Below are 144,179 nucleotides of genomic sequence, written 5' to 3' on the forward strand. Positions count from 1 at the left end.
CAGAAATTAGATATTCTGTTGATAATGAAACTGACATGGGGACAAATAGAAGAAGACACCTTGACCCCGGTATGGCTCCCCTTTATCACATACACAGCCCAACAAGATAATGACAAAAATCCACCAACAGCATACAAATCAACATGGCTAACCTGATCCAAAACACCCACCCACCCCCACTCACACATGAAAACAAAGATCACCACAGCCAATCATAAACAACCAACCACACCCTAGGCTAACCCCAACCTCTCTCACCAACAAAGAAACAGAGAACCTACACAAGCGACGCTGACGCAAAACCCCACATATATTAAGGAAAATAGAAACATCGCCACCCGACCCCACCCCACTCACCTTTCCCCCCTCCACCTCTTTCCCCCCTTTTCTTTCCAATGTCTCAACAAATGAAACTGATCTGTAAAAAATGTTTCTTGAAGAAAAAAAAGAGAGAGACATTGCACATACTTTTGTAACCCAAGAAAATCTTTAATAAAAGTACATTTTTTAAAAAAAAAAGATATTCTGTTGATGAAGGTACAATGGTCTTATCACATGTCTGAGGCTCTGCCCTCCTTACATACATAAACCCCAAGCGGTTTAGAATCCGAGTGATTTAGTCACAAGGATGCAGAACAGGTAACAATCAGAACTGGGCCCAAGTATCCCCCTTTGCTGCCCCATTCATCCCACCTCACTGCTTCCATTCTGTATTCTGCACAGGTCCATCTACCGCTCTTAAAATGATTTCTTTGTGCAGTACCCTACTCTTTCTAATAAACAGCAATGGCATCCAAAGCATCTAGTATATGTCTCCTTACTTGTGCTTAAACAGGTGGATCTTGAGCAGTTTAAAGCACAGCTTGGAAAGGGAAAGAGGCATCTTTGAGCAAATCATGGGCGGGGGCAGATCTGAACGTCCTGGGATTGATGGAAGTGAGAGGGTTCAGTTCCACTTATGTTGTGTGTCGTTTTGGTACTTCTTTCTTGTTTAGGAGTCACACAGCATTCCCCACATTTATTCCACTTCTTCTCTCATTTTATCCCTGGGTTTTTCAGACTCATTTTCTGACTTTCCCCATCATTTAGGTGACCAACTGGTCAGGAGGACCAGTTCTACCGCATGACCTGGATTTTCCTACTTTCCCCCAGCGAGGCAGGGAGATTCCATTCTGCTGTATGGAATCCAATGGAAAGTCAGAGCAGAGGACCCACTTATCCGAAAGGGTTGTGCCACCATCAGTTAATAGAAACTGTATTGGCAGATTCCCAATATGATTTTGTGGGTTTGCACACACCTTCTGTTATGTACTGAGTTGAATAGGATCCAAAAGGCAGCAGTCTGATTGGTCCTAGAACAATAGGATTCAGAATGCAGCAGTCTGATTGGTCCTAGAACAATAGGATCCAAAAGGCATCTGTCTGATTGGTCCTAGAACAATAGGATTCAGAATGCAGCAGTCTAATTGGTCCTAGAACAATAGGGTCCAGAATGCAGCAGTCTGATTGGTCCTAGAACAATGCAGCAGTATGATTGGTCCACAGGAGCCACCCAATCCAGCTCCAGGTGGAAGTGAATCTGTAACCTGATTGGCCTACAGGAGAATCCCAGAATTAGCCAATCACATGCGGCCCATTGTGTAAATAATGTATATAAAGCAGATATTTTGGGGGAACATTCATTCCTCACTACTATGAGCTGAATAAAGAGCATGAAATCCACACTCGACTCCGAGTATATTTCACCTTCTATACCCCTCCCCCCAATTGCCTATAAACATTCTAACTCCAGGTGCCAAATTCACTTCCAGATAGAACAGTCATTCCTGGAAGATGCTTTGATTTTCATGCATCTCCAAAAAGAGATTGTCCCAAAAAAAATTTCTTTTTAAGAGACTGTGGGAAAGGTGCCCTCACATCATCACACTTTCAACTGTTATTGTACAGTCTCACATGGCATTCTTTTCTAAAGTTCTAGAGAAGGATGCAGTCAACTTTGCATTGGGAAAAGCTGTAGTTCAGTGGCAGAGCTCATCTTTTGCACGTTAAAGTCTCAGGCACAACCCAGGGCATCTTCAGATGTGTCTAAAACTCTGTAAATCCCCTGCCAGTTTATAGAAATAATATTGATGTAGATGGACCAGTGGTCTGACATGGTAGGCATATTCCTAGGCCCCAGGACACTAGTGTCAATTTTTGAGCAATGATAGTAGGTCTTTCTATCACAGGGTCAGTCTTAAGTTTTTCACTGCCTAAGAAAAAAGCTAGATGGATGCTTCTGGATCCAGCTGGTCTGTCCACTCTCACCTCACCTGATCAGCTTCCTCCTCAGCTGATGATAGAAGAAAAGAGCCTTCAGGCAGGTGCTGGGTATACACATACGCAAGTCTTTCTAGATCAGTTGTTTTGAGTGGTTTTTGAGGTTGGTGGTGTTGGTGAGGGCAGTTGTATTGCCTACATCAAAACTGCTCAAGTAAATACAGGTATGCTGCAAGTGATATAGGCAGTGTGACTAAGATTAAGACAATGCCTTCCATGCACACCAGACCTTTAAAGCACATTGAGAGCACATATTCCTGGGAACTGTAATTTGCCAAGGTTGCTGGGAATTGTAGGTCTGCGAGGGGCAAACTATAATTCCCATATTTTTTTGTGGGTGGGCTGTGCTTTGAATGTGCTTTACAGGTCTGGTGTGTATGCAGCCAATATAGTAAGTTATGAGTTTCGTCTGTACACAATATCTTACTATATAATAATCTTGTAAGTCTGTCGTCTTGCTACAGTTTATGTGGCTGCCAATAGGTCACCACAGCAATTCTAGTGTGATGGCAGCAGGCAGGCAAGGAAGCAGTGCTGGTGGCAAACATCCTAGGAGGTGGGAGGTGCTTGCCAGGCTGCTTGCCACTTCAGGGGCAGGGGTGGCAAGTGCAGTAAGCAGGGGTGTCAGCCTCCAATACTCCAAATGCATAAAGGTTTTGTCAAATACTTGTTCGGAAAACACCCTCCATTGTATTTTCCCCACCCACCCATTTCATCCAATACTGCATTCAATATTGCTTCGCATCATAATCTTTGTAATAAATCTCCTCCAGGTGGCATATGTGTGCCTAACAATGAGCACAGACATCATAATAATCTTCAGCCACAGAGTCCAATTTTGGCTGTTGGGTGTAGGTCCTACAGTTTAGCATTCTCAAGCAAAGGGAGCTGAAAAGCACAGAATACCGTAATTCAATAATCCCGTTATTAACTTTTTTCCTGATCCCATCATATCTTTTAAGAACGATGTGAATGCTTTGCAGTATTATTGAAGTATTTTAATATTCCTGCATTTTCGACTGTGTTTTTGAGTTTTTGTGGTATTGCACTTTATACCAGCAGCACGAGTATTATTATTATTATTGCTGCTGCTGCTGTTGTTATTGTTACTGCTTGTATTTTTGAATCACTGCTTGGGTCCAAGAGAAGGTGGGCCAGGCATTCAGAGGTGCCACCATTGGCAGGATCAAGGGTAGAAGAAGTATTTTGTGACAAGGTAGCCATGCACCCTAGGAGATAAGCAAATCTATGCCACGAAGTCTTGGTAGCCATGCCAACATACCCTCCCATCTTGGTGGGTGAGCTGGGTGGACCAGATCTGACCCTGCTCCACTCACCTGGGTACTCTGCAGTACCAGCACAGGTTGGAGAGGTGGAGGTGGTGGTGGGGGGAACAGGGGTTCAATCGTCCATAGGGATTCCATGTCTCACACCATAAAATCAATTTGTCTGAAAGCCAAGTCTGTAAGGTATGAACCTGATGTTGGACCAGAGAGACAGAATGGGGATTTTTGGGTGTTCGGTATTTCCTATATCCAGTCTAGCAATTTTGTGGGAAATTCTTCATTGCGGAACCAGGAGTGGCAGCTTCGAGAACATGAACTTTCTTCTTGAAATAATAAGCAGCATTTGGTGTGGCTTTCAATAGCTGACTAGCTGCTGACACAGAACCAGTTTCTCAAAGAATCTTTTGTCTTCTACTCTATATATATGAAGTCTCTGCCCCACCCTCCTTCCCTGGCAATCTTTCAACAGAACACCCTTTCAATACTGTATCCTCTGTTCTTATGCAGCCACAGGCACCATCCAAACACAAGAGGGAGCAATCAGCCAGCTTGGGGGAACTGTGAAGTGTACAAAGTGCAAAACAAATCTTTGGGCGAGGGGACCAAAATGCCCAGTGAGGACTGAGCATGCCCAGTGACCATGGAATATTTAGCAATTGTTGCTGAGAGAGAAGGAAACAGACACCCAGGGTAGAGGGTTAATGGAATGCAGTGTTCCAGAACAGGGCAAGGTTCCAGCCAGGCTTGAATGGTGCAAGAACTCCACACGGCAATATTTTGATGTAGTTCCCACCTGTTCATATAGTTTCCAATTAAAAAAATAATAGAATAGAATAGAGAAAGATTATCAGTGTGGCATCACAAAAAGAGAGCAAATATAAAGAACATTTTAAAATACTGGAGTTTCATTATTGCATGTGTTATATTCTACTCTGAGGGTGTGGGCGAGTGCTTTTCTCAGTGCAGACACAACCGTATGTCATTCTGGTCTGGTGCAAAAGTAGTGAGACATAGTTGCTGAAATAAATGATGTTATTTCTGCAAGGCAATTTATGTTTGGTTGTCATCCACTGTTATTTTATTATAACAGACAAGGAGTCTGTGTCAGAGGAGCCATCACTGCCTTGATCCTGCCAGGTTTGTACCCCCAGAGCAGAAAGTGGGCTTGTGTTGTTCCCCTTTTATTTCCCTTTATTTTGCTTTTAAAAAAAACACCCTCCTGTTGTTTCAGTGGGGGGGGGGGTTACTACACCAGCTCCAGGGCTGGCATAGTTTTTCTCCCTTGTCTGGAACAAGTTGAGGGAACAGGAGGCCTTTGGATCTTATAGACTATTTTGATGGGGAAGCAGAGGAAGAGTAAAACACCCTCACCCCCCATCTACATTCCCAAGAAATGGACAGTCATCCACAGAAGGGGGGGGAGAGAAATACATCACAGATCTTCTGTCTATAGTTCATCTCTTAATGTACCAGTGGATGCCCATGAAGACATTCAATTAAAGGCAATATGAATTTCCATCTGCTATGTTTGATGTGTGTTCATGAGCAGGCAAACCCTCACTTGTTCTAACAGCCATTTAATGATGAGCTTGTATGTATGAGTGAACTTATCTTCCAAACTGATATGTGCAAAACTTCCCTCTGTGCAAGATAACGGGGACATGCTGCAACTCCCTGTGGTGTATGCAAGCCCGGGCGGAGCTTTGTCTGAGGCTCGTGGCAGGAGTCTTGTTCTTGGCATGACAGCGTTAAGTCTGGCAGGTCCCTGGAATTCCCCTGCCCTGGCCAGCTTAGCCCTCCAAGGCCCAGTGCAAGTCTACCCGGCTCCCCACCCTGGGCCTGGGTATATGTGAGAGAGAGAGTAAGTAAGGAGAGGGAATGTGTGCACATCTATGTATTTGTGCATATTGTTTATTCTATAAGGTAAGGTAAAGGAAAAGGACCCCTGGGTGGTTAAGTCCAGTCAAAGGCAACTATGGGGTGTGGCACTCATCTCGCTTTCAGGCCAAGGGAGCCGGCATTTGTCCACAGACAGCTTTCCGGGTTATGTGGCCAGCATGACTAAACCGCTTCTGGCACAACAGAACACCGTGATGGAAACCAGAGCGGACAGAAACACTGTTTACCTTCCTGCTGCCGTGGTACTTATTTATCTACTTGCAATGGTGTGCTTTGGAACTGCTAGGTTGGCAGGAGCTGGGACAGAGCAACAGGAACTCACCCCGTTGCAGGGATTCAAACCGCCGACCTTCTGATCGGCAAGCCCAAGAGGCTCAGTGGTTTAGACTAAAGCACCACCCGCGTCCCTGTTTATTCTATATCTCAGGGATGTCCAACTAGTAGATTGTGATCTACAGGTAGAATCCCTGGATGATCCTGGTTGATTGTGGGATGCTTATCAATTACAAAAAGTTACAAGGAAAAAGCTAAAAAAAAAACACTCTTTGCAATCCTCCCCAAAGAAAGCTCAACAACTCTGGGCAATCCACCCACCCCACGCATCCCTCTAATGACAATGGGTAGATCACTGCAAGTTTTTCTTTATACTGGGAGTAGATCACAGTCTCTTGGGAGCTGGACATGCCTGCTATGTCTGATTCCTTTTCAGATAATCAGCTCTTTAGCTCCTGTGTTTAGTGTAACAAAAAAAAGGCTCATTAAACATAGGAGTCAAAGAGATGATTATCTGAAAAGAACTGCTGCCTGACCTATGTTTTTCTGTAATAACAACAATGGTGTAGGCATCAAAAGCACCCTATATCATCCAAGGACTCTGCAGATATTCATTAGGAAGTTACCTGTGAGCATTCCCAGTTTTCTTCTTCTTTTTCTTGGGTGGCTTTTGCCTTCCTTTCTCCCACACTTTGTATTTCAATGGAGAAAAATAATATAGGATAATTGTGCCTTTTGTTCAGCTATGTGAAGCCAAAAAGGGGGGAGGGATATAACTCAAAAGCTGTCTTCTCCTAAATATTTGGATTGCTACAGCTGCATATCCAATCTGCGCTGGGTATCTATGAAATATTCACATGGAAGGTAAGAATCTCCATGCATCGCCTGATATATGGAAACCATCTTGATGTGAGGATTGGACGAACGAAAAAATTCACACAGGATTATAACTGGTGTTTATCTGCTTAAGGAGATTATCAGAAGAGATCATAAAGAAAAAAAGAAAAAATATATGAACAAGATGAGATGTGGAAACAGCAAGATAAGACTGGATAGAATTATGAACATTATTTGGACTGATTGGGTATTAATGCAGTAGCAAGAAGATGATTGGAATCCCCCTTCGGAACTTGAAATATGGGTCCCCTCAACAAAAATTTAAAATTCGGCTTTGTAATTCGGAATTTATGTGATGCGATTTGATTTGATTTGATTGGTCGGTTAATAAAAATTATTTTTTTAAAAAAAAAAAAAAGAATCTCCATGCATCGCCTTTGAATCTCTAAGTGAATTAGACAGATAGCAAACAGAGAGAATAAGGGAAGGGCCAGACAAATTACAGAACATAATTTGCAAGTTGAAACAGAAATGGTTCTTTAGCAGCCAGCAGAAAGTGTTTGACGAACAGAAGCTAAGCCAAGAAACTCTACTTAACAGCAGAACTATGTGCAGAATTGCAGCTACAGCAATTCAACCATAATAAAAAATAGTGAGCCATATTGTTAACTCTACACAAACTAGCCAGACCTGATATACATGTCCCCTGACTCTCCTAGTGCATTCAAAGGATTTCACAGCTAGATGTGTGGGAAAAGGAATCATATGACTGCTTCTTTATCTTGTGGCCACATCCATTCTCAACAACATTTTTTTTAAAAAAGCATGGGTGTGTTTTAAATACCACAGCCACTGGTGTCACATTCTGAAAAGCAAGCTGACTTTCAGATAGGCCAATCAGATGTTTGCTTTGCTTTGCAGGCAGCTGTAATTAACATGCTCTGAATTTGCTCCAGGTTCAGGAGGAAAGCATGCAAATCAGCTCTGCTGGGTCAGACCAAAGGCAGATCTACTCCAGAATTCACTGGCCCATCATTGGGAATCCCACAAGCAGGACATGAGCACAGCAGCACTCTCCTGCTAATGATCCACCTCAGAGATATACAGTTATTACTAAAGGGAGTATAACTTTCATGAGTAGTTGCCACTGGTGGCCTTATTTATTTGTTGCATTCAAATCCTACCCCTTTCTCCAAGGAACTCACTGTGATGTACATGGTTCTCCCCTTCCTTATTTAATCCCCACAACAACCCTATGAGGTGGGCTGAGAAGCAGTTACTGGCCCAAAGTAACCCAGTGAGTTTCGTGGCTAAGTGGGGTTTTGAACATGGGTCTCATTCCTAAGCATTGTAAAAAGCTTATGGAAATAGTCCTTCTTCTTTTTTTAGATTCACATTCACAAATGCTGTGTGCCTTACATTCCTCCAAATGACAGAACTTATGGGAATGTCCCCATTCTGTATCCCAGGAGAGCCATTGCCAATCAGTGTAGACAGTACTGGGCCAGACAGACCAATGGTCTGACTCGGTATAAGGCAATTTCCTGTGCTCAGATGTTCTCTGCATTCACAGTGTACTCCGAGACCTTTGTTGTATGTAAGGCAGTCTTTCTTGTTGTATGACTTTCCTTTTGAGTGTGAAAATAAAGCTCTTTTGGTTCCGCCTGTCTTGCAGGTCCTAAGGCAACACCCAGCGCCTTGCCCTGCGTGACTGTGGTGCTCATTCATCAAAGCAAAAGCACCTCTCCTTCTCAGCTCTAGATCTGTTTCATATCACTGCCAGCCAACAGCCAACCACGGTCTGTGCTGTGCGACTAGAGGAAAGATGCTGTTTCTTTGCCACTGTCTATAAATTGCCATACTTTCCAGCCCATCCTCCATTAAGTGAAGTGGGTTGACTCTATGCAGCCAAAAAGCTCGATCTCTCCCCACCCTGTTTTCTTACTGTTACTACAAACCAGCACAGTTTCTCTTCTTCCTCTTTTGCAATTTCCTGTTCAGTGTCATTGTGGGCATCTTTACCATGTTAGCATTTCTTTGGACTCTTGTTGGCAGTTGCCTAGAGGGAGGTGGGTGGTTCTTAATAAGGTGATCTGATGGCATCTGGGAAACCATCTGCCTCCATTGCCTTTGGTGACCAGCTACAACTTAATGCTACCCTGTTTGCATCTTCAAAGCACTTTAAAGAGATTATGATTCACAGTTCTTCTAGATTACAGTATACATGGTCATAATTGGCAAATGGCTGTCTCGGTTTTGTGCACGTAGAGCATATGAGGTTTCCCAGCAGCTATGCAATGCATCCCTGAAGTCTTGGCCTCTTGGGTCCTTAGGTGACATTCTGAGCTCAGCAGCCTCACACCTGCCTTCTGCCTTCTCTGCGCTCCGAAAGAGCTTGTCTCAATGCATGTGGGGGCATGCCTGCAATACCATGAGTCACTGTATCATCTGCACTGGCTTCAAGATTGAGAGCTGAAGCAGGTGGACCTGTACAGTGGTACCTCGGGTTACAGACGCTTCAGGTTACAGACTCCGCTAACCCAGAAATAGTACCTCGGGTTAAGAACTTTGCTTCAGGATGAGAACAGAAATCGTGTGGCTGCAGCGGGAAGCCCCATTAGCTAAAGTGGTACCTCAGGTTAAGAACAGTTTCAGGTTAAGAACAGACCTCCGGAACAAATTAAGTTCTTAATCCGAGGTACCACTGTATTGCCATATGCAATGTGGTTTGGGCCAGTGTCCATTTGAGGTCCTATTCCTCTGCACCACACCTCTCCTAGTCATTGCACTTCTAACCAAGAGAAGGCAGGTCTTTTAAATTTCAATTGGGCTATTGTATATTAACCAAATGCATAATTTCATAATTATTTTATATTATCAAGGGAATTGCTGTAAGGATAGAATATAATCACACCCAACCCTCAAGAAGTCGTCCACCTAAGCATCTACCAGTGGCATCTGACCGCCAGGGACAAGATGGGACCGTAGGAAGCCATATGCCACCTAGATGTTGAGACAATGTTTTCCACCCCATTTGTTGTCCCTAAGGGTCAGTTGCTGGACAAGGGACATGGAGATGGAGATGGTGATTGGAACTGGGCTTTAGAGCAGAGGTAGTCAATGCTGTACCCTCAAGATGGCCCAACAACCCCAGCCTGCATGACCAATGGTCAGAGATGATGGAAGTTGTAGTCCACAACATCTGGAGAGTGTCACATTGGCCACCCCTGCTCTAGAGCAAGTACATCAGCTGTAGCAGTACTCACGAAAGAGAGCTTCTTCACAACCAATGTGCATAATGTGTTTTACTGCAGCCACACTAGTGTAATGCATGGCATTGGAAATGGGCAATGAAATGTGCCAATCAGCCATGGTGGACTCTGCAGCTGAGGTCCCTGAGTGCTTGGGGATGCCTGTCAAGTCTACCCTTCAGAGTGATGTGTTTAGCACAGCAAACTACATCCTACTTCTACCCTTTCTCTTACTTGATATCCCTCCATGCCCCCCCCCCATCATATCTTGATTAAACTTAAAACAAAATTAGATAGATAGCTTGGAAACGACATCAAGTCTCTTTATAATGCAATTCAGTTTATTAAGTTCCACAAAATGGAAGTCTTTGACTCCCTTGAAATGTTTGCGGCACGGGTTTGTCAAAACCAGTTGGGAAAGTCGGCCTGGCAAATGAAAACCAGGGCAAGAAGGTGGAGTTCCTAAACACAATTATGAGGCTTCAAAACACCACTGCGGCTCTGCCATGGGAAATAGCTGTGTAACTTTGATTTCCAAGCTGGAATGGCTTCCCTAGCATTTGTCTAAATGCCCTCCAGGGATTTCAGGAGAACAGCTTCTTGGTACAAAGGCGTTGTTTATTGAGAGTCTCATCCAGTGAGGTGTGGCTTCATCCAGCCTCCGCTCAAGGCAAAGGCGCAAAACAAGTTTCAACGGAGGTCTGAAATTGTCATGGGGAAGATTTCTGCTGATTCAGGTTTTCAGTGTTCTGAAAGCCTTTTTAAAAGAAGAAACAGAACACCCTGGCTTCCTCAAAGTCTGGAACCTTTCATAAGAAAACACTAAATTCTAAAATATGTGTGCATGTATACAAGTCAGTTGGATAGTGACACTATTTCTAATATTTGACAACATGCTACAATACAAATGGTAGAGAACTTGGGCTAAATATTATCCATGGTGAGCTGCTCCCTTATCCTAAACACCAATCCACAAACCCTATGTTTCTCTCTCTTTTCATAACATTCCACCACCCCAACTCTTTCTATCTCTTTCGATTTTCTTTTATCATTATTTTGTTACTGATGCTACGAAGTCCAGCTTTTTAGCCATAGCCAACCAGGTCTATTTCTGATATAGGTTTGAGATGATAGAAAGCTCAGGACACATGAGCCTGCCATATTTGTCTCCAGTGCCATCTCCCCCCCTCCCCATACACCCTTCCACCACATTTGCCAGAAACAAATATACCGTAAGTGGAAGTTGTTAAGTTAGAAGAGGGAGAAGGAGCAGAGACAGTGGAGCCTAGGAAATATGACAAGCCAAGAGGACAGGAGTTTCTGCATTCTCCTCATTCATATATTAGGAAACACTGGCTGATTAAAAATAATAATGAGACTGAACGTGAGTCTTTTTAGTGATGTGACAAGAAGTAAATTGATCTCATGCTATCTGTCTCCTGCTGAATACACTGAATCTTTCACAAAACAGTTAACTTGTGGTATGAGTACAGAATGCTTGTGTTTCATTTGGCTCAGGTTTTGGATGAGTAAGAGACACACCTGGGGAGTGTCTGTGGGAGAGAAGAAACACAAGTCTAGGCGTATTATCACATCATTCCCATTTCCATCTGCTCACATTAAAAACCCTATTCAAGATTGCAGCCTGGTCCCTTTTTAATTTATATTATCATCATCATCATCACTACCACATAGTCAAAAGGTCTACTCTTAAAAAAAAAAACTTCAGCTGCAGAAGCAGAACAGATTTATTCTGCCTCATGGTGCCTTTTCAGCTGCTGCCATCTTTCTTGGTTTCATAACATTTTAATTTTGCATTTAAATTTTTACTTTGCTAACTTTACATTGGAATCTGCTCTAGATCAATTCTGAGGACAGTGGAACCTCTACTCTCGTAGAGAATCCATTTCAGAAGTTCATTCGTGAGTCGATTCAGGTCGCTGGGAGAAGTGCTGTTCTGTGCGTGCGCATTCAGCGGATGCACCATTCTGTGCATGTGAAGATGGCAGCAGCTGCTTCTGCGCATGTGCAGTCGGCAGAAGCCACTTCTGTGTGTGCGCGAATTGTGGCAAACCCAGTATTTACTTCCAGGTTTGCCACGGTCGCGAGTCGGATTGTTTGCGAGTCCCATAAGTAAAGAACTTCCCCCTCAGGCCCAGTGTGAATTTGGACAAAGTCGCTCTGTCACACCCAAATCGGTTTCAGATATTGTTGAGAAGTTAAATGAAATAAACACAAAAAGCTGCCATAAAACTTGTGTGTGTGTTTATGGGTATGTAACGCAAGAAACGGGAACTGTATTTTATATCTGTGTCCAAGCCCAGGAATATTTAATGTGGGCGGAGGGTGCAGAGTGAGGTGCTCATCAGAACTACTGGCTCTGGGACAGTCTCTCCTGACAGGTAGAGGTTACCATACCATAGGGAGACAGTCACCCCAGGTGATACAGGGTTGGCTCAGTTGGGCTGGCCAGTCCTGGGAGGAAACTCCCAGCCCAGCCCAGAAGCTTGTGAGTCAGAGGTGAGGTGGTTTGGACAAGGGGAGAACAAAGCACTGTGGAATCTTTTTACAAACCATTTCTCCTACCACCAATAAGCTTGCAAGTAATGGGCCACACAGGTATGGAGACCCAGAATAGCCACACACCATGGAAGTGGAGGGAAATGACCATTAGAGTGAAAAAGTGAGAGATTATAATTATTGTTATTTGTTACATTTATCTATCATCCTTCATCCAAAGATCACAGGATGGTTTGCATCATAAATATTCCCCACTCACTGTATCACCCTGAAGACATTTTCTTCATAGCTACAGCCACCACCACCATAACACAGCAAGAGGGTTTGACTCTGAGAGCTGGGCCTGGCCTTACCTCTTGCAAGTCAAGTGACTGTGGAATTTGAAGGCAGGAGGAGAGAGATGCTGAGATAGGAGATATACCATTAAATTCCTTGACAGACTGAAAAGAGACGCCACATCCCCAGTCAACCAGTTTTGGAAGGCAATATTTTAGTAAATAGTAATAGTCAGAATGCAACATTTACAGCCTAAAAATGGGTATCTCTATTCTCTCTGATTGTTTTTCTTTGCAGGTCTAAAGGTTTTCCCAAACAATCAAACTCCAGATTCATTTTAGCCTTTGCTAGATACTCCAGAAAGCTCCATGACTGACCATGATGTCCTATCTGTGTATGATGATGAGTGGAAATTGTCGTGCCTCTGAAGTTTCTGGCAAAATACTTCACCTTAGCCTAAAGGGAAACAAGGACTGATGAACTAGTCATGAATACTGCTTCCAGTCTTTACTCACTAGTGGACAAGACAAAGATTACTGTTCCATGAACGGGACTAAATCCAGCCAAGAGACAAATCAAATACATTCCCAGCCACATACAGAGAGGTTCAAGACACTGTGATGGAGATCTACTGAGCAAAAGAACAAGTCCAAAAATTCAGCCTCCTTGGGGCCCTCCTTGAAATAAGGTTTCCAATCCCATGCTTCTAAAACCATGCCAGACATCATCATCTTTTTGTGTTTTGTGTCCTTGTTGGGTTTAAGCACAGTGAATTAACTGTGTGTTGTTCCCTTAACTACAGCCAGCTGAAAGTCCCATCACCACTTCCTGACTTCCCTCCCATGGTAGTCAACATGGTACCCTCCAGATGTTGTTGAATTACAGCTCCCATCAGCCCCACCCCCTGCATGAACAAGGTCAAGAATAAATGGGAGTTGTATTCCAGAAACATCTGGAGGGCATCACATTCTCCTTCCTTAGGAGAAACTTTGTGGAGCTCTGTTAGAAAGGTGCATAGAATCCTAAGATATAAAGCTCTCACCTTACCAGTACTTGTGTGCAGTCCAAATCCACTCTGCATGCAGAAACATTTCCTGAATTTTCAGCATCACTTTATCCGTTCTGTGGCAAGAATGTGCAGACTTTGAAGGCTGAAGGTAATTTATCACCTCATTACGACTAGATGTGCTTAAATTATGGTTTTGAACTATTATGTATTTGGACTAAAATAATGATGAAATGAACATTCCAGTGCTGTCACTAAAAGCATGCTGAAGGGCAAAGAAAATTGTGAGTGTTTCCTTTCATTTAAGCACAAACAAACAAACAAAACCTTCTGTACTCATAGAAAAGAGCCAAGTATTAATTTGCAAAGCCCTGAACAACGTGGATCAGAGATAACTTAGGGACCATCTGAACCCTGATATCCCAGTTTGATCACTGAAACATCTTTGGTTTTCCTCCGAGTTAGTGAAGCTATCTGGTGTCAACATGAAATTGGGGCCTTCAGTGCAGGGGCAGACTTCGGTAATCTTTGGTTATATGGTGCCCTGTGTGGCCAAAATGGATATTTTCAGTTATGGATCTTCTCAGTTTTGTGCCCCATCAGCTCAACACCCTGTACAGGGGAACTGCCCACAAGGCCCTGTATCTGGAGCTGCTTCAGTGCTATTGATCCAGACTTGTGGACTGCCCTTCCAATAGAAACACATTCAGTATTAATTTTTAAGTTTGCTGATAACATTTCTATGCTGCCAGGCTAACTTAGACAATTAAAGACATTTTTTTCCTCTTTTATAGTTAGTAGGTGATCTGCGGGCTTGGATTATTATATCTGTGTGTGTGTGTGTGTGTGTGTGTGTGTGTGATGTGCAGTGATGTGATTTTTTTATGCTAGTGAAATGGAACCTCTCCTCTCCTTCACCTGTTCACACCTCATGCTCTCCCTAAATCTTCTCTGGAGGGTTGCAGGAACACCTAGTACAGATTTAAAGGTAAGTGGGGGAGGAAGGGGGGACTCCTGCTGTGCAAGCAGAAATCCTAATAATGAGTTACTTAGCACTACATTGGATGCAGCCTTAAGTATATATATATATTACAAATAAATAAATAAGAAGCATACTATGAAGGACATCTCGACATACAAGTTCATACTATTGTTGTTTCCATGTGTCTCCAGTTTTAGATTGTGAACCCTCAGGATAAGAACCTCCTACATCTCTTCTTTGTAAAGTGCCATGCACATTGATGAAACTATACACACCTTTTTGCATGTAGGACAGGAGCTTCTGAGGTGGGGAATCAGCCCAATGTCAAAACCCCACCTGCCATTTGAAGCAAGAGAGGTTGTGTTGTGTAATGCTTTTCATAGTGTGCTTGGCAATCCAGATACGAGATCCAGGTGGGTGCCAATGGGCTGCTAATTTTTCATGGACCTGCTGCTTCATGTTAATGGAACTGGGAGGGATAGATTCCAAACCTGCATTTCTGATCTAGCAGAACTCCAAAGCATATATTTAAATGAATGTGCCATTTCATCGGCTTCAAAGGCAACATTTCCACATGCCTAAGCTGTTGTGGGTCTCAGCCCTTAAGCATTTTCGTATCAATCCAACACATTTTTAAACCATACAGTGGCAGACAGCAACTTTTTATTAATCGGCTTTAAATATACAATATAATCTTTAACATGCAGTTAAATTATGTCGGAACAGTGTGCTTGGGTTGGATTTCAACTATTCAAACCACGATTACAGTTGGTTTAACACTTATAACACATTATACTGTATAATATACAGAACACAGTAGTGACATAGTTCCTGCCAGTGAGGCTTACAATATCTAAGGCTACAATTCTATACATGCTTAATAAGCATAGCATTAGCCTGTAAGATGGTCAGGATAAATGATGGGGAAAAGGGAAAACAGCAGTAACAATGCATCAACAGGTGGGTGGATTTTATTTTTTCCATCTCCCCTCCCCACCAAAAAAGCGAATTCCTGCAGGCATCCATGATATAAAGGAACTAGCTATCAAACGGTCCATTCCCTGTGAGGCAGTTTCCAATTCAATACCTACTAGGCTTTTCCTCCCTGCAGCATCAGTTATATAATAAAGATGGATTGTGCTACTTCTCACCAATTTTTGTGCAGAATTACAAATATATTACAAAATAATTACCTCAATGAAAATATCATAATAAGGACTTTTGCCACTTTCTCCCCATCCCCAAGCACTGACCACTGAGGATAGCTATGTGATTATAAAGCAAATGTATAAACAGAAAGAGATTAATACAAAAGCACGGTAAGAATATTAGCAAATAGTTACCTTGCATAGCTTTGCTTCTGTCTTATGAAAGAGCATGAGTTGACTCATGCTATTTTGACTGCAGCCATTTCTCCCATTATGGCTTGTACAATGTATTCGCAACACACAAGTAGGCAGGTGAAATTCCAGCAATGGAGATCAATGAATTTAAATAGATTTTCATGTGCTTAAAATTTCATTTCTGGTGGCATGAGTAGCAAACACCAGCAGAATTTGGATACCTCATGAGGGAATTTCCCCCCTGCAATATAGGAACACCTGAAGGATGTAAGGACTGTAGATGCCAGAGAATCAACTGATAAAACTCATCCAGTTTCAATTAACATATTAAGCAACTAAAACAAACATTTCAGTATTTCAGCGCTAAGTACAATTCTTAGGATTTCCATTAAGTTGCCAGATTACCTTCGCTAAATAATGCTACCACTGACAATTTCTTCTTCCACAAATTATTAAAAATCCACTGGTTAAAACAAAGGGATGTATGTGGACTGTTCTCAACCACAATGGGAACCAAATTCCCTTTCAATAGGAACAGATCAGATTCATTTAAGTATGCACAATTTAATACGTAAGTCTTCAATCACACCAGTTGATTAGTGAATGCTTGATTAGTCTACTCTGCCACAGAAAGGCAATTACACTGTAACCTGCCCATTAAACAGGAAAGGTAAAAATTTCTGGTTCTTCCCAGGAACCAAAAAGGTTTATTTAAAAATCTAACTATTCTACACCAAACCAAAAAGGGAAATGGGAATAATGTATTGTTTTTAACACCTTGGCATATTTTTGATGTGTTTTTAAAAGCTGTTAAGCCCCTCTACTGCTTCAATGTTTGGCTAAGGTGGTGGTGGAGGCTGAGGGATATTTTAGTCTGCACATAACTGGCATGCAAAAGTTTAGGAAATCAATAACATGACTCTGTTGCTCTTCCTAGAAGTTATGCATAATAAGGTTTGACATTTCCCAAAATATGATCTTCATACAGGGGGAGGCAGCAAAGGAAGAATCCCATACCTATACCCATAAGGCACATGGTCCACCCAAAGCCATAGGACCAGCTGAGCTCATTCCTTATACCTCCTGGGTAATTTTCACGTAAATATTTTGAGATCATTACAGCGTAGATGACAAGGCCCATGAGAGAGAATACAGCTGCGAGAAAGAAAGAAAAAACACTTTAAGTAAAAATGAGTGGTGGTGAAAACAGAAACAACATAATTCCTTCTCATCATGAATTAAGATCAGGTTAGTGCAATGCACTCTACACAAGGTTGCCCTAAAAGAGTGTTCAGAAACTGCAGCTGGTGCAAGAGACAGTATCCAATAAATTTCTGCATTTGTTCTGCATTCAGACCATATTATGCTGTTCTTATATCAACTGCACTTGCTTTCAATTCGTTTCCAAGGTTCAGTCCAAGATGCTGGTTCTTTTCTATAAAGCCCTAAAAGGTTTGCAACTGAAAGGCAGTCTCCTCCCATGGGAATCTCCCATAAGAACCTCCTCTGTGTCTAAGATTTGATTGGTGGCAATGCAAGAAAGGGGCTTCCCTAAACGGCTTCAGTCCAGTATACCTGAAGGAGCGTCTCCACCCCCATCGTTCAGCCTGGACACTGAGATCCAGTGCCGAGAAGTGAAGTTTCAGGGAACCAGGCAGAGGGCCTTCTCAGTAGTGGTGCCCGCCCTTTGGAACACCCTATCATCAAGTAAATAAACAACTATCTGACTTTTAGAAGACATCTGAAGGCAGCCCTGTTTAGGGAAGCTTTTAATATTTGATGAATTATTGTATTTTAATATTTTGCTGGAAGCCGCCCAGAGTGGCTGGGGAAACCCAGCCAGATGGGTGAGGTATAAATAAGCTGTTGTTGTCGTTGATGTTGTTACTTGTGGCAGCATCCCTCGTTTGGAATTCCCACCTGAAAGAATGCCTAGTTACGGCTCATAGGAACTGGAGTTTAAATGGAGAGTTCCAGGTTCCCCATCCCTACTCTTAAAGAAGGTAGCAGAGAGAAGATTGGGTGGTTGGAGATTGGGTGGTTGGACATTATGGAGCAGACCACCTGGTTTAGGAGGCATCAATTCCTAAGGCATGATATATATATGTGTGTGTGTGTGTGTGTGTGTGTGTGTGTAGGCAGTTAACTATTTTGTCATGTGATTCTGTACTTATTACTGGGCTGCATCTTTGTGAATTCATGCCACTCTGCACGACCACACCCACTGCAGCTATGCAAAAGGATGCTCCTGATTCATTGTGCACGTTAAGAAGGTCTGTTGCTCTTTCCCTACAGCTAAAGAAGCAACTACTCTCTCCAGACCAGTGTTTCCCAACCTTTTTTGGGCAAAGGCACACTTGTTTCATGAAAAAAATCTCGAGGCACACCACCATTAGAAAATGTTTAAAAAATTAACTCTGTGCCTATATTGACTATATATAAAGTAACTCTCTTTAATAGGAATCAATGAAGGCATATTCTACATATGTAGCTGAAATAGTCGAAAAAATTCTGAGTTGTAAGAATGGGCTTGTATCATGCCAGATGGGGAAAGGTCACTTTTTACTTATGTAAAAAAAAAATAAAAAAATAGTAACAGCATAGAAGGTAATGGTTAGGCTAGCATCCCTCTTCCAAATATGCTAGGTTTTTATTTGCAGGGACTGTTCTACATGGGAAAGCATTCAGCACTGTCATTCTCCCATCTGCCATCTGAATTGGTACTATTCTGGGTCAACTTACTCTGCTGCATGTGTAGATGAAAATGGCACCAAGTGTGGGGGAGGGGGCAGAACAGGTTTCAGATACAGGATATTAAGCATACACGTACTTCAGATTGAACTGGTTGCTTGCTTTGCAAGTTTTCATTTCCCAAATGACTGCCTTGGCAAGCGCAATACCTACCAGGCTCAACGCCGGTCTCGCGCTGCCGCTTCCCGCGCTCTCAAGGACCCGGGAGGAGGAAGGCGTGAAGGGAATCCCGAAGGCGCGAAAACCTCGCGCATCCGCAGGCCTTCCGCCTGTGACAGCCCAGTAGGCCGGCCGAAGCGAGCGGCGATGGGATGTGGGAGGGAGCTCGCTCGCCGCCCCGCGTGTGCCTATGTGGGGCACGTTACAGCCCCGTGACGTCAGCGCCACGCAGGCAGCCAGGCAGGCAGACGGCGAGAGCCCCGCGCTGGGCGGCCTCTCCTCGCCGCCGCCGCCCCGCCTCTCGCCACCCGACTCGCCCGCCTCCCTCCCACGGCACACCAGGCAACGTCTCGCAGCACACTAGTGTGCCGCGGAACACCGGTTGGGAAACACTGCTCCAGACCAAAGCCAGGCATCCACCCTTTGCACTGAAAACGCAGCCTTACCCGCAACAAAACACAGGCCTCCGATGCCTCTGATGAAGTTGAAGCGAAGCGTCGGGATGGCAAATGCAATGATGGCCAGGGCAAAGCAGATCACTATGATTACAAATCCAACAAAGAAAGTGGCCGCTGCAGCCTTACCCCAGGCTGAAAAGAAAAATACAAGTTAGCTGCATTTTACTCCCTGTTATTCCAAGATAGCTGTACAAGTATATGCAGTGCCTTTTTTTCCCTTAAAAAATGTTTAAGGGTACTCTCATTTTCCTACTCATATTGAAATACTACCCCTCAATGAGGCTAAATTTAGATTCACAAAATGTTTAGGGGTATGCGTACCCCTGCATACCACCAGGGGGGGGAAACCACTGAGTATATGTAACAGTTAAAGATGATGTGTGTCCTCCCCTTTTTGTATGAACTGGGCTTTCAACATACCGGTAAGTCTGGTGATAGATATTAGTTTTTTTCTTCCAAACTACTTTACTCTCTGTTAAGCTGGATTGCCAGGTTGTTTCAAAAACTTATTTGTCCAGAGGTGACTGTCAGACAAGCAAAGCTTGGCTCAAATGACTCTTGGTTGTCTTAAGAACTGTTGTATGTCTTTAGCCGTAATAATATCCTGTCACATTAACACACTGTGTGTAGAAGCTGAAGGGAATAGGGGAGGCAGGAATAACCCCAAAGTGTCAGGGAGATAGCAATCCAGAGTACACATCTGCCTCTAGTCTTTGGGTGTCAATCGGGAATGAATGAATAAATAAATATTTTAAAGAGTCGCCTTGGGATTTTCATATACCTTCATGTAGATGAAATCAATACTAAATCAGTCAGGATCTTAAAAACTTGAAACTCAATGTGTAATGTTGCAGAACATCTGCTACTGAAATGAGTATTTAAAACACGCACACACACACTGATTTTGATTCAGGTATTTAAAGTTTTTGAGGCAAACTGTTATGCCCATTATATTATGTGCCTGAGCGTATAGAGTGGGTGGGTAAATAGGTACATGGAACTGCATTACTGCTGTTTAATGATCCCACTGGCTTTTTAAATTGAACAACACAGTTAACTGGAATTGACTCTCTCTGTCTCTCCCAATCTATTATACTTTCTATGGGAATTGTTGCTGTCCCAACAGGCATAATCTTACAAGAGGCATTCCCCATTCCCTAGCACTTGAGAGGGAATGTCTTTTTAAAAATGGGAGCTGCAATTTGCAGTTTTGCTAAGACACACACACAAACATGGACACAAAATAGAAGTATGTAAAATATACCAACCAATTGATCAGGGGCACCTTTTTAGTTGATCAAAATGGTTTTAGTCTATTAATCTAACCAATTAATTGACTAAATACTATTGAAGTCTTACTATATCGTATATGTGCATTTGCATAGCTTGATTAAAATGCTGGTGTTATTTTGGAACAAAATACTGAAAAAATAAACAATATAGAAATTATTTCTAACATATCTGGAAACTTTAGGCCTGCAAAGCATCTCAAGTTCTGCAAGGTTTTTCTCATATTGTCACCCAGCCAATGCTGGTCAATTGTTCTAAGAAGGAGAATGGGGGAAAGGCAGTCTTTTGGGGGAGAAAAGCCTAGGGAGACAAGATGCAGCCCAGAGATCTTTATCTAACTCTCCATCCATCTTTTATGGCATGGTGGGGAACCTGTGGTACTGCGTTGCTGGACTACCTCACTCATCATGCTTGACCATTGGCCATGTTGGCTGGGGATCATGGAAGTCCAACAACATCTAACATGGCCACAGGCTCCCCACAGATGTATAATGGCATTTGGCTCAAAGCCAAACAAAAATATGGAAGAATCTGTATCAGACTAATGTACACACTATACTTTTAAAGCGCATTCAAAGCACATTCTTTCCCTCAAAGAATTCTGGGCACTGTAGTTTACCATTCACAGCTTTGCAATGCGCTGTAGTTTACCAACAACAAACTGCAGTGCCGAGAATTCCTCAGGGAAAAGAATGAATTTTAAAAGAAAAAACATAATTCTAAATTTTACTTTCAGGTAAGTATGTATAGGGATTACAGCCTTAAAGTTACGTCCCCATCTTTTACCACCTAGCAGAGAGAGTTTCATATTTATTTAATATAACTGTACATGCTTAAGAATGGCTGAAACATTACATACAAACAGCAAAGGAAGACTTATAAAGCCAAATTCACATTTCTTATTTAAAGGGTGAGGAAGAAACAGAAGTATTTTGATCATTGAGTCCTAAAATCAGTTCCCAAACTTGACAGGAGAACACTAAGAATTAACATATCCACCAGGGAGGGGTGGTGCTGTGTGTCAATTGACCAAAACGGTGAGCACTTACTTTTTACTAGTAGTTTTGCATTTTTACATATTATGACCAGCTCATAAATTGACCCAGCCCACAACCCAGATTTTCACTTCCTATTTTAACATTTTTTTCATCCTGACAATTATTGCAATTGCTGATTAACCCAACATAATCTCTTGTGAATCACAAGAGGAAGCAGAAGGAAGTGATATGGATTTCAAAATTGATGTTATAGGAAACAGGGAGTCCGTATTAAGACGATGCTTAAGGGAGGCCTTCATTCCAGGGCATATCTTAAGAAAGAGATGAGGAATGACATCTTAGAGTAGACCAAAGTTATTCTACTGTAGATATAGATTTGCTAAACAGAAAATTACCCAAAGTGACGGTTTGGATATACATTACACCATTTGTCCAAATAGATTTCCTTCCTATTCATTAATATTATGCTTTCCCCACACAGTTCAACACAGGCTCTATCACATGAGTCTTCTGAATATGCAAAGCTCAGTTCCACACAACAGTTCTTTACAGTATGCTTTGTTTTATGGATTCTCTGCCTGATGACATCGCCATGTCTACGCAAAGCTATTTCTTGTCATGGTGGAAAGTCCAGGGGAGATAAAAAGGAAGCTGTTAACCAAATTTTGCTTATATTGTCAGCACTTGTTCTACTGTCATGGATATAAAATCGCTCCTTGAAAGCCTGAGGGAAGATTACTCATTTATGTAACTGGATTTTGCCTCATTTTAGCATTTCAAGATCACTCCTTGTCATAATTGCTAAAATTCATTCTTAAAAATAATTTCTGAACATTTATATTTTGAAGAAAAGTTTAGGAGATATTGGTCAAAGTGAGCAGAAGCACTCAAGTCCAGAATAAGAAGAAAACATTACACATATTTACCAATGAAAGGTAATTACTTTCTTCTCTAAGCTCTCCTTTCAAATAGGAGTTGATAAATGAGATAGATGATAGAGAAAGAAAGAAAGAAAGAAAGAAAGAAAGAAAGAAAGATGATAGATAGATATAAAGCTTGATCATAGTCTTTACCACTGTGATTCTTACCAAAATCCATGAGCGATATGCATTCCCATTCTTCTCGTTCAGTACATAATCTCCATAACGAGCCTTGTTGCATAAACGGTCGGGTTTCTGAGTTTACCCAGCCCCAACCAACCAGTGCAATGATACCAAAGATCATTGCTAAGCCCAGAAGAAGAGGCATGATCCATCTGCAGCGTGTATAGTCCAGACCATACTGAACCATCTTGTTTGGGTCTTCTTTAGTGGTTTGACAGATAAGCAAAAAAGTATTCCTACTATTTGCTTCAGCAGCCTGGGAAAAACAGTAGTTTAATAAAGGTTTATGAAAAGTGTGTGTGTGTGTATGTGTGTGTGTAAAAAAGAGAAAGGAAGAAAGACAAAGACAGCGAGCAGCTTTGTGATCCAGACAGGCGCTGAAGGAAAAAGCTCCACCTACATTTCACTGAACAAGTAGCTGCAACAACCTGTTGAGCTGGAAAGAAAATTCAGGGCTGTGCACACCTTGAAACCCGCCCTTTCTTTTTTTTTTTTTTTTTTTTTTTTTTTTTGCTACTAATTAAATGATTATTGTGGCCCATTGCCATTAGCATTTTACCCTTTCCTGGCTTTAAGATTTCACAGCAAAGAGCAGTGTGATGTATTGGCGGGAAGAGAGAAAAGAAAGATGGTGAACAACAAAAGTAGCCGTTGGTTTACCTTTATGAAGGATGAACAGAAGGTCGTGCCAACACCATTTGAGGGTTATACTGATAGACTATATTATCCATACTTTCAAACATTGTTTAATTTTATCTTACTGTAACAGTGAAGGCTTCCACTAAAGATACTTAGGAGTTGTTACTTTGGTGAAAAAGCTTAAAATTCTCCTAGAGAAATTGTGCTTTCACAATAATCTGTCAATGAAAAGCAGGCAGTGCCAGCTATGCAGCCAGCCATGTTTTGAGGCTATTTGAGGGGAGTGTGTTTGCCTGATAGCTTTCTGAAATGAATTTTGATTTGCTGAATCCAAATCTGACTTTATCTAAGTCTCCAGTTTAGCATTGACCAGACTCTCCAACATTTCTCCAATGAAAATAGGGACATCCTAAGGAAAAGTGGGACATTCCAGGATCAAATCAGAAACTGGGACAGCTTCTCTAAATCAGGGACATCCCTGGAAAATAGGCACAGTTGGAGGGTCTGCGTGGACCCTAAAACCACAGCTAGCAGTCAAGTCAGCTAATGTCAGCTCCTTACCAGCACAAACATGCTCTTGCATATTCACCATTCAACCAATTTAGATGGGGTTTTGAGGGCAACCTAATGTTAGACCTAACTCTTATCCCAAACCATTTCAGAAGCCTAAGCTGGAAATTTTAAAAACGGCGGCCAACTGGAATTTATTTTGGGCAACAACACAACATCTGCACAAAATATGTCGTGAAACCAATCTTGTTAGTTATGTAGTAGATTGAATGACAAATGATAGACTGTGAGGGCCCCTCAGGCAAGATGCCCTTAGTCAGTCCTTTTAAAATGGAAAGGGTGGGATCATAGACACCACGCCCCAGGACTGTTGCTGTGGGAGTTACTTCTCCACATGATCCAAAGACAGACAGCAGTTGGCTGGGGAGCAAGGAGGAGCTTCTCATTGTATCAGCAACTGTCTCATGTCCAAAACCGCAGCAGTTTTGCTGAGCTGCTCTTTGAGTAAGGATGCATTTGTAAGCAGACCACAGTAATAATCTCCCTTCTGTTGTTTATATATTTGAATGGATACCTCCCATTCTTTTCTCCCTAGTGCTTAAGACTTTTGAAATGTAAGAACATGAATCTTATAATGCAATCTGCACAAACCTAGTGCCTTTCAAATGTTTTGGACTATAACTGCAAAACATTTGAAGGGCACAAGATTGGCCAAGGCTGTCGTAATGAATCTGCTTGTTGGAGAATTTAAGGCACCCTAATGTACGTTTGCATACTAAAGATGTTTTTAAAAGCTGCCGTGATGGCAAAATTGAGAAGAGAAGACTCCCTGGAAAAGACCCTAATGTTGGGAAAGATGGAGGGCACAAGGAGAAGGGAATGACAGAGGACGAGATGGTTGGATAGTGTTCGCGAAGCTACCAGCATGAGTTTGACCAAACTGCGGGAGGCAGTGGAAGACAGAAGTGCCTGGCGTGCTCTGGTCCATGGGGTCACGAAGAGTCGGACATGACTAAACAACAAAAACAATGGCAAAATAAGGAAAAAAATAAGGATGGTAATTAAGGGGCTGTTCTTCCACTTCACCGTTTAGTGATCTGTAGTATCACTTGTTCTTTTCTCCAAGCTGTTAAATTTAATCAGGAAACTGATTAAACTGGTACTTTAAGATAGGATGCACACAATACTTTTCACATCCTGAATATGAGGAGATTAAAGGGCTGCTACTGACATGTTCATGGTCACCTCCCCTGTTGGTCATTCATTTGGCCAGAGATGCACAGATAGAGGTCTTTGGTGCAAGGGGGGGTGGAATGATGGCTGGCATGTATATCAGTAGTAGTGGCATTGGCAGGGGTGGTGGCAGCAGGGCCCCACCCTGCCCCTTGTGCATTGGGTGAAACAAGTTAAGGATATCCCCGACATCAGGCTCTCAAGATGTTTCTGAACTACAACTCCCATCAATCCCAGCAAGCATGTCCTATGACCAGGGTGATGGTAGCTGTAGTACTGTAAGTTCTTGAGGGCCAAAAGCTCCCCACACCTGCCCTATATGAATGTCAGTGATGGGACTAGGGTAAGATGTGTGACTTCTGTGACAAGTATAAAGCCCTTCTGTGGGAATGAAAGGCTAGATATATCCAGTGGCAGCAGTTTGTAAGATGTGATGAACAAGTGATCTGAAAATTGAATGGAGGATAGGTTTATCATCAACTGTTAATGTGGACTGATACTATTTAATTACATCAACCAGCCAGGAGGCGCCATTCCATTTCCCCCATTCCCCCCTATTTCTCATTTCTCCCACCAGTCAGCATTCCTGGCTACTGGGGGTGAACTAAGAGGAGCAATGAGAGTTCTTAAGGCCAGAACTAGTCACATGAAGATTATCATCTTGATTTGGCTCTTCTGTTGCCAAACTAGAAGTGTGTAGCTGCTTTGGAAAAGACACTTGCTGGCAGTGTCTTTTGTAAGATTTGGGGCGCTGTGACTCACCTCAAAGCACATGCCTCTGTAAAAGTAGTGTATGCCATTTTGGCTTGGAATATAGCCAACCTCTGCTGGTTCCAGCATGCCACTGGGTGATTTGCAATGGCATGTGAAAATAATGTCTCCACAATTGCATCAGGCTTTACTCAGTTGTCCTGGGTGCAAACTGACTTTTGCTTGAAGTCACCACACCCTCTGTGATGGTGAGAATAGGCCATCTGTAATCCACAGCCACTGCCTGTGTTCTAATTATCTTGTCAATAACACAACCCTCTGCTTTTTCAAAAAAAAATTAAAACATTTCCCCATTTTATTAGCATAATATAACTTTTATAATTTTAAAACACTTCATTTATTTACAAATGCATACCGAAATTATTCTTTAAAAAGTCAAAAGATATTTTATTTATTTTAAATTATCGTATTTTTTGCTCTACAAGACTCACTTTTTCCCTCCTAAAAAGTAAGGGGAAATGTGTGTCTTATGGAGCGAATGAGGGCTGCGCAGCTATCACAGAAGCCAGAACAGCAAGAGGGATTTGCTGCTTTCACTGCGCAGCAATCCCTCTTGCTGTTCTGGCTTCTGAGATTCAGAATATTTTTTTTCTTGTTTTCCTCCTCCAAAAACTAGGTGCATCTTGTGGTCTGGTGCGTCTTATAGAGTGAAAAATACGGTATGTTAACCTTTTTCTGCATAACCAATGCAAGGCATGCATGTCATTTTCTAATGAAACACTCCCATTTTAATGTATCAAAACTGTTTATTCAACTGAAGTCCGTATGATACAAAAGCCTGATCATTTAGTACAAGCAATTATTAAAAACAGACTTACTACTCTAAAACATCTGAACATAAACCATTAAGCAAAATAACAAATTATGTGTCCTAAAAATATCCCTAGTGTGTACAAACCAAAATCATCCCACCCCCTACAGATTTAGGACACATTTTGTTGAATTTAAAACATTTGTTCCTACTGAGGGTAGATTGTAGGGCATGAAGACTGGGCTCCATAAAAAAACAGGACAATAACTGCTGTAGCAACTGAGGGGTACAAAAATGAGTTATTTAAATCTTGCTATCCCATGGCAAATGGAAGGCTGACTCTACTTAATAAAAGCTACATGTCCTGTTGAGGTCTTATAATGAAAAACAATAAAAGAGTATGCAAGTGTAAGGCGTGCACGAATACTAAACTCCCTCTTCATTTCATTGATCATGTTAGGAGGTGCTCCGATTTTATCAAACAACTTCAGCACAGCTTCCAAGGCATGTGAATGTAAATCCTCTACTGAAAAGGACCGACGTTTTAAGAGCCGACTCAAAACATCCATTTAAGTATGTGCCTGAGGAGAAAACCCCATGGCGTGCTTAAAGCACCATTTCAACTGGTGACATAATGCCACTACTATGTGCATGAACACCCATGACTGATCAGCCTGGATTTATCTTTGGAGATACCTTTGCTAACCAATACTCAAGGAAATGTTGTGTTCTAGACCAATCCTCCAGATGCTCTTGGACTGTAACCCCCCTCAGCACCCGCCAGCATGGCCAAAGGTCAGGAATGATGGGAGTTGGGAGTCCACAACATCCAGAAGGCACCAGGCTGAGAAAGACTGTACCAAAAGATGGGTTTGGCCTTTGGAGGTGAAAGCCCATGACTTACCATGGGCGGAAGCCGGCGGAAATTAAAAGGAGCCATTCTTTGTCATCACCTATCAAATTCCACTTTTAAGAACTGTGTAAGTTCTTAAAAGTGACAAGCAGTATCCAATGCTGCAGTTCCACTGCTACAACATACTTCTGTAATATAATGGAATTTCCTCCTCTGTCTCTTCCAGAAGAGGACACTCCAGAAAAGATTTTGGGAGCACACAGGGGAAGGAGCCAGCAGAACTAAGCATGCAGAGCATTGAATACAGACTTCTGCATGAGTTACTAAAAAAAGATAGCATGAATGTTACCATTTGACTGTTCATGTAATGAGTCTTACCTTCCTTAAGCTTTCTCTCTTAAAAAAACAACACAGCCCACTCATTTTTTGTCTATTTAGATGTTTTGCAGAGTTTGACAATAAGTACAAGCATTTATTTAAAAAACAGCAAATATTTCAAACTTTTAAAGAAACTTTTGTATTCTTTGGTTGTGTGTTGTTATGTTTTGTGATTTAATATATGTACTGTGAGACAGCAATCACATTTCAGAGTCATTAAAACTGTTGCATTAGTTTTTTCTTGAGAACTTGTTTTGCTTTACCAACCTTTATTAAGCAAATTATTCAACAGTGGATGGATTCGTTTGGACAATGAGAATTATAAAATACATCAAACAGTTATGTCTGAAGTTATAAATCGCAATATACAACATTTCTGCAAATACAAAAACCCCTGTAAAAAGGTATAAAACTGATATTTGATCTTCCAAACTCTTCTTAGTAATATATTTTAAATCATGATGGCTGCCATGATAAACATAGGTTTTATACATTTACAAAATATTTTACGTATATGAAAGTATACACATATTCCAATCAAGGTTTCCAGTCATAATAACCTTTTAAAAAAATATTGTGTTCAAAATAGTACCACTTTAATCCTGTCCATCACTGCATATAGCATTTAACATCTGGATACTTTGAAAACCTTAAAATATTTGTCATCATCCAAGTTACATAACCCAAATTTAAACACTTTTAAGTCCCACTAATTTTAGTTTGGGGACCCCAGGTTGCAATTCTATGGTCAGTAACTCAATGGGCTTACTTCAGAGTAAAGAGTTATAGGATTGCACTGCTAAGCACATGCTTAACTCTCCTAGATGTGGTTCGAATATCTCACTGCTTGATAATTGCCCATCTTATCTCTTATCATGTGCTTATGGCTAGCTTTGTAAATCCAGCTTTTAGACATCTCTGGGAAAGCTACAGTTCTCATTTCATGGATATGGTAACCTTGTTGTGATTTTTCTGCCCTAGGGACTTTGGAGGATAAGACTGGAAGCTGGCACACATTTTTAATTACTACTACCATTACTTCTGCTAGAGCGCGTTACTTTTTGCAATTTATTTGTATCAAAAATGGGATTTCAAAACTCGTATAAAAATGTTTACAGGGAGCTCCATTTATCAAGGATAAAATTATATCAGATATTGGGGGTTGGAATAGAAATGCAGCTCTAAAGCTTTCTTCTACCCTCAATTCACAGCTGAGAAATGTAAAACATACAAAATATTTTCCAGTGCTTGGAGACTGATTGACATGGGGCGGGAGGAGATTTATGTAATTAATTTGAAAACCTACAGAATGCCAGTATGCATTATACTTGTGCATACAAAATGTTGCAATCCTTGCACTTGAATTTACTGTGGAGTAAGTAGTAACTATTTGAGCTCAGTAGTCATACTGGCTGCAACTCTTAAGCACTCTTCTGGCGCAAGCCTCACTGAAACTTTGCTTCGCTTAAAAGATTGTGTGCTAAATGTATAAATATTTATTCTGCACTTTTCCAAAGCATTCTCATAGACACTATATTGCTGTAACTGCTTTTAGTTTTTTCTAAAATTCACATCAGACTGACATTAGTAGATAAGGATCCTGCAAACCTAGACTCTAAGGGTTGTGCTGGTCTTAAAGTGTAAAAGGAATTTACTCAGTAAAATATCAAAACATAGAAATAAGCCACGCAGAGACACATCTTACTTTCTTATGAGGATATTACAAGGAAACTTGTATTAGCCATCAAAATACAATTTATTCTGTCTTCCTTGTAAAAACAGCAGCTGCCAGATCTGAAAATGGATACAAGACTAAAAACGAACTGTGAAATTTGGCTTAGTTATTAGAACAAAGCTAGGAATTCTATGTCAAATGAAAACAGGGCAATATAAGCATGCTCTTTCCCACAAGCCAGAAACGATATAGTTTTCTTTACTGAAAGCGATCTTTTCTATTAACTCCATATCAAACACGTTCGCCACTGCTGTAGATGGGGTAGGGTTTGATGTTGCCCAGGACTTCATCTTCCCAGTTGGGGAGGCAGCAGAAAAAGAAGGCACAGCCTATCACAATCACAGTGCTTGCCCAACCAAAGCCATAAGCCCAGCTGAACATGTTGCTTCCTGTCAATGGAATGTCCTCCACAAACATCACTGGATAGATGACCAGGCCTATAATTTGGAAAGCAGCTGAATGGGGGAAAAGCGAAGAAAAACAAATTAGGAGTGAAATTAATAACCTTTTGTCCTGAGAAACTTATTTGGAGCTAACTGTATTCTTGTTAAATGTTTCATCAGTTACTACAATTACAGACTAGTTGCAGCACGCTCACGCTGGGCGTTCCAGAATCATTAACTATGTGTTATTTCTGAGCAGATGAAATAAAGAATGTTCAACTCAGTACTTGCCTTGCAAACTTAGCTTATCAACACCACAGACTCAAAGTGGTTTTAACAGTCATTCCCCCTTCCAAGAGAAGCTGGGAATTTTTTTGGGTTCTGTAACAGAGCATTCTTAGCACCTCAATACTACAGTTCCCAGGATTCTTTCTAGGATACTAGGAACTGGTATGGATTTGCAGTGTCAATAAGTTTCCACAGGAGTGCCTGAAGATCCTAGCAGTCGTGGAAATTCTTCACATAACTGGGAATTTATCCACACACAAAAACCCTGTATGTTGCAGTATAAAAAGGAAGAAGGAATGATGGGGGTGTACAAAATCAGGAAAATGTGTCAGCTGCCTCCACTTGAGGGTGCTGCATCTCAAGCAATGTCATGTAATGTACATGCATTTCCTGCTTTAGGAACACAATGCATTCCCTGAAAATTGATTGTTAGGCGAGCATTCATATAATGTGTCCATGATTTCCATTCGCATAGCGAGTCAACAATGCATTGATTACTATGGGGAAATTTCTAATACACTCCTGACCCTAGGAATCTTGCACATAGCAAGGTTTGGGTACTAATTCCTGGTGTTCAGATAAGTGAATTTCGCATAGCGAGCATTCCTAAAGCAGGACCTGTGTTTAAGGACGCTAGCAGCGGCTTCAGCCTGGCATGCAAGTCATCCTGTGAACACGCATGTCTTGAGTCACCTCAACACTAATACCTGAAACACATATAAGACGTATCTGTCACTGAAAATCAAGATAATTTAGTTCCTAGAAACAACAACATTTGACTGCTAAAGTACATAATAGTCTAGTTTGGCTGTAACAGTAAGCAATGGTTTATTAACACATGCATGAGCCTGGGGTTTATCTATTCACCCTCCTGCTTGCTCCTCCAGGCCAAAGATCAGAAACTTTTACTTTCAGTTTCAAGTAAGCACAGTGAAACATTTGCATCCAAGCCATTTAGTTAAAGCAGCCACTATGTTTTCCAGGCAGATGCCTTTTCTGTAACTAGTCCTAGGCAGCGTGTGAATCTGCAGTGAAAACAAGTTACAAAAATTATCTCTGCTGCTACTTCTGCAATTAAAGAAATCACAGAAACTGTAGCATTATGTACCTGTGTAGCAGTTGTTCACAGTCTTTATTGGCGGTTGGTCAAGATGGATTTGGTGCAGGGGAAAGTAGTCCCTATTTCCCCCAACATGGAAAATGGCTCTCATAGAGAGGAGCTCTATAGGTCAGAATCTGAGACTAACAGAGGTTGGAAGTCAAAATTAACATAAATGTTGGTGGGAGTTCGGTGCCTTAAAACGTGTGTGTGTGTGTGTGTGTGTGTGTGTGTGGTGTTACAAATCTCAGATATGCATCCCTAAATATTACAACCTTGATTACTTCTGGACTAACACAAGCATAGTCACTACTGATTAGTTTTTGAAATGAAAACAAAGTTTTCTCTAGGATCAAGAAGATTCTGGAAAATAAATCTAAGGAAAGTCACATTGTATTCAGTGTAAGCCCATTGTTTAAAAACAGTTTCTCTTAGCTGCAGTCTTACCAACGACGAAGAGCAAACCTCCAATGCCTCGAACAAAGTTGAACCGTAGAATATCAATGGAAAAGGCTATGACTGCCAGGCAGAAACAGATGCAGAGGATGACAAAGCCAACAAGGTATGTAGCAGCAGAAGCTCTTCCCCAACCTATGATTTAAAATAAAGAAGGGGAGAAAAAGAGAGGATATTATATACACACACACATATGAATTTAGAGCTTAGTGATGCATGCAGAGCACATATTTCACATTTTGCAAAATTTGAATGCAGATCCAAGGTAACACAACTGTGAATAGAACGCACATGGGTTTTTTTTTTAGAGAAGGAGGACACGAATCCTGTTGGATTTATATACAAGCAGCAACCATTTTGTGTGGGGGTTCCATTCTTGACCCCCATGTGCATCGGCAGCGAATGCAAAAGCCTGCCCCACCCCATTTTCAGGCCACTTCTGGGTCAGCAGCGATAAGCGTATGCATGACCACACGTCAATCAGACACCTGTAAAATGGTTGCTGCCTGTCTATACTGATATATAGCCTAGAATCCTGTTTCTTCACAGTGACCAACCTATGGAAAAGCCACAAGCAGGACATAATGGCAACAGCCCTCTTGCACCATCGCCCTCCTGCAGCAACTGGTATTCAGATTCGCTTTGATCACACTGCCTCCGATCAAAGAGATAGCATGCAGTCATCATTACTCATAGCCTTATCCTCCATCAGCATCATATCATTATTGTACATTATGTTGCTTCTCTGGGCCCTGCTCAATTATCTAGGGGCATCCAGTGTTGGATATACCCTAAGACAGCCAGATATTGAGAAAAAGGGTGGCTTAGCTGTGCTTTAAGCTGGTAATGTGAACACAGCCTAAGAGTGTGAGACAATGGATTTACATGACACTGGAGGCCAGTGGTAATAACATATTCTATCATTTTATCAAAAGGTATTAAGAGAAGGAATGTATGGATTCAGTAATAATGTGGTAGCCAAAAAAACCTTAACTGCATTGAAAGTCCCAGATTGAAGCTGTTCAGTTTTAATGAGACAGAAAATGCACAAGTCAAGAAATGAGACTAGATCCAGCAGCTTGCTTAAATTAGAGCTGCAAGCTTTAACACAGGCCTTCATGTGCACTGAAGAGTACAATTCTGTGCCCATGTATTTAGAAGCAAGTTCCACAGATAAAGTTAAGTGCTGTACCAACATGCCAAATATTCCTTCCAATGTAACTTGAAAGTTTCCTGCTCGTAGATTGCGTCCTTTTGTTGCTTCTTGTTGAGTTAGACACCAGAATTATTGATGACTAGTCTGTTAATTGGCCCTTGTCAGATTTCATTAAGCCAGGGGCTTTAATTACCAACCTGAAGCACTAAGTTTGCTCTTAACATTTTTATATATTGGGAAACAGCTGACAGGTTCTAGGAGCCACAGGTGAGGTTGGGGGGCCAAAGATGGACAAACTACCCCAGAAAAAGCACCCCCGCCAGAGGTACTCCTCCTCCCCTAACACCACATGCACAATGTGCTACATCTAAATGTAGAGGGCACAGAAAAGGCTGTATAATGCCCAGCTTACACATAATGCTACACCACAGTTTAGCATTATGTCTGAACCCTAAAGTGTGGTTAATCTGACATGCATTTAATAAGGACAAGCCAACTTCGTAAACAACGGTTTGAAGTTGGCTTGTTTCCACTAACAAGTTAAAATTAACTGCATTTCCACTAACATAGTTAAAATTAACTGCAGTTTGTCCAGGTTTGGATATCAGAACAAGCTGCAGTTAGCCAAAACTGGAAGTGGAAGCTTCCAAAACCCTCACAAAGGTGCGCCAGAGGAAGAAAAGGTAGTATTCAAGCCCAGTACTCACTCCTATTATGCTAAACCATGTGTATTATTACATATGGATTATTATTGTTATCTATATACTGCTTACTGCCAAAATAGGCTTCTAAGGATGGCATAGGAGAGCACACCTTAGCTTGTGTTGCGCATTTCTGTTTACACAACATCTTTAAAGGCATACCGCTTAATTGCATTTGTCCCAAATTGTCTCTAAGGATGATATAACCCTTAACCATTGTTAAATCTGGAAGGGAAAGATAGAAACTAAAAAGAGCTGGAGAGAGGAAGTGACTGATCCCACAGCTTGCCTCCAGTTTCAGTGCTTTAACCATGACCATCAGCTTGAGCAGTCGTTAAATCATCCTGCGTTCTTCCTGCTGTGTCTCAGAATTAAATCAGATGCAAGGGTTAGTAACAGGCAATTATTTAATAAATAAAAGGACAAAAGTAGGTTCAGCTATGTAGGTCTATGATGAATCCACTGATTAGAACAGTTTATAGCTGTAAAGATGCTTCACACACAATAATTCAGGAAACTTAATTATAAAGCTTCTTTGTACCTCAAATGATTATGAATGCTGTGTCTGTAAGTTTGTGGTCCTGGGGAGATTGGAAAAGCTAATATGAAAACACCCAAGCAGTTGGGCTTGTTAAACTTTGATCCTGATCATAATTGTTACAGTGATGGTGCAACAGTAATAATAGACATAATTATTATCATTCCAGCGAGCAAGCCACTCCTAAAATCTCTATGGCTATTCAGGGCTCAGTCATTTATTTTTATATGATCACATGCCTTTGCCTCTGTACATTTTCGCTACCCTTCTTCGGCTTCAATAACCCTCTTCAGGCAGCATCATGCTTCACTGTAAACTCAATACGTCAGGCAGGAGTGGGGCTGTGCTGAACTGCCCCATGCCACATCATGTCACCTACAAACTCCCCTGCCTGTGCCTCACATACACTCGTGGTCACATAGGTGGCATGGAAGCCTCCGAGTATTCAGCTGCACATGAGAAAGCCGTCTCCCAGCAGAGATCTCCACAGAAATGACTACCTGGCACAGGGCCTTCTCAGCCCTGCTCCTCTTCATGTGCTGAGTATAATGTGCTGAGTATACATAAAAGTATAATTCCTGAATAGTCAAGTGCTAACCATGGTTAACATTATGGTTCTACTCCTTCCTAATCATGGTTTGCTAACCAAACTAGTTAAGAGGGGATACAGTGGTACCTCGCGTTACAGATGCTTCAGGTTACAGACTCCGCTAACCCAGAAACAGTACCTCAGGTTAAGAACTTTGCTTCAGGATGAGAACAGAAATTGTGTGGCTGTGGCAGCAGGGGGCCCCATTAGCTAAAGTGGTACCTCAGGTTAAGAACAGTTTCAGGTTAAGAATGGACCTCCAGAACGAATTAAGTTCTTAACCCGAGGTACCACTGTACTCTTAAGTATTAACTGTGATTAATATTGTTGACATAATGCTTAACCACAGTTTAGAGTTGCCCTGCCCAGCTGCAAGGGAAACAATAGCTATATATATATTTTCTATTGATGGGAGTTAATTTTGAGGGGGAAATACAGCCATACAGGAGAAGAAACTTGCCCGGTTTCTTCCCCATTTCTGTACTCCACGCAAGAAGCTTCCTTGGGCTGTGTTTTCATTACAAAAAAGAAAACCTGGGGAAAGAGATTCATTATTCCAAAGTTAAGTCTAATTTGCTTCTCAGACACATCTGAATTAAGACGCTGGCAATTTAGAAATCATTACAAGCAGAAGTTCCCTCCCATCCCTTCATATGGAGGGTGTGGCTCTTTTCCATACCCTCTGCAACACTCAAAACCAGCAAGTACAAGCTTGATCATGAAGCTGCAGCCAAGGACGGTTTGTATCAACAAGTATTCTTTCTTGAAGTTAAGCTTATTTATGCTTGGGAAGGGTGGGGAAGAAGCACTAGCAGAGAAGGAGTTCAACCAGAAATCTCTCACACCACCATCATTCTGTGCAACTGCTTCACACGGCGTCCATTGCCATATTTTAACAAAGAAAACATAATGGCAAGCAGCAGGTTTTTGTGGCAATCTTACAAACTAACTTGCTTATTCTGACAAGTCAATCTTAGTTGAGTAAAGAGATTTGACTCCCATCCAGTTCCAGTGAATTTGAAGCACACCACCCTTATTTGGAAAGCAGTATTTCTAAAAATCTACACATGTTCTCAGTCGGTACATAAGAGATATGCTGAGGGAAATGACCTGAGAATATGTACCAGTCTCTCTAAAAATCCAGTCTACCTGGCTGGCGCAACAGCCTAACTTCTTCATTTCATAGCAGCTACCTGTCATGTTTTAAGCATCTCACTATGCATGGTAGGAACTGCTCCCCACCCCATAGTTTTCCCTACCTAGAAAATGGAAGATATTTCCAGTCTACTCTAGGTTACAGTAGACTGGAAATATCTTCCAGTTCTCACCATTTACTTTCGCCTTCCTGACCTGTTGAAAGGTGCCAACGCAACATAATATTTCCTATGAAAAATTATCAGCTTCCAAACCACATGGGTGACCCTTGCTAGCAAGTTGTGTTTTGGGGGCTATCTACTTTAAAGAGTAAAAACTGGATCACATGCAATTCCGCTTTCAATACTCTTTGTGCCTGTAAAGGTTACACTGCTTCATTTCTAGTCAGTGCATATACTGTAACTTCTTGGTTAAATCTGGCAACTTTTTAAATCACAAATCTTCTGGTTTATTTTTGTTTCACTTTTGTTACACTATAGCCCCGCTGGTTAGCAATAATGTGGTAGTTTGTGGGGACACATCACAGAACAAACTATAGTAGAACAAATCTACCAGTAATGCACTACTATCATGCCAAGAACATGTTGCAGAACACACCCACAATAAAACACCAATCTGGAGGGCCCAGGGTAAATTGGGATGGCAGGAGGAATGGGAAAATCTAGTCTGGTTGTAGCACAACAGCAGCCGGACATCTTCACACATGCCTCTAATAATGTATATGAAAAACTCTAAAAATGTCTTTCTTTAGAAAAGAAGCAAGTTAAGATGATACTTATCCAGCATCATCCAAAAAATTATTTTTATTTTTAAAAAACTTATTTACTATTCAAACTGTAAGCTCCCTATAAAAGGTTCCAACCCAGAACAGTTTTTTAAGCATGAGTGAAAAAGTGCCTCAAGATACGTTTAGGTACAGCTTGCAACTTAAAATAAACGAGATTCTAATACAAATAAGCTGCTGCAATTAAATCTGCAGTAGTCTGCTTGAGCAGATGGGTTATGGCACACTGTAAAGGCAAAGTGCAGCTGTGACCATTTTTAACTTAGCAACAAAACAGCACAATAGGAGCGGTCTTATCTATGCTTCTCTAGCACTGATATGGTTGCTTGTCTATAACCGTCAACTGTGTACAGAGAGCCAACAAGTATATAGTTTGCACATCCCTAAGGAGAGTTCTGACCTTCATCTGAACATGTTTAGGGTGGGGCCAGGCTTGCCACTCCCCATGAGTGTCAGTAAGGAGGCAGTTGCTGTGAAAGATGATTCCAGAGTTAATTTAAAAAACAAAGTCTCTAGTCCTTCTACAACCCAAGATAAGATGAAAAACATAGAGGCGGGATTATGGCCATTATTATTATTATTACCACCCTGCCCATCTGGCTGGGTTTTCCCGGCCACTCTAGGCAGCTTACAGAATATATAAAACATAATAAAGCATCAAGCATTAAAAATTTCCTGATACAGAGCTGCCTTCAGGTGTCTTCTAAAAGTTGTATAGTTCTTTATCTCCTTGACGTCTGAAGCGAGGGCACCCTTTCAGTGTTTTTAAGCAATGAATGAAGTCATGAAAAGGAGTTCTGTTTCCTGATGTTCATTGTTAAAGCTTTTTCTGTCTTGCCTGGTGAATATGTGCCCCTCAGACAACAATTCAGAAATCCAGGATAGCTGTGACTTGGCAGTAGTGTTCTTACACAAAAACAGATTGTGAAGACAATTCGTGATCTTTCTAACTCAGCTTTCTATATAAGAGATTTCTAAAACGGGCTTTCCACTCCACACCCCACTACTGAATTTGTAAAGCATTTAAAAATGTCCACTAAAAGCAATTTAAAATGTATCTGCCAATGCAGGAAAAAGTCCGTCATTATTATACCCATATTTGCAGGGAGCAATTGTATGGCTCGGAGTATGGGTCATGGCAGCCTTGTAAAGCACCCCAGTGTCATTATATCCTTTTTGTTGCTGGCGTGGGAACTTTTACCTAGTTTCCTGGCATGCTTCCCCCTTTCACACCCTTCAAGAGAAGTGCAGCAGTAACACAACTAAGGGACCATTTCTTGTTTTCACTCCATTATAAGGATTGACGCCTTCCCCCTGCACTTCTCCCACAGCAGCCATTTTCAATGGGCGGAAGTTAAAATCGTGTAAGGAGCCTGTTTTTAAGGGCCACACTAAGTAGCAATAAGGTTTCTCTGTTCCTAAAATCCAAGTGCTCACTGTTATATTAGTTCATGGGCACCATACAACACCCCCCCCCCCCCGCAACAACGTATTACAAAGACTGCAAAATCTGGATTTATTTTGTTTTAGTTCTTTTTGTTCAGTGAGAGCTGAACTTCTTGCATGACTTCTTCTATGCCCCCAATTTGAAGAATCAGAAACAGCTCTGCAGAGTCTGGCATTCAAAGAAGAAAGTCTCATAGGGCCTCCGTCAATCACACATATACTTGGATTGTGGCCTATGTATACGGCTGACATTATACCCAAAGGAATAACTGTTACCTACTATTTGTGCCTATTCTGCTGACAGAATGCAGCTTGTCTTTCTTGAATGCTAAATTTTATATTTTTCCAAGACTAATTAGCATGTTCACAGCCAACATATAAAAGTTCTGAACGTTTTTACATGCTTTGAAAGAGTAATATACTACTTTGTGAGAAAGTGTTGATTTTAGAGCAGAAGTAAACCTGTATATGGAAAGTCACGTTCCAAAATTATTCCAACAGGTCGAGCCACCAAGCAACTCAGAAGCTGCCATGCGAGGATCCCTGTCACACAACGGACATCTTGTGCACTTCAAACAAGCAGGCAACAATGCCGCTGGACAAGTCTTCTCAAAATTAAAGAAAATAGCATTTGATAGGGTGAAGGGTGTGGCCTCATCCAAGGCCCTTTGAAATGAAGAGAATGATCGTACAAGTCACTGGCATAATTGAATAATGTCCTCTTCTTTTGTTGAAGTCTAGTTCTCATTACACATCAAAACAGTTAACTGAGCAATCTGAGAGCATGCAAGGCGTTGCTTTTTTAATTCTTATCCCTGCCTCTCCCGCAGGTCCTAGCAGTTTTTCTTAGTCTTTCCTCTCCCTGTTGCCTAATTCAATGCCAGCCCAGTTCCTATTCTGCCTCCCAGGCTCACCAAGTCCCAAACTTTCTTCTACCGGGATTGGATAGTTTTAGTTTTAGTTAACAGCCTCAAATATGCCAACGCTTCTCACAACTCTCACAAGGCCCAGATACGAATAGCATTTCCTTAACAGCAGGCAACGTTAGCAAAGGTGACCTTTGTACAATGCATCCTGGGCCTCTTACCGGTGCATTTTCAGGCACCAGTTTAGCCACTTAGGCCAGAACTGATGATTTAGATTCCGCCCCCTTTCCCCCTCCCCAGTTATTTTAATGCCTGGTTGTGCATGGATGGGTCCAGTCCCTGTGAAGCCCATAACCAGCCCATGCTCCCGATTTCGGATACTCACTATAATCCATCAGGGATCTGCACTCCCAGTTCAAATCATTTTCGTTCGCTTTCATGCAGTCCGACCAGAGAGAGGCTTTGCGCACGTAAGGCTGTTCGGCGGACTCGAGCCACCCCCTGCCAGACAAGGCGATGATGCCGAGGATGATAGCTAAGCCCAAGAGAAGGGGCAGGAGCCACCGGCACCTCCAGCAGGCCAAGCCGCAACGAACCATGTTGGGCAGAAGAGGGGGAAAAGCGGAGAGGAGGAGAAGTTCCCTTGGACTGGGCCGGTGCGCGCGCGCGAGGCCGCTTTTAGGAGCTGGGCGCCTTTTAATCTCCGCGCAGGGAGGAGAGAGCCGCGCCTAGATTCCAGGCACAGAGGAGAGCAGGGGAAGCGGCGGCGGCGGCAGCAACCTGTTGAGCCAGAGAGAAACTTGGCTGATAAACAAACCTGGCTTCCAAGTACACTCCCAGGTTTTTAACCCTTCGCTGGCAAGCACCGCGGGGCGTGTGGCTGAAGCGCAGCACGGCGAATGTTGTTCGAGGGGAGGAGATTCGAACTCGCTGCCAAAGCGCTGGTCTTGGTTTGAGGCAGGGGACACCGCCTGGCGGATACACACGGCAGCAGGCCCATTCCGGAAGTAAGGCCCGCGGAAAGGCGCACTCTTTTCCTGGAGAAGCACTCCGTTTGCAACCAATATTGACTTCCAGGTAAATGTCACAGAATCATAGAATTGTAGAGTTGGAAGGGACCATCTAGTCCAGTATTTCCCAACCTTTTTTTGGCCATGCCCCACCTAAGTATCTCTAAAATCCTGATGCGCCCCCGCCCTGACATATTATTATTCAAAAAGTGATCTCCTATTCATGTGGACGAAGCCTAAAAGGCCATTAACTGTTAATAACTTAGTCTCGAATTGCCCCCCCCTTAGAAATCAAATTGCCCCCGCCCCACATTGGGAACCACGGATCTTGTCCAACCCACTGCAATGCAAGAATCTTTCACCCAACCCGGGGCTTGAACTCACAACCCTGAGATGCTAAGAGTTTCCTGCTGCACTGACTGAACTATCCTTCCTTAAGAGCAAGCTGCATACAGTCGTACCTCGGAAGTTGAACAGAATCCATTCCAGAAGTCAGTTCGACTTCCAAAATGTTTGACTTCCAAAGCACAGCTTCTGATTGGCTGCAGGAAGTTCCTGCAGTGAATCGGAAGCTGCAGAAGCCCCTTCAGACATTTGGCTCCAGAAAGAACATTCAAAACCCGGAACACTCCCAGTTTTTGTTCATCCAGGTGCCAAAACGTTTGATTCCCAAGGCGTTCAGGAGCCAAGGTACAACTGTATAACCTTTCTCCCCATCTCCTTGTGAATCATTTCATAAATATATGTTCCCCAAGTATACTCTTTATTTGAATGGTCCGTATTTCTTAAGCAGTATTGGACTTTTTTGGTCCTGCCTTCTAGGAGTATTGGGGTTGCTTTCATGTGGCTTCCTTGTACCATACATTTTGATATATTTGTCAGAGCATGTAAGGTTGAAGGTGAACAGCCCACGGTGCAAGCTGTGCATCAGGCAGGCAGAGCAAAGGCAGCATCCCCCTTCCCCCACCATTAACAAATCTCTCAGACAGCTTTTGGTAATCTCTCCATCTTTCGTACATTCCTAACCCATGTAGTCACCTTTTCAGCCTGGACTATCCAGCCCATACTCCCTAACCTTTAAAAGGTTTTGGCCTTCCCCCAACCTGGTGCCTTTGATATGTTTTTGGATTACAACTCCAGCCACCTGGGACTGGTGGGAATTGTAGTCCCAAACATCTGGAGCGAACCAGATTTTGGAAGACTTGGCATCTAATTTGAGCTTGTCTGTTTATTGGCCATGTTTGCATGTCCAGCTAAATCCACATTTTACCATGAAGGCAACAAGCCTAATCTTTCCCTCTGCTTCTTGCAACCAGTACTGATGCACTCCTTATAGAAGAAATTGGGAACCATCTTTCCCTTTCTAATTCCCTTCACTGCAACTTAGCATGTTGTCTGAACTGTATACTGTGCTTGATGTTAACTGGTTTGTTTAAACAAGCCAGCTTCATAACCCATGGTTTCAAATTGGATTGTTTCAAACAAACCATAGTTAACATTAACCAGGGTTTGTCAGTCCAGATAACATGACAAGCCGTGTTAAAGCAAGTGAAAGATTTTAAAGTCCTCATGGGCGTGTCAGAGGAAGAGAGGGCAAAGGAGAGCTTTGCTAGTACAGTGCCGCCCTGGCACAAGGGCACTTAGGCAAGATTTTATGTAGCTCACAAATCTAGAATTTATTTTTGATCGCATTGCAATGGTCAACTACAAATTATATTTGATAGGGCCTACACCTTAAAATGATTTCCCTTAACACCTCTTTTGTGCTTTTTGGACACCTGCTGATCTGAATTCAAGAAGAGAGAAGCATTGCATAGACCAGTACAGAATTTGAAACATTCCAAAATATCAGATGCTGGCTTGCAAATGCCTGTACTAAACATGACTATATTAAATTTTCACACAGTACATAAGACTTTGCATATGCTTGTTGTAGCACCTCACGTATTCCTTCTCAAATGGAGATGAACCTAAACAGACTGTAAACAGTGACTCCACACAGAAAAATGCATCTAGAGAACTCACTCCTGTCTGGTCCCTTGTATGGTTCCCTTCATTCCTTGTTCTAAATATCTCAGTCCTACATCCAAAAAACAAAAAACTTCCCAAATTGGGTGGGGGGACGGACTTCAGTGTAATACAACTATTGAGTAGAAGCATAAGGAAAGTCAGGGACCAATGAGCACCTAGCTTCTCCTGGGAATGAGTGCCAGATCTACAGATATTGCTGTAGGGGGCAAAAGTCTGCACTGCTAGGGGCACCTGCCCTTTCTTGCCCCCCAGCCAATAGTCAGTAGCTCTTGACCTTTTTGTGGATTTTCCTGTCTGATGCCCCCTTCTCCTTCCTGTCTGATTACCCTCTCCCTGACAACAGCTCCAGATCACTCTGGACCATCCAACCCAACCTGCAGAGATGCGGCTGTCGCAATTCAATTTGACCGATGCCCAAATCCCTCTGAAGAGGCCCGATTTGGCCTGGGACTTGGCAGAAGACCTACTTAGCTACATTCTACTAATTCAATATTTTAGTACTTCATTCTCCTGCACCTGTAGGTAAGACCTCGGCATCTTCCAGATGTGGCTATAATCCCAAAGGAGCCTAGGGAGGATTGTCTGCTGCAGAATTTTATCAAGTGGAACCTGCAGCAAAATGTTGCCTTGTGTCCTCGCCACCCACTGATGCCACGAGGGACTTCTTTCCAAGGCTCCTCCAGCCACCAGGGAGTGTGTGCAATCTCCATTCTGAACTTGATAAGGAAGTGAAAGAAGAATTTGGCTCCCCTGAGCCTGTCATTAGGTAAGGAAAAACAAGATACACAGCTGCCTGCCATGCATTTCAGTGTGCGTCAGGTTTGGCCCTCAGGCTCTTTGCGTGCATGAGAAGCACTAACCTTCCTGTAACTGGTTTTTGATAAGCATGCTGGAGTGACACTTATTCAATTCATTATTCTGAATCAGATGCTTTTAAATTTGGTTTTGAAAACACATTTGGCTTGCGATCTTGGAGCGTTTTATCTTTACCTCTTAACACAAATGATGGCTTTGTGGCTTTAAAAATAAAACTGACCCAACTTGCTTACTGTGCAGTGGGTGGGTGCACAATCTCACTTCTGATCAGATCGCAGTGGGGGAGTGAAGAGATAAGCCTCTTGTCTCTGTCTCCTTATGGACTGGGTTTCCCAGTATTTGTAATTACTGTGTTTAAGGAATAGCAAGATACATAGCTGCATCTACGTAATTTGTCCCTCAGGAAACCATGAACAAAGAACCATGCACTAATAATAATAATAATAATAATAATAATAATAATAATAATAATAATGACAAGGGGCTCTGGCACATCAAGCGTCTAAATACCTTTGTCTTAAACCCTTTGCAATGCAAGAATCACAGCTAAAGAGTCTTGGAAAGTTGGCCATTCCAACCTCTCTTTAAAAACCTCCCCAGTTAGTCTGTTCCACTATTGAACAGCTCTTAACCATCAGCAAGTTCTTCCTCATGTTTAGTTGGAATATTTTGTCTTGTACTTTGAAAGCATTGGTTTGGGTTCTACTCTCTAGAGCAGCAGAAAACAAGCTTGCTCCATCTTCCATGTGGCAGCACTTTAAATATTTGAAGATGGTCATCGTTGAGCAGCCTCAGGCCCAGGACAGAACCTTGCAGTATCCCACTTGTCACATTTTTTCCAGGATGGTGAGGAACCAAGCCTCATGAGGAGCAGTTGAGGCAGATGGGTATGTTTAGCCTGGAAAAGAGGAAACTGAGAGGAGATATGGTAGCCATCTTCAAAAATCTCAAGGGAAGATGGAGCAAGCTTGTTTTCTCCTGCTCTAGAGAGTAGGACTAAACATCAGGAAGAACTTTCTGACAGTAAGAGCTGTTTGGCAGTGGAACGAACTTCCTCAGGAGATTGTGGACTCTCCTTCATTGGAGGTTTTTAAGAAGAAGTTGGATGGTCATCTACAATGCATGTTCTAGTTGAGATCCCTGCATTCTAGGGCATTGTACCAGATGACCTTTGTGGTCCCTTCTGACTCTACAATTCTATGATTCTAACCACCGGTGAATAATTTCATTTACTAAATTGTTTAAAAGTGGATAATTAACTAAACTATTTTAATCCATTTCCAGCCTTGATTGCTTAATATGTGCCTGTCATTAGATTTGGTTGCAAGTAGGAGAACCTCTTACTGAATTTATTTACACTGCCCTCTGCTGGAAAATGCTATGACTATTAAACACCCTTTTTGTGTTGTCTGTAAGCCAAGCCAATGTATATGTCACACAGCACTGGGCAAGTGTTTCTTCTGATGTGCTCATCCCACTCATACACGGCACACACAGGTGAGGATTCACTGAGAGCAAAAGTGGCTGGAACTCTCCATGCTCACGTTGCCTCCTTGTCAATCAATCCAGCAGTCCTATCATTTCACACCCAAAGATGCATGACTTATATTCAGAGCCAGAAACTAAGATACAGTAAGTGCAATCAGCTAAAGACAGGTAAGGCACAGGAAGGCCAGGGGGGCTTAATACCCATCTCTCAAGTTTTTCCTTTTACTTTTGAAGCAAGGCACACCCTATTCTGAATTTTTATATGAAAAGGGCAGATACACGAATGACAGCCTTGTTGTCATGTCTGATTTGGCTACATTATACTCCTTTTTCAAGTGAATCACAATGAGACCTTTGGGATGGACTCTGCTTGCAAAGCTCTCCCATACACCCTTCATGAATCAGTGTTATTAAATGGGTGTAACTTGTTCAGGTGAAGAAATCTGTCAATAATGTCAGTGAGTCAGCCCTTTGGCTGCTGGTTAAATGGTTACAGCCAGATGCAAGCCAGCGTTGAATATGATGCTGCTCTTAACAAGTAGTCCAACCCTTAAGCAAAATTAGATCCACCCTTAGTAAGTGATTTTAAATCTCCCTTTGGCTTAAGACTTAGTAAACCTTTTCTGATAAGAACCGAAGTCATCCAAACTAAACTAAGCTGCTTTCAGTTTTAGAAACAGACACCACAGTTATTGAACTGAACCACTTCAGACTGCAGTTGAGAGATCACCTGTCTGATCACTCTGTCGTGTAATAAATCAATAACACCATTGCAGGTAGAAAAGTAGCTAGGCTGGAACTCCTCCCCTTGGCATGCTATATTTCTGTGCACAGTGAAGTTATTTCTGCTTTAAGTGTTGTTGTTTAAACTGGGGAAAACAAGCAATTTTCCAGTTTCAGTTTCAAGTGGTACAATCCTTGGAAGGCTATACCTATGTCATTCCAATGTGAAGATATCTCTGAGAATAAACCCTGAAAGGCCTTTTGAAGAAGATGGTCCTTTTCCTTGCATTGTTGCATAATCAAAATAAATCTTCTACTTACATTAAACTTGAAAATCACCAGAGCAGACCTGTTGAAATTACTGGACCTAACTTAGACATGTTCATCAATTTCAATGGCCTTACTCTGAATAAAACTTAGCTGGACACTCCCTTCTCTTTTCACTGCTGCTTCAGTTTTGTTTCATTGTTAGGATTCTTTTTAATCCTGAACAATTAGGATTTTAATTGTAAGCTGTTTTACGTTCAGAAGCTGACAGCCTAATTTCCAGCTGCAGTTCTGTACACACTTATCTAGGATTAAGTTTCACTGAACTCAATGGGACTTACAGCTCAGTAGACACATGAATATGATTGTGCTGCATGATTCCTTTCCGCTTTTAGCACAGCATACTAATGCCATCCTATCCATGTTCAGACATAACTCCAATTAAGTTCAGTAGGAACATAGGAAGCTGCTTCATACTGAACCAGACCATTGGTCCCGTCTAGCTCTGTATTTTTTCACGCTCTCTGGCAATGGCTCTCCAGGGTTTCAGGCAGGGAACGTTCTCAGCTGTACCTGGAGATGTCAGGGATTGAACCTGGGACCTTCTGCATGCAAGGCAGATGCTCTGCCACTGAGCTGTAGCCCATCCTCAACTCATACATGATTTTCAACCAAGTAGGTGTGTACACCACTGCTGCTTAAAACAAATTTTAGCAATTTGCCCTCGAAGGGAGCTCGAGGGTCATCTAGTCCAGCCCCCTGCAATTGCGCAAATCTCAACTAAAGCATCCATGACAGATGGCCATCCCACCTCAGCTTATAAGGAAAGAGAGCCCCTAAATTATGGAGGGAGTCTGTTCCGCTGTTGAACAGCTCTTACTGTCAGAAAGTTCTTCCGGATCTCACTTCGGAACAAATGCCAAACACATCTTTGCCACTAGAGGGCAGAAGATGCAATGTTAAGGAATTCTAGGAACAAAATCCAGCTATTGGCAATTCACACCTTGGTGGCTGTGGGCACCACAGTCTTTTTTCTGAAGCCATTATTTAAATTATTTTTCTATAGTAAACAACAACAACAACGTTCTGAAGTCACTTACCAGATCAGGAAGTTTATCCTTTCCCAGTATATGCTCACAGCTTTTCCTAGAGGCCTTCCTTGTACTTTAAGTACCTGCCTTTAGCGTATAAGCACTTCTGATAATAAACTCTTTTAAATATATCATATGTTTGAGAGGATGTATCTATTTCCCATGATAATCATTTCGTTAAACACAGTTCTAACACGGGGGGGGGGGGGCGGAGGCGTTATGTATTGAGAGTCACTTATCCAAATAACCTGGGTTAGAACTGTTTACACTGTTTGGGCAATCCGAAGTTTACCAGGCTGCCCTGGTACACAGACACTGGACAACAAGCAACAGCAGAAGCAGCAGCCCACCAGGCAGGGCAGAGTTGCTGTGTCAGCTTTCTAGCAGGTGGGTCACTGTTGCTTACTGGGAAGGGAAGGGTGAGGAGGTGTGACACCAATCTAGTGTACCTGACGACGTCCTGGCACCGTGCCAGCCTTTGGGCTGTCTCTCCCTTCTACCTGCCAGCAAGTTAACGTTAACAACTCCACCCCACCTACTGATCCACTTCTCTGCAAAAGTGGAACAAAGAAAAAATCCTGCTGCAATACCATGATGGTCATGTATCCCTCTTTACAGACAACTGTCCTCTGTTCAAAAGGTGGCAGAGGACAGTCCTCTATTTGAAGGGCTGTTCAGTTCAAATTCAGTTTAAAGATACAAAGAGCTCATAGAATTGTAGAGTCATAGAGTTGGAAGGGACCACGAGGGTCATCTAGTCCAACCCCCCGCAATACAGAAATATTTTGCTCAATGTGGAGCTCGAACCCACAACCCAACTCATTAGAAGAGTGAGCAGGGGCCTTGCACTCAGCATCTTGACAGCAAACTGGGCACACTCACAAAGGTCACTTGGTCGCAGGTGCCCCCCTGTGGAGAGCTGTATTGCATTTCCATTTAAATTGTCATAACTATTTCTCCATTTGAATTGATGCTGATAAAATTAGCATATGCAAATATAATGAAAATCTCTGTCCTTTTAAAAGTTATTTTGATGCTGCATTTTTTTGTGATGATGTGGAAGTGGTCACCTTATCCAACACATTGCCAAATTCCCTTAAGATTGTTTCATTACTTTCATATATGATGTGAATGGCAGACTAAAATATACATTGAAACCTCTAACTTACTGAAATGACTGTTTTTATGTTGGAGAAAGCTCCTAGAGCTATAAATGGCCTTTTAAGGTAACAAAATGCAAAAGCAAATTTATAATCAATGGCCATATACAATGCTCTTATCTGAACATGTGAACCGAAACCATGTTTGACCAAAGGGACCCTTGTTGGGATGTGAGCCTTTGGCAAGTGCCCAGGAGCTCAATTTCCCACCAGCCCCAGCCAGCATGGCCAATAGATAAGGATTATGGGAGATGTAGTAGTACAACAAATGCCTAGAAGGCCACAGCTTCCTCATCTCTATATGAAGCATGAAAAGCCTAACCCCACCCCCCAAAAAAGAAAGCAATTCTTTAAAGACACAAGCCAGTCCTTTCGTTTGCAAGATATATGGATGCCATGCCAGCATCTGATTTGAAAAATACCTGGTCCGTGGTGGAGGCAGCGTTGGATTTGTATGTGTTTGCAGGGTTGTGTCGTCAAGCGGCAAAGGAGGGGGTGGGGAGGAAGGTTTTTTTCTTTATTATTATTATGCATTTTGTATTTTTAATTATTAGTTTTAATCAAATAGATCAAGTGAAAAAGAGAGAGAATCCCCTTTGCTTTCAAAACACTTTGTTTATTCAACAAAATACGTGACCCCAGACAACAATAATAAGCATTTTTTTAAAAAAAACAAAACCTGTGGTCAGCATCCCTAGGGCGGTATCATCTCCTAGCTGTAAAAGATATTGGTAAAGCCCTTATTCCGATATCTTTGACGATTTCGCTCCAGGCAGGAGCTACGAGTCTCCTTTACGCGGGACTGAGCTCACTCACTTGCCCCTACGCAGCTCGCATAGGGGTTTTGCAGCCCGGCGGATAAAGCTTCCTTTTCCTTTTCCGCAGGCCCGATTTCCCAGGAAAAGGAAAGGAAACACAGCCCTTCGCCCTCGAAATCCGTTCTCGATGCAGCCCCGCCTCTCCAAAATCTGTGTTTCCCCCTCTTTTTTTCCTATCTCTTGCTCCCGTTTCCCCCATCGCCTGGCGAGGGAGTGGTGGCCTCTGTTGTTGTTGTTGTCCCAGCTTCCTCCGGGCGAATCTGATCCGCTCCGCCCCGCCAGATAGCGAGCACCGGCGACGGAGCCCCTCCTTCCCTCCCTCCGGTTGGCGAAGCCGAGCCCGCCCAGCCGAAGCCTCCGCCGCCACCGCAGGAACCTGCTGCTGGAGGCGGAGGCAGGATGACGTGTCGCCGCCGTGGAGCTTTGCATGATTCACCGGCCGCGGCAGGCGGAGGTGGGATGCTGCGCGCTGCTCGCCCCGCTTAGAGGGCGCTGAGCGAGGAGGACCCGCCGCCCTTTAGCTCTGCCTGCCGCCGGCGCCTTGGCTCTCCTCTCCCGCCCCCGGCGCTGCTGCTGATCGAGGATCCCCGGAGGATCCAAGAGGCAAGATGGAAGGAATCCTGAAGAAGCTGCAGAAGGAAGCCTCGGGGAACAAATACAAGGCGATCAAGGAGAGCTGCACCTGCGCCAGCGGTAAGGAAGTGGGCGAGAGATAGGGGACTCTCCTCTCCCCGGCGCCCGAGGGGAGCCTTCCCTACCTCCCAAGCATTGCTGGGTGGGCGCTTCGGATACCTGAGATATGACTCTGATGCCTAATCCCGTTAGCAGAGAAGGCATCAAAGCACCGCGCCGGTTTGGTTGTGCTTGTGTTGTTGGTTGCACGGGAGGGGGTGGGGTGTGTGTTTGCTTTCGGATGACCGGGACGGTTCTAATCCTGCATCCATCCCACTGGCCTTCGATCTGTTGGCCTTCAGACGGAGATCCCTGCAGGGCAACTGAGCCCAAGTGTTTGCCAGAGCTGCTTCTAGGATGTAGTGGGGTTCTTTGGCAGCTTCCCCCCACCCCAGTACATCTTTTATGCTATAGACTATTCTAGTTGTGTGATTTCAGCGGATCTTCCAAACCTACTGTAATAATTCCCCTTTGCTTTAACGGCGCTTGCCAGTCGGCACATCAAAACACCAGCTTTCAATTCCTGGCCGGGTTTTTTTTAATCCTCCGCCCCAACTAAGCAGCGTTTAAAACAAACAAAACCCTAAAACCACAAAAAAAATGGGCTCTGGAATTGACTTCGGGTTGTGCTCTTTTATTGCAGAATGCTGAACTGAGCCAGGTTAGCTGTTTGCAAAATGGGCATAACCCTAGGTAATAGCTTTTTTTGTATTTTAAGGAAGTGTAATGACATAATGAGGGCAGCTAAATGAAGATTCAGATCTGCTGGGTAGAAAGACTTAATTGCTTCTCTCCCCTGACTGCCTAACCAGTTGCCATTTTTCAAACCAACCAACCAGATTTATTTCATCCACTTCACCAGGTTCTGTAGAAGGAGCCACATCCAGTGTTATGCTATGAGTTTAAAGGAAATTTTAGTTCCTGCTCATCTTTTTATTAGCAGCAGGTGCTTTCTTCAAATATGCATTGGCAGTCTAATGCCATTTAAATGTGCCAATTGCCCTGTGGCTATTTTCCTGTGTATTATGGGTTGATCTGGTTAATATTTTCACAGTGAATTTTTGGTAATATTCCTTTTTTATATATTCCTCTCCATCTATGTATTCAGTATGATTTACACATGGGGTATTCTAAAATAATGTCCTTCAACAAATTTGTACCAAAGACAGTGGTGGTGGTGTTTTTATGTTCTGGAGTTAGCAGAAGAGAAAACAGCTTTAGTGGGCTATACGTTTGTGACTGAAGGGCATGGCCTTTTAGCTGGGGGCAAGAGAAGCTAGGGAAACTTCTTTTTTTCACCAGGAATGTATAATGCCTGCTGAAGTCAATAGGAATTTTTAAAATGCTTAACTTTGGCTAGTTCATGCCATAAGCAATTGTGATGTTGTACTGCTTCAGGTGTTGGCTGTCTTAATTTAACATGCTTGCTTAGTGAATGAGTGCACATACTTAAGAAGCTAGGCAAAGGTGCACTTCAGGCAGGTGAGCAGGAGACTCTTACCTTTAATGTAAGGGACACATGTACTGGGAAGAAATGGTGCCCCTGCATTGTAATGGTGCCCATAAAATGTGTTGCTTAGGAAAAAGTGTTTTCTCACATCTCTCCAGTGGAGTGGCAATGAAGCAGCTCACCTGTGGGCAAACCTGCAGGTGTTTAAATGTATCTGTAAAAAAACAACAACAACCCTTTAAGCAGATTTTTAATTATTGTTTAAAATGTATGGTTTATGTTAAATTTGTTGGATATTGTGCATGATTTGTATGGATAGTTGTCTGCTATTCAAGATGGTTTGAAAAGGAAGAAATACAGTTTTGGAAGAGTGGGATAGATATGATAAGTAATATGCAATAAGAAAGCTTAACTAAAGGAGAAAACTATAATGATGAGCACAGAAGCATCACAAATAAGGTGCAGTAGTTTCCATGTCCTTGTGTGTGGGCAACAAGCTGAGTTGTTTGTTGAAAATTATACTTTTAAATAAGGCCTCATCTGGACTGAAATTTTGTGATCTGAATGGCAACTAATTGCACATATCGACTAATGCCTCCAAAAGCAATATGTACGTCTGCATAAAAAATACAATCATGCTTGTGAATATTCACAGGCACTTCATAGACTAGGAGTTGGAAGCTTCATTGCCAAGACAACTGCCTCAAACTTCCTTTGCACATTACATTGTTAATTTGTGCTTGTAACAAAATCTAGTAAAGGAAGCAATTTTTAGATGCATTGAACTTAGGTTGCATCAGTGACAGCCAACACCTTGAATAGTGTTCATGAGGTTATAAGAAGCCAGGGTAGAGAGCACCATGCTGGCAGTGAGCCCCCACCTCTTTAAAGAGAAAGCTTTGCAAAATGCAACAGTCTGTCTGAGGCTCCTAAACAGTCCTCAAGGCCAGCCCCATGTACTTAAACTGGGTCGTCCCCCCCCCACCACCTTGTGCTTGCTAAGTATTGTTTCCTTCCCATGCTGCCACATTTTCCCTAGAAAAAGCAAGTTATAATTATTTAAAAGAAAATTTGTGTATAAAAGACATACCATACGTGCTGATCTGCTTTCACACTTATTCTGCCAGTTTCAGTGGGAAACAAGCAATCGGCTTTGGGCCACGAGAAGCGTACCAAGGCAGTGGAAAGAAAAGTAGAGTAATTCAAAAGGACATAAAAAAAATCCTTCCAGTAGCACCTTAAAGACCAACTAAGGTGCTACTGGAAGGAATTTTTTTATTTTGACTATGGCAGACCAACACGGCTACCTATCTGTAACTCAAAAGGACATGTGAGCTAAGCCTGCACATAGTAACTCTGTGATATTGAGTGTGTCGTTCTACTTGCAAAATGGCTTTGATGCCACAGGGGCACCTGCTAATCTTTGGCCCTCCAGATATTGCTGAAATACCACTCCTATTATCCCTGTCCACTGGCCATGTTTGCTGGAGAGTTGTAGTTCAGCAACAGCTGGGAGGCCCAAGGTTCCCCACACCTGTATGCAAAGAAAGGGAGCAGATTTCTTCCACCTTCCCCTTTCCTTTGAAGCCTGCTGCACCACCTTCTTGCCCTTCTGTATAGTCTCCCAGTCCTCTAGAACTGAATTTTGAGGCTGCAATGGGGAGAGAGAAATTGCTGGAAATTGTTTTCCCGATCCCTTCCATTAGTGGATTCCTCCGCTGCATTAAAAGCCATCCTGCAAGTGGAACAGTAACACTGGATTTCATCCTGTAAAGCAGGGTTGAGGAATCTGCAGCTCTCCAGGTGTTCATGGGCTCCAGAACCCATCATCCCTGAGCGCTGGTCATGGTGACTGGGGCAGATGAGAGTTGGAGCTCAAGAACCCCAGGAGAGCAACAGGTTCCCTGTCTCTGATTTAAACAGCGGAGACATGTAGGCAAATGCCTTTCGGTATGGATACTATGGGTTAGCTACAAGCTACACCAATACAGCTCAGTGCAAAACCTTTGTAAATATGTATACAAATGAATCAACAATATGTGTATCTGCTTCAGGTTTATTATTATTATTAGTATTAGTATTATTTTATCATTTATACTCTGCCCATCTGGGTGGGTTTCTCCAGCCACTCTGGGTGGCTTACAGCAAATATCAAAACTTAATAAAACACCAGACATTAAAAGCTTATGTCAGATGCTACATTTTTTTCTTTACTATTTGAGGTTCATTCAATGGTTTCCCACCCCAACTATATACTTTCAAATACATCTATCTATGCCACAGTGCTCCATATCATGCCCTGCCATCCTGCTTTATTTAATCTGCAATAACTAACATCTCCCAGTTTTAAACTCACAAGCACTAAAGCAGAATTGCTACGTTGCTTTTAAGCATGCAGTGAAAAGGGATAGACAAGACCATGACAGGGTGTTTGAAGGCTATTTGGCTCAGGGTCATAAGTAGATATTTTTGTAGCCTTATCAAATTGCATATGCTCCACTTAAATTTTAGCAAATAAATAAATAAATACAGTTGGATTTCTGCAATGCTGTGCTTCTTAAATATGCATAATGCCTAGGAAAATGCCTTACATTGAGTCAGTCTGTTGGTCCATCTAACACTGTATTGTCTATGCTGACTGACAGTGACACTCCAGGGTTTTCAGGCAAGCATCTTTTCCAGCCCTGCCTGAAGATGCCAAAGAACAAGGGTCCCTCTGCATACAGAACATGTGCCCTGTCACTGAACTATAGCCCCTTACCATTCCAATAGTTTCTGCCTAACACATGAACTTTAAGATGGTTTGAAAATTCTGTCATTCCAAATAACATGGAGGCAGGAAGGCATTTATCTCCTAGACCAGGGGTCTCCAGTGTGGCATCTAAGAGCAAAATGGTGCCTCTTGAGGTCTTTCTCTGGCACCCACAAAGCCTCTGAGCTCCACCACTCACTGCCTGCTTGGTCATAAGGTGGTGGTGGGTGGTTACCTTTTTCTCCCTTGTAAAGTATAGGCAACCCTCCATTTATGCGGTCATTGTGCCCTTGAGTGAAAGCGCATGAAGTGGAAAAAGCCTGCAAAGGCCCCATTCCACCCCTGTCCCCATTTCGCTCTTTTAGTGATGTTTCAGTGACATCTTTATCAAGTTTCCAGGTCACTTCTGGGTCTGGTGCTGTGTGCATGTGAGCAAACATACACCTGTCTTGTGATGAAGAGTGGTACATCAATCTAACAGAATAAAAGAAAAATAAATATCTGTCACATCTTAAACAGGAGTTGCCTGTGCATGGAGCTGAAGGAGGAAGTTAAAAGCCCACCATTCTTTCTCACTTCCTCCTTTAGTTCTATGTGCTTCTCAAGGCTCAGATTGATTCTGTCAAATCCTACTTTTACTCAGATCATTTGGAAAAAAACGAAGTATTTGTGTGCATACTGTCTCTCTCCATGAGGAGCAGAACTGAGGGAGAAAAATGACCAGAAAGGTGGCAACCACAACTCTCACTCAAAAATATGAATGTGCTCACAAGCACAATAAAAGGTTGGCAACCCCTGTCCTAGACCTTGCCAAGCATTAAGCAGGTTTGTTCCCTTCATGGTCAGAAGTACAAGCTGCTTGTCTCTTGTCTTTCTCAAGAGAAACTTTAAAAAAAGTTGCTTCCTGGGCAGCTTGACCTGGCTGGTTATGTTCCTTCTACAACAATTAGTGAGCTGCATGTGAATGCTGTTTGACCATTGCATCTGTAACAATTATGTCTACACATAGTCACAACTTGATCAGCCAGTTTAAATGAAATTCGTACAAGAAGCAGAGCATGCAGGCAATTTATGTTGAAGTATACCAGTGCTACCAGCCCCCACATACCTCCCAAATGCCCTGGAAAAAATGAACATGTATTTTCATGCAAGATCTCAGAGGCTATTTTGGGTGCTGCACTCTTGCCCTGAAAAAAGTGCTTTCTTCAGGGCCGCAACCCAAAATCTCAGCCAACACCCAAAATTGCATGTTTTGGGGCATCACACAAGATCTTGCCCTGAAAAAACACTTCCTGGAAGACACATGTCCCAGGTTAGGGCTTGAAAAAGTTGGACAGTATGCCTTCATTGCCCTCTATAATGATTCTTCTCCCTTCTCTATACAGAAATGTTAGAATCCCCAGAGGCTGCTACGAAGATCCCTCCATATCAGCTAAGGTAGGAAATGTATACTGCCTTGGTTATAGATGTCAACAAAGATACATGAAGCGGCTGCAGAGCTTGAGACTTGCTTTTTGTTGAAACCAGAATAAAAATGCTATGATAGAAAACCTGCAGCATGCTGTAAGCAAGCCATACTAGGGGTGTCATCTATCATTTTCTATTTATCACTTACAAGTTATTTTTACAGATTTGTAGTGTTCAGAAAATGGTCCAGTTCCAAGAAAGCAATGTTGTCCATTTTGGTTGAAAATATGATTGTACAGGCAGTTGTCTATCAGGATTCAATTTCTACCAGAACTATCAGCATCAAGACCTTTTCATCTTACTAAAGATACAGCTCATGCAGCTGAATGGTATTAATGCTGATAAACTTAGAGGCACTGCCAGAATTAAGGGCTCCCAGGACCAGGTGCTTTCCAAAAACACCCACCCCCAACATCACTTTTACTTTAAATACAAGGGGGATGAAAGTTGTTTTAAAAGAAGAGTCTTGAATGCCTCCCCCCCCTCCTCCCTTTCCTTTTTGCACTGAGACATAGGCTCAGCTAATGTTGGCTATCTCCTCTTCTTGAAGTCAAACATGAACTGTTTCGTCTCTTGCATCTACTGGTGATGTCCATTTGAAATTGTTTCCTCTCCTCTAATATTCTACCTGGGTGCTACCAGCAGAGAAAAATGCCCAATTCTAATTGAATGCCAGCAGCAGTGAGAACTGTTCTCCTCTTTTCCAAGTCTGCTGGCCAATCAAAATAGTAGGAGGGCCTAAGGAGACATGGAGAAGAGTTAGAGAAGCTTAGACTATTCCGCCATTCCAATTTGGCCTGGAGCTCTGCCCCAGCAGGTCTCACAGACACTATGTTGGGGACCCCCATCAAAACATATCTTTCACTTGGCTTTGCTATCTATAATAATCCATCTTTCTACTGAATAAGTGAGGTAACTTAGGTTAAGATTAAGTAATGATAGACTCGGATTCTCTTTAGGATTTTGCAAAACTCTTTCATAGGTTTTTGGCTCCTTTTTCCATTCTGATTATTTTCTGCCATGGGTTCAGTTCATTTTCTTCAGTCAACAGAGGAGGGAAATTCATCTGCAGTTACACTGCTTTTACTAGTGAAATCTTGCCAAATAGTGATACACTCAGTTTGGATCATTAGTCCTTCTAAATTTTGCTGCCTAAAAAGCTTTCTGTATTCATTTAAAACTTGTACCTCTAGACTTGAACTGATTGCTTTCTAATGTTCAGTAAATGTTATTTCATCAAAAGATATTGCCTGAAAATATCCAGCGATCAAATAAAAATATGAATAATAGTTTCTGAAAGCATGTTTTCCCCTATGAAAGGAAACTACAAGACTTCTAGCTGACTGTTTTTCTGGCTTCTCTTTCTCCTTATCACTGATGCTTGTTTTTTTATAATGGTTCATAGTTCAGCAAACTGTTATGAAATTGTCATTGTCTTTTGGATAATACAATAAACTTATTGATGAAAGTAGAACTGAACGGAAGGAAATTTTATCCTATCCTTTGGGAGAAGTTTCATCACTACTTGATATTGCACAATGGAACTCTGGCAAACCCTGTAAAACCAGATTTTCTTAAATCTAGAACTAAGAATTGTCTTACTGAAAGTTTTCCATAAATGGTGTCATAGTGGGTAGTTCTGTTGAATTCTACAACTAAGTCATCTCTGTTTAGGAAGTTTTGAGCCCAGAGTATAGCTTAATAACCTTCAGTACATGAGTAGTGTTGATTTCATCACTTCTTCCTTCTCCCATCTGATTTATTTTCCATCAGCTTTGTCTGGGAGTCTAAAGTAAGCAGGAAAAACTGATTTACTCCGCAGACCACCTCTCATTCACAGAGGGTTAGCTTGATAATTGCTATTGATGCCAGTGGGTTTGCTGGCCATCTGGCATTTGTTCCATTGCACATATGAAGCAGATAACATTGTGAGGTCTTGTGTCACTGCATCTGGCTTAAGACCAAAGTTTTGTATTACTTTTGTTACGGATTATTGAGTTTGCTGACATGGTTCATTGTTGCCTCAGGGGAAAAAATGAATGTATATTGTATAAACTCTTTCACAATCAAGCACTGCATATGGTCCAGCAGCATTAGCAGATAGTAAAGGTGTGCCTTGTTTATTCTCCCTGATGTTAACGATTCTTTGCCATCCTGCACTACTTGGTGACACCATCTAGAAGTTGCTGTGTGCTGACAAGCTGTTACTGCATGGTGTTAAAGGGAATGGTTAAACTGGAGTAGAACAACTGAGCCAAGTGAAGGACAGAGAATAGCATTGTACTACAGAGCTGGTTATTAGTCTGTGTTTATAAACTAACTGTATCCAACCAGTGGAAGACTTTGGGCTCTCAAATTTCAGTGGTGCTAAAATTCGGCACCCCCTGCCTCTAGAGAACTCTGTTCTACAGCATTGTTTTGACACCCCTAGCAGCACAGCGCCTAGCGCAACTGCAATGGTTGCCCTGCCCTAAAACCTCCTCTGATCCAACCCCAGAGGGGGAGGCAGTGGTATGGTCAGTGTGGTTCAAGTGCATTGGTGGAACTAATTTGGTGCTCTCACCAGTTGGTTAACACCTTGCTTCCTCCTTTGTCCTCCCCTTCTACTTCCCAGTAACACAGCCAACTGGTCAGGTAAGCACTGCCACCCCACCCCACCATCCGCTTCTGGTTGGAGCTAGTAAGAATATAACAATGAAACCCTACTAAATAAAGCAGTGAAGAGTGACCTGCTTTTCTGAGCACATAGATCCACCTGAGGCATGCTCCTTTTTCATTAGTTTCTTCCATGTGATGGAAGAACATGAAGGACTGATTAGTAAACCACCTGACTTTTACAAATGGTGCTGTGGTTTAAACCACTGTGCCGCTTGGACTTGCCGATTGGAAGGTCGGCGGTTCGAATCCGTGTGACGGGGTGAGTTCCCGTTGTTTGGTCCCAGCTCCTGCCCAGCCTAGCAGTTCGAAAGCACACAGTGCAAGTAGATAAATAGGTACCGCTCCAGTGGGAAGGTAAACGGCATGTCCATGCGCTGCTCTGGCTTCGCCAGAAGTGGCTTAGTCATACTGGCCACATGACCCGGAAAAGCTGTCTGTGGAAGCAGACAAAAGTCGGCTCCCTCGGCCTGTAAAGCGAGATGAGCACCGCAACCCCAGAGTCGTTCGTGACTGGACTTAACTGTCAGGGGTCCCTTTACCTTGCATGCATAGCTCTTGATGATGTGGAGTGCTTATATACATATGCTCCTTTTTCCTGCCCTAAATCACATCCCAAGCTGTTGTAGTACCTTCAGTAGGAAATCATTGTTTGGGGGGAGGAGTGAAATGGTAAAACGTAATGTGGGAAATGGGGCTGTTCTGCCACATGTCATTGTCCCAGTCCAGATTGAGTTTCTCTGCAGCTTTTTATCAAGAATGTAAAATGGCAGGTTCTGCTTAGGTTATTGTTAATGAAATGTGTAGTTTGGCCCTGAGAATGCCTGTGGATGTCCAGGAAAAGAGCCTGAAAGAGCCAAAAGGAACTCCAGTAATTGCTGGATGCCCTAAATTGTCAGTAGCACATTTGGCCAAGCAAGCATGGAAGGAGAATTGTGAATGAAGCCCCAGCACTGATTTATAATAATGAAGTGAAATGTATCCATTTAAGAAAAGGGAAAGATAAAAAAGAGGTAAGTCAGGTTTCTTACACGCTTATAACACATCCCTAAAACTGTTGTCTATGATGAAGCCCTGTTATACAATTGCATCATCAAAAAGAGACTTGCACCTAAAACAAATTACCGTATTTTTCGCTCTATAACACGCAGATTTTTTCTCCTAAAAAGGAAGGGGAAATGTCTGTGCGTGTTATGCAGCGAATATGTGGTCCCTGGAGCCGAAAAATGAGGCAAAAATCAAACCGCGCTTCAGGGAGAAGGGAGCTCCGTGAGAGAGGAAGCTGTTGCTTTCCTGCATTCTGCCTCAGGGTCTTACTGCCCACCCTCTCTGTTTCGTTACTGTGTTTGCTCAAACGGAACAAAGAGCAGGGAAAGCCCCTCCCCTCCAGGCAAGAAGAGAGGAAAGCAGAGCGTCCTTCGTTCTATCCTCTCCCTGCTCTGGAGGGAACAATGTTTGTGAAGGGAAGAGAGATTACAGGTTCGGCTTAAAATTCTGATTTGACTTCCTGCTTTTTGTTTTTGGAGACACACAGCATTCAAATATGCTTTCTTCCATTTAAAAGGATGAAATCCTTAAACAGTGTTTTGCCTGTAAATTCATGCGATCTGGAAGATTACAGTGTCTGTACCTCTTAAGGGATGGCAAAGCTTAGGTTTCGCTGCTAAATAGTTCTTAATGCAGTTAAAATGCTTTCTTCTGTCAAGGCAGTTAAAAAAAATACGTATATATCAGGCAGCTGGAAAACATGCTGGTGGGAGGGAGAGGGGGAGAGAGAGAGAGAGAGAGAGCACGCTGGCTGGCTTGTGTGGGTGGGTGGGGGAAAACTTTTGCCTTCCTTTCCTCACGTTATAGCCCTCTCCTGAATTCTTAGCCTTCTGTGTTTTTCCTTCCCTCCCCACTTAAAATGTGGTTACAAAGCATGGATCCACATGGATCCTCAGGATCTTTGCATTGGGTCACCCCAAATTCACCATCAGAGCACACAGCATGTCCATGGCTACAGCCTGTCCCCCCCCAAAAAAAATCACGCACCCACTGTTGCCTGGGGCTGCAATGGTGCAAAAACGTGGTTAAAAAGTATGGGTCCACATGGATCCTCAGGATCTTTGCATTGGGTCAGCCAAAATTCACCATCAGAGCACATAGCATGTCCATGGCTACAGCCTGCCCCCCCCCCAAAAAAATCACGCACCCACTGTTGCCTGGGGCTGCAATGGTGCAAAAACGTGGTTACAAAGCATGGATCCACAGGGATTCTCAGGATTTTTGCATTGGGTCACCCCAAATTCACCATCAGATCACATGTCTGTGGCCACAGCATGAAGCACAAAAATGATACGTCCACTGTTTCATTCAGAATATTTTTTCCCTTGTTTTCCTCCTCTAAAAACGATGTGCGTGTTATGGTCAGGTGCGTGTTATAGAGCGAAAAATATGGTATATCAGTCTGCACCACTGACCCAAAAGAGATGGTTCCTGACTTTGTCAATCTACTGTGGACAGAAGTAGAAGAGAAAGTGACAGGCTGACACTAGTTGTCAGTTCCAGCTGCCAGGCAGTGCCCAACATTAGAGGGGCCCATCACGTGTGCATGACATCACACGTGCAATGCCACCCCCCAACCCAGTTAGGCCTACTCGGCCCACCCACCCACGCACCACAAGCAGCCTTACATATGTGAAAAGGATGTGAGGGGTGAAGATGCTTCACCCTTCGTGTCGCTGGCAGAGATTGCCAGTGCACCTTCCAGGAGGGTTCTCTGGCATGCGGTGAAGACTCTTCGCTGTGCCGCGTCCCCAGCGATCTTCAGAAGGACACGGCAGGGCCAAGCATCTTCATCCTGGTGCATCCTTTTGAGGATCGCCAGACTGGCCTCCTCATTGAAAATATTGGGGTCCCTGGCCCTCTGTAGATGGCGCCTCTGCTGACAGGTAAAACCATTCAAACCTGTCATGAAGAATCTCCAGCCCATTGTGGACAAGGATATTTCCTTTTCACATTGGGGGCTGGCCTGTGTTTGCTTACAGGCAGCCCCATCTGCTCACCAAGAACAGCAGGTAATGCAACAGAGGTACAGATTTGGGGATCAGACCTGCGGCAGACCCAGGTGCCAACCATGTCTCTGTATCATACACAACGTGAGGAGTTCATTCACCTTTTCAACTACTGGAGCGACATATCTGCCAAGAATGGCCTTCTGTGTTCTATGTAGGACAAAGAGATAGGCCTCTATGTAAAGGACACTTCGCAATTGGCTATAATGTAGCCGTATTTTAACAAAGGAGCTTCAAAGGGATGTGAAGCAGCGGAATTTCAATACCGCAAATGGTGCAAGTGCTCTAACTTGCAGATTTAATCAGTACAATGGGTTTTTATCACACTGTGTGTGTTAATGTCAGAATGCCTGTGCTACCAACTACTGTATTTTTATGAATGATGATGCAATTATCACTGTCTGTATTTGTCTGCATTTTGTTTCCTTCTGACATCACTGTTTATAGTTCCCCCATCATCACCATTAATGTACATACCGTATTTTGCGCCCCATAAGACGCTCCGGCCCATAAGACGCACCTAGTTTTTTGGGGGGGGAAATAAAGGGAAAAAATTATTTCCCCCCCAGGCGCGGGGCTGGGGCAGCCCGAGCTTCCCCCGACCCCAGCCCCCAAACAGGCAGCTCTCTGCAAGCCGTGGGAGCCCAGCGGTGGTTCCCGCTGCTTGAGGAGAGATCCGCGAAGCCTGCACGTGCTGGGATCAGCGCTTGCAGGCTTCGGGATGCCTGCAACTCTCCCCAAGCAGTGGGAACGTTCCCGCTGCTTGGGGAGAGATCCGCGAAGCCTGCACGTGCTGGGATCAGCGCGGGCAGGCTTCGGGATGCCTGCAACTCTCCCCAAGCAGTGGGAACGTTCCCGCTGCTTGGGGAGAGATCCGCGAAGCCTGCACGTGCTGGGATCAGCGCTTGCAGGCTTCGGGATGCCGGCAACTCTCCCCAAGCAGTGGGAACGTTCCCGCTGCTTGGGGAGAGATCCGCGAAGCCTGCACGTGCTGGGATCAGCGCTTGCAGGCTTCGGGATGCCTGCAACTCTCCCCAAGCAGTGGGAACGTTCCCGCTGCTTGGGGAGAGATCCGCGAAGCCTGCACGTGCTGCGATCAGCGCTTGCAGGCTTCGGGATGCCTGCAACTCTCCCCAAGCAGTGGGAACGTTCCCGCTGCTTGGGGAGAGATCCGCGAAGCCTGCACGTGCTGGGATCAGCGCTTGCAGGCTTCGGGATGCCAGCAACTCTCCCCAAGCAGTGGGAACGTTCCCGCTGCTTGGGGAGAGATCCGCGAAGCCTGCACGTGCTGGGATCAGCGCTTGCAGGCTTCGGGATGCCTGCAACTCTCCCCAAGCAGTGGGAACGTTCCCGCTGCTTGGGGAGAGATCCGCGAAGCCTGCACGTGCTGGGATCAGCGCTTGCAGGCTTCGGGATGCCGGCAACTCTCCCCAAGCAGTGGGAACGTTCCCGCTGCTTGAGGAGAGGTCCGCGAAGCCTGGAGAGCGAGAGGGGTCGGTGCGCACCTACCGCTCTCGCTCTCCAGGCTTCAGCGAAAGCCTGCATTCGCCCCATAAGACGCACCCACATTTCCCCTTCATTTTTGGAGGGGAAAAAGTGCGTCTTATAGGGCGAAAAATACGGTACCTATATTCCTGAAGTTCAGAAACCACTTCACACATCTGACAGTAAATCTGTTTGCCTTTAAAATGCCACAAAAATGTTTGTTCTTTGTACTTCTAAACCCTTTGAGAATCACTGGGCAACAATTTTTTGCTTTTTCAATGTTGTCTAGATTTCTACAACTGATTTAGGGTATTTTTGCACTGCTGAATCAGGAAATGGCATCCGTTCCTCTCCATCAGGTCAGGTTTTTGTGCTATGTTGATTTGAAAAAAAATCAGATCTTGTGACAAAATCGATTACATTTTTGTGGCATTATCAGCTGATTTTTGTCAATACATATCATCCTAAATATGTTTTTAAGAGAAAAAAATGTTTTTCCAACAACATATATTGATTACCTGATCGAAACATTGATTACTGTAAACTGAATGGTGGGCATTGATAAAGGTAAGTACACGTAAATTGCATGTTGCTTCACCATTTTTCAAACTTCAGGGCTTGAACTTCCGTTTCTTGGAACTCCTGGAATGCTCAGTGGCAGGGAGGTCTCTCTTCAGAGCCCAACAGTAGTCAGCCATCATGACTGCGTCCCAGCGACCCTGATACCTGGTCTCCACCTCTTTCATGTCCTGATGGAATCTCTCCCCCTGCTGATCACTCATTGAACCCAGGTTCTCAGGAAACCGGTTCATATGTGAAAATAGGTAGTGCATCTTGACACTCATGTTGCAGCCCAGGTTTCTGAAAGCAGTCAGCATGTTGTTGACAAGTTCTGCGTAGTTTCTGGCCTTACTGTTGCCAAGACAGTTCTTCACTACCAGAACAAATGCCTTCCATGCTTCCAGTTCCACTTCGTTCATTGAGTTTCCGAACTCTGGATCTCTGATGAGCTGACGGCTCTGAGGACCATCAAAGATGCCAGCTTTCAACTTCTCCATGGTCAATCCTGGAAAAGCCTGGCACAAATAAGTGAAGCAGTCACCATCCTTGGCCAGAGCCTTGGTGAACTGCTTGATTAAGCCGAGCTTGATGTGCAGCAGTGGGAAGAGTATTCTGTCTCTGTCCACCAGAGGGTCGTTGATGACGTTCCTTTCTCTGCAAGGCACCAATTCCTCCCGCACAGGCCAGTCCTTCTTCGTGTAATGCTGAGCATGGTCCCTACTATCCCACATGCACAGAAAACATGGGTACTTGGTGAAGCCAGACTGTTGTCCCAACAAAAAGTTCACCATCTTCAGGTCAACACAAATAAACCACTTATGCTGATCATAACCAATTTTCTCCAGCACATGCTTCACCGCTTCATAGTTCTCCTTCAGTGTAGTCGAGTGAGCCAGGGGTATTGAGGCAAACTGGTTGCCATTGTGTAGCAGAACACATTTCAGTGATCGCTTGCTGCTGTCATGAACAGTCTCCAATCTTTGGGTTCGTACTGTGACACTCCAAGCTTGAGCAGAAGCTGTGCAATATCTGCACAGTACACCAAGTCCTTCTCTTCCGAGAAAAAACGGAGGTACTCTTGATGCCTGTTGCGGAAGAAGCTGCTGTGAGCACTGTCAGAGAAGAGGTTTTTTCCTTCAATCTGGATGCCAACAGTTTGGCAGAGTCCTTTGACAAGCTGAGGTCGTGAACTAGATCATTCAACTCCTTTTGGGAAAATGGATGTGGAGCATCATCTTCAAGAACCACTTCTTCTTCTTCATGTCCTTCAACAACTGATCCCTTTTCGACATAATCACCCAGAACTATCGGACCTGAATACTTCTTGTCATTAAAATAATCATTTCCAATCAAAACAATTATTCGATATGGCATTTTACCCCCACCAACTTCTTCTAAAATGCTCCACACAAGCGTACATGTGAACAAAAACGTAAAAAAACGACGTGGCCATAGCTCAAAAACTTGACCTGATTGAGCAAAACCAATGTGATTTTTGGATTCAGCGCATCAGATTTGTCCTAAATCAACTGAAAAAACGCAGACAACAAATTTGTTGTTGATCAGTGTTATCAGTGGCGTAGCGTGGGGGGTGCCAGGGGTGCCAGCCGCACCGGGCGCAACATGGGCAGGGGGCGCGCTCGCACTAGCAACTCTCTGCCCCTACTAAAATCCACGGCTTGGCGAGGAGGTCGCGGAAGGGGGAGAGCGAAGCCTTCTGCCGCGGGCAAAAAAAGGAGAGGAAGCCGGGTGGGCGGGCGGGTGGGCGGGCTGGCGGGGGTCTGGCTGCGCCTGCTGCTGCCGTTGCCGCTGCTGCCGGGGCTTTGACAGCTTGGCGAGCGGAGGGAGAGGAGCTTTATGGTAATTGCGGCTTTCTCTCCACTGGCCGCCTGGGTAGTGAGCCGAGCCGAGCAGGGAGTCTGGCGAGGGGGCGGGAAGAGACTTTTCCACCTCGCCTGGTCAAAAAGGAGAGCGGAGTCTCCTCAGGGCGCCCTCAGGCAGGGCAGGGCAAGGCAGGGCAGGGCAAGGCAAGCAGAGCGAGGAGGAGAGAGAGGGGAAGGGGGGGGGAGCAGCCAGGAAACGCTGCGGTAAGGAATGAAAAGAGGCAGCTCCAGGAGAGCGCGGGGGAAAGAGAAGCCTCGCTGCTGCTGCTTGGGAGAGTAAATTACTGTACTTGCCTTGCCCCGGGTTAGGGGGCGCAAATTAATTGCCTTGCCCCGGGTTAGGGGGCGCAAATTACTTGCTTTGCCCCGGGTGCTGATAACCCACGCTACGCCGCTGAGTGTTATGTTTCAAGGCCACTTCGTCTTTCTAGCATATATCCCACAACATAGCATTGTTGCTATTTTTATCCCCCCCCCCATTGTTCATCTGTTCTTGAGAAAGAACACTGTGTTTTTAACACCCATTCTTCTTGACAATGCTATGTGGATTCTGTGTTTATCTAAATGATTCCGTTGAAGAATGAAATAAAGATGGATACAATTAGTTCAACTGTAAGTGAGCAATGGCCCTTCTAAGGGAGCTATTTCCCTTAGCCTATAATAAGAATGATTTTACTTGCTTTGGGCTATGATACTTATAACTGCCTATAGTTTATTCATGTTTGCTGTCAACACAAAAGCAGTTATGCCTGTCATAGCAGCTCTGATGTAATCCCACCCTAGGAAAAAAAGTCATGATTTCCCCCACCATCGTCCTTGAGTTTTTATCTATTCTAGGTTGCTAGTAGCAACACCTGAGCAACATTTGCTGTTAGGTCTAAATATAGCCTATTAAATTCGAGGTGGAAATGATAGCAAGCTAATCACAAATATGTTTTCATGGCAAGCCCCAGGGGGTTAATATGGCATATATAAACTCCCAGGATTTGATACCACAACAATTTTTTTTAAAAAAAATATATCAATAAGCAATTTTGTGAAGGGTCTGCCAGGTGTTGACTGATACACAATTCTTAGCCAGGCCCAAATCTTGACTGCTTGCCTTACACCTCAGTGAGAAAGCAAAGGATGAACTGTGCTGTGTGGCATTTATTTGAACATAATATCTCCCTGACTACCCAAATTTTCCATTATTTCTGGAGACAAACGACAGCTGTGTCCAGGTACACACAGCACAGCCTAATTAATTTGCTGGCTTCTCCCTGAAGTAAGAGATAAGGAAGCGTGAATTCCCATGACACACATCACACACCAGGTTGTGAATGCTTTCCGGAAAAAGACTATTTATTTTCTATATAGCTTTTTAAAAATAGCTCTAGAACTTCCACAGCAACATCTCTGTTACTTCTGAATAATTCAAAGAGGTATGTTGGTCAAAACCTGAATATATCTGACCAGGTTTCAACAAACCTCCTTGCTTTGGCAAAGGTGGTACTGTAACTCTGGCAACTCTGCCGAGGTGGGGGGAGGGGTTGTCTCAGCAATTACTCTGTGGTCCCTGCAACTTCCCCAGATTTAGGAAGAAGTCTGGGTATTATTTCTAAGTTTTGACCAAGCTGTCCAAAGAGTTTCTGCCAAGGCAGGTGAAACTGGCTTTTTACTCTTCCTGCTGTGGAGCAGAAAAGGCAGGGGTGGGGTGTACAGTGAATACTTTCCCTCCACCTCTCTGTCGGCAAACACAAGGTGCAGAGAGGGTTGGAAGTTGCTGCCTCAGGGCGCTCAGTTCACTTTGTGGCAGCAGCTCCCAATGCTACACACTCCCTACTAGTTGTGGGATGAGAGACTTGACAGATGGGGCGGCTACAACTTTTGACTTGGTCAGCAGAAATGTTTTAGAGCCCTGTATTTTACTTTTCTTCAGGATTACACTCATAGCAGTACTGCATATTCCCAGCCATATTTTGTGCCTTTGCTTTATATTTTTAGCTCCACGCGGCATGCCCCAATTGAGAATTTTCATCATATGCTTATTGGTGGGGACAATGGAACTGTCTCATGACTGTGACCTTTAATAAGATGATGATATTACTATTATTCAATGTTTAATTCTTTACAGACTGTTACTCCACCACTACTCTGCTACACAAGTAATCACGTAGACATCATTTCTTTTTAAGAAATTCTGCAAGCAAACTGGCAAGACTTCAGTTACTCCCTAGCACCAGTGTCCCACCTTTTCTATGTAAAGATGGCATGCTTGTATTTGTCTGTGCTAGAATGCCTGCCTAGTCAGCTATAAAAACAAGAAAAGGTATAAATAGCAGTGCCCCCCCCAATTCCCTATAGAGATAGGATATGTTGCTCTTGATCTTGAAAAGGGATGGACAGTTTAAAAGCACAATGAGTTAGGATACACTAACTGTCGTGCTGTCAGTCCCTTACATCTGATGTGAAGGACCAAAAGTTACAAAGGGCATTTCCAGATCATTGGTGCTTTGTGGTGGAATTCAGTCACAAACCAACAAATGCAGGTTGCAAAATTTATCTGGAGCTCTTGCGCAACTTTCCACATCAGACCTTTTGCGGTAAGCAAAGTCATAGGGAAACACATTTGGAAATGTGGGAATATGTGTGCTAGATGCAAGAATGTCTAACCTCCCTGCAGACAAATCAGAATGAATGCTGAATAAACAGGTCATATGAAAACAACCAAAATGTGTTCGGTTGTAAACTTTCTCCATCTCCTCTATCAGCTTTTGAGGACAATTGGGTTTGTTAACGTTCTACAGATGTTGCAAGAAAAAAAAGATTCAATTTGTGCCAATTCTCATTTCCATCTCAATTTTAATTCAGAGCTTGAATTAATGAGCCATTTCCATTCTCTTCACATTTGAAGTCTTTTACTGCCAGAATGAAGTAGTTGAACTTCCATTTTAGTATCGGCTTCTCACAGCCAGTGCCTGTGTTTCTGTGACCTTGTCTGGAGGACAACAGGTAGGGAAAGAGATGGTGGGCATTTTGCTGAAATACACAGTTGCTATGCAGTGAGCCATAAAAGGCAGTGCTGGCTTTCAGTTGTACTAAAGCACTCACTGGCTCAGTTGCAATGGAATACAGTATGTCTGCTTCGTCTTCTACTGAAAATGTGGAAGTCTGGCTGATTGCCAGATGACAGATAAATGGTAGTGAATGGAACATGTAGTCCTTAAGATACCATAGATGCAAATGAACCAAATTGGAGCATGCAGAAATATTCGGAATCTGCACACAGGCACGCCTTCCCGCTTGCTGTTCCTTTTAGACTTGCCAAAGCCCCCTGAAAAAATTAGAGTGGTAGCAAGGAGTAAATAATATCATATCCTTAAACGTCTGGATTCAGCTCCTGAAATCTAAAGTCTATAGGTAGACAAGCTTACCAGCTCAAGCCAACCAGCCAATAGAGCATGAGATGCTTAATATGAGGGCCATGAGTTTGAGTCCCAGGTTGGGCAAAAAGATCCCTGCATTTCAGGGGTTTGGACTAGATGACCTTCATAGTCCCTTCCAGCTCTACAATTCTATGACTGATATGCATTAAGTGGTGGGGAATCCAGGCTCCAGTCGCTGGTCTTCTGGTTCTTCCCTGTTTCATCAAACAGCTGATCAGTTGTTATGGTAGCCAAAGGAGTGTATGCTTTCTTTGCCCCCATTCCCTCCTTTCCCTGGAGAAAGTTAAGAAATGAATTGTCTCCAATTTTAACCATGGTTCCCTCCTAGCCAGGACTTTCTATTTGCTTCAAATTCTGGTTTCAGATCTTTGCTAGATGCATCCCTGTTCAGGTTAGTGCTGTTGCATCTCATAACTGCAGTTAAGTGGGATGGGGGCAATTTGCTCCAAAGAGAAGAGCTGTGTGGAAGGAATGTATAATCCTGCAGCCTGTTCTTGATCCTGTAACCACATCTAAGAGGCTTCTGATATTGGTCAGATCCATGTATTTGAACCACTCTTTTATTACTACTTTAACAGTCTTAGCTTCCCCTCAAAGAATCCCAGGCACTTTTGTTTGTTCAGGGGAATTTTGACTCTGCATGAGGGTAAACTACAGTTGCCAGGATACTTTGGGGGAGACCATGACTGTTAAAGTGGTTTAAATGTGTGGTGTGGATGTAACCATTATCTACAGGCTCCTCCAGTCTGGTGTTATTTTGCAGATTTTCTTGACACAATAATAATGCTTAATTAATTGCAATGGTTCACCAATGCTATCACATTATTGCTGCCCAGAGAGACTATATCACAGCAAAAGCAAGACAAAACAAACCAACTCAATGCATTTGTGCTTTGAAAAGTTACAGGATTTCAGCTGGACATTACAGGATATGCACAGACTGCAAATGAAGCAGTATGACCACCCCAAAACTTTTGCTGGGACAAATAGCATTGTCAAAGGGATCGCATATCATGGATGTTCAATGAACAGGACACCTGGAAGGAACCTGCAATTGCTTCTTTTATTACGTACTATGAAGAATGTTTGCATCAAAGAAGACTAAATGTAACATATGCTTCTGAATTGCTTTTCAAGAGCCAAATTCAAAAGTCACAGTGTAGGCTTTCTGAATGCATAGTCCTAAACAAAGTTTATTTTTCTTTGGCCATCAGGGAGAAGTGCCTCCTTCCACTCCAGCTTGCTCTGGAAAGCAAGAACGTGAAGCTGGCCCAGCATGCTCTAGCAGGGATGCAGGTATATGGCAATGAGGTTCTGCCGCAGTTGGGTGTGTTTGGTGGAGGTGGATGGTGCCCTGCTGACATTTTAGTTGCTAAGGCAGGGGCGGGGAATCTCTTTCAGCTTGAAGGCCACATTCTCTCATTGGCAATCGTTTGGCGGCCACATACCAGTCGTGAGTGGGCAACAGATGGACTCAATTGTTGCTATAATTCAACTTTGCAAAAGCCAGATTTTTCTACACATTGATCTCTAAATATCTCCTCAGGCCCATGGTAGTTATGCTGTGGGGTTCCACAGGGCACTCTTTTGTCCCCAGTGCTATTCAACACCTATATGAAGCCCCTGGAAGTGATCATTAGGAGTATTAGTGCAGGATGTCATCAGTATGCTGATGGTACCCATCTCTGTTTCTCCATTACATCTGATTCAGGAGAAGTTGTGAAAGAATGGAGCCCAGGCATGGATGCAGTGGTGGACAGGATGAGGGCCTGTCAGCTGAGTCTGAACTCTGGGAAGACAGGGGCCTTATGAGTGGGTGGTTCTTGGAGCTGATGGTTCTTGGCCAGTTGTTTCCCCAGGATGGGGTTGTGCTCCCTCTGAAGGAGCAGATATCTAGTTTGGGGGTACTCACTGGACCATCATTGTCACTTGAGGCACAGGTGACATCTGTGGCTAGGAGTGCCTGTTATCAGCTTTAGCTGGTACACATGTTACAGCCATTCCTGGTCAGGGTTAACCTGACTGTGGCAGTTCATGTACAGTGGTACCTCTGTTTTCGAACATCTCCATTGAGAAATGTTTTGAAATCCGAACACCGAAAACCCAGAAGTAAATGCTTCCATTTTTTAATGTGCCTCGAAAGTTGAATGGCTTCCGCTGAGGTACCACTGTATTTTTATCAATTTTCTCTGTAAATTTGCAGACCGCCCTTTGCGCATTGGTTTTCGAACGTTTCGGAAGTCGAACGGTCTTCTGGAATGGATTACGTTTGAAAACCAAGGTTCCACTGTATTGGTAACTTCAGGACTGGATTATTGCAATGTGCTTAATGTGGGACTGCCCTTGGGTCTGGTCCAGAAGTTTCAGATAGTGCTAGCGCAGAATCCTGTGGCACGAACAGACTTCTGCCAACACATTACACAAATGTTAAAACAGCTGCACTGGCTTTCCATCTGCCACTGGGCCAAGTTCAAGGTTCTTATACTAGTGCAGGATTTCTCAAACTTGGGTCTCCAGCTGTTTTCACTACAATTCCCATCATCCCTGACCACTGGGCCTGCTAGCTAAGAATGATGGGAGCTCTAGTCCAACAACAGCTAGATAAACCGTGCACTAGTGTATAAAGCCCTGAATAACATAGGCTCAGAATACCTTAAGGACTGCCTTACCCAGTGCACTTGAGGGGAGCACTATTGGTAGTTTCCCATAGGCCAGAAGGATGAGTTACCGTATTTTTTGCTCTATAAGACTCACTTTTTCCCTCCTAAAAAGTAGGGGGAAATGTGTGTGCATCTTATGGAGCGAATGCAGGCTGTGCGGCTATCCCAGAAGCCAGAACAGCAAGAGGGATCGCTGCGCAGCGAAATCAGCAATCCCTCTTGCTGTTCTGGCTTCTGGGATTCAAAATATTTTTTTTCTTGTTTTCCTCCTCCAAAAACTAGGTGCGTCTTATGGTCTGGTGCGTCTTATGGAGCGAAAGATATGAGATATCAGTTAGGAGTTGTGCCTTGGCTGTTGTGGGCCCAACTCTATGGAACTGCCTCACCACAGACGCCATCCCTACTGAGTCTTGAATGCCTGGTCAAAACTCACTTGATTTCAGGAGGCCTTTGGACCTTGAATGCGTTGCTGATGTTTTACATTATTTCTGACATTTTAAAATTCTGAGGATTTTTGAGATTTACTTTAAGCTTTAAATTTTGTATATTATGTATTTCATTGTTGTAAGCTGCTTTGAGAACTGCATGATGAACAATAGGGTATACATCTCTAAATATAAAAAACAGAATAAGGTACCGTATTTTTCGCACCATAGGATGCACCGGACAATAGGACGCACTTTGTTTTAGAGGGGGGAGAACAAGAAAAAAAATTCTCCCCCTCTCTGCCCAGCACTCCTTCAGTGAAGCGGCAGGAGTCGCTGCACAGAGAGGGGGAGAACTTTCCCCCTCTTGTTTTCCCGCTCTAAAACAAGGTGCCGTTTAAGGTGCATTCAGGCGGCTACCTTGGAAGCCTGGAGAGCGGGAGGGGTCGGTGTGCACTGACCCCTCTCCCTCTCCAGGCTTCAGGTTCCTTTCGACCTGCTCTTTGGGGCTGGCGGGGGGAAGCCCACCACCAGCCCCAAAGAGCAGGTCAGGGAGCAGCGGAAAGGCGCAGCGGAGAGGCTCCTGCCATAGCCGCGCATCACCTCTCCAGCCGGGAGAGGGTCGCGGGGGGCTGCTTTAGCCCCGCGCGCGCTCTCGCGGCTGGAGAGGTGACGCGCAGCTATGGCAGGAGCCTCAATAGCCGTGCATCACCTCTCCAGCCGGGAGAGGGTCGCAGGGGGCTGCTTTAGCCCCGCGCGCGCTCTCGCGGCTGGAGAGGTGACGCGCGGCTATGGCAGGAGCCTCAATAGCCGTGCATCACCTCTCCAGCCGGGAGAGGGTCGCAGGGGGCTGCTTTAGCCCCGCGCGCGCTCTCCCGGCTGGAGAGGTGACGCGCGGCTATGGCAGGAGCCTCAATAGCCGTGCATCACCTCTCCAGCCGGGAGAGGGTCGCAGGGGGCTGCTTTAGCCCCGCGTGCGCTCTCCCGGCTGGAGAGGTGGCACGCGGCTATGGCAGGAGCCTCTATAGCCGCACGTCACCTCTGCAGCCGTGAGAGGGTCGCGGGGGGCTGCTTTAGCCCCACGCGCATGCTCTCCCGGCTGGAGAGGTGACACGGGGCTGTAGAGGTTCCTGCCATAGCCGTGTGTCACCTCTCCAGCCGGGAGAGCGCGCGCGGGGCTATGGCGTCTTCGCTCCATAGGACGCACACATATTTCCCCTTCATTTTCGAAGGGGAAAAAGTGTGTCCTATAAAGCGAAAAATACAGTATTTGGAGGGGGGGGTGATGTGATTATTATACCAGCATTATGTATCATGCAAATTAAGAATCCCTGTGATTAAGCAGTCCCATTCTCTCTTTGCAGAAGCTACTGTCTGATGAGAGATTTGTAACCATGGAAACAGACTCTGATGACAAGCAGTTGCTTAATCAAATGCTGAATGCAGTCAGAGTGACTCCTTCCCTCAACGAAGACCTGCAGGTAGAAGTTATGAAGGTTAGTATTTTTCAGACGTCAGTACTTACGTGGCTGCAGAGGAGACTTCCTGACTGACTCAACTCTGCAGCTCTCTGGAGCCTCTCTGAATCCTTAGTAACATTTCTTACGTCATGGTATGAAACCAGCTCTCATATTTTTGTTGCAAGTTGAACTCTGCTTTACCAACTGAAGTCTGGATTCATAGGGCATCAGTGTGTCAACATGACATTTATGACAGAAGATTTAAATTGTGACCACACTGTTGAGACAGAAAATCCTTTGGGTCCCCTGGTAGCTAGAAACAATGGCATGCAAAGAGTTTTGCATTTTTATGCCTAATGTAAAGAGCAGGTGTCTTTAGCAAACAGCATTGCCAGTAGCAGATGGCATAGTGGGGTGCCATCGTTCAGCTCACCTCCAGTCGGCTGCCACGCTGCAGCTTATCAGGGGGAGTATTGAGGTTGATGCAGTGCAAACACACCATCAGGAGCACCAGATTGGTTCTGCAAGTGTGCTTGCAGCTCACCACTTTGCTTTTTCTCTTCCATCTCCCAGTAAGCAGCAGGAACAAACTGGAGTTTGGGTGAGTGGGCCCCACCCCTACCACGCTGGCTGCTGTTAAGCATTGCACTGTGTGATAAAGGAGGCCTCATATACTGTTTATGTAAGGGCTGGTGGTATAAGAGATGTGAACATGTGGGGCGGGGGGAAAGGTTAACATTGTGGGGTTTTTTTCCTGGGAAGCTTTAAAACCCATTTGTGCTCAAAATACTCTAGTGCCAGAACTGAAGTGTGAGACTTGTAAATCCTTTGTATATTTAATGCACAATGCTGTTCCTAGAACTATACACACTTTAATTGCCGAGAATGAAATCAGGAGGAGTGCTTCCTTGGCAAGCAGCCTTGTGCACAGGAGATGAGGGGATGCCATTAGATCCTTGTTCCAACTGACCTTTGTCATGTCAGTTCCTTCCTGGAAAAGATATGCCTGACTGGTGAGAGGTAGTGTGAAGATAGATGATTTTTCAGCTTTGGGGTGTATAAGAGAAGGGTGTGTATGAAAGTGAGTGCTGAAAATGAGTATTCCTTAGCCTGTTGAAATTTTTTTCTCAGTTTTAAATCTATCACTGTTTCATCCCAGGAGTTATACAGGGGAGCTCTTTCTACACAAGGTTATAAAAAGAACCTTGCAGGCTATCAGTGTGATTCTTTTAAAATCTGTTCATTTGGAATAATATTTAACCCTTGCATATTTATATAGGGTGACAAAGTACTGTTGTTCCTTGTTTTAGTTCATACTGTTATGGTGAAAGGCATGGTGGCAGGAGCCTGAGGGAAAAGAGACATATTTCCATTATTTGCAGGTTTTGGTGTCTTCGGGTGTCTTCCCGTGTAAGAGTTGGGGTGTCTAGGCGACGTTTCGACGAGGTCTCACTCGTCATCTTCAGGCTGGTGCTTTCGGCTTCTTGTTACTGGAACAGATGGCATTATTTTATTTATTATTTATTATTTATTATTTTATTTATTATTTATTATTTTATTTATTATTTATTATTTATTATTTCCATTATTTTAATCTATCTAGTCTTAGTAGCAGATTTGGCCAATTTAAGGATCCAATATATAATTCCCTGTAATACACAGTACCTCAGTCATCTGTTGGGAAGTAAAATGGGGCCAGCTAAAAATAAGGTAGAGGTTTATGCAAACTCAGGTGATTCCCTGTGTTTGTGGAAGAGTGTTATTTTGTAAATGGAAAAGCAAAGGGGTGTTTAGAACCCAGGACCCCATTACAAGGACCCCATACACAGGGGTTGCAAGGGCCTGCTGAATGCAGAAACAGAAAACAACTTTATGGCATTCTACAGTGATGTTTGGTGACACGGGTGGGGAGACGTATACCCAAACACCCATAGCAATAACAAGCTTAAGATCATGGCCAGCAGCTAGACCCAAACCTAAATCCTTTAGCATTATTTAGCAAATTCCAGGAGGCAGAGAGAGGCTGGGAAAGGTGTCTTTTCCCCTCCTTTTTCCTTCTTTTTCTATCCCAAAACATTCTCTCCACTATGAGCCTTGAACAAGGCTACTGTTCCAGGCTGCAGCCTTGGACAGGAGGATGTTTCTTAGGAAGTGGGGATACATGCATGTTGTTAGACTGGTATATTATCTATTTAATGTATAAGGAAATCCCTAATCCTAAAGGAATGTAAACTGTCTAAAACCTAGATAACTCCTGTGGGACTGTTATATTTTACTAAGCACCATCAGCCAGTTACAACTTCAGAATTTATCCATTTATTTTTTGAATTTATATCCCACCCTTCAATGCATGAAGGATGAATAAGACATGAAAATGAATAGGTACACTCTATGGCTAACTTCCAGAATCCTGTTTGGAATTGCAGAGATTGAATTTCTGTTCATGATTTTTTATTTTTTTTAGGACATATGTTAGAATTAGGCTGTAGATTCTAAAAGTCTTCACTGCTATGTGTACTAAATGCTTTCAAAGTGGGTGGTGTTTGGGGTTTTGTTTTTGCATTTTTCTTTTGGTGCAAGGGGATTTTTCTGCTTTGTCCGCAAGAACATGTGCCTTCTTGACAAGAACAGCACCAAATTTAGTCAGGTCAGCTATGCGTGTGCTATCTGATCTTCTGCTAAGGCCAAGCATCCTTGTTTACTAATCTGAATGATGCAACTACTATTTGTCACCTCATAGCAGACCAAACTTTGGAAATGTCTCTCTGACTTGGTTTTGTAAGATTCTAAAGCATCTATAAAGATGTCGGGAAATACCAAACACTTTCTGCACCCAATAGGCTTTTGTTGTTCACACTTTGCACTGATAAAAAGTACCTATTACATTACCCCCATCACTAATTATTGTCCAACTCCCATATAATCTACTAATAGCCTTGTACCTGGCGTTGCTCAGGAATTCTAAGAAACTATAACAAAAATAAAGTAATGCAATTTTGAAATCAGTGGTTAAAATCAGTTCAGTTTTGAAAGGTCCGGTTCACCATCTTGATTTCAAATGGCATCCAGTTGTACCCACATTTATGTCTGTTCCTTGCTCTTTGGAACTATCGTGCAAAATTTAGTTTTGATATCCTAAGAGATGTCCAAATGCCTAGTGAACAGACAAATAAACAACTTTCCAAAATGTGTGATAGATAAGCTGTTATTTCACTAATGCACAGTCTAGATTTCATTTCCTGATCACAAACTACCGTATTTTTCCGTGTATAAGACACCCCCATGTATAAGCTGACCCCTTTTTTCGAACCCAAAATTAAGAAGTTGGGCCAGAGCCAGAGCCCGAACCAGAACCCGGGCCACCCACACCAGAGTCCAAACCCAAGCCCAGGCCACCCACACCAGAGTCAGAGCCACTGTGCATTCACAATCCATGAATAAGATGACCCCAATTTTTTACTTACATTTTAAAGCAGGCTTCCACAACCTCGGCCCTCCATATTTTTTTTGGCCTACAACTCCCATGATCCCTAGCTAGCAGGACAAGTGGTCAGGGATGATGGGAATTGTAGTGTCAAAATATCTGGAGGGTCGAGCTTGAGGAAGCCTGTTTTAAAGCAAAAAATTTTTGTCTTATACATGGAAAAATACAGTACATTTAATAATGGAATCATGCACACTTAATAACTTTCCCATCCATCTCACGGATGAATTTCTCTGTTCTTCACTCAATGATTTTTACTAGAATAAGGATTACATCAGCACTGGAACTGGTGAATTTTGTGAATGACCAATAATTCAGAGATATACTAGGGAACATTGACAGTCTCCTAAATGAGGTTGTCAACATTCTCTAGTGAATGTCTGACAAATGAGGGCATAGTAATGCTGACATTAGCACAATTCATCTGGGATTCTCACTATTCAGATGTGAATGGGAACATTTACCAAATTCCTAGCATACTTTGTAACAAATATACACCTTTACTTTCATATTTCACTTTTTGTCAAAGTCTCATTTCCTTTTATTACATCATGTTGCAGTGCAGAGTTAAAGGTCTGTCATGCTGGCTGCTAAGGAAAGGAGCTGCTTCAATACCCTGAATAGTGGAAGCATGTTATCAATGGGGTTTCTGAGAGATTCTCAGTCTCCTGCATCTAATTCATTGCTTGAAATGCAATAATTTAGCTTTCTCCCTCACTTTTATCTCAATGCCGATAAAAACCACTACATTTCTGTGGTTCTGGTTGCAGACATAAGAGTTTTTCCAGTGGAAAAAAGTCATCCCCAAATGTGAACCCTTTAGCAGTGCAGGAGAAGATCACAGGAGGCACAGAGAGGTTACCTGCACTTTACAGGTAGATTAGAATGGAATATTGGGTGTCTGCTTTCACTGATGTAGCTAACGGCTGCATTCCTCAAACCCTAAGCTAGTGGCCTCCCAATGTTCTGGACTTCAACCTCTATCACTGGAGAGTTAAGCATTGGCCACGCAGCTGGGGACTGATGGGAGTTGTAGCCCAATACATTTGCAGGGCACCCAGTAGGGGCAGACTGTCCTAGGAAATATGAAACTGCTGAGAGAGCTGCTGTGTGCAAAGAAAAGAGAGAGCTGGAAACAACTAATTAATCCCTGCTCAGCTAGTTCCCTGAACTACTGTCAGTAGTGACCTTTTCTAGTATTTATGAGGCTGTCTCCCCCCTTTACTGTTAATTAAAGTGATAAAGAACACCAGGATTGGTGGTATGAATATTTCTCACAATATTAATAGACTTTGATCCTTGTTTTTCACCCTGACTCTAGAAAAACTAATCTTCATAAATTTAGCAGGTCTGTGTGGTATGTCATGCAGGAATGGAAACAAACAGAAGCCTTTTGTGTTGCTAAAAGAACACACGTAGGAAGGGATTAAAGAAGGACTGTTGATATCTGTATTGCCACCTGTTCAGTTTAGTGTTTACCCAACTGAGTGGTGGAATATACTTATTCCCAGTGAGCATTTGTTTTTGTGGTGCTTCCTTTAGGGAACCTGCCATCTCCTTTTAATGAATAGTAAATATGTAACTTGCCAAGCAGGAAACTGATGCTCTAGTTGTGGTCCCCCTTCCTCAATCTTTCCATAGATTCCATTTTGTGTGTGAAATAACAAGTGAGACCTGATCCTCCTAGGCTTGTTTAATATCAGATCATCCTGTCCATAGGGTATGACTGGTGGTAAATAGAGCAATCTATTAAAGTTAAACCTTCCTGGATTGTATCCAATGGTGCCTTTGCAGAAGCTTAATGCTACTTGCAGAAGGTGAGACACTTGGTTTTTTTCCCAATTCCTCCACCACCAATGTTTAATGTTAAGAAACAATTATAAAAGAGGCTCACAGATGGCAATCTTGTATATACTTACTTGAAAGAAAAAATCCCATTGTTTTTCTGCCTTCTATAGTTCCTACATTCCTTGTATTGTCGTAACTCTGAATGCCAAATCTACTACCAGAACCATTAAAGAACTCTGTTAAATGATTCTCCTTGTTTCATTATGACTGCTGTTGTTGCATATCAACTGACTTTTTAGTTGGAGTTTTCTGCCTTAGCACAGCAAATTAATGAAGGCTTTATTTAGAGAATGTTCAACATGTCACATACTTGGTTATTCCACTCCTGATATAAGACTTTGCCCGGACGTTTGAAGCATTGATCACTCTGAATAATAGTTTCTAGTGGCAGCAGAACCTTTTTACAGTTCCACTGATTAATGGGAAACCACTATGTTCATCATCTTCATAATTAAACATGCCATGCTTATACAACACATCCAGAATTATGAATGTGTTTGCCCTTGTTTTGTTCATGGGGCACACACAAAATCACTTGAACCAGACTATTGGGTTTTATTTCAACAATCGGAGACAACAATAACGAACTTTTATTGTCTCCCAGACTCTGGTCAATATTATTTAGGTTATTTATTTATCTGCAAAAAGCTCAATGGAAGCAGTCTATTGAGGCCTACAGAAAAAATGAAAATGGCCAGATAGCTGAAGTATTCCATGTTGCACTCTAAGCAACGAGTAACACGTTGTCTAATAATATTCTGACAATATTTTTATAACACTATACTGTGTCAAAATACATAAACAGAAGATATACAAAATGTGCATGGAGTCACAAACTAATAAACAACAATTCAATGTTCCATGAACAGGAAAGGAAGGAGTGATAAGTCACTATTAAAGATCACTAAGATGGAGCCAGAATGCCTTTCCAAAGTCAATATCCTGTAAACATGAGATGATGGGTGCTCCAAATGTAGCAATAGGGTACTCCAAGCACAGCAGCAAACAGTACAGTTCTTCCAGAATAATGAACTGTTTCAATGATAAGTCTTCATCAGCTGGCAATAATGTAAAATAAATTCCATTACGTTCAGTTGCAATACAGAAATTGTAATGACAAGCCTGCATATAAACAATAAAAAATACATACCAAATTAATTGCCCCCAAAGGTGCATCAAATGGCCATGGATCAGCAATCACTTGTAAGTGTAGTAAGCTGATGCTGTTGGTGAAACCCTATACAGTGGTACCTCATGTTGCGTAACTTTCAGATTACAGAATCTTCGGGTTGCGGCCACGGCAAACCCGGAAGTGTATACTTCCAGGTTTCACCTCGCACACGTGCGCAGAAGAGCACCTCCAGTTACGAAGTTTTCAGGATATGGCCGGGCCTCTTGAACAGATCTCGTTCGTAACCAGAGGTAACACTGTATTCCATGTTGCAGACAGAAGCATATATTGGCCCTGAACATATCTTGGCTCCACCTCTCCTTCAAATCAGAACTAGTGAGGGCGATGAAGGTCCTGTGTGAGTGTCTGGAGGCGGTTGGTTGGTTGGTTGGTTGGTTGGTTGGTGGATGGATGGTAGCTAACAGATTGAGGTTGAATCCTGACGAGACAGAAGTACTGTTCTTAGGGGATAGGGAGCGGGCAGGTGTGGGGGACTCCCTGATCCTGAACAGGGTAACCATGCCCCTGAAAGACCAGGTGTGCAGCCCAGGAGTCATTCTGGACTCACAGCTGTCCAAAGGCATATGTTACTTTCTTCAGCTTCATGTCTACATCCATCCATTATTTCTTCAGGTTCTTTCTTTTCAGGGTATTATCTATTTTATCCCAATTACTGTGGTAATCCTGCCTCTCTCTCTCTCTCTCTCTCTCTCTCTTGTTCCATAGATTTTCAGCACTGCTCATCTTCAGAGCCCTGCCTTGATTAGCTCATTCATGCCTCAGTTACTTGTCTCTTGTCTATTGCGCCTTTTCTTCAGTCAATATTTGTGTCAACCTGTCCCTCAGGTTTCTTCCCACTACCGTACTTGCTTTTGGTCTCCCTGTCCCTTAGCTCTTTACAGTTTAGGACCTCTTCAGAGCCTACCTATTAATAACTTTGATTTGCATTGGTCATCTTATCTTATTCATAGCTGCCTTGAAGCTCCTATCAGAGGGGGAACCTACTGTGTTTCCTGAGCCGCTGTATTGATCATGAGCCAGAGGGCTGCAGCTAATTTTTATTTAAAGCAAATGTACATTACATACCCAGGATGTGATTTTTAATTTGTGAATGCCATATGAAGTCTTCATTGTTTAAAAACAAACAAATAAATCTGAGATTAGTGAAGCACCCATTAAATGTTCTTCCAGCCATATGTGAGCAGCTGAGGTATCTACGAGCAGATCCTATGCAGTTGGGGTTGTAGTTAATTGATCCAACCACATGGAGTGATACAAAGCTCTGCCTATGTGGTTAGGTCATTTAGACATTCTGCAAGGTATGGGGGACTCTGTTAATACATAAGTGTTTCCCCACCCATGATAGAGAATATTTTAAAGAGCACCTGAAATGCCCAGCAAACTGTGGGAATATATATATATATCCTTGTATAATGGGCAAATTTCACAACAGAATTCTAGAGCTGGCTAAAACCCCAAGGAATGTATCTCAAATTCTTCATAGCCTTAATTCTTATTCTTACCTAGTTGTATGACTGTGTTGTAGATATGCTGATTATTCCTTGCTTCTACAGTAGTACCTCGGGTTAAGAACTTAATTCGTTCTGGAGGTCTGTTCTTAACCTGAAACTGTTCTTAACCTGAGGTACTACTTTAGCTAATGGGGCCTCCTGCTGCCACTGCATGATTTCTGTTCTCATCCTGAAGCAAAGTTCTTAACCCAAGGTACTATTTCTGGGTTAGCAGAGTCTGTAACCTGAAGCGTCTGTAACCTGAAGCGACTGTAACCCGAGGTACTACTGTATATGCCTGTATTAATAACACACCATTGTTTCATGTTTGTTATACACAGACCCTTGCCTGCATCTCTACTGGACATGGATTATTTTTTCTTGTTTTCTCTCCCTTCATTCTCAGCATATTTGATTGGAAGTGTTATTATGTTTGGTTTATGAAGCTGCCATTATACCCACCTCCCTCTTGAATGTGGGTGGTCTAGAGCACATGATTGGAGAAAAGCCCATGCAGCTCTGTACACTTGCGTAGATGTGTGCAACTGATGTGAGGGTCTGTTGCTTGCTAGCTGACTGTTTAATTTAGCAACATGGAATGCTTGTCACTTAGTGTGTAAGGGGGTAATCATGCAAATAGATGTGGAGAAAAGATGATTGGAGAATTGGTGTTATAGCTGTGAAAGCTGCAAAATACCAATACACTTGTAGATTTTCAAGCAGTTATTTCTTCTATGAGATACTTGTGTGTGTGTGTGTGATGCTTCACAATAATATGTAATACTGTTAGTCTCCCTTGCCCTTTCTGAATAATATCTCTTCTTTCCAGTGTAATGAAGGATGGACAGATTTATAGGTATACAAAATACTGTATAAAGACTTAACCTGAAATGTTTCTAAAACAACAGCCATGAGCCTTTAAGATTTGTGGGCTTAAAATTTGTGATACTTGAGAAGAAGAAGAAATAATTTAATTGGGCTTCATGTTACTTCCTTTTTGTTAGGACTAGGAATTGGGGGGCGGGTGTTGCATTCATTTTATAAAGCTGTTTTTCTGCAATCCTGCAGGCTATAAACAAAAAAAACACAGTGGAGTCTATAGGCCATACAGAAGTACTTTAAAAGGGACACAGGTGGCACTGTGGTCTAAACCACTGAACCTTTTGGGCTTGCCGATTGGAAGGTCAGCAGTTCAAATCCACACGATGGGGTGAGCTCCTGTTGATCTGTCCCAGCTCCTGCCAACCAAAGCACACCAGTGCAAGTAGATAAATAAGTACCGCTGCGGTGGGAAGGTAAATGGCATTTCCATGCACTCTGGCACTTGTCACAGTCCTCCGTGCACCAGAAGCGGTTTAGTCATGCTGGCCACATGACCCAGAAAGCTGTCTGTGGACAAATGCCGGCTCCCTTGGCCTGAAAGGCAAGATGAACGCTGCACCCCATAGTCGCCTTTGACTGGACTTAACCATCCAAGGATCCTTTACCTTTAACCTTTTTTAACTATAAAAGTTTGCCTAACCCAGTTCTAGGGGAAGTGGTTTCCGTTCTGATAAAGATGGCATAATCTATTGTTTCTTTTTCTTGTTGATCTGAAAAATCTCATCAGCATATTATCAGTTGTGTGGTCGGGCAACCAAGGAGCAAAGCAGTAGTTTTTTCAAGACAGAAAGCACTCTGGCTGCAATTAAAATCCACATCCTCATTATGGATCACTCATTAATGGAAACAGCATTCATCAGGGCATTTGCAAGAGGACAATCATCCTAATATTGTTTGCCTATTGAGTTAACATTACTACACATAGCAGGCTTTCTCTTTTTAATAAGCGAAATTTCTGTTTCATACTCTTCTTTCCATTTTGTTGAGCAATTTTGGTGCCCTCCTTAAACTGCTCTGAGTTAGAGACCTTGCTCCGGGTATATTGTCTTTTTGAAAAGCAATATTTGTATTACGCACAATATGGTTTTTTTTAGTTGGCACTAGTAATCTGGAATGGGATCCCTAAGGTGATCCTGCAGACAACTTTCTTATTGTGTTTTAGCTGCACATTTTAAACCTTTATAATTCTGAGTTTATTCATTGGTAACAAGAATATTTAACTTTCTCCTGGCTCAGTTTCTATTTTTTTAGGCCTTCTCAGGCTTTCTTAAACCATTCAGTTTGTGTTAAGAGAGAGCAGAGAAATAATACCAACAGAGGCCACTGAAATCCTGTTTTATAACAGGGAGGATTCTATTCTAGTCCTCTCTTCTCCAGATATTTGGGTAGAATCCTTACATTTCTGCTTGCCATTTTGCAGATACTTTCTTTAAATTTGCATATTACCACAGTTGAATAATATTTTAAAGCTTATGAAAAGACATTTACAGTATTTTGTGCACTGTTACAGTTTGTACACGTTTTAATTGCTGGTCAATAATAGCTAGCATTTTTCCTGGTAAGCACAAATTTCCTATTCCTCGCAACTCAAAGATTGTTAAAGTGTGTGAAAAGACATGTATGACCTGGTTTACTTTCAGGCTAACCTTCTCAGGGCCCACTGTAAAATCATCCTTCCACAAATCAGAGGCTAGATGGAGATGACCACAACCCCAACATTCTGTGCCATCTCAGCTATGATTTGGCTTTCCCTAAGCTTGCTGGGAACTGTTGTAAAGCAGAATTCATACGATGAGTTTTGACAGAGGATAGATGCCCCATTTTCAGATTTTTGGTTCATTCGGTTTGATACCAAAATAGACAGTTTCGTGTGACATTGAACTTGTCTTTCTTATTACTCATGAATGAATGGAACCCAAGTCACTACATGTGATGATGGGTGAATATCCTTCAGAATATAAAGAGCTGGACATGATTTTTCTACCAGGTCAGACTGAGTAGTGACCCCCAGAGGGCGCTCCTTCTTTATTCCTATACTCTCTTCTGGGCTACATGAATTAATCTGTGGGATCCTGCCTTGAGGAGAGGTTTGATTTGCCCCTCTGGTCTGTTTCTGCCTTGTGATTCTGTGATTAGCAAAGGTAGGACATCTGGTGGACTTGCTTCTCAGTGAACTTCATAGTCTTGATCAGGGTTTCAGGGCACCTTCCTACTAAAGCTCTTGCCCTCTATTGTTCCTTTGATTGCAGGTCCTGCTCTGTATAACATACACTCCAACATTTGAGCTGAATGGGAGTTCGGTACTTAAGATTGCTGAGGTGAGTGCTCTTTCTTCACTGGAAGCCAAACTTGGACTATGTTAATAAAATAACCTAGCAGTCTGCCACTAGAAGGTGCCTTTAGCAGCTAGGTCAGAGATAAATTACTCCAATGACAAGAGGACCAACTTAATTTGGACTTGTGCGTGAATTGAACCTAACTATCGATTGAATTTACACATTCTATGATTTTTTTTCAATGCTTTTTCAGTTCAGATTCAAATATGTAAAGATGATTCCAATTCGTAAGGCCAAATAATAAAAGAGGATTGGTGGGTAATTTTTAAAGCTGCTGTTAAACTAGGGGTTAGTTCCTACTAAAGTATTAAGTCTGTGTTAGGGTCTGCGCAGCGATGCCTCTTGCTGTTCTGGCTTCTGGGATAGCTGCGCAGCCTGCATTTTCTCTATAAGATGCACAAACATTTCCCCTTACTTTTTAGGAGGGAAAAAGTGTGTCTTATAGAGCAAAAAATACGCTATATTAAAACTATCAGGTAACCATTCAGACTGGAGCCCTAGTAGTTTTCTTACTTGGAGAAATATTTTGGTATAAATGATACTATTTAGACTTGGGTGATTCAGAATTTAGACTGTCGTCAGAAATAGTTCTATGTCATTTAACTTTCATTTTTATTTATTAAATTTGTATACCAGCCTTCATCTGAAGATCACAGGGTGGTTCACAACATAAAACAAAAAGCAAAAAAGATGAAATACATAATAAAATGAAAACAAAACAAACCAACAACCGCCCTCCTACTTCTACCAATTATAATTATGTTAGTAGTCTTATTACATCTATAATTACATTGCTTCTGCTGTTCCTTTCTCCCTTCCCAACCAGGTGTGCATTGAAACCTATGTCTCCAGTTACCATCAGCGGAGTATTAATACAGCTGTGCGGGCAACTCTCAGCCAGATGTTGAGTGATTTGACTTTACAGTTACGGCAAAAACAAGAGAATCCAGTGAGTTCTATAGCAACAACAATGGGTTGTGATTTCCTCGCAATGCTACTTATGGCTTCATTCAGACAGCACTTTATTCCCTTTTCCCGATGTTTTCTTGCCTGATAATTTCCATGTTTTATATTATCTTTCATACAGTATAAAAGCCACTTCTGGAAAACTCGCATCCAGCAAAAGTTTATTGCTCCTTTCCATGTTATGGAAATTGCTTCAATGTTAGCAGCCAGAAACAAACTGTTTGCAACCCCATTAACTTGGAAAATCATAGGAGTTTTACATTGCAATTTTATGTGATGAAAATCAGGGCAATATTCCAGCATATAGTTATTTCCTGCCATTTAAAATTTAACTTGATATGGCACTAAATAAATAAATAAGCCACAGTTCCATACCACAATACATAAACTCCATAATTCTCCTCTGGATCGGGTTAGAGTCTTGTCTCAGGAGTGGCTTCCTTGATTGCTCATATATCTAGAAATAGAAAAGTGAAAAGTTGTTCTTCAGTAAACTGTTGGCTATTTGCAGATTAGTTGTGCTCAAAAAAGCGTGCTGGGGACCACACATTACAAGGAACGCAAAAATAACTTTTGCTAGGTTTTAATAACAAAAACAAAAACTCCTTTTACAATATATCAATAAGCATGACCCATCCAGAAGGGTACTGAGAGAGCTAGGTGCTGCTCTTTATATACAATACCCAACAGCTTAATTAACATAACTTAACAGCACCTGCTATACTGCTTCACAACTGTAAAACTAGGTCACATTATTTGCTCTGGCCCTTAAAGAAATACACATCTTGTGGAACAATAATGAACCTTGAAATTTAAAGAGACCATTCAACACTTTCCCATACCTGTGCTAATGACAATATATTTCTTTCCTGAATAGATAGCTGAAAGCCAAGGAGTCCTTCAGGGGTGCAAGAGCCCAGGTATGAGTTCATAAGTACTCAGAAACTGGTTTATTTCTCCCCTTCAACTTTCTCCCTCTCCCCCACATCATGCCTATGCAAAATTATTGTGAATTTTGTTACAAGCCACCCCAGTCTCTGCCAAGCGGTAGCAAGGTTCCAGGGGTCTTGGCCCTTAACCAGAGTTTGTGTTCCTTTGGAATGAGACACGACAGGGGTGGCAGTGTCTCTAAGAAATGTGGTTTATTCATGCATATTTACATCTGAGTATTATGGAGAGAGAGTTCATAGCATCTACACCTCAAGAGCAGCTTGTCCTTCCAGCAGCGCTGCATTGGATCCAGAGGCATCCTAAGCACCATCCCTGTCTCTCTCTGTCTTTCATGCAGTTGTCCTTCAAGCCATGCATGGAGTTCTGCTCATTTCCTCCTTCCCAGCAACACTTGCAAGAAACAGCTCCTCCCCTTCCGTTTCCAGCATTCCCTTCCCCCGACAGTTGGTCGAATCGTTTTCCTCAGTAGATGTTTCATTCCATATTTTGCGCCAGAGCATTGAATTAGGGGCAGAGGAGAGTCCCGTCCACATACGCCCAGATAAAGCTTCTCTTTCAACGCCATATCCCATGTCTTCCTCATCATGTTCTGTGCAAAGTTTGAAGTCACTGAAGTTGGAGCTGTTTCTGCAGGTGTCAAACTTTGGTGTAGTTAGGTGTGCACATGACTGCTGCTAATATGTGTCCTTTGCCCCTTTTGGAGATTCTACCACAGAGTCCCTTTGTGACGATGTTGTCTCTGTCTTCACGGTTCTCTGTGAAAAACTTCAGGCAGTTATCAGGTGAGTAATAGTTTCTGAATTTAAACTAAGTGTTTAGGTAGAATCACTCTGTGGTATAGAATCAACCTGAACATTGAAGCATCTATTTCAGACTTCTGGTACTTCTTGCCTTTTTAAAGAAAAATGCTGTTCTGCATGTACAGAACAGCTAGAAAAATATATAGAGATAATGTCACAGAAAAATGCATTTTTCCCATTCCTCCACTCACTCACTGGGCTACTTAATCCCATGTAGTGCTCTGCTGTTTCCATCAGCAATACAAAAATGGAAAATGGAAAAATTTTAATGCAATTTTTCTGTTGCAGAAACTCAGTAGCTTCAGACCTATGAATAAGGCCATTAGTAGGGATTAGTGACACACTTTTCTAGACTTGCTGATATTAGTTTTGGATTTATTACTCCATTATGGAGTTTTATTTTTTGTCTGTTGTCTACTTGTGTCCACCTGATGACTGAATTCAAAGACAGTAGGGAACAACAATTAGCTATCTTTCAAAAAAAATAATTGTTCCATTAAGCAGTTAACAGCAACTTAATCTTTTCATTTTGTGATAAGACAATGGTAATCCACCTTGAGTATTGCATGCCAGCGTGTAATTAGCACACATTTAAGTTAATTAGTCCTTGATGTGCTAGGCTGCGATATATGAACAGAATCATGGAAAAATTATTTGAGAAGTGAATTGGGTAACAATAGAGTAACTCTGATCTACACTGCAAAAGTAGGCATTTCCCATTTCCCAGTAATTATCAGTACTAATGTGTCCTATATTAAGTTTAAGTAATTACTCGTACATCCAAATAACTGTAATTATTTGCATGTAGGATCTGTCTACTTTGTAATTGCAAGCAGTTTATTAGCAGTAGCTTTATTTATATCTATTGCATTTTGTGCTAATGGCACACATTCTTAATTACTGCAACAATCCTGTCAGTGAAGTAGTTGTTAATACTGAACAGCTGTATGTGTTATATATTCTTATTATACTAGCGAAGTGCCCGTTATTATACTGATCAGTGAACCCTTCTACATTAAATATGTTTTGGAGTTTTTACTAAAATATTTTAATTTATTGCTTCAGTATTTTTTACCATGCTCATGTGATTATTATTTTTTAGAATTCTGCTTGATCATTTTCTGAAGTGTGAAGTGATATATACATTTAATATTTTCAACAGCCCTGAACATTTTCATGAGAAAATGAGATTTCTACTTAGGAGAAATTGATTCTGGATAATTGCATTCAGCTGCTTTCATGTCCGTTTTCTTCGCAGAGAATGTTCCTTTTGTATTTTTCCATGAAATAGGAAGAAAAAGTATTTGCTTTTTTATTTGCATTATTGCATCTAGTTGAAAAGAACAATAAACTGTATGACACTTTGCTTCCATTTGTCAGTGAGAATCAGCAGTTGCAACTTCTCTTCCTGGAATGCATCCTCTCGATGCTGAATAGTTCCTCTCCTAATATGCACCATCATAAAGGATTCACTGATCTCATATGGTAAGTAAATCTGCTTGGAACTTTTGGAGTGCAATTCTGTTCATGTAGTCCTCACTGGGTTCATGGCTTTCTCCCTGTTAAAGGAAGATTACATTCTTCGAAACAAACTGGAGTTTCAGTCTTACATAAATGTGCTTAACCATACTGGAGTAAATATGAAATAGTTTTATGTCCAATCAGGACTGTAAGTCATTCAGAGTTGTAAACCCTTCAAGGACCCTCCACAAGTAGAAGAGGCTCTTCATGCGATACTACTGACCTTAAACTTATGGATGACTCTAAACTTGGATAAACGTTATGCACCAGAGAGGACGGGACTTTGTAGCACATAACTGCTTCTCCTCAATTATTGTTTGAATTCAAGAAGACTAAGCCCCCAAAGAGGGCTTTGGTAAATGAGAAATTGTCATGAGTATGTCATTCTCCATGATAAAAGTAACCTCCGGACCTCTTTGCCAGAGAGGCCCTTTCAAGCCTTTCCAATAATAATACTGTCTCCATTCCCAAGGGAATAGGTGCCCTCATTCATTCAACAGATGCTCATAATACTGCCTCTATATTAAAATTGTGTGTGTAGAATATAGACCGGGGTAGCCTTGGGTCATATGACACAGTAAGCTAAATGATTATTTGCTCCTCTGCTTTATACAGTTGCACAGCACTGAGCTAAGTCAAGGTTTGTGTGTCATACAAACCAGGATGTGTGGTTAAGCTCTCATCACACTAGCCATCAGCTGCAGCCCTGTTTTAGATAAAACACTTAGCCAAACCTTGGCTTAGCTCATTGCTGAGTCAACATGTTCACCTGGTCCTGCTAAGTTATAGTTTGGCCTACAGTGTCGTGCCCAATGTGCTCCCCTCCAGATGTTGTTTGACTCAAACCCCCATCAGCCCCAGCCAGCATTGCCAGTAGTCAAGAATGATAGCCATTCTAGTTCAGCAATAGTGGAGGGCACCATTTTGGCTACTCCTGATATTGTGAAGTTTGACTTCCAAAAGGTGTGCCGGTAAAGATATAGTAGCTACATTTATATCTGTATACATATTATAATTCTATTTACATATGCCTCTTCCGTGGCGGTGGTGGTGATGGTTCAATTTCTGTAGGCATTTTATGGGTGCTGAGTGCTTTACAGTGATGTCATTTACAGTGGTGCCTCGCAAGACGAAATTAATCCGTTCCGCGAGTCTCTTCGTCTTGCGGTTTTTTCGTCTTGCGAAGCACGGCTATTAGTGGCTTAGCGGCTTAGCAGCTATTAACAGCTTAGCGGCTTAGCGGCTTTAAGAAAAAGGAAACAAACTCGCAAGAACTCGCAAGACATTTTGTCTTGCGAAGCAAGCCCATAGGGAAATTCGTCTTGTGGAACGACTCAAAAAATGGAAAACTCTTTCGTCTTGCGCGTTTTTCGTCTTGCGAGGTACCACTGTATAAATGTAACTGAAGTTTGTTGTCCAATGTGAGTACAGTAGTACCTGTTATTCAATATACAAACCCCGCAAAAGCGGAAGTAGTGTTCCGGTTAGCGAACTTTACTGTCAGGGGACTGCCATCGCAATGGGGGGGGGGGAGGCAGGGGGATACAGAGAGCCTCCTATGCTTCTGAGGAGCAGCCCCTCTTCGAGTGGTGGGGAAAGCCACACTTCCAGTGGAGCAGGAGAGGGAAGGGGAAAGCCGAGCGAGGGGAGGGCTCAAAGATGCTACTGAGAGCCAAAGCGCCTCACCTTTCCCAGCCGACCAGGAAACAGGCACGCCGTTTCCTTCACCCAGTTTGCACAGAGGGGTGAAATGTTAAGGAGGGGAGGCGGAGATTTGAAGCGGCGACTCCCGGAATCTGCAAGTGACTAAGACGGACATGAACTTTGTGGTTCTGCACTGTAAATAGTTTGCACAAAATAAAAACCTGCAAAAGACAGGTCGGAGTCCTGCCTGGTTTCTCGTGAGCAACCACCTCACCACCTGACATTACCTTGGTCTACGAATGGAAGCTGAACGGTGGAAGGGCACCGGTAGTGGGAGGCCTAATTAGGGAAAGTGTGCCTCGGTTTAAGAATGGTTTTGGTTTAAGAACAGACTTTGGGAACGGATTAAGTACCCTAAACCGAGGTACCACTGTAGTGTGTTGATTCCTCCCCTTTTGCCACCTATTTGTTTGTCTGTTTCGCTCCCACACTGCTTTTCTTTTTCAGGAAGCAGCTGTGCCCGGCTCTTGTAGTAATCTTGGGAAATCCAGTCCATGACAAAACCATCACCTCTGCTCACAGCAACATCTTCCACGAAGCTGATTCTCCTTCCTCAGGGGTCTCCGATCACGGCAGAGGGTCAGGTTGCTCTTCCAATGCGCCTGCCCTTAGCAGTCCTGCTGCCCGGACAATCTATTACATTGCAGCAGAACTTGTCCGATTGATGGGATCGGTGGAGTCCATGAAGCCGGTCCTGCAGTCTCTTTATCACCGAATGCTTCTGTACCCTCCACCTCAGCACAGAGTGGAGGCTATCAAGATCATGAAAGAGGTGAGCTAACTGCAAATACCATTTTGTTTGTACCCATATCCACCCCATGGATTTCCTTTATTGACCCATCCACCCCCCGTTTCCTTTATTGACTACAAAGAGTTCATATTCAAAAGCAATTCTGTATGTAGATTGTTTTCGTATGAATCAATAAATGCAAAGATAAAAGAAGCAGGGGAGGGACACAAACCCAACCGTGACATTTCAAAGTAAAACACAAGTAATTAAAAAGTCTTCATTCTGTGGACTCAAAAACTGACAGAATATGTGGAGTTAGATAGTTTATCAGAAAAAATAAAGAATAAACGAAAGCAGGAATTTGTCTCAAAATGGGAAGTCTTTAAAATATATTTGAAAAATAACTACAGCAGTTTAAACTCTGTCACAGCATTTGAATCATTTCAGTAGTAGCTTCAAGAAAGATATGAGACCTAAGTTAAATTAAGAATTAGTTAGATCATAACAAAAGTGTGTATTGGCAACAAGTAATATACAGTTGAAGTAAGGAACAGATGGGAGGTCGGGTCTACAGTCAGAAGACCAATTTTTGCCTTATTGTTTTGTAAATAATATTTTGTTCATTATTATTTTCATTTTCTTTTTCTTTTTCTTTCTTGGTGTATCAACAAAAAAAAATCAAATAAAAATTATATATAAAAAAGTCTTCATTCTAGAGCTGAATGCAGACAGTGAAGTAACCTGAGAGGACTCTCGGAGCAATTAGCTCCAAATTCCGGCACCAAAGTTCTGGCCATCTGACCCCTGCTCCTCCCTCCAGTTTTGCAACATGTGAAGAAGAGATGTCAAGCAGGGCTACTCCAAACTGATCTCGAGGAATGGAGGTGTAGGGATGCTTTAGAGAGGTAGGCCAGGGCTGCTCTGTAACATTTAGGCCGTCAGTGTTGGCAAGCTAACACAGGTTTTATCTGCTTTCTGAAACCAACGTCTGTTAATAAATTGATGGGTACATCCTGCATCCTTGAATTAATAAGCTCAATGCATCCTGGGGCAGATCAGCTTACCGAAGAAATAAGGTTTGTTCCAGCACCATGCATTTGATCTGTGAAGAGTTTTTTATATTTCATACAAATTTAGATACTTGGCAGTCCTCGGCGGCTCTGCGATTTGGCAGGCCCCTGCTCTACTGAACCAGAATGCAGGAAAAGGTCGATTTCGAAAAGGAAGTCCCACCTGGATCTTCTCAAACTGTATGTTCTATTAGGTTTCCTTAAGCCAATAATCCTTTTTTAAAATGCATGCTTTTCCAGTTAAGAAAAAAAGAGAGAGTAAAGTGTGTCTTGTTTTTATTTATTGTAGTATCTTGGACGGGATGAGTGAAGCTTGCGCGAAAGGTGGGATTGAAGCCTGCTATGCTTCAGTGTCCTGTGTCTGTGCCCTCCTTGGCACCCTGGATGATCTCAGTCAAGGGAAAGGCCTCGATGAGGAGCAGGTCCATCTGCTTCTCCGACGTATGGATGAGTTAAAGGACGGGGGCGAGACAAGCAGAGATTCCATGGAGATCAACGATGCCGATTTTAGGTGGCAAAGGCGCATCCTGTCATCAGAGCATACCCATGCCCCCTGGGAAACTGGCAATGAAAAGAGTCCTGACATTAGTATTAGCGTCACCACAGATACTGGTCAGACAACCTTGGAAGGTGAAATGGGGCAGACCACTCCAGAAGATCGTTCTGAAATTCGTAAAAATTCTCTCCAGTCACCGGCTGGACAAATGGGTAAAGAAATTCATTATAAAGACCCAGAATCAGAAACCATTGACCAGCCAGATGTTGTTCAACGGAGCCATACAGTTGTTTATCCAGATATAACTAATTTTCTTTCAGTTGACTGCAGGGCACGTTCTTGTGGATCCAGGTACAGTGAGAGCAATTTCAGTGTTGATGACCAAGATCTTTCTAGGACTGAATTTGATTCATGTGACCAGTATTCCATGGCAGCAGAGAAAGATTCCGGAAGGTCAGATGTTTCAGACATAGGCTCAGACAATTGTTCGTTGGCTGATGAAGATCAGACCCCAAGAGACTGTCCAGGTCACAAATCCTTACGAACTGCTGCCCTTTCCTTGAAACTGCTGAAGAACCAGGAAGCAGATCAGCACAGTGCCAGATTATTCGTCCAGTCCCTTGAAGCTCTTCTCCCTCGACTTATCGCTCTTTCTAAAGTGGAAGATGTTGATTTGGCCCTCCAGAACTTTGCTTCAACTTTTTGTTCAGGTTGGTGATCATTTTCTTCACAGCCAGTATTAAATGAACAATGCAGAGCATTGCTGATTAAGGGTCTTTGATATGTCAAATACTATTTTCATGTATGTTTGAGAGAATTTGCATTCTAATCCATTTGCAGCCCTGTGAATTAATTCTGGAGTTGATGCAAGGCACGTCTGTGTGGCCTGTAACTTTTTTTTTTCCTACAAAAGAATGAAAACATATTTATTTAATTTATTCATTTCATAAGATTTTTGCACTGCTTGATTGTAGAAACTCTCAAAGTGGTTTACCCGAAAGATAAGGCAATTAAAGCAGGAAAAATTTACAACCTTCTTTAAAATATACATGTTAAAATACTAAAACAGGTTAAAATCACCTCAGCTTTCTAAACATTTGGGTAGGCTTGTCTAAACAAGAATGTTTTTAGCAAATGTTGAAAAAAGTTCAGTAAAGGTGCCTACTTGATCTCAATAGGCAGCATGAAAAGTTAAATATCAGAATCTGAACCCTTGTGGACTTCTTAGGAAAGATCTACAAACAAGGTACAAAATTCCAGTCTGCTGCTCATGGATTTTTCCAGCAAAATCCTTGTGGAATTTTCATTCTGACACAGCAGTTTCCATTTGTATTCCTGCATTTTTGACAAATCAGTCTATTATAACCTGTTGTATTATATTACATGAAACTGTTCAGCAAGCACAGTTTTAACATAACATTTCAGTCACACCACATTATCCTGGTGTCAAGTTTATAAGCTGTGTATATGATGTACATAACAACAGGGTTACAGTAGTATATGGGGACTCTTTAATGCTAATCAATTTCCAGAGCAAATTATCCCGTAAGCCAGAGGTTCAAATGTTTTAGTACACTTGATTACTGGATGTTCATGTTTAGTTTTATTTAAGAAGCAAGCTGTTCTCCACATTACTAATAAGCTGCACCCACTAATATGGTAAACTGCTTTTGTATGTAAAAGTGTGCCTTTATGATGTTTTGAGACCCTTCTTCCAATATATTCTGTAAAGGTTCTGTGCAAAGCAAGGTTCTATGTATAAAGGTTCTATGTACTGAAACCCAAACAAAATCCAATGCTTTATTTACTACACCAGTCTGTTTTAATGTATTGCTGACAGTGGCATCTACTTTCTTCATGGGAGTAGGTGGCACTGTGGTCTGAACCACTGAGCCCTTTGAGCTTGCCAATCTGAAGGTTGGCAGTTCGAATCCGAGTGATGGGGTGAACTCCTGCTGCTCTGTCCCTGCTTCTGCCAACCTAGCAGTTCGAAAGCATATCAGTGTAAGTAGATAAATGGGTACCTCTATGGTGGGAAGGTAAATTGCATTTCCGTGCGCTCTGGCTTCTGTCACAGGGTTTCATTAACCAGAAGCAGTTTAGTCATGCTGGCCACATGACCCGGAAAGCTGTCTGTGGACAAACGCCAGCTCCCTTGGCCTGAAAGCAAGGTGAGCGCCGCAACCCCATAGTCACCTTTGACTGGACTTAACCATCCAGGGGTCCTTTACCTTTACTTTGTTCAAAATAGGGCAGTCTCCACTGGGGCTGTGGAAGGCACTTTGGCTAGTGCAACAGAAGTTTCTGATCATGTAGTTACAGAAATGTGAGTTACAGTGCAGTAACTGGTAAATCACCATATAAAAAGAAAGTGGCCTTGAATCGCTAAAGCAAGATTTCTCTTACAAGGCACTTGCTATAGCTCTCTGTTTTTTGGTAGGTATGATGCACTCTCCTGGATTTGAAGGGAATGTCGCCTATAGCTTCCAGACACTGATGAATGCAGATAGTCTCTATATGGTCTCTCATTATACTCTCCTGCTCAACCTGAAGCTGTCCAATGCAGATTACTACCGAAAGAAGCCTGGCCAGTCCCCCGTGATCATGGTGAGTGGAATGCAGTGCTGGGTATAGTGAAGAACAACACACATTTGCAACTACCCTGACTTCTTATAGCTTGTTGGTCCGCAGCTCAGTGAATAAATATGAAGTACTCAGATTTGATGCAGGTTGAACCCAGGGGAGCATTAAATTGGAGCAACTGGGTCCAAAATCAGTTTTTGTCTGTTTCGTGGGTTTAAAGGGTAGGAGACTTCAGAAAGTAGAGAGGACAATATTTTACAAAAGCCATTCTTAAAAAAACACTGTGGGAAGGAAAAATGAAAATGTATAGTAACATTTGCCACCAGACTCAAGGGGAGTTTTGTCCCCTGGTTCTTTCACCATAGGGAGAAAAGTGCTTCCTGAACCTCATTATTCTCTACTTTGCACAAACTATAGTTTGCTGTGTTTGGACAAGAAGCTATGGTTTGCTAAGAACCAAAAGGAAGTTAGGGAAACATGGCGGGTGGGGGTGGGGAGAGAAGCTACCCCGAGGCTCATTTTTGCACAAGTATATGACATCATGGTTTGGTGTCACATCTGAACTGCATCAGAGAGAAAGACGGGTGGTTATTATGTGTGCCGACAGATGCATAATTTTATCTATGCTTGTCACCTTGGTTTTATGCTCCTGATCATATCTGTATGTTTCTAGAAGTCTCTGAGGAAAAGCAACATGCCCAGTAATGCAGTGGTAGCTGAATTGTGCTGTTCCATTCTGCAGAAGGAGTTTATGAAGCAGGTCCAATCCAGTGGAGTTTTGATGGTATTTTCTCAGGCTTGGGTCGAAGAGCTTTACCATCAAGTGCTGGAGAGAAATCTTCTTGGAGAGGCAGGATATTGGGGGAGTCCTGAAGAGCACAGCCTCCCACTCATCACCATGCTGACTGGTCAGTATGATTTGAATACCAGGGCGATATAGAATTAAATACACATCTTTGGCTAAATGCATTGAGTGTCCAGAATACCCCAGTCCCAGTCAGCATGGCCAGTAGTCAGGGTTTTGTATTATTATGATGGGAATTGTTGTATTATCATAATGATGCCAGGTGACTGCCCACCTGTCTGTTAACCAACCAGTAGGGGTGGGGACTTAGAAAGATCTGACCCACCAGGCCAAAAAGGATACCCACACCTGATTTTTATAATGCTATTTATGGCTGCAATAACTTACATTTTGCAGTTGCTTTGTTTTAGTAGCTCAGTCTGACGTTACGGAGGCACCTCCATCCCTCGCAACATGAAATAACTAGCATGTGTGAACAAACATTATAAATAACAAATGCCACAGCCAGAGCTTTCTTATACCACTTGTAAAATGGCCTGTATCCAGTGGCAACAGCAAAGCTTCTGTAAGTGGAACAGGCTTGAAGGTAATTTTCCTTCTCACCTGTAGCCCGCCCCCCCTCTGCCCCATATCCTCCTTAAATCTGCTGTAGAGAGTTCCCACAATTCTCTGGAGCAGATTTAGAGTGGGGGAGGGGACCTCAGGAGGAAAGAAGAGCCACTGAAAATGACTTCCCTTCCACTGTTAAAGGCTTTACTGTCAGTTGAGCAACACTGTTGGATCAATCTCATACTAGTGGAGACGTATCACACATTCCTCTGCAACTCACTTGAGGGAATTCATTGCCCCTTAGGTGTTTTCCCCCTTTATCCCATTGTAACTTCTGGTTGTTTTTCTTTGCAGACATTGATGGTTTGGGGAGCAGCACAATAGGTGGGCAGCTGATGGCCTCTGCATCCTCGCAGTCTCCTCTCACCCACACCCGGAAGCCAGATGATGCTGTTCTTGCAGGTAAAGGATCTGCATCAAGGGAACCATGAGCCACATTGGTATATATTTGTAGTATTTCAGATACACCCCACCCCCCCAATCACTTAACCTTCATATTTTTATGCTGGATGTGAGTTAGGTAAAGCTTCCTTCTCGGTTTCTGTATCTCTCATGTCTACGCACATGAACATATGCTGATCCAGGAACTGTGTTTTAAATAAATTATTATTTATTAATTTCATTTGATGCTTTTTACAAAAATAGCTGAAAGTGACTTACATAAAGTTAAAATGCAAAGATTCTATCACACACACACATATTGGTGGTTTTAAAGCAAAAGTTGGATGGCCATCTATAATGGATGCTTTAGTTGAGATTCCTACATGGCAGATGCCAGGACTAGATTAGCCTCAGGATCCCTTCCAGCTGTACAGTTCACTGATTCTATGATCCAAAACCACCAAAGGATTCCTTTTCATATATCACATACTGGGAAGCAGGGCTCATTTGGGAATGGAGCTAGCAACATGGCCCCACTCCTGTTTCAACTTAGGAGAGAATGATGGATTTTAAACTTTTGTCCCAGCTCTCTTCAGTCATGATGAAAAGCATGTGTCTCCATACCACCTGTTAATTAAAGGGGGGGGGAACCTGACATACTTCGTATTCTTATTATTTTAATTGATTACCCACCCTTCACTCCAGGTCCCAGTGCAGGTCACAACAATTTAAAAACCATTTAAAACCTTACAGCTGTAACAAAAATTGCAATTTTGTCCTGAAAGGTGTCAAAGGCTGGGATAAAGAGGTGCATAATGATGCTGTTTGCGTCATGCCTGTCTTGGCTCTGACTGATGCTTGTATTTCCCAAGACTCCCAATAAACCATTTGTTTCTCCTTTCTGCTGCTTCAGGTACTGCTTTTGCCCGATACCTGCTAATTGGTTGCTGGAAGAATTTGATTGACACTTTATCCACGCCTCTAACCGGCCGCATGGCAGGCAGCTCCAAAGGATTAGCCTTCATTCTAGGAGCCGAAGGAGTCAAGGAGCAGAACCAGAAGGAGAAGGATGCCATCTGCATGAGTCTGGATGGACTGAGAAAGGCAGCTCGCCTTAGCTGTGCTTTAGGTATAATGCACTCATCAGCATAGGCCCCATTTCTAATTGAATTTGAGCAGGTAGATGTCATCCTTGCAACACCCAAATGTGGCAGCTTGAAAAACAGAAGCAAGCAGTAAGCTGGGTTCACTTCCCCCTATATATTTCTCCTTATATTGCCAGTGTTTCAGCTGGTATATATTTATACCCCACCCATCTGGCTGGGTTTCCCTAGCCACTCTGGGCTGCTCCCAACAGAATATTAAAAACACTATAAAGCATCAAACATTAAAAACTTCCCTGAACAGGGCTGCCTACAGATGTCTTAAAGTCAGGTAGTTGTTTATTTCTTTGACATCTGATAGGAGGTGTTCCACAGGGCAGGCGCCACTACTGAGAAGCCCCTCTCCCTGGTTCCATAACCTCACTTCTCACAGTGAGGGAACAGCCAGAAGGCCCTCAGAGCTGAACCTCAGTGCATAGCTGTCAACGTTTCCCATTTTTTAAGGGAAATTCCCTTATTCCGAATAGGATTCCTCGCAAGAAAAGGGAAAAGTTGACAGCTATGCCTCAGTGTCTGGGCTGAACGATGGGGGTGGAGACGCTCCTTCAGGTATACTGGGCTGAGGCTGTTTAAGGCTTTAAAGGTCAGTGCCCACACTTTGAATTGTGCTCAGAAATGTACTGGGAGCCAATGTAGGTCTTTCAGGACCAGTGTTATATGGTCTTGGCGGCCACTCCCAGTCACCAGTCTAGCTGCCACATATATGGCTAGTGGGAGGCACAGAAATTCAATAGACCTGTTTCTTGCTGCAGGGGTTGCTGCTAATTGCGCATCTGCCCTTGCTCAGATGGCCGCAGCTTCATGTGTTCAAGAGGAGAAAGAGGAAAAAGAGGTGCAAGAACCCAGTGACACCATAGCTCAAGGTACGACTCATCAAGGGGAACAATGGTTATCATTAGTGATGATATGTATTAAGATTGTATGTAGTTGGAAGCCTTGTCAAATGTAATTTTCCTGGGCCTGCCTATAACAGGGGTGTCTCCCTTTAGGTCTACTGTAAAGATCAGCAATGGCTGCCTGCCTGCCTGCAGAGAGGCAGAGCCTACCTAGATCTGAAACTGGTTGGGTGGGGTGAAGAATCTCACTGCAGTTCTTGTTTATTGCTCGGTATTACCTGCTTTTCCTGAGCATAAGCAGCATAGATATCAATGGGGCTTATTCCCAGATAAATTTGTTTTGTATGGCAGCAAAGAACATCCTCAGGGTATCTTCCAGTTCTATGATTCAGCATGTTTCTATGATTTAAATAAAGTAAGGCGCTAGTAGCTGCATAGGATGTGCAGAAATCAGTTGTTTCAACTATAGTGAACTCTCAAGCCCTTTCTACACTTTTCTTAAACACTGCCTGAAGAGAGGAGGAGTCAGGATTGGACCCACTCATCCTGCCCAGCCTCTGCGCATTCAGCAAGAGGTGTGAAGCAGGCTCTCTACGCACAGTTCCCTCTGTGTAGACTCCTCCATGCAATCTGGAAACTTACCCAGTACTGGTTTCCAGTCATACATAAGACTCTTCCCTTTATACAGCTCCTTTCACACTTCCCACTGAACACGTGCAAGTTTGTTCCAGGGAGCACGATCCATTTTCTTACTCCCATGTATTTAGTGAAGGTAAGAAAAAATACTAGGGCCTGCATGCAAACCTTGAAAGAAGCTGAAAATGAGTTTGTTTGCTTTTTAAAAGGAAAAAAAACCCCTCTACAATAACAGTTCTCTCCTATACAGAAGCCTTTCTTGTGTTAGACGTAACAAGAGATTCTTTATTTCTAACATTTATATTTGTAATGGCACAGTGAAACAGAAGGTGGAGCAAAGACTGGAACAGATGGGGAAAGTACAAGGGGTCTGCCTCCACACAGCCCACGTTTTGTGCATGGATGCCATTCTTAATGTGGGGCTGGAGATGGGAAGCCACAATCAAGACTGCTGGCCGCATGTATTTAGGTATGGAATTGGAAACTGTATTCCATCTTCAGTTTGAGGCAGTTTAGGCTAGACTCCAACACAACATTTCTTTGAAACTGACAATACACGTTGATTGGCAGGTACCTAGTTTGCTGTTCAGTGTGTTTGGTGTACTTTTTTCGATTCCATAAAAGTAACCAGGCAGTGTGCTTCTACTGCAAAAAGAAAATGAAACAGTACTTCCCCCCCATTCAATGGGCAATAACTATTTAGGTAGGAGCTCAATACACATTTGATAGTTTACCGCATACAGGACCAACTCAAAGTATGGCTTAGTATGCATGCGCAAGTGTGTAATTTTCCAGAGCAAAGATCATAGTACTTTGCTCCCTCCTGGTCTCTAGTTTATCTTCTGGTCTATAGTCATCAGTTATGGTGACTCTAGATAATCCAGACAATAATCCTTGTATTATTATGTATCTTATTTCTATATATTCGAGCATTGAAAATTCACTCTCTGTTATGCAACAGCTGCATCTAAAATGTAAATGTAACTTAAAATGTTTTTAAAAGTCAGTAATGTTGTAAGGAAAGTTTAAGTTTATGACTAGCTAGTCCAGTGACACCTTGCTTCCAAAAGAGCTTTTCATTTCAGGAGGTTTAAGACTACTGTAGATCATCCTCAAAGAGTAAATGTTGTATGCAGTGGAAAAGACCAGTAAGGCCCTCTGTCCTTGTGTTTTGTTTTTTCAGAGTTTGTGAGTACATAAGCACACTGGAACATGCTCATTTCAGTGATGGGACATCTCAGCCACCGGTAACTATTACCCAGGGCCAGCAGGCCACAGACGGGCTTCAGGGAGATGTTCAATCTACAGACAGCACCCAGGAACTGACGCTAGATCAAGAGACTGCACTGAGGAATAATCCTGTAATCCAGCCGGTTTCCATTCAGGAGCTTATCAAAGAAAGCAGCAAGGGAAGAGCGTTTGATTTCCGTGGGGGCAGTCTGATGACTGGAAGCAACGCTGCCAAAGCTATCCTTACCCTCTCCACCCAGGCAGACAGGTATGGTTGGCATCACATTTGACAGTTGCTACATATTCTGAGTTTCTTCAAGAAACCACCATGGATATGTTACTGTGAATATCTAAAATTTTCAAATGGTGACATTCTAGTGCAATGCTGCCAATACGAGAAAAACGTCAATGAATGTTGTAAAATATATAGAGCCCCACTAATGGGCATGCAGTTTTTACTTCCCCCAGGTACTTGTGCTGGTTTACTTCCTTTCCCCCTACTTCCACCCCGGGCGCGTTTGTTTGTATATTTTAAAAGTCAGACTTCATGTCCCCCTAGCGATGCAGCAATAAAACTGCTAGCACAATTGCAAAGCTAAGCAGGTTCCCATTTGGTTTCAAATTGGATGGGGGACCGTGTGTCGAGATTCCTGCATTGCTGGCCTAGATGACTCTTGGGGCCCTTCCAACTCTACAATTCTATGATTTGGTCAGATCAAGTGATATATTCTGCCTTTTTGCCTGAAGGCTATTTGAAGATGCTGTTGACAAGTTGAATCTGATGGCATTGGTGGGTTTCCTGTATCAACTGAAGAAAGCCTCTCAGTCCCAGCTCTTCCACTCAGTTACAGACACTGTTGATTACTCCTTGGCAATGCCAGGTAAGCCTCTTAAGACACAAACCATAGCATCCTATATATGTGTGTGTGTGTGTGTGTGTGTGTGTGTGTTATACCATGTATTCAATTTATATTATCAATTACTCTGCACTGTCTTTTTTGCCCTGGTAGGTGAAGTAAAATCTACCCAAGACAGGAGAAGTGCACTCCACTTGTTCCGTCTTGGAGGGGCCATGCTCCGAATTGTAAGGAGTAAATGCCGCCCTCTTCTCCATCTTATGCGCTGCTGGAACGTGGTGGCACCTCACCTAGTGGAGGTGAGAGAATTACAAAGGCTTCTTCCCCGCCCCTGCCCATGCAATTTCTCTGTGTATTGTAAAAATTGCGAAGGGCAGTCACAATGTTAATTAATGTACTTGAAAAAGAGAATGTACAGGTGAATGAAGCACTAAGAAAGATTATACTCTGGAAATTTGCAGATTATAGCCATCAGCCTAGCACAGTTCTTAGACAGATCCTCATAAAAACAGCTTTATTCATTTCTTCATGATAGGTTGGCCGTTTGTATGTTTGTTTGGTTGATTTATGTCTCCCCCCTATCTCATGGGCTCAGAACGACATACAGCCATTTTTCTAAGGGGATCACAGTCTAAGGAAATCAAATAGCTAGGAGAGATAAAAAAGGCAAAATAAAATTAAAATGGCATTGTAACATGAAATCTAGCTCAAACAGATTTCCTCATTGTACTTACTGTAGACATTTTTTAATGCTAGGCCTCGCCCTCCTCCTAAGTAACAGTCCTTGCCAGTTCTTGTCGAAAAGGCATTTTTTGCTTGACTGAAATCCTGCTTTTTACTCCTCTTGTTGCTGCAGGCTGCCTGCCATAAAGAAAGGCATGTTTCTCGGAAGGCTGTCTCTTTCATCCATGACATCCTAACTGAGGTTCTGACAGACTGGAATGAGCCCCCTCATTTTCACTTGAATGAGGCCCTCTTCCGCCCCTTTGAGCGTATCATGCAGCTGGAACTCTGTGATGAGGATGTCCAGGACCAGGCAAGCTAAACCTCGTTTACAATGGCAACAGCCTACCTTCAACTGCAAGACCACTTTGATTCCTATTATATGCCTAGCAATCACAATCCTTTCAGTTGCTTCTTGGGAATGGGAAATGGCAAGAGAAGATTCTGTGCAGGGCTTGTTTGTATTTTATACTGGAAAGGATTTAGCAGTGGGAGAATTTCATTTGAAATGTCCATCTTTCAAGTTTCTGAAGCAGGTGTTGCTGGATTCCAATTCCCATCAGCCCCAGCCAGCATGTCCAATGGTCAGGGGTGATGAGAGGAAAGCCACAGTCTCCTCACCTCTCTTTTAAAGAGTGTGAGCAATAGCTAGCAACATCACCAAAGTCAGGAAGGGTTTTTAGTTGGATTTCCAGAGCCGGAACGTCAAATTATCATGCGCATCTGAAAAAGAAACAAAATGCTCTGTTTAATATGCATAGGATGTTGGCCTCACAATTCAGTGCTTATTTGTGTTGCCATAGTGCGGGTTATTTTTTAAAATTATAATTAGAAAAATGTTATCAAAAATTGTATTGCTTTCTACTCAAGTCATGTAGGTCTCCTATAAAAAAATAAATAACCTGGTAGCATTATTCGGTTGCGTATATAAAATCAGAAGTGGCTCACCAGGGGTGGCAGAGTTAGCTTTCCAGCAGGTGGGCCACTGTTGCTTACCAGGAGTGGAAGGGCAGTGGAGAGGTTGACACACTGCAGACAACACCCATAGGAGCACCGGAATGGCCCCACCAGTGCATTTACCCGGCTGCAACCTCCCCCAGCTCCTGATAAGCCACAGAGACCCTGCTCCTGGGAAGCTGCTGTGGTATCTCCACCCCACCTGCTGATCTGCTTCTGCATTTCTCACACAGTATATTCTCTGTGCTGGATTATTTACTTCTGCAATGCTTTGTGTGCTCTGATTGTGCCAGGTGATCACATCCATAGGCGAGCTGGTGGAGGTGTGCTCAACTCGGATCCAGTCAGGGTGGAGGCCATTGTTCAGCGCACTAGAAACTGTGCGCAGCAGCAGCAAGTCGGAGGTTAAGGAATACCTTGTTGGAGAATATTCAATGGGTAAGACTTTTCTACAGTTTTCTAGATACCACTGTTTAGGCACTGGGTTTTTTAAGGGTCAGTGTTTGAAAGGCAATACAATCCATATAGCAGACTATCCAAAAACATACTGAATAAATGAGTAGATCTGAGTTACTGTGAAGTTTTTGCATCACAACAGAGTTCTGGAAGGACTTTATGGTGAGTATAACATTTTCCCCACATGTTTAAAAATCATGTCAATATAATTTTTTTCTGTTCGTTGTAGAAAATGGATGAGCCCCTTTGAACTCACTGGGACTTCCTTCTATGCACATACGATTGTGCTGTCAGTCACTAACCAACATAATTTGATTCTATGCTTGTCTCAGCAGCTGCATTTAGTAACATGAATGTTTTTATGTTGTAAACCACTTTTGAGATTTTAATAGTAAGCAGTATAAAAGCATCTTCAATAAATTTTCAAAAATACATATACTAGGTTTGTCTGTATCAACTGTGAGTGAGCACTGAATGCAAGATTTGGTTCAGTGGCCTGATTTGGCTCAAACTGTTTTGGAGGCTGCTCACTTCATTTCAGGTCTGAATGAGGATCTCACTTTAGGAAAACCACAGCTTGGTTCTCAATGATTTAATACGGATACATACACAGACCCAATTGCTACATCTGTGCAGTTAGATGAAGGCCAATGTCTCCAGTTGTACAGAAGACTTGTAAAGTGCCTTGTAAACACCAAAATCTGGAAGAGCCATTTTGACTCTGAAAATTTATTCCCATTTTCCTTGTAGTAAAGCCACTGAATACTGTGGGGCTTGCTTCCAAGCAAATATAGAATTGCATTGCACATTAATTTGAAGCAAGTTAAAAAATCACGGGCTTTTCCAGGTAATGTGTATCTGTATCAGCTAAACAATTATTCTTGCTCCCTTAGGAAAATGCCAGGCACCTGTGTTTGATGTCTTTGAAGCATTTTTAAATACAGACAACATCCAGGTCTTTGCAAATGCAGCCACCAGTTATATCATGTGCCTTATGAAGTTTGTCAAAGGATTGGGTAAGGAACCTTTTAAATACGGTATATCCATCTGTATGTTTACTTTAGGGTTTGATGTTTGTGGAGACAGATGCAGTTTCCTGAATGTCAACAAAGGCTATGAATGCATTTTAGAGGTATGAAGTCCTGGGATTTTTGTATGATTTTTGTAGGTATTCTTTCTTTTTTTTAACTGCATTGGCATTTGCCAGGCATCCTCACAGTTGTGAAAGAGATTCTGTCTACAAAAAGTTAACTGCTCTTTCCTGGTGATGAGGGTGGAGTGGGGAACAGTGTCAAGGAGACCTTCATACAATAATAATAATGAAAAGCTTAAAGAAGTCTCACAAAGGGCAGGACAGGAGTGATGTCCTGGCGACATTTCTTCCTTATGTTTCTAAGCTAGAAAAGATACTGTGGGGTTTGCCCCATCTTGCACAATGTAGTTGTTAATGTTATTATTATGAACCAAAGCATTCTCTGCATAGGAGGTCCTCCCACACCTCATGTTAAAGCAGTTGGCAACCACTCCTCCTTGTTGCACATTAAGAGAACAAAACTGCACCTGGGGTGCAGGGTCGCTGGGTGCTTCAATGGAAATGAGGCACAACAGGGCCAACTTTGACGTGATCATTCTGGCCATCTGTATAGAGCATGGAAATATATGACAGGAGGAGTGGGATGGCCCTACAGTAGAATCCATCTGTGCAGGCAGGACTGAACATACTATGTCTAACATTTTCACCAAGACATTTCTTCATCCTTCTCCGCAAGTTATTCCTCATAACTGCTGTGTGCATTTTGTGAATCCCTCTGGATTCCATAATCACCATACAGGGTCATAGTAATTAAGAGCATTCAGACCAGCATTGTGTTCTGCTTAGACGTTTTCTTTCTTTCATCCCAGGGGAGGCAGATTGCAAGGAGGTTGGGGATTGTGTACCAGGATCAGGATCCATGTCTACAGACTTGTGCCTTCCTGCTCTTGATTACCTCAGGCGGTGTTCTCAGGTGAGCGCAAGGATGCTAAAAGCTGCTTGAAATGGCATCCACAAGGGGGTAGAGGCTCCCTGTAGCAGCTCTTTCTTGTGTAAACAGGTTGGTCACTGCAGCATGCAGAAAAGCCCTGAGCCTCATGGTGAGCCTCTTACAATTTCTCTGGCTGACACACAGCAAATCTTTGAGGTTTCTCGCATTCTGGCAGTGTAGTCTATTTCTCTCTCTTGCCACAGGGAGCACAGATGATGCAGTTACCAATTTCTGTGCTCTTTCTTCTGCCAGATCAGAAGCCGTGCAAATGTTCAAACACAGTGGCAACAGCTTTTCCCATCGCTCCTCTTACTGAGGAAACATAGCAAAGTGATTGGGCTATCAACGGCTGCTGGCTTGTCTCTGTTTTGGAAGAGAGAGAGAGAGAGAGAGATCACATGATGGTTGCCTAGATGTGCCTAGAGATCACATGATGGTTGCCTAACACTTGCCTAGAGGCAACTGTTACTCACCGAAGGTTTTAAGGAAAGTGCTTGCTTACAGAGTTGCCAAGACCGGGTTTGTAAATACAAGGCCAGGAATCTTAGGCTACTTCCATGCTCAGGTTTTGATCAGGTCCTGTGTACAGTAAATCAACATGACCAGCAAATGACAGACACCCTGCATGATAGATATGTGGTTTCTCATGCCCATATGGGAGTGGCTTGATTATATTATCTTTAGCAACCACACACCACGTTATCCTTCTGTTTCCTGGGGTTACTCCCACATTTCTGAGTGTAGCATTGAAGCCTGAAAGCAGAAGCCCAGACAAAATCCCTGGGCACACGCACCCTTTCCTGTTAGAATATCAAACTATTTTAGCCAAATCGTTTTCTGTGTGAATGTTCTACAACATGTAGCTCTGAAACTGTCATGCCAGCACATACTGCGGAGTAGTCTCATCATTTCTCTCCCTTTTTAGTTGCTTGCCAAAATCTACAAAATGCCCCTGAAGCCTATTTTTCTCAGTGGGAAACTTGCCAACTTACCCCAAAGAATACAAGAACGATCCGCAAGCAGTGAAGATGGCATTGAGTGTGTCCTTTCTGATTTTGATGATGACACAGGTAAGCAAAATTACTGTTGTGATCCTAAAGAGGAACGTCCTTAAATAGCACTTACCAAATGGGGCTTGTCCCCATTCACCTGGGGCTCTGGGGGAGCAGCTTTTGCTACAGCCGCAGCCAAGACCCAGGGGCTGACTTCTTCCTGCACGGCCTGGTATCTTCCCTTCTAGCTTCCTAGGAAGGCCTGCCAAACAGGCCAGTCAGAACCCAGGGGCAGGGGCTGAACTAGGCCCACCCCTGCTGTATTTAAGAGGGCAGCCTCAGGTAGTCACCTTCTTGGGAGATTGTCACAGGATTCACCACCCACCCACCCAGAGTGTAAGTGGCCTGCCAGAAGATGAGCGGGCAGGCGAGAGTGAGGACCTTGCTATGCTTTATCCAGTTGGTCCAGGGAGTGTCTCTGTTTGGGAGTCCACACAGGGCTGATGGACCATAACACCCCTCCCAATGGCAGCCTAAGTGGGATCGTAGCTCCTAATCCATGTCAGGAGTGACCCCCCCCCCCAGACCAAGTTCTGGGTAAGCCCCATCCTGTTCATCAAACAGTTGGCAGGTTGCTTAATACTAGATGCATACCCAATGCCTTGGGACAAAACCTACTTGCATCTGTAATGAATGAAAGTTGTGGCCTATTTCAACCCAATACGAATCTCCTGTGTTTACTTCTATGGTTTGCCTCTTCCCCACGGGAATAATGCACCTGTGACAGCGATGATGTGTGATTTTACATCTTCACCATTCTGTATGCTGTGATCGTACCCTGTTCTGGGAGAGTCAATTCACAGATAGTTCTACCTCAATAATGCAGTCTTCAACAAGACCCTCCCCCCCCCAAAAAAGGGTGCAGCCCCCTCACCTACATTCTGTACATTTACACATTTCTATATCTAAATAATTTATAATCCTCCCACCATTCAAAAATATTGTTGCCATGTACGAAGAGAGAAGTAAAATGAAATGCAAGGCTAGAACAATAAGAATACATTAAAACCATCAGTAAAATCTGACAGGAAGATTGAACCAAGTGATCAGCATCTCTCAAGCACTTATAAAAGAAAAATGGAAGAGAAATGGGGCAGGAACTGGGAACCAAGCAAAATTAATTCCACAACCTATGCTACACACAGCTTCTCACATGCGGTTTTGTTTTGTTTTCCTAGGCCTTATTAATGTCTGGATCATTCTGCTTGAAGAGTTGACTACTGCCATATCCAACTGCCCCCGTCAGCATCAGCCTCCCACCCTGGATTTGCTCTTTGAACTATTGAGAGATGTTACCAAAACACCTGGTAATTGGTTTGAATTTACTGACTACTACTAAAGTGTAGGATTCCTACCCCTGGGTCGGAGCAGGGATGGGTGGGCTCATTGAAGTCCATCCCATCCCATCTCCAGGCAGATTTTGAATAGAGAATCCACTTGAACTGCCTGGAAACAGACAGTTAAAAGTACTACCTGCAAAGTGCTCTGAGGATTGCGCCCTGCCTCTGCTCCCCCGGAATACAAGTTTTTTTTCTTTAAACCTTTCAAAATGGCACTCACCTGCCTACAGCATGCCCATCTATTGCATGGGGTTCCTTATCGCCACACACCTTGGACGAACTTTGTGCAAGTTCCCCTGGGTGCAGCAGAGCTCGGTGGCATTCCGTCACTCCCGGGGGAATTATACAGGGAAAAACATGGCTGCCTCCATGACCACTTGATGGCTGTAACATAAGTTGAGTAAACAGACTCTCAAAGCTCTGATAGCACTTTTGTATCACCCCAAACACATCTACTTGATTTATTGCTCTTAACATTTTAGAATGGTTATATTTTGTTGCATTGTAACAAGGACACAGGGAGCTAGGCAATTTCATTTGTGGGGGCAATTTGAGAATGAGTTATTAACAGTTAATGGTCTTTTAGACTTCCTCAACATGAATAAGAGTTCACTTTTTGAATAATAAGAATTATAGGTCATCGGGGGCGGGGGGAGCCATGCCTGCTATTTATAGATCTGTTAATAAAGTAGCAAACCCACAGGTAGGGAAATACACAAGTGTATCATAGAGATGCCACCTGAGTGTTGACTTCCATGTTAAATGTGCAGGCATTATACATGGGGCTTTTTTAAAAGGGGAAATTGTAATATGAGAAGGTGCCAGTAAATTACTAGCATGCCAATTATGAAAGAAGCTATGCAAATGACAGGTGAAGTTCCATATACAGTAAGTGCACAGTTGTCAGTGAAACCCTCCTTGCAGTGCATCTTTGCTCTCTGGTCAGTCTCAAGGAAGGGAATCCACCATGGGTATATAGGATGCATTGTCCTGAGTTAGCCCTAAGCATCTGTCTGAAGGCCCAACATATTTATCTGTCTTGTGTTTTTATTCTCTAGGCCCTGGATTTGGTATTTATGCAGTTGTTCACCTTCTGCTCCCTACAATGTCCCTTTGGCTTCATCGCAGCCATGGCGACCATTCTTACTGGGATGTGGCATCTGCTAATTTCAAGCATGCAATTGGCCTTTCTTGTGAACTAGTAGTGGAGCACATTCAGAGTTTCATACATTCAGGTAATTTTATGTAGTCTTATATGTTGCAACCCATTCTAACCATACTCTTGTAGACAAACTTTAGTTTTGGCATTAACTATTACAGTGTGATCAAGACCTTTGAAACATGGATGAACTGCTATTGGAAGAGAGAAAAGATTATGGTAGAGTAAAAAAAAAGGTGTAAGCTTTGCATATATACACTGGAATGTTTATTTCTCCAGTGAAAAGTGAAACGACTCAGCTGTCCTTGCTCTGTTTATATCAGGCTTCCTCAAGCTCGGCCCTCCAGATGTTTTTTGAGACTACAATTCCCATCATCCCTGACCACTGGTCCTGCTAGCTAGGGATCATGGGAGTTGTAGGCCAAAAGCATCTGGTTGAGGAAGCCTGGTTTATATGAAAATTTCAAACACCCATTCACAGTGCATTTAAGAATGGGATTTGATTCCCAAATTAGATTTTGAGCCTCCAGTGCCAACCAAACATTCTCTCTGACCCCAAACCATCTGTGACTATAAGGTACTCAGCACCATGGGGATCTGCATGGCAAGGAATGCATTGACTAAAGCACAGGCAGATGAGTCAAGGCAGTGATCCAAACACTACTCTGAAGAGGAAACATGTAACTAAGCATCCTAGCTGAACTGGGGCAAAGGTTTTCCCCCAGTACTAAATGTCACAGCATTATAGTAAACTGCTTTGAGGGTTGTTGTTGTTGTTTTTTACAATCTAGCGATATATGAATTTTATTAAACAAGATAAATAAGAAAAAATAATACTGTGAAACTGTTAACGGATCTGAACATCATTGGTAATATCCCACTGCGCAAAGCTAGATCCAGGCCAAGCAAGTAGCTCTAATTATACTGACTAGAGTATTAGCAATATCCCAGTTTATAGTCAGGTCAAAAGGCAGTATGCATGAAGAAGATGCATTTATTTCTAAAAATGCATTTATTTCTAAAAATTTCTAAAGTGCATTTATTTCTAAAAATGCAGTAGTTCCTCTGTGTTGTAATTCTATTACATTATGGTTAATATCAAAGCCAACAGCCTAATTTCCTCTTTAGATATTGGCTATGAGAATATGATCAACACAATGCTCAGAGACCTCTTCAAATTACTAGTAGCTTGTGTCGCAGAACCCACAGAATCCATCTCTAGAGTTGGGTGCTCCTGTATCAGGTAATATGGCTTTCATTTCTATATTCATTTTACACATAGGCCCAGTTTGCACTTAACACTAAACCTCACAGGTCCTTTTTTTGGGGGGGGCACACAATTAGACATGAAATACTAATGTGAAAGTTAAAATTACCTCTAGTTAAAGAAGGTATGGGTTCTAAAGGCTTCTGCAGAAAATGTCAGAAAATTATTCTTTGCCAACTCAAAGTTCAGACTTTGAAAGCACCTGTCCACCCAGTAACTCTGTGGCTTTGAAAGCAGTTTGCATCACATCCCTTCATACTTGAAATATTGGGAGAAATACATTGGTTACACCTTCAAACCTTACACAGGAAGTGCAAACAGAGCACGTTCAAGTGATGTTCCAAGGTGCCTTGATCTAAGCTTATGTATTGGGCTTCACTTGGCTCTTCATAGATCTACATCAATAAGAAAAGCCGTTTTGGCTTTTGAGCTAATCCCAGTTTTGCAATCATGTTGTGAAATGGTTATTGGCTGGTTATCAGCTTCATGGTCTTTTCCCTTATCTATAGATATGTTCTAGTGACAGCTGGTCCTGTTTTTACAGAAGAAATGTGGAGGCTGGCATGCTGTGCGCTGCAGGATGCCTTCTCAGCAACTCTTGAACCAGTGAAGGTATCCCTTGCATTTAACCGGGTGCTGCAAGCATCTCTGCTAATATGCAGCTACTATTTTCTTAGACTGTTGCTCTCATCTATGATTACGTAGATAGCACCTTGGAGGGTGGGGAGCGTTGGTTGCTTGAACTAACATCTCTGTGTGGATGATGTATAAGCAGCCAGCAAGATTTCTGCAATGACAGCACTTTGGGAAAGCGTCTCAACCATCACAGATGGCTTGATGGCTTATGGTCTCTACTCATATGGGAAAAAAACACAACATCTCTGCATAAACTCAGGCAGGAGCTTGAAGTTAGCTCCACACACACTTAAGGCGATCAAATAAATGGGGTACAACCTGTGCACGACCCAGTCTAGTGGGCACTTCCAGACTGTCACTAGTGAGCTCTTTAGAAAAATAACACACAAGTGAGCTTTATTAAAAAAAATAAGTTGAAAGAACATGATGATGAAAGTACATCAGGTTCATCAATTAGGTATGTCTGTGTGTGTGAGAGAGAGAGAGAGAGAGAGAAGCTGATGTCAGCCAGGGGTCAGCAAACTTTTTCAGCAGGGGGCCAGTCCACTGTCCTTCAGACCTTGTGGGGGGCCGGACTATATTGGGGGGGCAATGAATGAATTCCTATGCCCCACAAATAACCCAGAGATGCATTTTAGATAAAAGGACACATTCTACTCATGTAAAAACACGCTGATTCCTGGACCATCCGCGGGCCGGATTTAGAAGGCGATTGGGCCGGATCAGGCCCCCAGGCCTTAGTTTGCCTACCCATGGCTTAATACAACCTAGCACAATCTTTTATTTAAATCAACCCTATTGCCTGCTTAGCATTCAGAATACACACTGAACATCTGGTGCTGTTTCTCTGCAGAATCTGTTGGGCTATTTCCACAGCGGCTCTGAAAACTTCAGTGGGGATGCCTGTGAGGTGAAAGTGGCAGCCCCTTCCCTCTCTCCTAGTGCTGAAGCCGAATATTGGAGAATACGGGCCATGGCTCAACAGGTGAAGACTTTGAGAGATATAATGAGCAAAATGCATATTAAGTTAAACCTAGGCACTGGTGCAGGCTTCACACGTCTACAGTAATCAGTTGGATTTGCATGCTTAACTGTGACTGGATTGTTTCCTGTGAGCTTTGCTTTTACAAACCGTTCGTGGTGAGATTTCTTAATTGTTTTAAGCTGTCTTTTTTATACAATTTCAATTAAGGAACAGTCAGGTATTGATGCCAACATTAATTAAGCATTTTAAGATGGCTAGGCCTGATGCACCTCTGTTTAGTGAATGCTTCTTCTATTGCAGAGTTGATAATCTTTGGATGGGCTGCACCATGAAACTTTTTTGTAATGAAACCTAATCTTCCTTTTTTTCTTTCCTCACATGAAACTAACTATTTAACCCAGCAGTGGGTTTATCTGGGCAGAGAGCATCACTTGCTGTGCTGGGTGTTGCCACTTTTAGAATTCCATTTACAGTCCTGGGTTAAGGATATATAAAGAACTGCCTTCTACCAAATGAGGCCTTCAACCCATCTAACCCCCTACTGCCTGCTCTGTGTTGTGAATGGATGCAGTTTATGAGCTCCTCAACCTTTTACACAGTTCTGCTGTGGGAAATCCAGAGTCTGGGACATCTACATGTGCAAATTGTGTGCTCTGCTGCTATGTTACGTCCCCTTCCTGAATTGGCCCAGGGCTTTAGCAAGTTGGTATTATTTGTTTTTATAGGTGTTCATGTTAGACACACAGTGCTCCCCCAAAACGCCAAACAACAAAGAAGGGTTTGAGCATGCTCAGTCCTGTGTGCTTATCATCGAGTTGCCTCCTGACAAGAAGCCCAATGGTCATACGCAGAAAAGGTAAGGTGACTTGTTTATTACAAGACCCAGAGGGCAAAGCAAGACATGAGACAGGTGCAGGGAATAAAGGGGAAGTCTGCACATCTATTTAAATCTGGGCAGGTTTGTTTCTCATGGCAAAGCATGAAAGGCAAGCCATGCTGACCCTCAAGGGGCACTTTTTCTCATCCTGTCATCCCAGTTTTGACTCACGCTAAACACTTGCCATGATTGGCCATGTTGAACATTTACCTTGGTCCCAGTAGCTTGCATTAGATGCAGGCCTTCATTGTAGATCTTAGACTCCCATCTTTAATGCAGAATACAAACCAGTCACTGTATATGGGGAAAGTGAAAGATATTTAGGAAAACATGGCTTCACAAGCAGTTATTGCAGAAAGCCACCAGCTCTTAAATCTGAATTGCTATAATTATTATTAAAGGCATTTTGTAACAACAGTGAGCAACATTTTAGGAATAGATATAAGCATTCTCTTTCTGGATCAGACATAGCCCCAGCACTCTGTTTTGTAGCCAGATGCCTTACCAAATGATGTTGAATTGATGCTTGCCTCTGTTCCATGTCTGGCAATCAGTTGCACTGCCTCTGTTCATTCAGCTAGCATGGTTAATAATTGTTGTTAGGTCTCTCTTTGATGGCTGGGAGATGGTCAAGAATAGGGGTGAAGGGAAAACATACCGCCTCTTCTACAGCTGTGCAAACTGTCTCCCTCCCTGCCCCCCAATCCTTCCAGAGGGCTTGTCGTGACTGATTTTGGAAGTTCTTTAGAGTTACTTCTGCCTCCCCTCCCCCCTTAACTGCAGTAGCAAAGCAAGTGTCTGCTACAAGGTTTGCAGCACATAGTGTGGAAGATGAGGAACACAGGAAGAAGGTGCCTCATATTGAGTCAGAGCATTGTTCCATCTACACTGAATGGCATTGGCATTTTCAGGGGCTTCTCCCATCCTAACCTGGGATTGAACAGGGGACTGAACCAAGCACCTTCTGCATGTAAAGCGTATGCTGTAGCACTGAGCTACAATTGTTCCCCTGGGGTTTTCCCGCTATAACGATTTTATAGCCTAATCAGTCACTCTTGAGCCAGAGAAAATAATGTTCATGCTGCCCATGTTGTGCCTACACAGAAAACACCATGATAAAAAATAGATGATGTATGAAGGGGACCTTACTGCCTAATTTGTTTTAGCAGCTTGTTCCATAGTAAAGTATGGCTGCTCCCTGTTGATAAGGCTTGCTGCAACAGTGAGTTGGTTGTTTGCTTGCTTGCTTGCGCCTGTCTTGCATGCACAGCTCTGTAACCGTGCTGGCCTTTTGTAGAGTTCCTCTTTTCCTATCTGATTTTCTTTCCTTTCTTTTTTTTGAATGCCGCCCATCAATGCACAGGAAGCTTGGGTAAGGGAGCATTTCAGCCTAATGCAAAAGGCAAAATAAAAGTCCTTGATTTAATATCTATTCTCTTCCACAGAAAATACCGTTTTAGCTAGGCAGTCCTAGCAATAAAAAACTGCTGTTTGCCAACCGCCTAGGTTGAAAGGTTACATATTCCACCCCCTCCCAATTCTCAGGCTGGTTTTTGCCAAGAATTGAGCCAGTGCAGCTGTAGCTGCAACCGCTTGATGTGCTGGACTCTCTGTCTGAAATGTTCTTGGAATGGGAGGTTTCACTCCCACAAGAAAGTTTTATGTATATAGTCCCCTCACCACAGTGTTGTGTGAGTGCACGAAATATGGGGGACTCTCCCGCCCCCATGCACAATGCTGGCACTTTTCAATATGTCACTGTATGATTTGCATGCACTTTAAAAGGGAAGCACAGCCCCAGAGCCCCTTGCACCACTGAGCTGAAGTCCGCATGCAGCTGGGGCACAACACTTTGGACAGACATCAGTTTCTGCCTCGAGAATTTCTATAGTGGGTCACTTTTGATGAGGACCATGAAATGAATGCCAGAGTGCAACCACTAGAGAGTGTCACAGCACAAGAGAAGGATTATATTTTTCAAGGACATGGGCAGAAATGGAAGGCCTGGGGGCTGGAGGAAGAGATTCAGGCTCAGAAAGCAAATTTCAAGGTAGCTACATTTCCATGAGGCTGACTGGATGCAGAACAAACCGATTTGTTTGTTTTCATTCATGCTCAAATAATATATTCTCCACCTGAAAATGCTAGCTTTGTGTTCCTAATTACAGCTGCAATCCTATGCATTGTTATTTGGAAGTAACTCATTGGTACTTATTCCCAGGTAATTGAGTTTATGACTGCAGCCAGAGACTTAACCTTTTATTTTCTTTATGCACACAAAATAGAGAATAGCACACTGTCCAGACCATCATCTGACCCATATCTATAAACTTATTCATGGTGGTAAATAGGCCAAATATCCACTGTGGCTTGAATGTTTGGCCTTTCATTTGTATTCTTTGGTGCAATACCAAGGTGCAATACATCCAGTTTTTTCCTGATAAATTCCCTTATAAAAACCCTGGGCTGTTGTTTACTTTCCTCCATTTTCAAATAATGTTTTGTTTAATGTTACATTGCTATAATAATGAATTATCCATGCTACAAAACACATTATATGAATGTATAAATGTTGAGGATTTTACATGATAACTCTTTAAAGCAAATATGGGGAACCTATTGCCCTTTGGGTGTTGCTGGACTGCAACTCCCATCATCCCTGAGTGTCGGCTATCTGAGCTAGGACTGTTGGGACTTGAGAGTCCAGTGGCGTGTGGAGGGGCACAGGTTTCCCAATCTCTAATGTCAAAGTATATGTCTCCTTGGAGGAAACGTGGCATATTAATATAATAAATAAAAACATTTTAATTTGCAGGGAGTGTTAAATTCAGTATGGGTCAAAATTGTAGGAGAACGCAGCGAAAAATGGATTGTGCATGTTGCCTGGACAATATTTATTCAGAGCAGCCTTTCCCAACTTGGTACCCTCCAGGTGTTCTGGACTACAGTCCACATCAGCCCCAATCAACATTGCCAATAGCAATTATAGGAATTATAGTCCAAAATATCTGGAACAGTATCTGGTTAAGGAAGGTTGGCACAGAGATAGTGTTTTGAGGAATTTTTTGTAAGTAGCTATCATAATGATTGTGATATAGTTATAAATTCACCAGCTGTAGTTCCTTGGAGGAGCAGTAGGATATAAATTCAAGTGATTTAAAAATATTATTGAGATACTCAGTGTGTTTGTCATTCCTTCCCCAACCCCTTCCACCTTTTGGCTGCATGAAGTATCCCTTTCAGAACAATTGTAGTGAGCCTGCTGTCCCACCAAGTGCTGTTGCAGAATTTGTACGATATTTTGCTGGAAGAGTTTGTGAAAGGGCCCTCGCACTCTGAAGAGAAGGCTGCGCACCAACCACCGGAAACTAAACTGGCAGGCTTCCTCAGGTACATTTCTATGCAGAACTTGGCTGTCATCTTTGACTTGCTGCTGGATTCCTACCGGACAGCCAGAGAGTTTGATACGAGGACTGGGCTGAAGTGCCTGCTCAAAAAGGTCTCTGGCATTGGTGGAGCTGCCAACTTGTACCGCCAATCGGCGATGAGCTTTAACATTTACTTCCATGCCTTGATCTGCGCTATTATGACCAACCAGGAAAACATCACTGCAGAGCAGGTGAAGAAAATCCTCTTTGAAGATGACGAAAGAAGCACCGATTCATCCCAACAGTGCTCTTCGGAAGACGAAGACATTTTTGAAGAGACGGCCCAAGTAAGCCCACCAAGGGGGAAGGAGAAGAGGCAGTGGAGAGCCAGGCTGCCATCTCTGAGTGTCCAGCCTGTCAGCAATGCAGACTGGGCTTGGTTAATCAAAAGGCTTCATAAGCTCTGCATGGAGTTATGCAACAACTATATTCAAATGCATCTGGATTTGGAAAGCAGTGCCGATGAGCTCCCGGTCTTCCGAGGAGACCCCTTCTTCATCCTTCCGTCCTTCCAATCTGAAACATCCACCCCATCTACCGGAGGGCTCTCTGGGAAGGACACCCCTTCGGAAGATGACAAAAGCCAAATTAGGGATTCCCTGACAGAGAATGTCACTCCCAAAGGAGGGAGTGGAGATATACTGCTGCTTCCGCCCTTGAGCCCCAAAACAGAGAGGAAAGACCAAGGCAGGAGAAAAGAGTGGTGGGAGAGCGCTGGCAACAAAATCTACACCATCGCCACAGACAAAACTATATCGAAGCTCATGACAGAATATAAGAAAAGGAAACAGCAGCATAACCTGGCCACTTTTGCCAAAGAGATGAAAGTCGACAAGAAAGGGGACCCGCTAAGCACGAGAGGGCCAGATTCCCCCCTCCCACAAAGGCCTCAAAATCTGGTTGATCAGGGCCAAATGAGGCACTCCTTCAGTGCAGGGCCAGAGATTTTGAGACAGGAGAAGAGGTCACGCTCTGGGTCAACGGTCAGTTCACTCAACATATCCATCCGGGATGGTGAGGCACAAATACAGGTAAGAAAACAGGCCGACTGAGAAACCTAAAATGGAAGAAAATATGCCTTTTCAATTGCAGTAGTTGTTTTCCTCGTGTGGCATTAAGCAGAAAGCAGGTCTTCTGGAAATATGCATTCATTATTGTAGAATATAACACACACTTGTGCTTGCAGGGGCAGCCTTAAGCATTGGGCACTTGGGGTAAAATATTATGGTGTCCCATACAGCCACACCCACCTGTCCACTGACCCTTGCAACCTCTGGGCCAGAGCAGCCCATTATACCCCATGTTCTATCAAACCTCAGGTTCTTTGTGAGTTTCTTATGGTAACTTCCAGCCTCAACAGGAGGTTTGTGACACTTCCTACAATAACTTGGCTTATCCAGTACTTTCCATTGCTGTCCCTTGCCTTTCTTTTAGTTTTTCATGTTAGTGTGTTTGCCACACCAGCTACTCTTTCATGCATCTCGGCCTTACCAAAATGAATCATCTGCATGGTGAACCAAGATGGCTTGGGGTGGAAAAGTTAATTATAGGACCAGCCCTCGGTGTCAGGATGTGTTTTGAACCTTAAAGACTTTTTCATTGGGCAACTTAAGTTTGATGCTGACGTTTTTCAGAAATTACTTCGTATTTACATTATGAGCTATATTTTTCATGATGTTTTTACACAGCTATATAGTTACAGATTTCTTCTCTCCCTGTATCATTTTAGGCATGGACCAACATGGTATTGACAGTTCTTAACCAGATTCAGGCCCTTCCAGACCAGATCTTCACAGCTCTCCAGCCAGCTGTGTTCCCTTGCATCAGTCAGCTGACTTGTCATGTGACTGACATTCGAGTTCGCCAGGCTGTGAGAGAATGGTTGGGCAGAGTGGGCAGAGTGTATGACATTATTGTGTAGTAGACACTGGATGCAGTACCCACTAGAGAATGAATTGAAGGCATACAAATATGAAGTGCAGTTACTGAAATGTTATCTTTTGAAAGTGATGAGGTAACTGTCTATTTGCTGGTAATTAGAAACTGGCAACATCTGTCCAATGCCATTAACTGCTTAAGAGCACAGTTCAGTCTTGTTCATGCCTACAAGAGCATGTGGTAACCACAGTGTGCTTATACATCAAGTATCCCAAAATAATACTGTATATTAAATCTGAAAATGCTGTTTTAAGTCAGGCTGATATATGAAAACTCAGTATATTGATGTTCCATATTTTTCAAAGAGTGAAGTATTTCTCCACAGGGAAATGGCAGTGGAATAAAGGTGGCACAAAATGAACACCTTCACAAAAGTAGGCTAGACACAAAACAACCAAAGTGAGAGCCTGCTTTCACAAACCTTCAGTGTGGCATCAACAGCTTCCCACTCCAGTGCAATTTTGACTTAAGTACATTCTGAATGCAAGCTCTTTGATTTTCTGAAGAGTGCAACAGATGCATAGGTGTCTTTAGTATAGAACCTTTTTGTGCCCCCAAAACTGGCAGACTGACATTTGAAAGTATCTCAATTAAAAAAACAAAAAACAAATTGATGGAACTCAATAAGCTGTTTCAATAAATTGTTCATGTAAAACGTGACATGAAAAACAGATGACTCAAATTCAAAAACATACATTTTCAAAAATCACAGTGCACATTTCATTTTCTATCACACACCAGGGTTGTGGTGAGAATCAGCCGTGCACTGGCTTCTGAGCCACTTTTAATGTGATTTTGTGACATCCTAGATGTGGATGCAGTATGGTGTGATATGGCAAGAGCAGCTTGCCTAGTAGAGCATCGGTATTGCTGACCAAGAGGAGGGACGAACAACTGTGTAGTTGGGGCTGTGCTGTCACACAGCCCTTATCACACCTTTCCTCTTCATCCCAGAAGTGATAGCAACACTCCTACCGGAAGGCTGTTCCTGCAGTTCTGCCCCACTGGGGGAAGGACTGTTATGCTATGGTGCTGGAAGCTGTCTAGGGAGGAAATAGTTAATCCTGTATAGGATAACACATGCCAAAAGCCATAGACTTCTAAGAGGTTTCGCATCCTTTGATGTCAAGCCAAAGGTCTTTAAGTAAGGGGAAAGATCATAAATATGACTACAGAAAACGAAACATAAAGCGGCAACTTGCCTGTTTTCTACAACAGCTGCCTTGTCCCATTCCTACACTGTAGGTGAACATGTTGGATGCTTGACTACTGCCCCAGAATTCCCTCTGTTGCCACCTCAATTTGTTTTACCTTTCTTCTCCATGAAAAGAAATAAAATAATTATGTAGGTTTGGAAGGTGGCACCCATTTTATGCTCTCATCTGTCCTGTGAGGCTGCTTAGTTTGAGAAAAGGGTAAAGCAGCCTTCATATCGGAACAGGGATTTGAACGGAGACCTTTCACCCTGGTCCTCTTAAATCTACTTCCTTTATCCAAGCTGTCTAGCATACACAGTTAAATATATAGTCCATTAATTAGAAAAGGGCCTATAAAATATGGGTGTGGCCACCTTTATTTATATGCCACAATTATATGTTGCCTATCTCCAACTGCATTCAAGGTGGTCCGTAATTTTGAAAAATTGCTTGCATTTTAATTGGTATGATGCAGAAGCGAAAGGGGACAAAGAAAGCAGAGAAAAATAATTGCATTCAGGTACTCTGCAGGACAGTTCTGTGCAAGGACAAACCAAGTGGTAACTGTTCCTAGCCTAGCTGAAAGAGTAGAACTTGCTGTCCCAGCTCTGCCTCTGTTGCAGAATGGTGACTGATGAGAGCAGCTCCCGTAGGGGAGGAGCCAACTGGGTTTGGCCCTAGATAAGCATATGGAGAGAGGACTTGCTGCCAACCCACCCAAGTGATAGCTGGCCTCATCCAACATAGGAGGCCTCACGTCTTAATTATTTCTAAAACACAACAGCTAACCCTCAAATCCGTTCGGCACATGGGCCCATACACATGTCCATCACATACCCGGGGGATCAGACTAACTCTTGTCAATGATGACCTCAAAAACAGGGTGCACAGAGGCTGATGCAACTATACAGGTAACCCTTGCAAGAGCAGGTGTTTTTTTAAAGACCCCAACAAATTAATGTGTGATCTCAGGGGTCACTTGCAATGTCAAAGAAGGTGATGCTGAGGACAACTTTTGGATGGCACATCACAGCCTCTCATGCCAGCCCTGAATATTGGTCTCATTAATTGAACTGAAAAGGTGTGAGTCTTCATCAGCCTGATTTATGATGCATTGCAGTTTGCCTTGGACAAAAATTCCCTTACTCCTCGCTCTTTGTTTGTATGTTAAATGAATGGGAGACTATGAATGTACACAATCTCACAGCTGCTGAATCCTTGTAACTATATTATGGAATTCTTTGTCAAAGAAGCTGCTACTGTGCCCGAATTTGATTGTTTTGTTCTTTTTTCCATTTTCCATTTAAATATGCAGTGTTTCTATGGCTCTTTGTGAAGTTGGAATTTTTTAGGGGAACATTTTCAAGTGGTGCACGCCTACATTGTTTGTTAGTTGGATTTTATATGCAATTCTAGCTTGTCCCCTGTAAGCGTCTATTTAACAGAGTCATTAAATAGAGAGAGAGATATATACAACACTCAGGATTTCTGCATCTGTTCTACTGAATGCCAAAAAATAGTAATTCCTGGATTGCTAACAGAGGGGTGCCCCCCCCCCGGTACAATGAAGTATATGTTACATGTGAACCAATATTGTGAATTGCACACGTTGAGAAGATAAGTGTGGCATGGCAAGATTTTTATGGCCATTATTACAGGAAAGACAAAAGTGGACTATTGTTACTTTTCTTAAGGAGCTGAGGCAGTACAGCCACCAACTGCAGAAGCCACCTTAAACCATTCCTGATTGCAGCTGATCAGGATGTTTACCCCAAATTGCATCCATCCTCTCTCTTTGGATGCCAGAAGCAAAGCAAATCATATAAGCTGGCCATATATACCTTCCCATAAAGGTATGGGAAGTTTTGGCTGGTGAGCGGGGTAGAACAGGATAGAAGCACCACATAGGGGGGATTATCAAGGGGTTATGTACTAGGCAGAACAAATGGAAATTCATTTTGGTGACTTAACAGAACACAGTAGCATTGTTAGGAGTGGAAGTAGTCTGGACTTTTCGGCTGACCTTGAAAAACTGCTACAGCCTTAGGTGATAATGAAATAAATTGCACAGACTCAGAAGGCAAACGTCAAAGCAGCCATGAACCACAAAGGCAAGTCTTATAGGTGTGGCAGTGTCCCTTTTGAGCTTCCTTCTCTGCCAGCAAAAGGCTTCCCAGTCACGTTCAGTGGAAGGAGACACTTACAGGGGCGCCGACTTATAAAAAATATTGGGGGAGCCCGCGAAAGCTCATGAATAATAAATAGGCTCATGAATATGCAGATAAAGTGGCGCCGCCTCCTCGTGAGCGAATAGGGGAGAGCGTGCTGCGCCTATTAATCAGCTCCGAAGGAAATTGGGTGGAGCTTTTGCTCGGGAGGGAGGGCAGGAGGCATGCAGCCCGACCCTGTGCATTTTGGGCTGGGGGAGGGGCGCGGTGGCGCTCTGCTGGAGGGGCGCCCGAGATGATTGGGGGGGCTGAGCCCCCCAAACGAATTTTTGAGGGGGCTCGGGCCCCCTCAGGCCCCATGGAGTCGGCGCCTATGGACACTTAATAAGCTCACTGGCACCTTCTGCTGCTATGAACTAGAAAGTTCTTATGAGCAAAGAGTTACATAAGCATGGCTGATCTTGCAAGGCATCCATGCCTCTGAGGACTGACTCCTCTAGTGGACATGGCAAGGCATAGGAACTCATCAAACCTTTGCTTTCTCCCACCCAATCTCAAAACAGGGGATCTTGGGCAATGCCACACACACCATTTCACAATGAAAAGCTCCTGTGATTATATAACATGGCACACATTATTTATTATTATTATTATTATTATTATTATTATTATTATTATTATTATTATTTTACTAAATGTATTAGTTGCCCTCCACCAGCAAGTCCCAGAGCACGTTACAACAATTTAAAAGTCAGAATTAAAAACTGTTAAAAGAAATTAAAAGCCAAAGGAGTAGGGTGGGTCCTGAAAACAAATATCTCAGGTGTCAAAGGCCAGGGGGCAGAGGATGGAACTTGTACATTACAAAAATCAGAGCGGCAGCCCTGTGTTAGGCTCCATTCTGTGTAGTGCAACTTCTCTCATGTCCAGTGATCTCTGCTGTATAAGTATTTTTCTGCTAAGACCTGGGGGCAAAACTGAGAAAATGCTGTGAGCAGCAAGATAAGGGCAGGGTATAATACAAGTCAGAGGGAGAAGACTTAGCACAGGGCCATCATATTGGATCTTGTTTGTTCGTCTAAATATAGTTCTGCCCACAGAGAACACTCCATCTTAACTAAAATGGAAAAGATGCTGTACTACAGAACTGCAACGTCATTCTTAGAGCAACAAAGCTGCTTATTTATATGGCAAGAATCTCTTCCAGCAATGGTTACTGTCTGCCATTTGGGATACAGTGCCAAGCTAAATGGATAGAAACCACTTTTCTATTTATTGCTAAGAAGTGAAAGTCCCAAAGGACTGTTCGTTCTCTTATGCCAAAGATACAACTCGCTCAAAAGTGAATATAACAACAACAAAATTGACTTGGCTTTCATTATGGAGCCTTGCTCCATTTCACATATAGGTACAAAATCACAGGAATCCAAAATGTATTGAATGCTACAAATGGGTAGACCCAACCTTTTTGCCCTATAAGATGGTTGTAGCCTTTTGCAAGCATAGTTCGCAAAGCACTGAAGGCCTGCAATTTGGGAGGAGGTTGGTAGGTAAGAATGACCAGGAAAGATGCAGTAGAGCAATGTATGTTCCCCTTGGTTCAATGTCAGTGCGCTCTGTATAAACAGAGTGGCCATATAGAGTCAGCATATGCCTATACAACTATGAATATATGTTATTAAACTTTCCTTGAATCCTGCCCCATCTTTCCTTGTGATGTTAAATTAAAATGACTTCCCTAGTCCCCTTTCCTCTTTTCTTGTGAAACAGATTTGTTCCGTCCCCCGTCCCCCCCGTGTCTATGTTGAACAGTTCGTTGTAAACCACTTTACAAAATGTATTTTGTGTATATTTTGTTCAAAGGGAATTCTTAAAGGAAGATATTTTAAAACAAATAAACTATTTATGTTGCTCGTGTTGTAGAATAAAGTAAATCCAAAATGCAACTACTTGGAGGTGTGTGTTGTTTTTGCCGTATCAGCGACGGGGAGCATATTATGCGGCAGATGTTTATATGTATAAAAAGTTGACGCAAGGAACTTATTCTCCGTCTCTGGCACACGCTGAAGCAGATGAACACTCAGAAAGATGACCACCACCGGAAAAAACATGGTTCTCATTGTTTGTGAACACCCACAAAAAGAATGCATTGGCTTTGGGCTGATTGACAAGGAGGACTGTCAGTACCTCCACCTCATCTCATTATAATCTTTAGTGTGCTTTTTTCCTCTCTATGGCTTCTTACAGAGGAAAAGCAAGTGGGGAGATGACAATCCATCCTACTGAAGCCATTTCTATGGCAGAGAGTTACTAGAGACCTGCTGGGAGGGATTATTTTGATAAACAGGAAGATGGGCAAAAGCATTTAGGAAGCTTCTCTGTGGAAACGTATTAATAACTGCATGAGATTATGGCTCTGGAAGTTTTGGGGGCTCAATCTTGGGAAGGCTGCACCCCACGCTTCTTAAGCAAACTTGGCCCTCTAGCTGTTTTTGGACCACAACTCCCATGATCCCTAGCTAACAGGACCAGTGGTCAGGGATGATGGGAATTGTAGTCCCAAAACAGCTGGAGTTTGGCCATGCCTGACCTAAAGCTTGTGTTGTATATCGCCATCATCTTTATCTATAGATTTCTCATCTGAGTGAGTTTTATTTTCTTTCTCTCTACCTAAGGACAGCTTGACTTATGCAACTGCGCTGTTCATTCTCTGTTCAGAAGAGCACTGCCCACTTTTCTTTACAGAAGGGAGGACCATACTGAATGAAGTTGTGCAAGAATATTATTCAGACAGGAAACACATACAAATGGAGGTCAGCGGAAGACGATGGGGTTGGCTGTTGACATTAAAGGGGTGCATCACTTAACTTGTTTCCCCTTTCCCACCTATATACAGTAGTTCCCTTTTTAAAAAATAAAAGGCATGTCAAGGTTAAAGTGATTACTAATGTGGCCCTTATGAGGTACTATTCTGTAGAGGGGGGCTCTGAAAACAATTGGAGATGTCAAAGACTCCCATAACAGAAGCAAAAAAGTTTCATCTCTGAGAAATCATTTGCATGGCTGAATACCCACAGTAGCCAACAAGACTACACAGCATTTGATTTTCTTCTGGCTCATTCCCCGAGTGATTGCTAACCTTCCTGACATTTCATTTTACAGCTTCTTCATATATTTTTCAGAGGCCCAGTGTAATTACGATAATCTAGTCTCCTGCCTTATATTACAAAATCAATACAGTTTTACCCACTTGTCCCCTCTCAAAGTCCATGGCACCTCATTGTGGCTGCTCTCAGGCCTCGCGGGTGTGTCAGCAACTGCAGTGGACTGTCAAGAGCCGTGGTCTGTGAAGTGGATCACTCCCACGAAATGGAAGGTATTTGTATCAGGTTTCCTTTCTAGTTACACAAAGAACATTTGCGCTTCCTGCATCTGTTGGCTTGAGGTCAGAAAGTTTGTCATGGAAATAGCACTGATTAAAAATTTAGTAGTTCCAATTCCTTTTTTTAAAAAAGTAACAATCTCAAGGTTTAGGTCTCCTTCAGCAGGATCAGAGAGCTCATTAATGAAGAAGAAAGGGGCTTGGAATAAAAAATAATAATTCACTGCTGTAACTTTCATTAATTAACAAAGGAACAAAACTTCCCATTATCTAAAATTAATGAGACCACTTTGCCGAACCTTTTCAATCAATCCATATGTTTTGTTTTATTTATAACTTCCTTGTTATTGTCATGAAGTCAGTGCTAGAGTTGTCATATTAAGCACCTACCCCAGCATCTGCAGAACACCCCACTCCACAAAATTTGAACCCCAAAACCTTATCATTTCAGCAGCCAGATCAAAATAGAACAAACAACTTCTCAAGATGCGCTAGAGAAACCCCTGGTATTGAGTAATTTGCAAGTTCTACAACTTTTATAAATGGAAGGGAATTTTAACTTTTTTAAGACATACTTTTTCACTGAAATTAAACCACAGAAGCCCCCATGCTTTGATATCAGCGAACCAACCAGGCAGTATCCCAGCAATATAAGGAAGTGAATTTGTTCAAGCACCACTTTGGGTTCTCACAGGTCTTACAAAGGTTTTAGGCTAAAAGACTTGATCAGAAATCTTTATAAAATCAAAATATAAAACAATACTTACAGGATAACAAGTCATGGAATGTGAGCATTGAACATACACAGAAAAAGCACAATAGTGGCAGCTGCAATAAGGGATCTGATGTGGGAACCATGGATTTAAGCTATGTTGTTTTGCTTCTGCCTTCAGATTTGCCCTCTGATCCCGATCCTGATTGCTCTTTGGTCAAGCTTGTTCTTGAACCCTTTATCTTGGTTGCGCTCATATCTGATTGTCCTTTGGTCCTAGCTCTGGGCCAGACTTTTGCCCATACCTCAACCTTAACAAAGATTGTGTCAAGACATGACACAAAAGGGAAAATGTGGCAGGGAGAGAAGAAGAAAACTTGAAAAAAATTGTTGGATCACTCTAGATCTTGTGTGTATCAGTTCCACCAGAAATGATGGCACTAAGTTCCACCTGCTCAAGCCACACCACTCTTATTCACCATCCCTATATGTAAGAAGTACTATTTAAAAACATAAATAAAAGTAGCAGAAATACTTCTCTAACTGTTCAAACCAATCATCAGGAAAAGATGCAGAATGATATGCAGAATAAAGAAACCATCTCCAGACTTGCTCATGTCAGAATTTAGTCTTTGACAAATGAGAATATCTGAGCAGTAAACCTTTCCCTAATACACTAAGGCTGAAGGAACATTCTGCTATACAGAGAAGCAGAGTATCTGGACTTAATTCATATTGCTTTCACACCATCTGCTTCTAGCTGTCATTTCCAGTTACCTACTCAGAGGGGTGCATTTTGAATAGCCTGGCAAGGATGCTCAGTTCTTGCAAGTTTCCACCAGCAATGAAGAGAGCAAAACTACTTCAAAAGCAAGATGTTCTTGCTATCTAGTGTTTGGGAGTCCAGTGCTAAATGCAACTATCGTTTTGAAAAATAACAGAAAGTAAGAAAGCATACTCCATGTAGCTGAACACAACATCTGACTAGCACGTGCTCCTCAGTACATCATGGTACAGAGTATTTTATGTTTCCCAGCCACAAGGTAAGAAGCAAACACAATGCAACTTGTTCCATAATAACCCCCAGGTTCCCTGACCAAAGCAGCTGAACAGAGCATTGTGTTAGAATGAGCTGAGTTTCAATAGCTTTCATTTCTACAGTAGAAACACCACAGGCAGAATCTAGTAGAATAACAGGTTTGCTAAACTGCAACCAAATAACTAAAAATGCTCTATTTTAAACAGTAGCTAATACTAAGCAGAATTAATTCCATTCTTAGAAAAGCGCAACTGAATGTACTCTTGTCACCTCATGAATCATTTCACAAACACCATATATTGGAAAGCAGAAAATCTGTTGATAAGTTTCTCTCTGCACAATTATTTTGGAACTACCCAGAAACAAGCTGTATATACAGAAACTACTGCTCAAGTATATTCAAGAATATTTGTTCAAAAGGTATCAGTTGTTGCTATCATTTTTCTCTTTATCACCATCATTGTCAGTATTTTGTCTATGCTCAGGTTCAATAATTGTCCAATTTTATTAAAACAAGTGTCCCTTGGAGGAGAAAAATAAGCCTGAGCAGCCTCAGCTAAGGTTGCAGTCCTATACATAAAGGTAAAGAGACCCCTGACCATTAGGTCCAGTCATGGCCGACTGGGGTTGCAGCGCTCATCTCGCTTTATTGGCCGAGGGAGCCGGCATACAGCTTCCGGGTCATGTGGCCAGCATGACTAAGCTGCTTCTGGTGAACCAGAGCAGCGCACGGAAATGCCATTTACCTTCCCGCCAGAGCGGTACCTATTTATCTACTTGCACTTTTGACATATACGTTTGTTAAGAAACCAGAGGCTTTTCTTCTAGGAATAGTAGGAAATGAAATAAATAGAATGGACTGTAAACTTTTCCAATATGCAGTAACAGCAGCGAGAATATTATTGGCCCAAAAATGGAAACAGGAACAACTGCCGATGCTTGAAGAATGGAGAATGAAACTGATGGAGTATGCTGAACTGGACAAACTAACAGGAAAGATCAGATATATATACGAGATCAAAAGTTCATTGAAGACTGAGGAAAATTTTCAGACTATCTGAAATGTGTATGTGATGAGCAAATAACGCTAGTGGGATTTCAAGAAGCTCTGTAAATGATAGAGGACTATTGTATTGATGAAAACTAAGTGTGTGAAGGTTTATAAAATGCAATATAAAATTAGGAAATGCGTATTTAAAAATTTGAATAATGGATGGTTGTCAGAGAGGTTGAAGGAAGTCTAAAAGAGAAAATATGTGATACATTTAGATTGGACACTATAAATGTATATTGGAAAATATAATAAAAAAGTTAATTAAAAAAAATTTAAAAGAATTTATAATACATGAATATACAAGTTTGGCCAACAGATTTCAACCCAAGAAGAATGCCCCAACAGCTCTATTGACAAAGTATTGGGCTGACAACCGCCCCCTGAAGTGGTAATACACATTCCTGTGCTCTTGGACCAATTTTTTCCACCTCTGATTTTGCTAAATTAAATCAGCAGCTAGAATCCCCAAGAGTCTTCCAGCGAAGGCTCTCTTTAATAATGCACATTTCAATTCAAAAACTTTCACTTGGATGCAGAGACCATTTGCTTACTGTTTCTCGCTGGTCTTAGAAAGGAAAATGATGTTCCAGTAGTTTGAGCATTGGCTGGCAGCCAGAATCCTTGAACCTCAAGGCAAGTTTTGGCACAGCAGCCTTGGGCATCATGCTCACAAGGCCCTTCTGCCCTCATCCTGCCTCTCAGGCAGGGGTCTCCCCAACAGCAACACCTTTGGTCAGAAACTTTGTTGAAACTCAAATAATGAACCACAATGAAGCCATACAATACAAAAAAAACCACAACCCTGTAATTTTCTAAGTATGTTATCTCCTGTTATTGTATTCTCTCTTGAAAAAATTAATAAAAGTTGTTTACATATAAATTAACAAAATAAAAAACAGCAGAATATACAATTACCAAAACAAACAAAAACAAAACAAATGACAGGGAATACCATATAGCTATAAACTAACACAGGTCTTTACTGTGGACACCCTTTCCATACAGTGGCACAATAAGGGTGGGACCTTGGTTTGTCCTTGTCTTACCACTTGTGGTTTGGGAAAAACAAACCAGGAGCTTGGTTTAGGATAACATGACAATTGAGATGGTGACTTGATTTGCCCTTGGCATGACAGAAGCAGGAGCACAGGAACAGCACCACAGGAACTCATTCACATTAAGCCATAGTTTGTTTTAAATTCTGGCAGCTGACTGCTTTATATCCATTTCCTAATGAAGCAACTGAATATGTCTTCTCCTAAGAAACATGGCCTGCAGAAAAGCAATAAGCTAGGAGCACCTACTTCACGAGTTCTGAAAAATGCAAATTGCGTTCTGCTTCAAAACAATTCAAGTTTGATGTACTTCAGCAGCAGAGAACCAGCTCAGAGAATTACACTTTGGATTTTTAAAGTGTATTACTGTTATCGCCTGCCCTTCACCAGCTGGTCCTAGGGTGTGTTGCAAGAATCTAAAATTCAGAATTAAAAAGTTAAAGCAGATCAGTGTCCACAGGAACAGGGTGGGACCTGAAAACAAACACCCTAGGTGTCAAAGAACAAGGTAAAGAGGTGAAAACTAGCAGTCTGATATTTCCCCACACAATGACGGGAAATACTATAACAAAAAATAAATAAATAAAATCTGCCTATTTAGTGAGTTTGGACCAGTGGTACACTCTATGACAGTGGTGGCCAAACTTGGCTCTCCAGCTGTTTTGGGACTACAACTCCCATTATCCCTAGCTAACAGGACCAGTGGTCAGGGATGATGGGAGTTGTAGTCCCAAAACAGCTGGAGGGCAAAGTTTGGCCACCACTGCTCTAGGAGGACTTTGCAGCAGATGTTCAAGGCCCTCCTCAGTAAAATGAGCAATGGGGAAAGCATGAACAGGACTGGCTTGATACGTTTTGAAATAAGTGAAGTAACACAAGTTACCATGTAAAGGGAGTGTCCTCCCCCAGACCATTTGGGGTGAGTGATGTAATGTATGTTGTCAACTAGAGAGCCCCTTTGCCAGGGGGGGAACCCAGGATTTTTGTTGGGGGGCAGGCCTTTTGTTGTGGTGGGGCAGAACCTCAGTTAGCTATGTATTTTTATTGATTTTTATTAATTTGGGGAGCAGCTGCCCCCATCCCCCTGGCTATGCCCATGCTCCCTGCCTGCCTTGCACACATGCATGCACACACACACACCCCTCTGGTGATCCCTCTTTAAGAGGCTTATGTTTTGGAGGGAAACTCTTTGGGTGGTTTATGCAGGAATGTGAACCCTCTGCCAGAAGCAGACTGCAGGTGGGAGTTGCATGTGTGGGAGCCAGCACAGAACATAGCCATGATAAAATCAACGCTAAAACTGCCCTACAATTATAAAATAAACGAAACATTATATTGAAGAAATCTAATCTCTGTCTTTATTTGTGCGCCTGAGAGGACATCACAAAGGCCACTTGAAGTGAAGCCATAAATATGCTTTCTTTTTCAGAGAAAGGATAAACACATTTTAATTTTAGATGCCTTTGAGGGGAAGGTATGTGCCTTTTAACTGGCAAATGGGACATTTGCTGCTATATTAGCTACATGACTTTTGTTATCTATTTAAAGCTTTTTGTTCATTATGGTTTATTGATGGGTTTTATTTGTGCTTTTGGCTGTTGTTACGTGATATAGCGTAAACCAGCCCAAGAATTCTAATAAAGACAATCTGGTAGTATTTAAAACATAGTCTCAAAATAAATACATAAAAATTCGTGTTTTTCAGATGAATGTTACATTGAGAAAGAGCCTTGCAGGATTCTGTCAGGGGGTCGTGCAAACAGTCTTTGGCAGGGCAGAGAATTCTCACTACAAGCAAAGCAGAAATCATAGTTTGGCTAAAGGGTATTCATGCTGAGGTCATGCAATGGTCAGGTTGCATCCTGTTTTGCGAACTATTGCCACTAATGATGTTTAAAAGCACATTAAGTAAATCTATGTATAATAACAAACCCAGAGGGAGACTGGGCTGCATAACACATAAAGTATAGAAAAACAAATGGAAGCAGACTTAAAGGGATTGGACAAATAGCAGGAATTAACCAAATGAGATTCAACCTGGAAAAATTCAAGCTAATACATCTAGGAGGAAATAGCACATCTAGGCAACTGGACACTAATGCTTTGAGGGCAGCATTTTCTCCACTGATAAAAGGATCTCGTTAAGCTACAGACTTGTTCCAACTCATAATGGACATTAAAAAAAGAAAAGAAATTACCAGTTCTGTCTAGAATTTGCCCACAAGGCTTAGTGGGGAAGACTGGATGTGTGTCTGAATTTTATCCTATAAAGCCTTGACCCACTTCACATGGATTTGTTGACTTACGAGGTTTTTTTTGGGGGGGTGAAACACACACCCCAATTGGCCCTGGTGCTCATAGTGCTTGATAGTGTGGAGCAGGAGCATTACCATGTTCTTCAGGTTCCTGGGGAAGCTGGTGAGTTTAAGGACCAGGAAAGATATAGAGGGGTTTTTTCTCTCCTCCTTCTGCCCCTACTCCAGTCATATATAGCATTAGAGGTTTTACAGGTGCAAACCTTAATATTTTACAGTGCATCTAGAACTTCTCTCAGTTGTAGACAGGATTGGAAGAGACATTTAAAAAGGTAAAAGACACCTGACAGTTAAGTCCAGTCGCAGAAGATTCTGGGGTTGCAGCGCTCATCTCGCTTTACAGGCCGAGGGAGCCGGCATTTGTCCGCAGACAGTTTTTCCAGGTCATGTGGCCAGCATGATTAAGCCGCTTATGGTGCAACGGAACACCGAAACCAGAGCAGTGCACGGAAACGCCGTTTACCTTCCTGCCAGAGCGGTACCTATTTATCTACTAGATTTTTGGGCGTGCTTTCAAACTGCAACGGGAGCTCACCCTGTCGTGGGGATTTGAACCACCAACCTTCTGATCAGCAAGCCCAAGAGGCCCAGTGGTTTAGACCACAGTGTCCCTGGAAGAGTCATACCAACCTGTTAATTCTTTCCACAGGGGAAGGGGGCGCCACAAGTATGAGAGACTACTGCTGCTGCTAACCTTTCCCTATTGAGCTTGGGATGCTTACCTGGATAGGCTTTCTGAGAATGAGGAACTCCAATCACACAGGGTTCCCTATCCCATGGAAGCCTACGCATGCAGTTTTGCCACAGGGCCCCACTCTGCAGGAGCAGGACAGCCCCACAAACAGCAAGGCTGACTTACACATTTTAATGCAAGTGGGGGAAACGCATACTGCATTACTATCTAAAGAGAGGGTTCCTGTGAGACCATTAAGTCTAAAACCTATATGGCTCTCTTTTGCAGACATCCAGACATGGAGAGCTTAATGCCAGAGGCAAGGCAAATAGTGCAGCCCTCACTCCTTGTGAGTTACAATGCTTCCCTTCTGTTTTCAAAGTGGTAGCCTCAGTTTAGGGTGTATGTACACATTTAAAGTCCATTCCAGGCAGCACAAAACAAGCAGGGAATACTTCCCCTTCCTTTGTTTAATAATCTTGAGGTTTACTTAAGGCAAAAATGTGTGCCATATATTGTTTGCAGAGTTCAATGAAAGCAAATGTATAGAATTATATAGTATTGTTTCTTCTGCCCAAGCAGCTTGTATTCTCAGGCAAGCTTTCCTTTCAAATTCTTCCAATTTCAGCTCTCGAGACTCCATAAAATGCAATTATGGAATTATATCTGCTGATAATATGCTTGTGTCCAGTGCAGTTGGATCTACCCTAATGCAAAAGAAATTACTTTTAAAAGATAATTGCTAGGCACAGTAAAATGGTTGTACTTAACCCTAGTTTGTACAGAAGCTACATGAGAGAAGCGACAATGCATTATATTATATTATATTATATTATATTATATTATATTATATTATATTATATTATATTATATTATATTATTATTATTATAATTGTCTTCCACTGCTGCACAACCTGTCCATTTTCTTGTAAACTGGTTTATCCAAGTATTCTCATGTGCTCATGGAAAATTCAGAATGAGTTATATTTGTCACCAATCCTTATCCCATAGGACAGGCATGCAAGTCTAACTGAGCAAGTGTTTTTGTTTTGATTATTATTATTCAGTTAATAAGAGGTTGCTACCTTCAGTTTCTTGCAAAGCGTTGCCTACCTTGCCTTTACATCCATCAGAAGTGCTATCGATTTTTAAAATGTCCTTTATTTTCTTTTTTAACTATTCAAATATTTATAACCCACCTCACATCAAGTGATCTCCTGGCAGAATACAACAGTGAAGCACAAAATAAAACAATGTAGGGGTCCTTCTCTGGATCCAAGGCTTGCACCTTGTTCTCATCTCCCACATAGCTGTCCTAGGAGTGAGTGCTCCTTCTGCTGCAATAATGGGAAAGGGCAGACAAGATATGGCGCCATGGCAGAAACCCAGCTGGCTAGCAGCAAGCACAGCAAATAGAGAAGCCTCAACGATGGGAAAGAAAACAAATAAATAAGGCAATACCTTGGCTTCTTACTATAATACTACTCAGCAGCAAATTAATTATTCATTATGACATATTTACTTATGGCTTTTATATTAAACTGCAAATTACACATAGAAGGTCATTGGGGTAAAGCAGAGAGCCCACCTCTGTGGCCGAAGGGTGGAGAAAACGAACCCCAGGCAAAAAGTCATGGAGCTGCCCAAATAAATATTGCTGCTTCTCAAGATTGAGAAAGCACAGTGGCCATATATAGAGCCCACCATGTGCGACAATGTGGTGAAAAAATAAAACCCTAATAGCTTTTCCAGCATGAAGATTAGAATGACCATGCTTCTTCATCTGCATAAATATACCCGGGAGAGAAGGTTGACTGCTACTGGAAACCTAGGGGAGGCAAAATAGTGTTACAGACATCGTGTCTCAGAGAGGGTGCAGAATATGGGTCAGCCTAGACAAAGCTCCTATGCTCTTTAATACAGTACTAAAATGGTACAAGGGTATTTAATTTGGACATGAAAACAATCAGGCAGCGTCTTAGAAGACTCGCAGCATGCAGTAGGCAAAATGTAGTTTGAGAATTAATCTAGGGAAATTCAAGGAAGGACAGTAAAGCAAACCATAAACAATAAGGCAACAATGTTATTTGGACAAGACAGGCTATGTGCTAGGAAGGGTGTGTGTGTGTGTGTGTGTGTGTGTGTGTGTGTGTGTGTGTGTGTGTGTGTTTCATTGCTTTCTGCAGTTATCTCCTGTACAAAAAATTGTACAACAAATCTCCACAAATAGCTTTTGCTCCCAGTGTTTACTTTGTTCAAGAGCTTTGTGGTTCAGATCTTCACACAGGCTGAAACAGGACATTACATTGCTTGACTTTTAAACAAAGATTGCTTCATAGCTTTATAAAATTATCTTGTTAAAAGATACTTTTCCTTAACAATATTGTGGATCAACTGAGATTCTTCCATGGTGGCTGGAAATAGTTTGATTTCTCCACTTACCACTTTTCAATTAGTTTTTTTACTATTATGAAATAACACATTATTTTGCCACAACTTAGGCACAAAAGCAACTCAAGCCAAGCAATAAATTCAGGAGGCCAAACACCTTTAAAATTCTACTTAGGCTGCAGTCCTGTGACCACTTGCCTAGGAGTAAGCACCACTGAACTCAATGAGATCTGTTTCTAATGAAGCCTGATAAATTGCACAACTAATGTTCTAAAATAGTCACAGCCAATTGTCCTAAACTTATTCATATTCAGACAAGAATATACATGCACGAAAGAAGACTGTGATGGCCAGTAGGGAAACAGAGTCCTAACATGGCAGAATAGACTGTATGATGTTCCAATTGCAAGTGGAGCGCCACATTTTTAATGCCTCTGTCCATAAAAAAATAAACACAGCTCTGTGTGAAGATCTATTCAGGGGGAGCCCTTGGGGAGGCGCAGAGGGGAAGTGAGAAAACATTTGAAGTGCTACCCTCACCTTCACCTGCAGTCTGAAGGTGGTACAGTCCACAAGATTCTACCACCTCTCTCACCTTCATGCATATAACCAGACTGCATACCAACATTTCGACATAGCTGAGAGTCACAACATACATGTTGTTCTCACTACCAACATCCAGCTACTTCTGCAATCCTCCTCTTTGTGGACATCAGACTGGTCCTGCCATGAGGCAGAGTGAGAAAGCAGGTGCTGGCAAGTAGGGAGCAAGTCACCGGTGGCAGCCTCTGGGACATGTCTCCTGAATCCCTTGACCAGCCCCTTCAGTTGGAGGACAAAACTATGTGGGCCACACTGCTTGCCCTGCACCCCTTAAGCCAGGCATCCCCAAACTTGCCCCTCCAGCTGTTTTGGGACTACAACTCCCATCATCCCTAGCTAACATGACCAGTGGTCAGGGATGATGGGAATTGTAGTCCCAAAATAGCTGGAGGGCCGAGTTTGGGGATGCCTGCCTTAAGCAGCTCTTTTCAAAAGCTAAGTAGTAGTCCCCTATTTAATCACTCAAAGCAGGAGTGCTTACATACTTTTTTTTTAAAAAAGTTATCATCCCAGGTGAGTGTTGTCAAGATTGCAAGATTGCTTTAGGGCGTCAAACAGAACCAACTTTAGTCCTCTTCAGACATGCTCACATAACTAGGAACAGAACACCCGCAAATCAAGGAATAAAAAATAGCAGTTCTAATGCCTTTCACTGATATTTCTATACAAAGAAAGCACTCTAAGAAGGAAGATTATTCCTACTACCTTTAAAGTAATTACTAGCATCATAGTAATGGGATGACAACACGAACCATAAGCCGATAACACTTTTAAAGAAAAGGGGGGGAAACCCCACTGCTGATCTCTACATACTTCTGTGAACAGAGCTGTTCTTGTTTTGTTTTTTAAATAATTACACTAAGCGATTTAGGCCTAATGATGTTTATCCTAAAAAGCAAGGGCAGAATTAAGCACAGCTGATGTGTTGTTAACCATTATTGAAAGTAATCATATATTCTCTGTGGCCAAAGCCTTTTCTGGCAGCAGCCTCTCTGCGGATTTATCATTAACATCTACATCTAATACTCCTAAATAATTCAGAACACCTTTCAGCCTTATGCCCTTGCCTGCCTACCCAGAAACCTCTTTCGCTATTTACATTACATCCAAGTGAAAATACAAAATGTGACTGTTCGTTTGTTTTTACTTCTACTACTATTACTTTGTAGAGGTGCAAGCACTTCTCTCCCTTTTAAACATGGATTACTCCCTGCCCCCACCCCAAAAGGTATTTATTAAATCTCTAAATTTAGAAAATTACCCAGAGTTAGAAGCATGTGGTCTCAGATTCTTATGCAAATTTCCCTTTAATAATCCTAATGCAAGCAACCCTCCAATCAGAAGAATGCTGTCCCATCCCTGATACCTGATGCCAGCTTTCTGGTAATGTAGGCCACTGAAGCAAATCCAGAGAGATTGAGTTGGAAGACGGAGAAGCATCTGAGATTCATTTGGTTACTGTGCTACCTCGCTATCTCTCTCTCTCGCTCCCTCTCTCTCTCTCTCTCTCTCTCTCTCTCGTTGTTGCTTCCACACAGGAAGACTTTCAAAATGGGTTTTAGCTGAGACATTTCCAGCTGTGTCAAGAGTAAGGAGAAGGGGCACCGTTTAAGAGAGACCAAAAAGCAAGTACCTAAACTGAAGCGGAACAACAAGGAACATTCATGAAAGCATGAGGTGGCTCTTAGACAGCAGCTGGAAGAAATTTGGACACGCTGACAGAGGAAACTATGACTGGTTAACTAGTGAGCCAGGTGTCCCATTGCTGGAAACACAGCTACAGGTCTGTACACAGCTCTTTCTGCTCCATTCAAGAATTTACAATTTCTTCTCTTAAGAAAGATGACTAAAAGACAGTTTTGATAGAATTTGGACTGTGTAATATCAGATAAGCTGACTTTCAAGGGTGGGGAGATGCACTCTTCGTTTTATTCTCTGTTCTAGGGCCTCGTTTTTCTGTTCAACAACTTGAGAGAAAAGGGCATTATGTAGACAGAGATGCTAAAAGTTTAGTCCAAAACTGATAGTGGGTTACAAAATGAGATAATTGTTCTTTCATCTGTCGTTTTCTTTCAAAATGCATCCCTCCTTCTCTCTCCTCCCACCCCAAATCTCTCTCTATCTCCCTTGATCGGGTCTCTGCAAACCCTTCCACAGATGTTAGACTGAAGTGCTGAACTCTTATTCTCTAAGCTGTGCAAATTACTTCACGGAGTGTAGGGAACTGGCAAGGGGAGGGAGCGGGAGACGCCTGTCAGAAATGAAAACACTGCCCTGAATGTAAAGAGGGAGAGTTCATAGATAATGAAAGAGACTTAAAAGGTCACATTTAGCCCTGGAGTAAATTAATATCCAAGGATAAACATTTAAAACAGAAGAAATAACTTTGTCCACATTCCCTATAGAAGGTACTAACCATGCTGAATAAAAATAAATTTTTGTCTTAGACCGGCATGTCTGCAATTAAGTCAATTAGCAGTGCAATCCTATGCATGCCTACTCAGAAGTAAGTCCCACTGAGTAGATCCATTTGTGACAGGACCAAAACAATAGATTGTATATGACAATAAACTGATTTCTGCTGCTATCGCCTCTACCAAAACAGCCCTCAGTTAAATGCAAATATTCAATATGTGGGATTTTCTAGACTCACTCACATATCCATTTGTTTTTCATTCACCAACACTTGATTCCATTCACTTGGTGGAACTTTTGAAATATATTGTGTACTTAGTACTTTTGAAATATATTGGGTCTGAGTTGCCACTGAATGATACAGAACCTCTACCTGTGGTGATAAATATGTGACAATTCATGAGCATATTCACATCATTTACCTGATGTGAAAGTCAACGGGATTTATGAATGTGCGTTTGTGGACTGGACCTCTGTTAAAAGTCACATCACATTAAATCTTGCACTTTGCATACACAAATCATTCCTGCTTTTGAACAAAACAATTTCCGCTTCACGCACATTTCTGCTTTTAATTATTAATTCCAAGTGAAACTAGCCCCCTACCCACAGTGGTCACACAAGCAGATTTTTTTCAGAGGAAAAACTAGTTAACAAAGAAATAAAATTGTTTTTCTTACCTCCATAACAGGACTAATACATTCATGAATGTGTAGAACAACTTGCAAGAGCAAAGAGTCCCATGCAGACTTGGGGATAAGCACTCTATATAATATGGTATCTGAATTCTTACCCTCTCCCCTCACTGAAAGTGCCCCCTATCCATTCATTAGCTTAGGAGTTCCAGTTAGAGAAAAGTTTGAATTGCATGTGTTTTTAGTTTGTCACTTTTGAGTATTACATAATACGTAGAATTATAATTCTGTGACCAGCTAATAGCTCCTAGTCTATATATATTTCCGTATATAGGGGTGGTAGAGTAATTCAGTTGCACATTTGCACTTCCCAAAACAATACATGTACCAAAATAAGTTGTCCTTTGAAATTTGCACTTCTCAGAATTTTGCAATACAGTTCTCCAGTCAAAAATGTGTACGAAACACTGTACCTTAAGGAAACATATGCATAAAAACACGTGTTCATAAAAATAACACACAGCATGTGTTATCTTAGGAAAAATTCCTTGGAAAAATGTGCTTATTAGGGAAACAAATTGCACACAAATGCTGACGAATTTTCTTGAGGATTTTCTTTTTAAAAAACGCAATGCAGAAATGTGGTAAACTGAACTTGAGGCTGGAAAAAGGAAAAACAGAGAAACAAGAATTGATAGCTAGCCTGTTCCCAACTGTAATTAAGCCCATGTATGCATTATTAAAATAATAAAATATTATTCCCTTACCTACCCCTGCCTCCATTTTCCTCCTCTTCCTCTGTTGTTTCCCTGTGCCTGTTTTAGATTATAAACCTCTGCCACATATGTTCTTTGTAAAGTACCATGTACAGAGATGGCACTATATCAATAGATAATATTAGAAAATTGGGCAATTCAGCTTCTTCTACCAAAATGACATGTCTCTTATCGCTGATATATTTTCCCCAAATTCTTTTGTCAACCAAAAAGCATAACCAAAGTATCATAGCTGTCAACTTTTCCCTTTTTTTTAAGGAAAATTCCTTTATTCCGAATAGGATTCCTCGCAAGAAAAGGGAAAAGTTGACAGCTATGCAAAGTATTAGGAGGGATGCCTGATGTAAAATAAAGAAAGAACAAAATGAGAAGATTTGTTTCGTGAAAGAGAACCTAGGTTAAAAATCCAGGCAATTTTATTTTTTTTAAGAAGTGAAAGATATTGCTTCTCTTAGTGTACATGCACATTTCTTTTTCCACAGCGTCACATATGATTTTGTAGAGTTGTGAAAAATACAAAAACCTGCAAATGTTCACTAAAATCTATTTACCACAGTTCTTAAGTGGAATGAGTGTACTTATCGCACTCCACACAGTGATTTCCCCCTCCCCACTTTGTCTGAAAAAAAATGATCTGTCTCCAGCCTCCATTATATCAGCCTCCCAAAAGCAACATTTTCAGTCATCAGCACGCTGACTATGATAAAGTTTTCTGCATCTATAAAGCATACAATATTCAAACACATCTGACGACTCATATTGAAAATCTATGCAACAAATGCTTTCACTACTCCCGCATTTGGAAATATTGATTCTGCTTTCCCTAGTGAGGTATAAAAAACAGAGGGTAGAAGGCGCACTTAAGAGTCATTTGGAATGCATCCTGTTTGTGATTCAGCCATTAGACTGCAATTTGTACTAAAATGGAATGGAAGAGAAAAGTCACAGCTTTCCTTTATCTCATCCACCTCTCCCCACTACCACCAACCATATTATAAAGCCTTTATTTTAAGGGAAACTGTAATTGATCTCACAATTCATTGTGCCAGTTATTTACTACTACTTTTTTTGCAATTTCCTGGTATTACAGTAACCAAAACTACAATGTGCTATAAATGTTGAACATGTATCAGGTGGGGATGCCCATCTCATACTTTTATTTGAAGCCTTTTAAAACTCCCACTTCCTTCACCATGACCCAATGGCCAAAGGTTTCTTCATCACAGCTTTGCTATCTCTGCTCCACTCTTGGTGCATAATAAACTTTTGGTGGGCACCAAACCTTAAATCAATATTAATTTCATTATTCTGCTATTTCTATAAATTTCCCAAAAGTGATAATTAAAATGAGTGTGATTTTACTTCATTGTATGTGTGTTTTTAACTGAGTCTATAGCAAATGAGTCTATAGCACTTTACTCAAAAACAACCATGAGCGCTAGTTTTTCCCTCTCTATACAGTGGTACCTCGGGTTAAGTACTTAATTCATTCCGGAGGTCCATTCTTAACCTGAAATTGTTCTTAACCTGAAGCACCACTTTAGCTAATGGAGCCTCCTGCTGCTGCCATGCCACCAGAGCACAATTTCTGCTCTCATCCTGAAGCAAAGTTCTTAACCTGAAGCTCTATTTCTGGGTTAGTGGAGTCTGTAACCTGAAGCGTATGTAACCTGAAGTACCACTGTATTGAGTTCCTAGTGCAATGTGGGAATGTTCACGCTCAGTGCTATTTTTCTAGAAAAAGAGGTGCTAGAACTGTTCTTGAACGCCTCCCTTGTTCTCTTACAATGGCAGTAGCACCCACCTGAGAGGTGCCGGAACTGAGTTCTGGCTGAAAAAAAGCCCTGTTCACGCTGACTTGATTTCATGATGCCTAAGTGCAAAAGGCACTCTGATAGCAAGGAGAAGACTTTCCTTCTTAGTGCACATTGTGCATATTTGATACAATAATACAATAGAACTCCAAAAGAAACTACACACAATAAAGATATCTATGTGCTGCCTTGACCTAGGAATGAATGTCCTGAATATATGCTTTGAAAAGGAATGAGCCCTCGTGTGTTTACCATGTGTGCACACAACAGGAAGCTGTGACTGGCTTCCTATCACATGCACTGCAGACACAGCTGCATTCATCATAGGTAATATTGTGTATATTTTCTCATATGGAATTGACAATCAGGCACTGGGCATACCAAAATCAATCATTTGGTTTTTGAAGGCATGACATTTGTTCGAATGCAATGTGCACTTAGACACAACCAATGTATTCTAGAGTGCTAGCACAGACTTGTGTCTATATATGGGAGGGAAGGCAATGCAAAAGCAGCTGAACTTATTTACATGTCATGAGGCTTAGGGGTTGTGGTCTAAGATTATTTTGCAGCAAGAAATGCGAGGAGAAAAATCAATAGCATCCTTCAGCCTGACTATATATCTTCCCTGGTCTTTCCTTAATCCACCCTCATTCTGTTTATTCCATACAAGATCATCAACAGTTATCCCTCCTGTTTTTTAAGCCACATTGCTATCCTTCAAAATTATTTCCAAATGCCTCTTCCTCTGTGACCCGACTTTCCTCTAAGTTTATGTCACTAACTGTCAGTCTCTCTATGCCTTATTTCATTGGTCACTAAGTTTTCTCAGCAACCACTGCATCACCTCTATGTTCTGCATTCTGATAGTACTAAATAGCAGGAGGTATTGCCTACAGGAGGATTGCCTATTGCTGAGCATTAATGGAAAACCAAAGCAGTTTGGGACCATTTGCCCCAACAAGCATCCTCAATGTGACTCCTCTCTGCCAGAAAGGTTGTTTAGGCGAGTGTGAGCTGGCATTCTGAGGATAGACAGAATTCTATTCTATTCTGTGGACAGGTACTCTGGAAGACCATCCCAACAGGTGGTGTGCACTCACAGAACACTGGCTTCCTTCTCAGACATCAACACACATGTCCTGTATCAGGACTGACTGAGAGGAATGGACAATGAACTTGTAATGGTCAGATCACTTCCTGTTGAGATTTAGGCTTTCAGCACCCTTCCCCCCCCCCCCAGCAGAGGTGCAGAGCCATAGCTAGGTGATCTTGCACCCCTGGCAGAACTGTCCAGATTGCGCCCCCTAGCCACGGACAAACTAGCTCTTCTTTCCACCACTCCTCCAACCCCCAACCCCTTCCACCCATTCAATTCACCCTCTATTTAAAACTATTTCTTATCAGGCAATAATCAATATTTATATTGATGGACATATTTTTAGCCAATTTTGCACCCCTGGCAGGGGCCCACCTCACCCCCCCCTAACTACGGCCATGCAGAGGATGGTTTGCCCTCGGAAGCTGGTGCATCCAGTAGTGCATCATTTGGCCTTTGATGTTTAGCACACCTCCAGAAGATAGCAGTGTGGGACATTTTCTGGGTTTGTGGGCAGAAAGATCTTCACAGAAGCAGTTTTTAAAAATAAATATTCAATAGAGAAATATGGCATGTGCTCAACAGCACTCTCATTTCTCATTGAAAACAAGACCTGGGGCTGCAATTCTATACACATATTTGTAACTAAGCCCCACTGAACTCAGTGGGACTATGTCTGATTAAATATGCATAGAATTGCCATGCAGAAATGTTTAACTTGTGATTCAACTGTACAGCTGCAAATAAAACATTTAAGTGTGTTGTAAAGTGCATTATACAAATGTGACACTAGATGGCGATGGTGAGCTATGGCAAATTCAATATTTTTTTCAAAACAGTTTTGTTTGTTTTTTAAAGCAGTTTCACAGCATTTTTTATATGTGTCTAGATTCCACTTTGGTATGGATTGTGCCTTGCTATTTTTCTTGACCTGCTATATTTCATTGCTTGTGGTGCAAGATTAAAACTCTCTTTTTAGTAGAATAACCAGTAGCTATTTCTTCATGTCCTCTAGCGCAACCTGGTTTTGTTTCTGTGCTGTAACCTGAGCTGGTGATAAAGTGAGATGTTGGCATTCCCAAATGCCTGATACATTTTTCTTCTCTTGGTTGCTGTTTCAGAGTCAGCACAAAACAAGCTCAACCAAAGAAGACATTGAACCGTTCTTATGCATCATCCTGCCAGCTACCATGATGCTCTTTCTGGCATTCCTGTTGCTCTTCCTTTACAGACGCTGCCGACGTCGCAGCCCTCAGGCTCAGATCTTCAGTATTGACCTCCCAGAGTCCCTTCCAGAGCATGAGGTGACTGACTTTCTCTCAGTGCTGCCCTGGAGCAGTGAGCAGAGCTTTCATTACTCCACTCTCCTCCCTGAAACTGCCTTTCTCACTGTATGCTTGCCGCCGTCATACGAGGAGGCTACCATGAAAACCTCAATGGAAGAGGACCACATCCAGCTCTTTCAAGATCCAGTGCCTCCTTACGAAGAGACAAAACAGCAGTAAAAGCTACGGAAATAACTATGGCTGCAGTTCTCGTGGTTTAAAAAAAGGGGGGACTCCAAACAAGGGAATAGCTACAATCATAAAGGAACTTTGACCGGTTAATATGCTTAATTATGCCATTTTTAAACGGCACAGAAAGCAAAACAAAAAACTATACAAGATTGTTGTGTAGGAGAAAACTATGAAATTAATGCTGTACCTCAGATTTTTCTGCACTATTTGACATAAGCAAAGGTGTTTTGGAAGGCTAAGTCTGAGCAATGTGGACTGTAGCAGCTGTGGTAAAAAACAATTATGCTGGGGATTTTTTTTTACACAGAGAGAGACACACACACCAATAACTGAAAGGGCTTTAACATTTTTTTTAAAAATTGCACTAACTTGTTGAAGATTTTAACGAATAGTCAAAAGTCAAAAGAGAGACTGCAATGACAATTAACATGAATCTGAAAAGTGAGGGCTGAAGATGCCTATTTACCAGTTAATAGCATCATTATGTTTGGCAGTGGGCTACTATTATGCTACAGGCCTTCCATTGTTCTTCTGACAGCTGTGAAGTCTGAATACAAGTAAAAAACGACCCAGAAAGGTCCAGGCCTTCTATGGAAGACAGACTTGTGGCAAGTAATGACACAACAATGCAGCAATGCGATAGGGTCTACAGAGTGTACAGAACGGTTTCACGTTGTTTTATACTTTTAATTAAAGAATACACAAGTCATGTAACCATTCAGCTCTGAGTGTGTGGTGGATTAAATCTAGCTAAATAAAAAAAAGTTGTTTTTTTTTAAATCACCTTTCGGTTTGCTTCTGCTCCCCACCCCCTTTCAAACAATGAGTCCTGCACTGGGAGAAAGGCGGGACGTAATATATATCTGTCTCCATAGGGGTAGATGGTAAGCACAGAAACATAAACTATATAATTCATCCGATGGTGGTACCATGCCAGATAGCTCCCTTTTTGGCTGAAGAGTAGGATAAAACTCATAAAGAAATAAAAACAAACCTCTGTCAAGGATATATCTGAATGTGCAGTCCAGGGTTTGTGTGCAGGTAATTAGGGAGTTGCATATGAGGATAGTTCAGCTTTCATTGCCATCAATAGTGAATAGCATATATTCTCTTTTTCCCTTTATAAGAATTTGCAGAATAAAGTCAGTACGTTTTAGCAACCATGCCACTCCCAGTGTTATATTCCCCATCTCCTTGGTCACATTACACCCTTATGTATTTGATTTCTTGCCATTTAAATTTTTACCCTTTGTGCCAATCTTCAATGAATCAATAATTTTATTCCTATGCCACCTTTCCACAGTACAAAGCATGCTCAAGGCTGCTTACAACATGAAAAAATACACAATTACAACATAGCAAAAGTATTCATAAACAAAACATCAGAAAATGCACAACCAATTGGAACAACTTCCATGCAAATAACAATAAGAGCTAAAATAAAGATACAATATATATATATCACTAACAGCAACAACCCCCC

The 144,179-nt window shown here is 42.4% G+C and overlaps 4 protein-coding genes and 1 long non-coding RNA gene across 9 annotated transcripts; 2 read left to right on the forward strand and 3 right to left on the reverse strand.

The window, feature by feature from the left end:
- Positions 1 to 514: 514 nt before the first annotated feature.
- LOC308583228 lies at positions 515 to 5,012 on the reverse strand. Its single transcript, XR_014006136.1, has 2 exons — positions 1,747 to 5,012; positions 515 to 1,298 (listed from the first exon to the last, which is right to left on the reverse strand). It is a non-coding gene; the product is annotated as an uncharacterized lncRNA (long non-coding RNA).
- A 10,283-nt stretch (positions 5,013 to 15,295) lies between these two features.
- Positions 15,296 to 23,183, reverse strand: LOC308583278 (p53 apoptosis effector related to PMP-22-like). Its single transcript, XM_081187099.1, has 3 exons — positions 22,737 to 23,183; positions 19,349 to 19,492; positions 15,296 to 17,147 (listed from the first exon to the last, which is right to left on the reverse strand). Exons 1-3 carry the CDS (start codon positions 22,936 to 22,938, stop codon positions 16,933 to 16,935), a joined length of 561 nt encoding a protein of 186 aa, XP_081043225.1. The 5' UTR covers positions 22,939 to 23,183; the 3' UTR covers positions 15,296 to 16,932.
- A 3,447-nt stretch (positions 23,184 to 26,630) lies between these two features.
- LOC308583497 (p53 apoptosis effector related to PMP-22-like) lies at positions 26,631 to 39,829 on the reverse strand. 3 transcript variants are annotated; one of them, XR_014006255.1, is made up of 4 exons: positions 39,468 to 39,829; positions 31,839 to 31,982; positions 29,193 to 30,076; positions 26,631 to 29,133 (listed from the first exon to the last, which is right to left on the reverse strand). XR_014006255.1 is itself a non-coding variant. In XM_081187488.1 (3 exons), exons 1-3 carry the CDS (start codon positions 39,679 to 39,681, stop codon positions 29,853 to 29,855), a joined length of 582 nt encoding a protein of 193 aa, XP_081043614.1. In that variant the 5' UTR covers positions 39,682 to 39,829; the 3' UTR covers positions 26,631 to 29,852. The 3 variants fall into 3 exon arrangements, 1 of the variants encoding a protein (XP_081043614.1); XR_014006256.1 differs by having other exon boundaries at positions 26,631 to 28,863; positions 28,900 to 30,076; XM_081187488.1 differs by having other exon boundaries at positions 26,631 to 30,076.
- An 8,455-nt stretch (positions 39,830 to 48,284) lies between these two features.
- ARFGEF3 (ARFGEF family member 3) lies at positions 48,285 to 120,526 on the forward strand. 2 transcript variants are annotated; one of them, XM_081187841.1, is made up of 34 exons: positions 48,285 to 49,179; positions 54,746 to 54,797; positions 69,110 to 69,191; positions 72,345 to 72,476; positions 83,586 to 83,654; positions 84,499 to 84,621; positions 85,516 to 85,558; positions 86,293 to 86,371; positions 87,770 to 87,874; positions 90,062 to 90,386; positions 91,482 to 91,594; positions 91,704 to 92,620; positions 94,351 to 94,517; positions 95,167 to 95,401; positions 96,202 to 96,309; positions 97,202 to 97,417; positions 98,204 to 98,314; positions 99,242 to 99,392; positions 100,107 to 100,421; positions 100,901 to 101,034; positions 101,164 to 101,309; positions 101,867 to 102,046; positions 102,984 to 103,128; positions 104,040 to 104,162; positions 105,049 to 105,152; positions 106,096 to 106,240; positions 107,401 to 107,529; positions 108,621 to 108,797; positions 109,850 to 109,964; positions 110,498 to 110,600; positions 111,478 to 111,609; positions 112,335 to 112,465; positions 115,718 to 116,945; positions 117,644 to 120,526. In XM_081187841.1, the coding sequence occupies exons 1-34, from the start codon at positions 49,095 to 49,097 to the stop codon at positions 117,833 to 117,835; spliced, it is 6,612 nt and encodes a 2,203-aa protein (XP_081043967.1). In that variant the 5' UTR covers positions 48,285 to 49,094; the 3' UTR covers positions 117,836 to 120,526. The 2 variants fall into 2 exon arrangements, with proteins under 2 accessions (XP_081043967.1, XP_081043968.1); XM_081187842.1 differs by having other exon boundaries at positions 48,286 to 49,179; positions 95,236 to 95,401.
- Positions 120,527 to 135,641: 15,115 nt separating this feature from the next.
- SMIM28 (small integral membrane protein 28) lies at positions 135,642 to 143,454 on the forward strand. Of its 2 annotated transcripts, XM_081186985.1 has the most exons (3): positions 135,642 to 135,668; positions 135,979 to 136,223; positions 142,301 to 143,454. In XM_081186985.1, exons 2-3 carry the CDS (start codon positions 136,113 to 136,115, stop codon positions 142,682 to 142,684), a joined length of 495 nt encoding a protein of 164 aa, XP_081043111.1. In that variant the 5' UTR covers positions 135,642 to 135,668; positions 135,979 to 136,112; the 3' UTR covers positions 142,685 to 143,454. The 2 variants fall into 2 exon arrangements, with proteins under 2 accessions (XP_081043111.1, XP_081043110.1); XM_081186984.1 differs by lacking the exon at positions 135,642 to 135,668 and having other exon boundaries at positions 135,801 to 136,223.
- The last annotated feature ends 725 nt before the right edge of the window (positions 143,455 to 144,179 follow it).

The sequence above is a fragment of the Podarcis bocagei genome (assembly GCF_964188305.1).
Source record: "Podarcis bocagei genome assembly, chromosome: 3".
Taxonomy (NCBI): domain Eukaryota; kingdom Metazoa; phylum Chordata; class Lepidosauria; order Squamata; family Lacertidae; genus Podarcis; species Podarcis bocagei.

Excerpts from the sequence above, each read along its gene's own strand:
- LOC308583278 (XM_081187099.1), bottom strand. The coding sequence starts at position 22,938 with ATGGTTCAGTATGGTCTGGACTATACACGCTGCAGATGGATCATGCCT. Across the intron at positions 19,493-22,736 it reads CATATCGCTCATGGATTTTG|CCTGGGGTAAGGCTGCAGCG; the intron begins GTAAGAATCACA and ends TTTTCTTTTCAG. Across the intron at positions 17,148-19,348 it reads AGGCCTGTGTTTTGTTGCGG|CTGTATTCTCTCTCATGGGC; the intron begins GTAAGGCTGCGT and ends TCTTTCTCGCAG.
- LOC308583497 (XM_081187488.1), bottom strand. The coding sequence starts at position 39,681 with ATGGTTCGTTGCGGCTTGGCCTGCTGGAGGTGCCGGTGGCTCCTGCCC. Across the intron at positions 31,983-39,467 it reads CAGATCCCTGATGGATTATA|GTTGGGGAAGAGCTTCTGCT; the intron begins GTGAGTATCCGA and ends TTTAAATCATAG. Across the intron at positions 30,077-31,838 it reads AGGTTTGCTCTTCGTCGTTG|CTGCTTTCCAAATTATAGGC; the intron begins GTAAGACTGCAG and ends TCCCCCATTCAG.
- ARFGEF3 (XM_081187841.1), top strand. The coding sequence starts at position 49,095 with ATGGAAGGAATCCTGAAGAAGCTGCAGAAGGAAGCCTCGGGGAACAAA. Across the intron at positions 91,595-91,703 it reads CACCTGGATCTTCTCAAACT|TATCTTGGACGGGATGAGTG; the intron begins GTATGTTCTATT and ends TATTTATTGTAG. Across the intron at positions 105,153-106,095 it reads ACCTCAGGCGGTGTTCTCAG|TTGCTTGCCAAAATCTACAA; the intron begins GTGAGCGCAAGG and ends CTCCCTTTTTAG.
- SMIM28 (XM_081186985.1), top strand. The coding sequence starts at position 136,113 with ATGAGGTGGCTCTTAGACAGCAGCTGGAAGAAATTTGGACACGCTGAC. Across the intron at positions 136,224-142,300 it reads TGCTGGAAACACAGCTACAG|AGTCAGCACAAAACAAGCTC; the intron begins GTCTGTACACAG and ends TTGCTGTTTCAG.